The sequence below is a fragment of the Mytilus edulis genome, chromosome 14, assembly GCF_963676685.1.
Source record: "Mytilus edulis chromosome 14, xbMytEdul2.2, whole genome shotgun sequence".
NCBI lineage: Eukaryota > Metazoa > Mollusca > Bivalvia > Mytilida > Mytilidae > Mytilus > Mytilus edulis.
In genome coordinates this window covers 62,131,582-62,275,760 of record NC_092357.1, presented here as the reverse complement: position 1 = coordinate 62,275,760, position 144,179 = coordinate 62,131,582, and the positions used below count along the sequence as shown (strand labels likewise).

The window sequence follows — 144,179 nt, the reverse complement described above, 5'->3', positions numbered from 1 at the left end:
TCCTGAATATTATTTATGGGGTATTTGTGTCCTTTCGATAACCCAAAAGTAAGCCGCAACACATAAACCTGCATTTTTGTCACCACGGCATAATAAATACAAGCTAGAAAAACAAAAATATCTCAAGAAAACTTACAATAGTGTGTTCTATCCTGAATATGTACTAAATATTCCAAATTGCTAGAAACAGCAGAATTATTTTGGAAATTTGAGGCCCCAGAGGCAAGAAACATTGAAAATTGCCTACCCCCTGGGTCATAAAACAAATAATTTAACTTGTAAATGCTATGATTTTATGATTTTAAAGTTCTTGATATAGAAAACAATAACTATGCTTGAAGTTATGCAAAAATCAAATGTTAGCAGTCATCTCTACAACATTTTAAGTGAATTCATATCTCAGACTGGTATCTACATACATACAACTATTGCAAATATGGCTTTGTTTGAACACTTCTAGTATATATAGTAGCTAAATTGTGTCAGATATATGGTTAAAGATGATACTGTTGTGACAAGAATTCTAAATTGACCTTTTGAGGCAGAAAATGTGTTCTTTAATTGACAAATAGGCATACAGTAAGATGTGGACTGGAGATAGAGGCTGGATTGGATACTTTATATAATCTTGAATGTTGTAATGATTGACTGCTAAACATTACATTTATGATATTCTGATATGCTTTCAATATGTTATCAAAACAGTTTTAACAGGTTCTAGGCATTTTTTATCAGAAAATATGCAAATAGGGTAAGCTGGCAATAATTAAAGTCTTGTTTTCAAATTCTTTAAAAAATTGAAACAAGGGAGGGGGTATAAAATGTATAGTAAAGAAAAACTTAGAGTATACACAGTGATTTCTTTAAGACTTTAATTCTAATAAATGAGTATTAATGTGAGAAAAACTGATTTTAGAGAGTTTTCTATTTGAATAAATGTTTGTATAGGTTGCACTTTGTAAATACAGCTGTTTCTCAAAACACGCCTCTGTTGGGGAGTAATTGAATATTCATAGAAAATTCATTTTGTTTACATACTGGTTCCCAGTTATGCTCTCTGTGTTCCATATCGCAGAGACAGAACTTCAGAATGTTACCAGTAAATAAGCACGTGGATATTGTTTACATTGAAATCTGTGGTAACCTTTCATTCGAGGTAGGGGTAGTTAAGAAAATTAGTGTAAGTTTAAACTCTGAGAAGTTCAGGGCATATAAACGTTGAAAATATGCCGCACAGCCCTATATTTTGACCTTTGAAAAAAATTGTGGTGCATATGAACTTTCAATTCTAGGATAAGATTTTTTTCAAAACTTCATAGTAAAAGTGGTACAGTTTTAGCCGTAAAAGGAGTTCCTATGGGAAATTGCATTGTCAATATTTACAGAAATGCAACCTATAGAGAGTGGCGAGACAATTTTCACACACTCAATCATCCAGAACCTTGTGGCGAGGCAATTCTCACATACAAGTATAAACTTCTTCACGACTTTCTGTGGCGAGGCAATTCTCACACACAGATCTGTATAAATCGACTGACATAATGCTTTCGGTTGTGGCGAAACAATTTTCACACACAAAAATAGAATCACAGTATCATTGGAGGTGGTCTATTTTGAACTATCTTCTTTGCTTTAGGTGATAAACTTGACTCCTCTACCCATATAGAATTTTGTGATGGCTCGCCGACAATTTGTACAAGATATTTTAGTTGATTATTATCGATTTTCCTTGCTAAAACACGTTTGATTTTATGATATCGATTGTCGTCTGATGATATTGATTCTGTTCCTAATTCGGAATCTAAATTAACAAAGTCGTTAAATTTTGCGGGTGGCTTTTTATGTCTAGTTGACTGACGTACGGGGACTTTTTCAGAATATGACGAAGTAGAAGAATCGACAGTAGTATTTGAACTTTGGCTTTCACTTACGTGTTGCAAATACGGCTGTGGTTGTGGGGCACGAATATATGCCATTTTTAATCTATTTATATGTACAGGCATTCGAAGTCTTCGCTTGTGTTCAGGATCTCTAATTTTAATTAAATGAGAACTTGGTATATTATCAACAATAAAAGGTCCCGTAAATTTAGCTTGTAATTTTCGTCCCTGACCAATAGGCTCGTCGTGCAAGTACACATAGTCTCCAACTGATAATTTTAGAGGTGATGTTGTTTTATTAACTCTTTCAACCATTTTAGCATTTGCCTTTTCAACGTTTATTTGGACTTCTTTTCTTATTGTGCTCAATTTTTGTTGCATTTGTTTAAGGTAAACGTGTATATCTTTTGGAATATCTCTTAAATCTAAATCATGAGGAGTTGAAAGCGGAAATTGGGGTCTATTACCATATACCACTTCAAACGGCGAGTATTGTGAAGCTGCATTTGTGCAGGAGTTCATTGAAAATATTACAGCTGGTAAAATATCATTCCAAGGTCGACCTTTTCTTATATATGGAGTCATTCGTTCTTCTAATGTTCGATGTGAACGTTCACATGTACCTAAACAATGATGTGCAAAACTTGGTGTAAACTCTTGGGAAACTTCCAACATTTTACATAGTTCTTTTGTACCTTTTGAAATAAATTCTGACCCTTGGTCACTCAATAAAGTATGGCAAACACCATAAGACGAAAATAATTGAAAAAGTGCATGACATACAGACAGCGCATCACAATTATGCAAAGGTACAGCAAACACAAGTTTACTAAACATGTCAACAGCAGTGAATATATGTGAATGTCCTGCCGATGAAAGTGGGAAAGGCCCACATAAGTCTACTTCCCATACCTGAAACGGTGCTGATGGTGTTGGAAAAGAAATTATACCTGCTTTAGTGTGTACACTTGAGGTTTTACGTATTTGGCATTCGTGACATGTCCTGACATATTCTGATACTATTGTAGATAACCTCGAAAAATAATAATGTTCACGTACTCTATCGATTGTATTTTTAATTCCAGAATGACCTCCTAGAGGTGAATCATGACACATGTGTAACACTAAATTTCTCATTAATCTCGGAACCACAAGTTGAAAATTGTCTAAATTACTTGCTCTACGGGATTTCTTCTTTACCGAGCTATGAAATAATACGCCATTAATCAAGAGATAATCAGCCGCTTGTAATAATAATTTCCTAGCTTCTTTCTGTAAATTAGGAAGTTTATTTTCTTCCAAGTAAATAATCATAGGTAACAAATCAGGATCTTTCCTTTGCAAATCTTTAATATTTTGGGGTGTTAAATCACTGTTTTTAAAAATTTCAAGTTCCGATAAAGTATTGTCATGATTTTGCGTAGGTTTATCGAAATTATTGTCACTTGGCGTATCATACACCGTGGAAATATCAAAAATGTCTATTTTGTCACTAAACTGGTCAGTTGATTTATCATATAAAGAGTCATTGTTATGAACTTGGGTAACATTTACAGTTTCACACTTTTTGTTAAGTTTAGTTTTCTTCTTTTTGTTTGGTGTCTCAAGAACATCGTCTGTATCAGCATCATAAACACATTCAGAGAAAATATCTATATTATTTACATTATTTACATTTATGACCGTTGCGGATTCGGTTTCAGAATTATGAAGAAAGTCAGCTAAATTTCTACCGGACGGCAATTTGATTTGACCAGTTCGTTCTGTGACATAAGGAAAGAATGGATCATCTTCATCTGGACTAATGACGGGTTCATCATTTTTTCTCGTACATCGGGACAATGCATCTGCTACTTGCATTTGTTCTGCCGGTTTATATTGCAGGTCAAAATTGAATTGTTGTAAAATAGCCATCCATCGTTCATAAATTGCACCCTTGAATTGTTTTTGAAAAATAGGTCTCAGAGCTTGATGGTCGCATTCAACAACAAATTGATTTCCACGTAAATAATCAGCACAGTCTAGTATACTTACTACCATGCCCAAAAGTTCGAGTTTTGTCGGTCCATAGGACTGTTGCCATCTACTTAACGATTTTGAACCAAATCGTATAACTCTTGGTTGTTCTTCACCGTTTACATTAGGATGCATTTGATATAACATGTAACCAATCCCACGCGAAGATGTGTCTACAGCAAGTCTAAATGTCAAATCATAATTGGGAAATGCTAATATTTTTGAGTTCAGTAACGCATATTTCAAATCATTAAATGACGATTGTTGTTCAACATTCCAAACGAAAAACTGACCCTTTTTCAGTAATCTAGTTAATGGTGATATTTTTGCACTGAAATTCGGAATAAATTTTCGGAACCAGTTAAGCATTCCTATAAGACGCCGTAGCTCTTTTATATTTTTAGGTGGTGGGTATTCCTGAATTGCCTGTACTCGATCAGGTGGCGGACTTACTCCTTCCTTTGAAATAGAATGGCCTAAAAAGATACATGACGACTGAGCAAACGAACACTTCTTTGGTCCTAACTTAAGACCTGCAGAACGAAATCTATGAAAAACTTCTTGTAAGTCAGTAATATGTTGCTCAAATGTCTCAGAGCATATCAAAACATCGTCAAGGTAACAAAGACATGACTTAAATTTTAGCCCATGCAACACTTTGTCCATGAGTAATTGGAAAGATGCTGGTGATGACGAAAGTCCCATCGGTAAACGCAAAAATTTATATGTACCAAAACATGTATTAAATGCGGTGTAGCGTGAAGACTCAGGGTCAATGCCTAACTGAAAAAATCCTGAGGACAAATCAATTGACGATATATAGTTTGGAACAAATTGTGAAAATGACTCTGTAAGTTCTTGTAGATTAGGAATAAAATATTTAAACTGTTCTGTACATGAATTTAAATATCTAAAATCGCAACAAAATCTATATTGTGATAGGGCTGCATCCTTTTCACTTTGAAAAGCATCATTTTGTCTTTTTCGTTTAGTCACCAATACTATTGGACTTGTGATAGGCACATTTTCTTCCTCGCTAATCGGTGCTATGATTCCTTGTTTAAGGAGTTCGTCTAAATGGTGCCGCAATACTTCTCTTTTATGTGGCGGGAGTCGATACGGTTGTTGGTGTTTTGGTTTAACATCAGGTTTAAGATTTAGTTTATGTTGTACATAAGTTGAGAACCCTAGATCAGGATTTTCTTTAGTGACGAAAATGTCTTTGTTTTCATATAAACAGTCAGTTAATTGCGTTAATTTACTCGTTGAAATAATCGGATGAGTGGATCCAATCTGTACATTTTGAACTACAGGGGGACATTTAATGTCTTCAGTTATAACACTAAAGTCAGCATTCAATATCTGAAAGTTCGCTAAGATTGACCCTTTAGAGACTGAAATTGTTGTATTTGTAGGGTTCATTATCTTCAAAGGAATAGTTTTATCAATTGACACAGTGACTAACGCTTTTGCAAGAAGCAGTCCTTTTCCTAACGAAAACACATTGTTTGTACATATACCTTGAAGACCAACAGATAAATGTTTCGGCACATTTGCCCGAACAAAAATTTCAGAATTTGGCTGAATACATAGCCTTTTATTACATTTCACATGATGATATTTACTATTTGTGTTAAATTCACTAAACTTCATTGTAATATTACTAGATTTCAAATATTCCATACCTAGAATTAACGGATGTGATGTCGTGCTAAGAATGTACACTTTGACCTCATGCAAACCTTGATTTGTTTGTATTGTTACGGAAGAAGTTCCTTCTACAAATATTAATTGTCCATTTGCTAATTTAATGGGTTCAGTGAACCTACTGATATCGGATTTAACATGCCTTGGTAAAGATTTATATAGTGGAGCGGACATAATGTTAATTGAACTTCCAGTGTCAATCAAAGCTGCAATATCAACATTACCACAACAAACATTCATATATATAAAATTATCAAAAGTAGATAGTTTATCTGGTTTGGAATCGGTATAGTTGACTTGTTTAGACCTCGCATTTATGGACCCGAACGATTTGGCCTTGTATCGGCCGGGTATTGGTAGTTTTCCTGATTTGGTTTAATGGTTTTACATCGATAAGCAGTGTGTCCCGTTTGATGACATATTTGGCATTCATTACTTGTTGTTTGTCCAAATCCATTCCAATTGCATTCTCGTTTCCTATGTCCTGGAAAGTTACAGTTGAAACAATTTGAATTGGTGTTTGTGTTTGGGTACTGTTGTCTCCTTTGAAAATTATTTTGTGGCGACTCGTATTGGCTATTTGCTGATGCTTGTGGGACTTTCGAAATTAAAAGCTCTGACACATTTTTACTGAGTTTAGCAACTTCATTCGTTAGACTAGCATATTCAGAGGATTTGTTTACTTCAGAATCATGTTTGGTAGGTTGCGAGGTAAAGTTATTGACATCGTCGTGTTTTGATGTTGAAATCTGATTTATAGCAGAAGTGAGGCTTGAAATCTGAGATTTTAGATTAGAAATATCGCTTTGTTGTTCAGGGGGGGAGGTAGAAACTGCATTATCAAAAATTTTCTCACGATATCCACATGTTTCGGCCATTTTAGCAAACGTTAAAGCAGCGGACAAATCTGCTGGCTGGCCAGCTCTTACGAAGAATGCCATTTTCTCTGGTAGGCCCTCTATAAATCTAGCTAAAACCTCATGATCAGGTGTGTGTAAGAGGTTTCCTTTTTCAAGAATTTGACTATGGAAATCTTAAAAAGCTGTTGAGATTTTCCTAATTTAAGGGTATTAAAAATTTGACCCTCCATCATAGCCATAGCGCTGTGGTTTTTAAAATTCGTGAACTTTTCCTCAAATAAAACTTCAATGGCGGTCCATGATTCTTTTGATCTTTCACTTAGAGTATTTAACCAGGTTAATGCTGGACCTTTTAAATGAAGATGAAACGCGGCTACTTTTTTCCCGTCAAAATCACGAAGTTCGTGCAAAAGAGCATATGATTTAAATTCCGATAAAAATTTCTGTGCGTTGTCCTGGGAATAACCCGAAAATGTTGAACAGTTGGCAAGTTTTTCCATTTTGACAATTGAGTTTTGAGGTGATGAATCTAAATGTGTAGAATGCAATTTTAGCGTGGAACTTTTCTTTGGTGTTGGTAGGGAGAGAAAAATGTCATGTTCTTTAAATTCGTTAAATTCAAGAAAATCTGGAGTTAAAATAGTACTATAAAAATCATCTTCCTTTTGATACAAAAATGTAGATTCAGCGGTGTTATTATTATCAGCGGAAGAAAATTCAATCTCTGGACTACTCATGTCAATTACAGATCAATTTGTAGCGTACCAATGTACACATACAGAAAAAAATTATTCATCCATTGCATTTTGTAACGCAGATTCCCAAATATATACCTAAATCGGAACTGGAATATTGTAGCGCGACAATTTGCACATACAATTAATGTAGTATAAAGAAAAACGTACTTACAGATAACTTGATTCGAATCTTTCAAATAAATCCCTTTCCAGACAGAATTCTCGGGTATTTTAGCTAAACACAGTACATATTAAATACACGACAAAGTTTTAATAACCACAATCTTGATAGCTCTGGACGCGGTATGTTTTCGTTTTCCTTGTTTCCGTGTTTGCACTAAATCATTCGACAAACTTGGGGAATGTACATGTAAAATACGGTTGATATCACGAATATAAATATTTAACTGCTCTATTTGAGTATGTAGACGGAGATCATCTTCACGAAATTGTTCTGGATTTGAATGATTATGGAAAACGTTCCACCAATAAATAGAATATACCGGAACTTCTATATAAATAAGTTTGACCTTTTCGAAATTACGAACGAAAAAGTAAATTTCTTTGTAGATCGAATAAATATGATTTACACTGTCATTCCCACTACTTTTCAAAGAAATACTGCCATCCCGTTCTCTTTTAGTTAAATCGTTCGTCCCTAACCACACAAACAATGTAATGTTAGTATACTGATTTATAAGTTCTGCTAAATTTTGCTTCAAAAAATTAAATTGTTCCTTTGTAGTAGCTCCTGATTTATAACACCATTTAATTGAATTTCGGAAATTAAGTTGATTTTGTAAACATCGACCTTTGCTGTCAGATAAAATAACCGGAACACTTGTTAAATTATTGTTTAAATACGGAATTTCGTCAATTTTCGACAATTGTTTGCGTATGTTATTCATGTAAACATTTAAAATTAAAGTCACAATATTAATAAATATAATTTGAGTCCTCCACCATGATAGATCCGTGTTTTACTTGCTCGGATACTAATATTAAAAACACATATTTTTGTATCTATTCTATATTTTCAAAACTACATATGTACAGTTATGCTACAAATCTACAACTCCCAGTTTATGGCTACACGTGCTGTTCTTATCTTTAAAATCATGAATATTTATTAGCTATGTAGGCGTGTCAAAACCGTATCATACGCGATAATGACCGGCTTATTCTCATTTCGCCTTAGCTGTCAAAATTTATATATAAAATTAATCCCAGTTTGCCTTAGTACAAATTTTCAGGTAAATAAGAATTAACTAAGGCGAAATGGGAGCTTCTGTAAACATTGTAATTAAGTTATGTTTTGTTTGTATTGCAATTAGTTGATATTTGTTATTTTGATGTCAAATATTACCATGAAATACTATTTAAAAGAAGATATATTTTTTTTATTTTTTGTTTACTATTTTGTGTCCCACTTTTTATAAATGTGTTATTTTTAGTTGGTCTTCTTTTTCTGAAATTGTATTTTTTTTTTACTCATGTATAATATTTTTAAACAAAGTCTTAGTAGAGATGACAATTTGGATAAGGATATTTCATATTTTAATGAAAAAATAAAGACAAATATCAAACTATCATAACAAATATTTTATTTCAATCAGCACTGAATTCAAAGCACAATGTTATTATAATAGCATAAGAAATAGCACTAATACATAAAACATGAGTATTTCCATAAAGTTCATATTGTGAAATACAAGACACTAATTTACACATTTGAATGTTCAAAGTTCATCTAATTTCCAAGTTTGAGGATGTATGATGCTGCATCACCATACTGAATATAGTCTTTCGTACCATTGTGTAGTGATTCCTTCAAAGTTGCGAATCTTTCTTCTATTTCCCTGTACTTCTTTGCTTTTCCCCGCATCTTGCCACCTGCTGCATATTGTACCTTCTTAACCTCGTTAGCTGCTTGCTCTTTTTTTAACACATTCATGATTTCGAATATATTTGGATGTGCAGTTTTTACTCTCTTTTTTAACTTGTTATGCCAGCCCTCTAAATGGTTATTTGTTCTGGGTCCTTCTGTTTGGTGGTGGTTTCAGGTTGGTTGTGGGTATCTGCCCTCTAGCCATGTCAGAACTATATAGTCTGTTAATTTGGTGCAAGCATCTGACTGTGGTGCATTTTCCAAGGCATGTAACCAGTAGTCTTCCACACGATCTAAGGGCAGTAATGGTAAATTAAAGCTGCTGCACAACGGACGAGTTTGTTGACATCTGGGACATCTTTATACTGAGTTTGCAGCCCATATTCCTGTGTCTTTTTCCATATTGCTTTTGCGTAGTGGAACAAACAACCTTTGAGTTCTGCGTTTGGAAAGACATGAGATACTGCATTTCTTGATGCACATTCAAAGTCAAGGCTCACTTTATTTGGATGAAAGTTGAGATTATGTTGGTTGGCTATGTTTTTCAGGAGATTGAAGAATCTTATGTAACATTCACCATCTCGCTGTGGTAGCAGAGAATACACCAATGGAAACATGGCTGTGCCAACAAATGCATGAATGGTGAAAATGCTGTCAAACATTGGTGGTGCTGTGTAGAAAGTTCCATCACAGTATACAGTGTCTGCAGTGCACAGTTGTCGTAGATTTTCTGCAGTTGTAAATATGAGTAGCTTGTTGATGTCACCATCTTCAGCTTGTAGAAATGGTTCTCTACTTGTGGTCTGGCGAAATTTTCCTTCAAGTTGGATTCTTGGTCTAGTATTTGGTATGCCTGGGTACAGTTTGTGTCTGGTACGATAGAGTGATGATCTCTTACTTTCGAAGGTAGGCAGTTTTTGTGCAGTCTCAAGGGTCTGGGCATCCCATGGTGCATCTCTGAGTTTTGTAATTTCTTCATCATAAATTGATGGTATAGGTGTAGTTTCTGATCTGCATCTAGATCTAACAGATTCTAATATCTTTCTACTTTTGACTGATGCATGGTCTGGTAGGTGATTGTGTGGTTGGCCAATCTTTGAAGGGACATCATTTCTTGTGCATAGTGTAGCCCTGCAATTTCTGTCTATGCACTTCCAAGAGATCCAAGTATCTCTTTTGTTGTTCTGGCGGTGTGTGTAGCCATTCCATATCAAATGCCTTCCTCCTCTACTGGTCTCTAGGAACTCAACATGTAGCATTGCTCCTGCTTTTTTTTTTTTTTTTTTTTTTTCTTTTCTTTTTTTTTCCATAAATGAGCACTTAGACTGAAGGGTTTAGAAGACAATTTTAAAACGATAATCGCAATATGACAACTTTTTACTAATACAGTAATATGATTAGTATATAATATTAATAATTAATAGCTGTTAAAGAGTGATGAACATATATGCATAGAAAGAAGCTGGGTTTGTGCTTTATTTATTAACGGATGTCTAGTGAGTTAACAAAGCTATATTTAACCAATAATTTAAAAACAATTTATTCATAGTAAAAGATATTGGGATGCAGGCCTCAACCTTCATTCTCATGTTGGTGGAAGAGGTATATGTGGCCAAAATTTTGTCATCATTGTGCTCCGAACATTAAAAGTATTTTATTGGAAATAAAATATATAACATATACACACAAATTATAACAATAAGTAACATATTTTACTAAGTAATATTGTTTTTATCTAAATATATATCTCTATTTCTATGAAATGTGGTGTTAAGAGTATGAATTAAACCACCTGAATTGTTTACATAACTAATTTGATAAATTGAATAAACATATGCATACATAGATGGGAATAGTTCCTGTGGTATGTTAAATAACAAACAGTGTAATTCATTTAAAACAAAAGTTTCATCATTTATTTCTATTCTAATGAAGTCATTTATATATTTTCGGAATAGTCTTAATTTTTTACAATGTAGCAGTAAATGATTTAGTGTTTCATTTTCCGAGTTACAGAAAAAGCATATCGGAAAAACGTTACTATAATTTCGTCTTTTTTGATTATCTTTAGTAGGAAGAGCATTATGCACAACTCTATAAATAAAATCTTGCTGGTAATTGCTTTTGATATTCCTAATATTACTCCATATATCTGTAAAATCGACATAGCTAAACTTTATTTCAATTTTATGTTTATGATTATCAATTTCGAGAATTTTCTTATAAATATTTTTGGGGTTTATACTTTGTAGATCAATTTTATTCTTATGATTTATTAAGAGAGCTTTTAATTTTGTATAAACTCTTGGTAAGATCATAGTATGTTGATATTTATTATTTCCTAATTCTGCATTAAACTCCCTTAATGTGTAACCTAAGTAATATATCATAAAACATGTCCAAACAGAAGTATTTCCTTGTAAAAAACAAGTTGCTCTTTGGAGAAGCATGGCATCTATTTTCAGATTTATATACGGTATTTGTTGTCCACCTCTATCATACATTTGTGATAGAGACTTTCTATTTATATATTCCGAGTTACTCCTTCCCCAAAAGAAAGTGTAAATATATCTATTTATTTGTGTGATATATTCAGGTAAAGGGGACACAACTCTAGCAACAAATAAGATTTTACTTATGATATAGGTATTTATAACAATAAGTTTATGTTTAAAATTTAGCTTTCTATTTTCCCATTTTTTTACTGTATTTCCTATACTATGAATAATGGGTAGCCAACTTTGACTTTGACTCGACTTACCAAACCAAATGCCCAGTGTTTTTACGCTCTCCTTTGTTAAAAGTTTTAAACAAGCGTCTTCTTCTGGGGCATTACAAATATTTAATATTTCTGTTTTGTTTTTATTTATCTTTGCTCCTGATGCTTTTCCAAATTTTTCAAATTCATTCATAAATAAGTAATAATCTTTAATATCTGTTGTTATTGTTGTACAATCATCAGCATGTTGGAAAAGTTTAATTGGATCTTTTAAATTTGGAATGTTAATGCCTTTTATGTTTTTATTTCTTCTTATTGAGCTTGCCAGTGTTTCAATAGCTAAGGCATATAAATTCATAGAGAGCGGACAGCCTTGTCTAACTGATCTTGTAATTAAAATTTCTTCTGTTAACTGACCATTGACTTGTATTTTACTTTTTATATCTTTATATAGTATCTTAATCCATCTTACGAATTCTACTGGTAGGTTCATTTTCTTTAAAACTTTAATAAGAAATTCATGTTTAATCTTGTCGAATGCTTTTTCTTGGTCAAAATTTATTAAAAAACCTTTTATATCGTTCAAATTCATATGGTCGAAAATGTCTGAAATCGAGATAATATTATCAAAAATATTTTTTTCTTCGCCAGCTCCTGTTTGTTTTATATCAACTAGTTTATTTATTACTTTAGATAATCTTTTAGCTAAAGTTTTTGTGATTAATTTATAATCAAAGCATAATAAACTTATAGGTCTCCATTGTTTTAGGTCTTTTTTATCCCCTTTATTTTTATAATTTAATGTGATTATACCCATTTTCATTGTTTCGGTTAATTCCCCTTTTAAGTATATATCATTTACAATTTCAACAACTTCATCCCCAATTACATTCCAAAATTTTAGATAAAACTCTTTACCTAAGCCATCTATACCTGGGGATTTATTGTTTTCGAAATCTTTAATATTATTTAGACATTCTTCTTTGCTTATAAATTGGTTTAAAACTGACCAATCTTCTTCTTTTAATTCATTTAATTCTATTTTCCCTAGATATTCATCAACCTTTTGATCATTAAAGCCATCAGAAGTATAAAGCTCAGAATAAAAATCTAGAATTATTTGTAATATTGAATTTTTATCATCAGTAGCTTTATTGTTTTTATCAAGTAATGATTTTATTTCCTTCTTTGTGCCTCTTTTTTCTTCTGCTATTTTAAAGATTTCGATATTTTTGATATCTTCTTTATAAAAACACTCACGTGATCTGATTAATGTACCTATTTTCTCTTTTGTTTCAATTGCTATTATTTCGTCCTTAATTGTATTTATTATAGAGGAGTTTTGAGAGGGTTTTGCTTCTTCAGCTAAAAGTGAGTCATATAACTTATTCAACTTTGATTTACTAATTTTTGCTTGAACCCTTGAGAAATTTATTGTTGTTTCTTTTATTTGTTTTTTTAAGAGGTCCCAACCTTTTAGAGGGTCATATTTCAGTTTATCTTCTTTCCATTGTTTGATAAATTTGATATTAATACGGTATATTTTTCATTTTCAAGAAGACTATTATTCATTTTCCAAAACCCACGACCCCATTTTTGCCGTTTATACTTTATGTTAATCTGAACCATTTTATGATCTGACTTTTTATATGGAATATGTTTAATTTCACTTATTTTATTAATAAATTCATTATCTGCATAAAACCTGTCAATTCTAGTACGCGAACCAGAGATGTTGTAGCATGTAAAATTTGCCTTGTCTTTATGAATTTCTCTATAAACATCTTTAATTTTCAGAGTATCTTTGATACTTTTAAATTTATCAAGTATATATTTGTTAAGTCTACAATTCATGTTATTTGAATCTATTTTGTCTTCTATGAAATTAAAATCTCCAGTCAATATATATTTATTTTTTGAACTATATTGTTCTACATTTGAGACATAGTTTAGTAGAATGTCATAAAATAATCGTTGTTCCTCCCTCAAACCACATTGTGGTGCATAAAGGTTCAGAAGATTTATGACAGTATCATTATAGACGTAGCTATTGTGGATTAGTCTACCTTTTAGCGGTGTTGGAACCCTATGAGATTTAAACAGTTTTAAATCTTTATTTACTATTGTTATGACACCTGTAGATCTACTTACACCATTTGAAAAGTCTACATTTTTATTAAATTTTTGTTTTATATATTGTATAACATCTGGCGACATATAACCAGTTTCCTGTAAACAGATGATGTCTATATTTCTATTATCATCTAATATTTCATAAATTTTGTTTTCAAAACCATTTCTAATGTTCAATGTAAAAAGAAGCATATTAATGTAATTATATATGAAAAAATACAGTAAACATATTATCAATATATGAGAGTGATTGTTATAATTAGACATTTTAAGAGTTATGTGGGAGTGGGTTTAGAATTTGCAGGACTAATGTTACTGCTTTTTTGCGTCTGAGTCTTTGCTAGTTTTTGATCTTTCCTCGTTTGAACAGAACTCTCAATACTTAGTCTATCTCGGTTTCTCTTTTTTTCCTGGTCCTTTTCTCTTTCCGAACTTTTTGTTTTGTCTTTTTCTTTATTTTTATCAACTCTCTTCATGCTCTTTGCACTTAAAGATTTTCGTTTTGGTAGGGGAACTTTATCACCCGCTATGTCGCAACCCTCTTTGACAGCCTCAGAATAAGGTTTGTTCGACGACAACATACGGGCTACAATCTCATCACCTGTCTTTGCCCTCTCGCCCTTACTAGTTTTAAAAGACGGTGTGCCTTTTGTTTTATCCTTATCTAAATCTTTTGTTTTTTCTTGACCCTCTGGATGCCCATCTGCTTTAGTAGATTTCCCCGAAATTTGCGTTTTTTCACTCAATGTGAAGTCAAAGTTAAACCCATTTCCAAATTTAGCAAGAGAATTTAAGACATTCGGGTTTGGCTGAAAAACTGAATCGGAAATTATATTTCCACATTGTTTTCATTTTTGTCCTTGTGCTCTAGCATGGGTTGATTTGTACATTGAAGTTCCGTGCTCCTGCTTTTTTTTTTTTTTTTTTTTTTTTTTTTTTAAATGAGCACTCAGACTGAAGGGTTTGGAAGACAATGTTAAAACGATAATCGCAATATGACTTAACTTTTTACTAATACAGTAATATGATTAGTATATAATATTAATAATTGATAGCTGTTAAAGAGTGATGAACATATATGCATAGAAAGAAGCTGGGTTTCCGTGCTCCTGCCACTACTACTAAATAGAATTTAATGGCGACTACCCTTGCGGGTATTGCGCCAGATTACCTTATATAAAAACATTTCAAGTAAATGTTTTAAATTTTTCATTATTTAGGTGTTAGCCTATATCATGTATTCTATTATAAAAATTTTGTGAGTTTTTTTTTTCCCCTTAAATTTAATTAATCTTGTTATTTAAATCTGAGCTATAGTGTGTATTTTAATTATCTTGATTATCTATTGGTTAATTTTTTATTACGAAGAAAAATATATGTGAGCTTATTATTCCGTTATTTGTAACTTAACCTTCTGTGTTTATAAGTATTGAATGATTTGGTAGGTAGATGTGTTTGTTTTTTAAACATGAAAATAGTAAGTATCATATACTTTTGGATAGACATATCTGACTTTTACAAATATGCAAATCGTAGAAGGGGTCTGACATATTCCCGTACATGGTATACACATTAATACAATTATACCGCGGCTCGTACGTCCTTGGTAAATTGTGATTCTCTGTATATTGAATTTGACTTAAAGATAGCACCCTCACTTATAAAAGTTTCTTAAACTTACGTTATCTGAGAAGAAAAAATATATATAAATTACTGTGTATGTATAATTAGAATCTATAATGTATTGTTGTAACATATTTGTGTGTAATAAATTGTAAGTGTTCATGTTTGCAGTTATGTACAGTATAGATGTATACCAGAGAGTGCTATCTTGGTAGTACTTGATTTAGTGTACGTACTACTTTAAAAATAAAAACTTTCTTAGAAGTTTTAGTGCCGTATATTGTCAAATTCAACGGGGTTATGTTTCTTATATTTAGAAATCATAAACTGATAAATGATACCCTCCAGCTCTGTTACAACTATTAAAAAGCCAATATTTAGAAATGAAAAAAGCTAAGAAAAAAAGGTAAATAATATATATCTACCGAATTATTTGTTTTTGGTGTCGCCCGTTTAGACTGGAGTTGTTTCCCTTGCACTGTAAAGAAATAAATTGTTGGTAAATACTTGCAGCCGTACCACGTGGTAACCATGTGCTGCAAGCATACCCGGCGAGGAGGCTGTAAACAAACATTTTCCAGTCTAAACGGATGATTTAGCAGCCGTGACTAAAAATGATAGACAATAATACTAATACAAGGTTAGTATTTACACGGTGCATTGTTTTTGGTCGTTGTAAAATGTGCTGGTTGGTTCTTAAAATCATCATATCACAATGACCGGGGTTCTGGCAAGCCAGTGCCCTTAAAGAAAAATATCCCACATTAAGTAACTCATCTCGTCAGTCGACCCCATGTATAACCCTATCAATATTTTAGCTACGGTGTCAATAGTTTATCCATTGACAGCAGCTGAATCACATTCCTCATAGTGTTAGTTAGGTACATATATATACATGCAGTTAATTCTTATTGTGAGGTTTGTGTCCCCAATTTGATTTGGGATGGACCGACGAGAGAGTGATTGTGATTGATGATTTCAGGGAGATATGTCAGACTCCTGTGGCATGATATTTTACATATGATCACATGTATTTATAAGCAAATTTATAAAAAAGAATATTCAATGCTAATTAATTATAAATTAATTTCATTTTCATTTCCTTACTTAGATTTTCTCTTATTAAGAGTTCATTTAATCAGTTGTTACAGATGTATTAGTATTTTGAATATTTGATATTTGTTGTCATACTTGTTCAAATCCATGAATTGTTGTCCAGTGACTTTTGTTTAAAAGTAATTTTACTAATGAATTGCAAGCCCTAAAGTTTTATATTTCTCTTTACCTATACTGATAATATCTGTAGGTTTTCAAACCCTGACCAAAAGTATCCTATTAAAACAATTTTAAGCATGTTTTTACAAAATTTACACTAGAAACTAGAAATATATATATATAGCTAGATTTTCAGTATTTTCTGAATAATTTTACTTTTATCGCATACCAGTGTTTATTAAAAAATCCCATATTGGGATTAGTGTCTGAGAATATCCTGAAAATAAATTTTTATATGAGAGATCTTTTACCCCTGATGTTTCAAACTTTTCCATCATTTTTTGTCTTTGTGGTATGTACTTCCTACAGTTAAACAGGTAGTGTTGCATATCGTCCACTACTAAACATGTGTCACACAGTTCACTATTGCATTTACCCATTGTGTATTTGAATTTATTAGTGAATATATAACTTGATCTAAGTTTAAATAGAGTTCTTTCTCTTTCTCTAGTACTCTTTGGTATGGTAATACAAAAGTTAACATCATTTTGAATAGTGTGTAGTTGTTTACTTTTTGTGTTATTTTCCCAGTATTGTTGCCACATTTTTTTTAGTAAATTTTTACATAAACATTTGATGTCTTCTTTGTAAAGTGGTATACTAGTTATACATGTTTCTATTGATAGAGCCTTTTTAGCTGCTGTGTCTGCCATTTCATTACCACTTAAACCCACATGACTGGGTATCCATTCTAAAATGATATTTAGGCCTAATTTGGACAGTTTACTATATATATATTGAATGTCATAAATTATTTGTGTTTTTACTTTAAAAATACTTCCTGTAATAGCTTTTAGTGCTGACAGTGAATCTACAAATATTACAGTATTTTCTGGTTGAAATTCTTCTAACCAATATAAAGATAAAAGTATGGCTGTCAATTCACACATAAATATTGAAACATGATTTTGTAATTTAAAACCTTTTTTTACTTTAAGTTCCGGAACTACAAAGGCACATGCATTTGTGTTGTTTTCTGGATTCTTAGATCCATCTGTATATATTTTTAAATAATTACTATACTTGTTATCAATAAGGATATTTCCTTCACTTTTAATTAGGTGAGGACTATCCTTTTTTGTAATAATATTTGTAAGTTCCGTTCTGACCTGTGGTTTTAGAACATGCCATGGTGGTGTTGGGAACTCTTTACATTTGTATACAGTATTATAGTCTACATTAAATTTATTCATAGTATCATGTGCAGTAACACAATATGGTTTTTGATTTTCCTTAATTTTTTCCTTATTAAATTCATATATAGCGTTTTCTTGTAAACTCTTTATAGTTGGGTTTGTGTCATTCAGACTTAATATATTTAAAAAAGACTTAGTAATAAGACTTTTTCTTCTCAACTCATATGGGGGGTCACCAATTTCAGTCTGTAATCCACTTATACTGGCAGTTTTATGAGCACCTGCACATATTCTTAATGCTTGGGCTTGAATACTATCTAGTTTTTTCTTGACAGAGTGGGAGGCTGAGTTATAAACTTCACAGCCATAATCTATCTTTGACCTTATCATTGATATATATATTGTTCTCAGGGTAGAACAGTTTGCACCCCATTTGGTACCAGTTAACAATTTCATGCAGTTTAACACCCTTGAACATCTACTTTCTATATATTGTATATGTTTTAACCATGTTAGTTTTGAATCAAAGATCATACCTAGAAACTTGACTTCTTTAACAAATGACAATATTGTTTCTCCAAGTTTAAGTTTAATACAAGGGGAACTATTCTTACTAAATATCATAGCTACAGTTTTTGTTTGTGATACGAGGAAACCCCATTTATCACACCAAGTACTAATTGTATCTATATCCTCTTGTATTCTTTTTTGTAGATATTTATTGCTTTTGCCAGATAACCATATAGCACTGTCATCTGCAAATTGTGACATAGCACAGTATTTTAAATTATTGGATATATCATTTACCATGATGTTAAATAGTGTAGGACTTATACAACTACCTTGTGGTGTACCATTCTGAATTATAAATATTTCAGAGTAAGTATTATTAACTTTAACTTGTATTGTTCTGTCACTAAGAAAGTCCTTTACCCATCCTAACATATTACCTCTTATACCTAGTGAGGCCATTTTTATTAATAACCCTTTTTTCCAAAGCATATCAAATGCTTTTTGGAAGTCTATAAATACACCAACTGTGAAATGTTTTTTGAGAAATGCTTTATGAATATCATTATCAATTCTAATTATTTGTTCCATAGTATTTCTATTTTTCCTAAATCCACTCTGATTTGGTGTGTAGAAATTATTTTTTTCTAGATACCACCGTAGTCTATTATTTACCATTTTCTCCATAATTTTTACAAAGTTAGATGTAAGGGCTATTGGTCTATATGACTGTGGGTCTGTGGGGTTTTTTCCAGGTTTAAGTACTGGAGATATAATGGAATGCTTCCATTCACTTGGAAGTTTTTGTAAAAACCAAACTCTATTAATAAAAAGTAATAACACAGACAGTGATTTGTCTGTAAATTGTTTGAACATGGAATACGTAATTTTATCTTTTCCAGGGGAGGTATCAGATGTATCACTGATAGCATCTTTTAATTCTTGCATAGTATATGGTTCATTATAACTATCAGAGTTATCCTTATAGTAGTGTAATAATTTACTGTACTCCTTTTGTTCTATATCTTGTTTCTGACTTTTAAAATTGTCAGAGTAATTATCATCACTACTGACTTGAGCATAATTTGTAGCAAGTATATCTGCTTTGTCTTGAGTACATTCATATTTGGTATTATTATATAACAGGGTTGGTAAATTTAATTTTTTAAATGTTTTACCCAACATTGATTTTACTTTTTTCCATACATCTGACAATTTACTATCATTATTTAGCGAGTTACAATAGCTCTCCCAATACATAGCTTGTGCAGCTTTAATAGTTTTTCTGCACGCTCTTTCTTTTTCTCTATATATAGTAAAATCAGTACCAAAACCTGTATGTTGGGCACGGTTTTTACAAATATTCCTTTCTTTAACACTTTTAGTGCATTCAGGTGTCCACCATGGTACTTGTGGTTTTTTGGGTTTATTATTTTTTAATTTGACTGGGATGCACTCCCCAGCTATTTGGAGTATTTTGTTTGTTAGTCTTGAACATGTTTCTTCTATATTGTCAGAAATCATGTCAGGACTCAAATGTTCATTACATTTGCTGGAGAATGCCTCCCAGTCTGCTTTCTTATAATTATATACTGATTCAGAATCATCAGTTAGTATTTGTTTATGACTAAAATTAATATTTACAACATGATGGTCACTGCCATAAGAACTAGTGAGGTCAACTGACCATGTTATTTTACTAGCTAGACTAGAATTACAAAAAGACAAATCAATAGGTGCCAGTTCTAATGTACTGGGGTTACACCTTGTACCTGTACCATCATTAAGAAGTACTATATCTTTATACTCAAGGAAAGAGAACAACTCTCTTCCCTTAGTATCTGTATGTTTACCACCCCACATAGTGTGGTGGGCATTAAAGTCTCCACACAGTAAAAATTTTCCCTCTATTTGGTCAAATATATTATTATATTGTGGTAATTTGGTATCTGATTCTGTGTCATAAAGATTGACCAGTGTAATATCATTATTATCAAAATTAAATTTAATGCATGATATTTCTAAATTACTATCAATATTCTTTTTCAGATATGGGAGGTTTTCTCTGACATATATTGCTGTACCTCCATGTGATTTAGTATTACGAACAGAAAAATCAGCTATTTTATAACCCATTACATGTGGATGGTCTTGCTCGTTTTTACACCATGTTTCCTGGAAGCATATTATATCGGGCTTTATTTGCGACATAGCTATATACTCTGCAGCATTATTGTGAATACCACGACAGTTCCAATGAACAATACTGAACATTAAGTTGTATATTAGTAAACTAGTAAAGTTAGCCATTATAAGCACAGATAGAACATATAACATTACTTCTGTTAATATTTTATGATTTGTATAATACATTATAGCATTTCTGTTGTTACTCTATTGGCCAATTGAAGACCTTTCGAAACATCATAATCAAATCCAAACATTTGTTTGGTTGCCATTGATACGAAACCAATAACTTTTTCTAAATTAAGATCACTTGTTGGGGTTTGGGATGTAAGTATATTAAGCATTGCAACACTTATAATTGGGATTACTTGGTCTATTATATTGGTGTTTTTATAACCTTTTTTGATATCAGTATGTTCAGCTTCTAGTTGCTGAACAACTGGTCTTGCTTTAGCCTTAGCTTTCACTTGTTTATTTGCCTCATGCAAGGTGATGTTGTCTCTTTTAACTACCTTGAGAGCTTGTTTTTGTTGCTCCCTTGAGGGACAAAGTTTATAGTTCGATGGATGGTCACCTTTACAATTTACACACTTTGGGGATTCTGTGTTACATTCATTGGATTGGTGGTCCTCACCACATTTCCTACATTTTCTTTTATTGCTACAATTACCTGCCATATGCCCATATCCCTGACATTTGTAACATTGGATGGGATTTGGTACATATAGCTTTATTTTGTAACTATTGAATCCAATATTTATGGTTTGGGGTAGTATTGGAACATCAAAGATCAGTTTGACTGATCTTGACGTTTTTCTTGTATTACTATTTTTATCATAGTATGTTAAACGTGTTGCCTTACTAACTTTTTGACCTTTCATGACTGATTTTAAGTCTTCATCCTCAATATCGATGTCAAGCGGCACGTTGTATATCACTCCAGCTGATGATGTAGTCGATTTGGGCAAACTTGACCTAATCGACCATTCACCAATGGAGGTTCTTTGTTGGATGGCTTTCCATTGATGTTTATCTTGGCACTCGATTAGTAAATTGCCGTTTGCGAGTTGCTTTAGATTTTTTGCAACTCCTACCGAATCCGATAGGGCCTTTTGAATTTTAATGGGGTTTTGTCTTCCAAGTTTAATGGATGGGTTTATACTAGCTATTATGAGCAAATATTTGTTGGGGGCATTTTGGAGGGAGGGTACTCTAATAACTGTGTTGTTATGGGTGGTAGCGGGGGAACCTGTTGCTACTCTTTTACGTTTTTTAACTTGGGTTGTCCATGAGTGACCCTGTTGACTTTCATTGTCAGTAGTTTCTAGGTCACTACTGCTCAATGCGTTGTAAAAATCCTCAGTTCGGAACTGAGTATTTTCTGACTCGTCCATCATGGCGGACAAGACAAAGGTAAACAAAAAAAAACTATATATATACTGTAAATAAGGTTAAACAAAATAAATTAGTATCTATAATTGAAAAGATTATATTAATCTTACTTGTGTACAACAAAATAAAGTACTCAATCTGAAAATGTGAAAATGAACAATAAATAAGTATAGTGCGGTGCTACAAAAAACACGACCGTGATGATCCGGGACTCACAACCCATTTATGTGCTCCTGCCATGGTCAATTGAAAACTGATATACCTTAAGTGGGTACACTCACTTTTTTATACTTAATGGAAGAATGTGAATAGTTCTCAATTATCATTATTAATTATAAAGAAATGTGCAAGCCATAGATTGTGAAGTGACAAATGAGAGTTATCCCAAGCCAATTGCTGAGTTTGATTCAGTAATTATGTAGACAAAGCTAACTAATGACCTGATCATTGGTAAATTAATATTTGGACCAAGCTTAAAGAAGTCAAAGAGTACCATGCATTATCTTTATTATATATAATTAAAACAATTTTAAAAACAATATTTATTATTTTATTTATTTTATTTAAAATTTCTGTAATATATTTAAATAAGACAGTGGGAAATTCATACAATTGATACTGAATAATATTTAATTATAGATTTCTTTTCTTCTAAAATCACAATTTTTTAAATCATAAAGTGTCTTTTTATAAATAAATGTTAAAATAATAATCCAAGAGACACACATCCCTAATTACTTAATGTTTATATTGTTATAAAAACACAGAGCTTTAATTTGTTTATTTAATTTTTTTATCTAAATTCACATTTCGCCTTAGTACAATTCCCATCTCGCCTTAGTATTTTTTTTACCTTTTTTACCTGGAATTCACAACTAAGGCGAAATGGGAACACACCTAATGACCAGCCAGTACACACTGTAATGATTTCATTAACCAGTATTAAAAAGATAAACATAACATTCCATCAATGATGTGCTTTAATAGAGAAAGATAAACCGAGGAAGATGTTATATTACCTAAATTTTAAATGTTGAATAAACAGAAAATACGTTTCTCTTTCCAATCTTTTCCTCCCCCTCCCCCAAATTTCTTTGTATCTACTGTATTAATTTTTAAGACACGTCCATCTAAATGAAGTCTGATTGATCTCCAGCCAGGAATAGATATTGAAAAAGTCGTTATATTAAATTCCATTGAGTCTAAAACTAATCCAAATCAGATTTCTTTTATTCGGATATTCTTAGATACATTTCTTTTTTGGCGGAAATGACCAAACATTGTTTTAACTCTCTTTCTGACTTTAAAACACTGATTTAAGATTTATGTTGTACGCAAAATATAATAAAATTTTTATGTTCAAGCTAAGATGGAAAAAAAGGAATGAGAAACCTTTCTTTTTTCCTATTTTGAAACTACTATGTTTGTACAAAGTTAAATTTTGTCGCAATTTCAAGGCAGAAGTCGGATTCGGGGGTGGGGACGAACATGTCGTTCACCCTAGGATTGGACAAAGTATCGTGTTTTTCCTTAAAATCGTCAATATTGTTTTAGTCTCGCTACACTCGGTGATATATTTTTTTAATTTGATAGAATAACGCCCCTGTCAACATCTAGGAACCGCCCCTAATGGTAAAAATAGATTTGAACTGTGCAGTATATCTGAGGTAGTTAATGCACACCTTTGCTGTGCATTATCCAGATTATAGTACAGTAAGAACAAAGAGATTTTGCCCATGTCATGTGTTAAATATATTGTGTTTACTACTTTTAATAAATCCAATAGTGCTCGTGAAAGCATTAACATACAATTTTATGTTATAGTTATTGACCAAGCAAGTCGGTATATGTTATTTAATCTGCACAGCTCGAGTGACCCAGCTTAACCCGAACGACGTAGGAGTTCGGGTTATTGGGTCATCTCGTGCTGTGCAGATTAAATACATATACCGATTTGATTGGTCAATAACTGTTTTAACACATGACGCAATAAATTTACGTAAACGTTTTAGAAATTTAGAAATGTGGACGATATTCCGCAATCCACGGATCCTAGGAAATATTCTTGTAGGGTAAAGAAAGTCAGAAATACGACTTTGGTAAGTTTTAAATTGATAACTCTTTTATATTTTGGCATATTCAAAAATTGCGATTTGATGGTAGATTTTTTTTTTTTTTATCGTTTCTGTTAAATTTATTCCCAATTCTTATTTAATTAGAGGCGATTAAGACTTTGACAAATAGTGTACTTTCAAATCGGTGTATGATAAAAAAAAATCATAACTGAAAGGGTTATTGAGTTTAGATTAATTGCTTTTGAATTTCTTTCTCCAATTATACTCTAAATGAGAAAGATGTTATATTACCTAAAAAAATGTTAAATAAACAGAAAATACCTTTCTATTTCAAATCTATTACTACCCCAGCCCCCCAAATTTCTTTTCATCTACTGTATTAATTTTTAAGATACGTCCATCTAAATGAAGTCTGATGGTTCTCCAGCTACCCCCCCCCCCCTGTTTTTGATCCTCATTAAATTCGATCCAAAAATAGTCGCTTTATAGGAATAGTTAATCAAAAAGTCGTTAAAAATTCCAATGAGTCTAAAACTAATCCAAATCAGATTTCTTTTATTCGGATATTCTTAGATAATTTCTTTTTTGGCAGAAATTATAAAAAAAAATGTTTAAACTATCTTTCGGACTTAAAACACTGATTTAAGATTGGTACACAAAATATAATGAAATATGTCCCAGCTTAGATTAAAAAAAAAAGGAATAAGAAACCTTTCTTTTTTCCTATTTTGAAACTACGATATTTGTACAAAGTTCAACTTTGATGTTATTTCAAGTCAGACGGCTGATTCGGGGATAGTGGCGACTAGGTTGTTCACCCTAGGATTAGACAAGATATCGTTTTTTAGCATAAAATTGTCAATATTGTTTTTAGTCGCGCTACACTCGATGATATTATTTTAATTTTATTGAATAACGCCCCCTCAAAATCCATGAACCGCCCCTAAAGGTAAAAATAGATTTGAACTGTGCAGTATATCTGAAGTAGTTAATGCACACCTTTGCTGTGCATTATCCAGATTATATCACAGTAAGAACAAAGGGATTTTACCCATGCCATGTGTTAAATTTTGATAGTGATCTTTTAATATGCCGACTACTTTATTCTATTTACTTGAACTTAAGAAGGATCCCGAAAGTTCCGAACTAAAGCTTTAAATCATAATTGAAGGTGTAAATATTTTTATGTTAGTTTTTACATTAATAAACGGTTTTAGGACAACCGTTTATTAATGTAAAAACTAACATAAAAATATTTTTAAGGAATGTATTCTAATCTAGTTTGCTCCATGTTTTTAAACAGTAATAAATGAAAATAAGGGATTTTTTTTCACCGTGTGACACGGGTACTCCGTTGCGGAGGAATTTACTTAAAGAAGAAGAATTGTTCGCTTAATTAACTCCCCTTTATTTATTTCCCTTGCAAAACCGAAAGTATTACCAGTCATTAATCATTCCTGAATAGTTGGCGTACATTTAAATCATCCTGATTTCTACTGTAATGAACAGAAAGAACTATGACATAGATTGCACAGAAAATCAAGATCACCCAAAGGTATCATTTTACGCAAGAGTATGTGCGCGCCCAGTGGCAGTTTAAATATATATATAATATAAAATCTTGACCAAACCGAAAGTAACTTTTTGTTTCTGGAAAATTTCAAAACTAACAAGAACCATATAAACAGGTAGGAGTATAGGGTATAGGGTACTTCAGATTAAAGGAGGCTCGGGGTGTAAAACTTTCAGAAAACAATATAAAACATCGGGTTTTTTTTATTGCAAATTCTAGGTATTACTTTAATAGTTGTTACTTTATAAGTTGTTACTTTATTTAACCATGTATACATGTTATATATGGAAGAAAAATCATGCCAAAAAATCAATTCGTTTTGACCCCAGATGACTTTTAAAATACCATTGAAAAAGTTCCAAATTATCTCCCTTTGATGCAAAAATGTCATTTTCTAGCATTAAAATTGAAATATCTTTTTTAACTCATCAGTGACTGACCTAGAGTGGGGTGCTCATTTTCGCCACATCTTTCCATGTTTTCTACAGTTTATGTTCAGGTCTAAATGTTTTTGAAGTATACTGATATTTCTATATGAAGATAACTTCAAATGCAAAATATACTTAAGCTTGAAAACCGGTTTGTTTTAAGAAAATCATCTGAAAAGTTAGATTAAAGGGTGTTTGAAATTTCCGGATGTTTTGTCAATGGGGGACACATATTCGCCGCTTTTACACATCTATTTAAAACCAAATAACCGCAGCTTTTAACAATTTTTATCAAATCAATTGCATTATAGATGAATAGCAGACATTTCAAAGGTATAAAGAATTCAAAATTAGGGCATTCAGTAAAATATTTACTTAGAAATACTTCTTTGAAATCGTGTTTTTTATTCAGGAAATTGTCCGAAAATCGTTGTTCGTTTTTCGGTCATTTTCGGTAGGAGCCGCAATTTTGTCTCAGTTTAAAAAAATATTATATTTGTTATAAAAATATAATTTACAGGTACATTTCTTCCATTTCAGCCATCCTTTGAAGTTTTTACACCTCAAAATCCTTAAACGGCGAAATTGTGTCCCTGGCGAAAATGAGCACCCCACTCTATATTTCATTTGTCATTATTATTTTTAAATTAGCTGTACTTAAACTAAACTATTGTAAAATTTGATCCATTTTGTAAATTTTTTTTTATCATTTCGATATTAATTACCTTTATTTCTCCTATTACCATCATTATCATTACATTCAACAGAAAAAAAGTACCTATACAAAAATGTATGCTTCTTTTGAATGCAGATTGTGAGCGTAAATGAATGGTGACCCCATTTTTTGATTTATTTTTTGTTTCAGTACATGAACATGATGAAGTAAAAGTTAAAGGGGCACTATAGCTGTCAAATTCATGGTCACCGATTTGACTCAAATTCTCATATTTGACTTATAACTATGTAAAACATTTATCTAAATTATCAAAAGTCTAAAATAAACAGTTTACACAACATGGGGTGGATAATATATAGGTTCGTTTCGTGTGTATTTTAGTTCAGATGCCATCTAATTAACTATCGATTTGACCTCAGATGACCATACAAGCGATGTACATGTAAACATAGATAAAGATATGTATTTTTTGTCCATCTGATGAGTTAAGCCTTCTTCAACTGATTTTTATAGTTCGTTCTTATGTTGTACTGTTATACCACTGTCCAAGGTCAGGGGGAGGGTTGGGATCCCGCTAACATGTTTAACCCTACCACATTATTTATGTATGTGCCTGTCCCAAGTCAGGAGCCTGTAATTCAGTGGTTGTCGTTTGTTTATAATGTGTTACATATTTGTTTTTCGTTCATTTTTGTTTTACATTGTCTTATCGGGACCTTTTATAGCTGACTATGCGGTATGGGCTTTGCTCATTGTTGAAGGCTGTGCGGTGACCTATAGTTGTTAATTTTTGTGTCATTTTGGTCTTTTGTGGATTGTTGTCTCATTGGCAATCATACCACATCTTCTTTTTTATTTGAATAAATTGTGCAAATGGAAATTTATAGGTCTGTTTGATTTTATTTTATAGATTGAAAATAGATGTTTCTCATTTGTTTTTAACCGTATAAGAATGATTTTATGTGCATCAAATTAGTAATCAAATTATTTACCGTAGTTTCACTTTCATTGTTGACATTCTTTTTCTTTAAATAACCAGTACACGTACAATGCATGTGTTGTCAATCTCTAGCTAGGGATTAAATAGAAGTTGACATGAATATGGATTTAAAGAAGTCGTCAACTCATTTACTTGCAAGTGAATGACTAATTATCAATGTTTCTTAGAGTAATTTGACAAAATTGAACCTTTTTGGCTGCAAAAAGCGAATTATTATTTCACTATTTCACTTTCAATATTGATTGAACAGAAAAAAATTAAACTTTAGATTTTTATACAACCGCAAAATTTGAAAAAATTTTCGTCGTATATTGCTATCACGTTGGCGTCGTCGTCCGAATACTTTTAGTTTTCGCACTCTAACTTTAGTAAAAGTGAATGGAAATCTATGAAATTTTAACACAAGGTTTATGACCACAAAAGGAAGGTTGGTATTGATTTTGGGAGTTTTGGTCCCAACATTTTAGGAATTAGGGGCCAAAAAGGGCCCAAATAAGCATTTTCTTGGTTTTCGCACTATAACTTTAGTTTAAGTTAATAGAAATCTATGAAATTTTGACACAAGCTTTTTATACGGCCGCAAAATTTGAAAAAATTTTCGTCGTATATTGCTATCACGTTGGCATCGTCGTCGTCGTCGTCGTCGTCCGAATACTTTTAGTTTTCGCACTCTAACTTTAGTAAAAATGAAAAGAAATCTATGAAATTTTAACACAAGGTTTATGACCACTAAAGAAAGGTTGGGATTGATTTTGGGAGTTTTGGTCCCAATATTTTAGGAATTAGGGGCCAAAAAGGGCCCAAATAAGCATTTTCTTGGTTTTCGCACTATAACTTTAGTTTAAGTTAATAGAAATCTATGAAATGTTGACACAAGGTTTATGACCACAAAAGAAAGGTTGGGATTGATGTTGGGAGTTTTGGTTTCAACAGTTTAGGAATTAGGGGCCAAAAAAGGGCCCAAATAAGCATTATTCTTGGTTTTCGCACAATAACTTTAGTTTAAGAAAAAAGAAATCAATGAAATTTAAACACAATGTTTATGACCACAAAAGGAAGGTTGGTATTGATTTTGGGAGTTGAGGTCCCAACAGTTTAGGAATTAGGGGCCAAAAAGGGACCCAAATAAGCATTTTTCTTGGTTTTCGCACCATAACTTTAGTATAAGTAAATAGAAATTTATGCAATTTAAACACAAGGTTTATGACCTTAAAAGGAAGGTTGGGATTGATTTTGGGAGTTTTGGTCCCATCAGTTTAGGAATTAGGGGCCAAAAAGGGACCCAAATAAGCATTTTTCTTGGTTTTCGCACCATAACTTTAGTATAAGGAAATAGAAATCTATGAAATTTAAACACAAGGTTTATGACCATAAAAGGAAGGCTGGGATTGATTTTGGGAGTTTTGGTTTAAACAGTTTAGGAATAAAGGGCCCAAAGGGTCTAAAATTAAACTTTGTTTGATTTCATCAAAAATTGAATAACTGGGGTTCTTTGATATGCCGAATCTAACTGTGTATGTAGATTCTGAATTTTTTGTCCCGTTTCAAATTAGATCTACATTAAGGTCCAAAGGGTCCAAAATTAAACTTAGTTTGATTTTAACAAAAATTGAATCCTTGGGGTTCTTTGATATGCTGAATCTAAAAATGTACTTAGATTTTTTATTATTGGCCCAGTTTTCAAGTTGGCCCAAATCAGGGTCCAAAATTAAACTTTTTTTGATTTCATCAAAAAGTGAATAATTGGGGTTCTTTGATATGTCAAATCTAACTGTGTATGTAGATTCTTAATTTTTGGTCCCGTTTTAAAATTGGTCTACATTAAAGACCAAAGGGTCCAAAATTTAACGTTTGAATTTAACAAAAATTGAATTCTTGGGCCTCTTTGATATGCTGAATCTAAACATGTACTTAGATTTTTTATTATGGGCCCAGTTTTCAAGTTGGTCCAAATCAGGATCCAAAATTATTATATTAAGTATTGTGCAATAGCAAGAAATTTTCAATTGCACAGTTATAAATTCAGCAATAGCAAGAAATCTTCAATTGCACAGTATTGTGCAATGGCAAATATTTTCAATTGCACAGTATTGCACAATAGCAAGAAATATCTAATTGCACAATATTGTGCAATAGCAAGAAATTCCAATTGGATTTCAATTGGAGTTATCTTTCTTTGTCCAGAATAGTAGTTGAATCAACTTAAATCATTGTTTTATACAATATACAATGTATATTCACTTTTACTACCAACTGATAGATTAAAACAATCTTTACCATTCAGTCATTGTCAGTGATAACAAGCACTTTTTTTACATTTTAATATTTTATGATGTATTTAAATGAGTAATTATTGTTGCAAACTTCATTAGAAATTTGAATTGAGATCAGTTTTGAAATTAGGGAAAGGGGGATGTGGTCAATTTTTTTCATTTCAGATTTCATAAATAAAAAGAAAATTTCTTCAAACATTTTTTTGAGAGGATTAATATTCAACAGCATCATGAGCATAGTGAATTGCTCAAAGGCAAAATTTTTTTTTTAAGTTCATTAGACCACATTCATTCTGTGTCAGAAACCTATGCTGTGTTAACTTTTTAATCACAATCCAAATTTAGAGCTGAATCCAGCTTGAATGTTGTGTCCATACTTTCAGGGTTCAACCTCTGCGGTCGTATAAAGTTGCGCCCTGCGGAGCATCTGGTTATTCCTGAGGTCATACTGCTATTGTTATGCCCCAACCATATTGAGTTTTTATAATGGGCCTTGTTTTTTTCTGTAAGTATATGTACATCCCTTACTAATGTACGTACGTCCATACATCCCAAAATTGATTTTTTTTGGCGTCACTTTAACCATTCTAGATGTAAAGGAGTGAAATCTATATTATACCCTATCAAGTATATATACCCTTATATATAAGTTTGACTTGTAGCTTTCTTCTGTTATACATTCATCAGATGAACATAAAAACGGTCTTTAGATTTAGAAGTATAGATGTTTCCATAGTACATGCATGCCCCATCTGAACTATCATTTTCTATGTTCAGTGGACAGTGAAAGTAGAGTAACAACTCTAATTTGGCATTAAAATTAGAAAGATCATATCATAGGAAACATCTATAATACTAAAATAAACGTGGTCCAATTTGTCAGCCTTCATGGGGTAAAAACGACAAATCAAAGAATTCAATTTTATATATATCCAATATACATGATATAGGACAATGGTGTTGATTAAAAATAACACCACTCCAGACACTTTTAATTAATATTTCCAATAATTAACAAGTTCCGGGTCGAATCCGATACCGATACCAATAGTATATTCACCTGTTACCTATTACCTTATCTGTATGTTTCTCATCTGACAGGCGCACCACCAAACGGTGTATTTCGGATTTTGCTATATATACACCGGTCATATAATTTATAATCACAGAGTTGACACTACTAAATTCAACCATTGTCAAGACCAGAAAACATAATGCCCATAAATGGAGCATAAAAAGTGATTTTTGGAAATTTCTGGCGAGACAATGGTTAAGTTTGAAAAATCAAAACTGTGATTTTAAAACTACATATTTAAAATAATACACGTCTATAACCTATGTGAAATAAAACACATATACAGTTGCAAACTTCCCAGAGGTGCTACCCAGCACTTTGATTAGCAGTTACTTTTGATTAATATTAATTTTAGCCATCACTATTTTGATATTGTAAAACTTTTATTATGTATTTAACAATGTTTAAATGGGTAACTTATAATAATAATAATAATGTTTGCAAACTCCATTAGAAATTTCAATTGAGATACTGGCTATATATCTAAAGGGATTTTTTTTTGGAATAAGGGAAAAGGGGGGGGGGGGAGTGAAAAAAAATGGAGGGGGGAGACAATTTTTCTCATTTCAGATTTCAGAAATTAAAAGAAAATATCTTCAAAAGCAAAAAATTGAATATAAATTTATATCACATATATATCCAATTTGAAGTTCTTTGACTACAGTAATTCTGTGGCAGACACCTATTATGTGTCAATAATTAATTACCATCACAATTCAGACCTGTATCGAGCGGGAATATTGTGTCTATTTTGGTCCCATTTTTTCAGGGTTGGACATCTGCAGTCGTATCCAGCTTTGCTCAGCGAAACAATTTATTAGATTTATAATTGAAATCCCAATAGTTTAGGAATTAAAGGACAAAAAGGGGACCCAAAATAATAAATTTTGTGGTTTCCAAACAATAACTTATGTTTAAGTGTATGAATCTCTCTGAAATTACACCACAAGTTTCCATACCATAAAGGGATGGTTAGTATTGAGTTTTGGGGGTTATGGCTCAAAATGTTTCCGAATTAGGGGCAAAAAAAGGGAATTTCTGGTCAATGGACAATTAAGACAATTGAAAAGCATTGTAAGGGAGGTAATTCTAAAACATTTAACATACAATGTTTGGTATGTTCGGATTTACCTCCCTTACACTACTTGTATATTTTGTATAATGAAATGTCAGATTTTTGACACAATGCAAAAAAAAAGGGGGTGGTAGTTGTTTTAATTTCTTTTTCTTCAAATTTCTCAAATTCCAAATTTTTGAAGAGTTAAAAGAAAAAATCTTTAATTGCACAAGATTTGTAAGATGTTGACATTTGTTTTGTGTCAGAAACTCATATTATGTCAAAAATTTGATAGCAATCCAAATTCAGAGCTGTATCAAGCTTGAATGTTGTGTCCATACTTGCCCCAACTGTGCAGGTTTCGACTTCTGGGGTCGTATAAAGCTGCACCCTGCGGAGCACCTGGTTTTATTTCAATCTAATATTCATTTTGATAAAAGCTATATATTTAAAATTACAGTACAAACCGAAGAAAGAAAACAACAGGGTTACCCTTAGAAATTACTTTTTCCAAATTCTTAGAAAAAATCTTAAAATTCTTCATCAATCCAACAGGCTAAAGAAAATATTCCCCGATCCGCCTATCGTAGCATTTAAACGTGATAACAACATAAAAGACATCTGAGTGCACAAAAAGCATAATTTACTTTTTTATAAACAAACTAATGGATGTGGACCATGTGGTAAACATTGTGCATGAGTGCATTATGCTCACATATAAATGAAACCAAGGTATTTTGTGACAACACCGGCAAAGAATATTCCATTCAGGGACAAACAAATTATAAAACCGTAGGTGTAGTATATGCAATCAATTGTTCAAAATGTGAAAAAGTTATATATGTAGGACAAACGGGTGATACACTATATCAACAGATGATATTAAAATTTTCAAAAATACGAAACAAAGAAAACAGAAGATCCAGTAGCCAACCATTTCATTCAGCGCAATCATTCAATGACAAATTTAAAAGTTACCACCATAGAAAGAGTATTTGGGACAGAAATTTACAGAAAAACGAAAGAACTTTTTGGATAAAGAAATTAAAAACTTTAGAACCTGAAGGACTCAACACAATGTATGAACGATAACAAAAATATTTATATTAAAAAAGCGAAAAACGCGGCAGATGAATGTCATAGAAGTTATTATAAAGTAATGTATCCAAGCGATGTAATTGTTGTTCCAATGTTGTAATTTATTCCAATGAAGAAGGCTGTAATGGCCGATACGTATGGGAATTTGTGTTATAGTTTTTATTATTTAAATTTATATATATAAGTATGTCTGAACCAGTGACAGTGATACATGGCTGTGTACATTCTGTATATACAACTCATCTAAACATCAACCCAATAAAATACTGAGGTATACAATAATGTAATATTATACTTTATTCATGGTATTTCTAATATTTCATTAATTTTTCAGATATTTTTTAAAAGAGAAGGTATGGTTTTACCAACATTTTTACCAAGGATGACTTTTAAGATAAGGGAAAGTGCCAGATAGAATAGAACTAACAGTATGACAGAACCAACAGAACCAATGCCATTAAAACGGACAATACCACCTGATTTACAGAAAGAAGCAGACTTAATACAGATAAAGGTACCAAGAAATACAGGTATACAACAGATTGTTGGGTAGTAGTGGCTAATCCTTTTATAATTATCATCAATAACTCATGTGTTTTGTTTAGTAATAAATGCTCGAGCATGTTGAGAGGAAAATGTGAAATGTATATCAGGACGTTATCATATCGCTTTTGTATACTAATTAACAAAAGAAACGATACAATGCAATTCATTTTTCATATACATGATATATAATGAAATAGGATACACTGCATCGATATCAATAGTTGCCCTTTTGGTCTAGATTTTTTAGAAAGTTTTATTTTCTCATCAAAACCATTGAGCTAAGGCTAAAACCTTTATCCTTTTATAATCATCATCAATAATGCATACGTATTGTTTTGTAACAAATGTTTGAGCATGTTGAGAGGCAAATGTTAAATGTATATCAAGACGTGAACATATCGATATTGTATACTAATTAACAAAAGAAACGATACAATGCAATTCATTTTTCATATACATGATATATAATGAAATATAATACACTTTATCGATATCAGTAGTTGAACTGTTGGTCTAATTTTTAAAAAGTTTTATTTTCGCATCAAAACCATTGATCTACATGATCTAAGGCGAAAACGCTAAATATGTTTTTTGGAATTTTGTTATTTCAAAAATTGTATTTTCATCCTATCATTCAAAATTGTGGTTAGCTAGAATTTTAACCTTATAAACTTAAACATGGTGCACCTTAACTTTTAAATGCCTTGGTACAAAATGTAAATGTTTGAATACTTAATTCTCATTTTTCGAAATGAAGTGTCGACTATTGTCATCATTTTCCGCAAATTAATTTGACCTTTGTATTCAATAACTCGGTCTTTGAAACTTTCCAAGTTGGTAAAAATTTTGTAATCATACACATGTTTTTCTTTGGGTAATTTAACATTTTTTATTCCTATTTATTATATTTCATGATAAAATTTAGTTCAAACTTGCAAGTGTATTGATTTTTTTTATTGGCTAGTATATTAATATGGACACTGATTTGTACTAGAATGACCCTCTGAGACAAGTGAGTTGGATTTAAGTGCTACTTAAAAAATAGATCGTTTGAATACATGACTGCCGAAGCGGACACATTCTTAATTTGTGCGGAAAGTCTTTGCTTTTTTTCCAGTTCGGTGTATTTTAGTAAAACAGGAACTATCAAACTTCAATTCCGAACTTTGACCAGACAGGGAGCCTACAACCATGCATGAGACCATTCAATTATAAACAGTAGCAAATTAATTTGATTCTTTAACTTATGACTGGTATATAAAAAAAAGGATGTTGTTCCCCTAACTTATATATATATATATTTATTATATGACTATAAATTTTCTGTTTTCTCATTGGCTAAAAGCATAGGAAATCCTCTTTGATAAAACATTATATTCACCGCGTCAAAAATCACGAGAGGTTAATAGAAGACTTGGAACAGCGTCCGTGTACCTAAATATAGAAACGAGGAATTCTTGTTAGCTATTTAAGGGATGTATAAATAAAATGGTTTTTAATTGGACGACCGAATAAATATCAACCAATCAGCGCTCTCTACATAAAATCGTTTCGATCTAACAGATGACAGTTACATGTTTCCGGCAACAAAGTATGGCTGGAGCAGCAGAAGTAGCTACTGAAAAACGCTTTCCATCGTTAAATAATGAGGAAATTAAGAAGATTTTGATAGAAAAGGATTCTAAAAATACTCGCCGATCAACAGATTCTAGCGTATAGGCATAAAATAAAAACAGTCTAGGCAAAATACCATCTAACAAGGATATATTTCACAATCTAAAAATATGAAAATGACACTGAGAACTAAAGAGTCATATAATAAAGCAATTGTTGACTTTTGATATCAGTTGATACAATGATTTATCAACCCCAGATGTGATATTCACCTCGGCCGTTGGCCTTGGTGAATATCACATCTCTGGGGTTGATAAATCATTGTATCAACCTCATCAAAAGTCAATAATTGTATAATATCAGTCTTAAATTTAAAAAAAATAAAAAAATGTTAGACAGGAAAATCTCGCTTAACATTGTATATGCGATTTTTGACAAAAAATTATTTACATATTATATAACCGACACCAAACAATGAAAACTACTGAAATAGAGGATTCTGACTTGGGACAACGACATATATACAGTAGATTCCGGTTATTTGCATAGCCTATTTGTCAGACAAAATTATGCAATAAAGCGGAGTATGCTTATATCCGAAATGAAAATGACAGAGTCAAATGGGCTATTCCAGAAATAAACCACCCCCCCCCCCCTATGGAAGACATTAGTTGTGAAAAAAAAAATCCATGGAAATATTTTTTACCATTGCCAAAATTTTCCGGAATTCCAGCATTTGAAATCATAATTGTACTTAAAAATACTGGATTTTTTTTCATGATGCTGTCAATATGTCTGGAAATTTGAGTAAAGGTCAGAAGCAATACCTATGGAAGACATCAGTTTTGATTTTTTTGTCTGGAAATTATCTGTTTCTGTTTAAATATACAAAAAAATCCTGGAATTTATTTAGTAATACATGTACATGTATATATATGCAGTCATAACCAAGAGAAGCATCTCTAAAACTTTAGCGCGAACATATTCCTGACTAAAAACTACTTTTTGTAGGTTTACCATGTATACATGACGTACACCATTATTTCAAGCACATACCCCACCCTTTTCATTTCATATTTTTACTTAAATCAAAAATGAATATCTGTCTCAAAAGCATATAATTTTTTTTATAATTAATATAATAATCCTGTAGTATATTAAACAATTAAAAGTTACATTGGAATTTCCCATAAACGCATCAGAATTTCTTTTAAGGATTGTAATGTAGTGTTTCTTTATTACATATTATCAGAGATATATAATTGTATTATATGTCTCTGATATTATTAATGTGAAAATGTCAAAATAATGGGATTTAATAAAAGCACAAATAGCAAATTAATAGCTGGTAAGAATGCATGGGAAAATTGATTAAGAGATAATTGATTTGACCACACTATTGGAAACATTTACAAACATCACAAGATTATGACATCTAATTAGTTTCAGACACTTGTGATTTAAACAGGCAAGTTGAAAACTTGACCTTCATCTTAATGTCCAGATTTTATCATGATAAATGTAATGAAGCTTGAAATAGTGACCATTGTGACCAGCTCATCCCTACCACTTAATAAAATTGAATTTCCTGTTTGAAAATGCAAGTTATTCAACAACACTACCTGCTAAAGTTCACTTATGAATGCATTAAGCATCCATAAAATTTCATTCGCTGCAGAAACTATAAATCTTTAGATCAAAAGTTGCAAATAATACATGTAGTAGTTTTCTGTTAACTTATAGGATCACCAGCTGATTACAAATGATTTAGATGAAATATTGTTCATACTTCGATTTTTGTACTATTGAATATCAATCATGTCAACTATTAAATAATGTGATCTGTTGAATTAAATTGTTGCTTTTTAGCTTAGTGGTAGCTCTTTAAGCTGGGGTCACACATTCACGATTTTTCTGCCATCCTTGACAGGACCATTCCCGATTAAAAGTATTTAAAAGTCTGATCAATGGGCTGAGTTTCCCCGAATGTTACGGGGACGCACCTAACTGTCGGGGTGCTTTGCCGAACTATCCGGATCCTTCCCGACCAGTAGGAATCTGTTACGAACTAAAACTACTGCGTTCAGACAATAATAGGACATTCCAGATAATTAGGGATACTAATCCGACTTTTTCACTTTTCGTGTCGTATCGCTGTCTGATTCCAAACAGGAGCAATAATCTGCAATGTGTGAACCCCGCATTAAGGTGGCGACCTCCCCTTAAATACCAATCTGCGATATGACCCTGTTTTTCTCTTGAATATAAATTATTATATCTTTACAATTAAAATAAAATCAAAATTTGCTCCCTTTTCTTTCTCTTGATTTAAGAAGTTTTTGTCTAATTTTTTAAAGTTAGTTTTGTAAAATTTCATGAAAGTTTGACAAAGTTATTCAAAATCTTTCACTTTGATATCTTAAGATTGACTGCTAAATAATTATTGATAAGTAAACTATGGAAGAATAAGAATGGACAAAAAAAATCTGATTTTACTCTACATGTCAGGTATTTATATATATAGAGTAAGAAGAATCTTCTTATAAAGTTCCCTGATATTGCTTAAAGGTTTGAGGGAGTAATTGCTATTTTGTTACTTCAACACTAGGCTGTATCTAAATGTTTATTGAACAAAAATAAGGGCTTTTAAGTGGTCAAATGTTCTAAGTATTCTAACACTATATCATTGGCTCATTACATAGGCGGATCCAGATAAAGGGACCCCCCTTTTGTGAGAAAAATTTGGTTGATTATAAAAGAAATCACTGAAGCATGACTGGAGCAGCCCAATCCCTTAGGTCAGTTAAGTCAGTCAGTGCCCTCTTTTACCATAAGTTCTGGATCCGCCACCGCATTGGCCTGTCAACTATGACATGTGTGTGAGGCTTTAATACTACACCAGGCAGTGCCCTAAACTTCAATCATTATTGACTAGGATTTAGACTTAGCTTTCCAACGTAAGGTCATGGTTTCTTTCAATTTTAGCATCACATATAGGATTATAGTGACCGCTGTGGGTGAAACAAACAATTTTTTTTTCTCAGGGTCAAAAACAAATTATTTCTTTCGAAAACTGGAAACACTTTTTTTTCCAAAAAAACCCCTGAAAATGAAATGGTTGCTGCCATAAGAATGTCAGTTATCTTTTCGTGAAATATTTTTTTTTTCTCAACTTTTTAAATTTTCAAAACTTTCTTCTTTTTAAAAAACAAACATCAGTCATTTCTTATTCGTATCCATTTTCCTTATCTTTAGTTATATGCTTTTTATGTGAAAATAAACCATGCCTTGTATAAAGACTATTAATTTAAAAAAAAAGGGGGGGGGATCTTCTGAAAGTAAAATCAAAAGTCAGTAGACAGTTTTCCACTGATTCTGATAGCAATCTATTTATATTTATTTGTATCACTATTTTGCAATGCATACATAGTCCACAGCTGGTCATTTCTGGTCAGTCTTCTACAATATTGGGGTAATTAGACAATTTCCTGCTGTGAAGACAAACAAGTGTGTTTGAATAAATGATGTATCAATTATCTGTTAATTGGTAAATGTTATGGCTATTTAGCTGAAGTGACCTAAAATCTGGCATTTGTTAATAATATTATAGGACAAATCCTAAATTTCAGAAAATTTAAGATATCAAATTAAATTGCACAATTGGTGTTAATTAATTCTTATATGAAAAAGGTGAAAAATACAGATTTTAATATATATAACTTGGTTGAAATAATCAGCTTCTTGATTACATCACAAGTGTCTGAAGCTACATTTAATCATATATCAAGATATATATTTTTGATGTTTTAACAAAGGTCAGTCATTAAGGTATCAAAAATTTGTCAAACCATGGAAATATTATATTCAACATATAATACTTCCATGATCAAACCAAATTTTCTCTGTTTTTATCCTTCCATGGCATATAATTTTCCACTAGTAGTCATAGATGCTATTAATCCAATTATTGTGACTTTTGCACCCAATAAACATTCAATAGTTTGTATATACATTGTATTTGAAACAATTCAAGCTAAAAATTATATACATGTAAGTTGCACTTCTTATATAATTTTTAGCTTGAATTGTTTCAAATACAAATATTGCACTTTTGTAAATTATTAAAAACAATGCGATTTCGCATAGATACATGTATTATGGGTACATTTACAGCTCAAACTGTGCGCTCTTTTACTATGAAGATTCCTAAATATTTAAATATACAAAAATAGAAAGTTGTTGAGATGTACTACTATTTTATTCAAAGGTCAAAACAAAGGGCTGTGCAGCATATACTTTTAACATTTATGTACATGCAAGAACTAAGATTTTAAACTAATTTATACTTAATTCCGTAGTATCCCTACCCCACCCATCATTTCTTAGAACCAGTACATACACAATACAAAGTATCTATGAATAATATATCCCCTCAAAAGAGACAGTCTGTGAAAAAGCTGTATTTACAAAGTGCAACCTATAAAATGAATAAAACAATATTTCTAATGCTCCTGCTCTCTGAATTTAAACTAAACTATCACTGTATCAAAGTTTTGTCTCCCCCCCCATTATTTTGAAGTCTTTTAAGAGATATACATACAAAGAACTCTGGTGTTTTATATGTCTGGAAATAATGATTTGCAAAGAAATCTGTTCTGGAAATTCTTAACGACTACCAGTCCAAAGGGTCCAAAATTAAACTTAGTTTGAAATTGACAAAAAATGAATTAGTTAGGTTCTTTGATATGCTGAATCTTAAAATGTACTTAGATTCTTGATTATTGGCCCAGTTTTCAAGTTGGTCCAAATCGGGGTCCAAAATTAAACTTTGTTTGATTTCATCAAAAATTGAATAAATGGGGTTCTTTGATATACCAAATCTAACTGTGTATGTAGATTCTTCATTTTTAACCGGATTTTTGTGACAAAAATGTCGGTTATTGATTTGGGGATGTACGGCGGGCGTGCAGGCGGTTGGGCGGGCGGTCGGGCGGGTGGGCGGGCGGCAATCAAATGTTGTCCGTGCATTAACTCATGAACCGTTCAACCAAAGCTTTTAAAATTTTAATATGTTGTTACTGACAACTAAATGAAGGTCAAGTTCAATAATGGCGATTTTGACTTTTACCGTTTAGGAGTTATGGTTCTTGAAAGATTGAAAAATGGAGTTTCCAGTCGTGTTCGTGCAATTACGCATGAACTGTTCTACCAAAGCTTCCCAAATTTTAATATGTTGTTACTAATGACAAAATGGAGGTCAAGTTCAATAATGACGATTTTGACTTTTACAGTTCAGGAGTTATGGTTCTTGAAAGATTGAAAAATGGAGTTTCCAGTCGTGTCCGTGCATTTATGCATGAACTGTTCTACCAAAGCTTCCCAAATTTTAATATATTGTTACTGATGACAAAATGGAGGTCAAGTTCAATAATGACGATTTTGACTTTTACCGTTCCGGAGTTATGGTTCTTGAAAGATTGAAAAATGGTGTTTCCAGTCGTGTTCGTGCATTTTCTCATAAACTATTCAACCAAAGCTTTTGAAATTTTTATATGTTGTTACTGATGACAAAATAGAGGTCAAGTTCAATAATGACGATTTTGACTTTTACCGTTCAGGAGTTATGGTTCTTGAAAGATCGTAAAATGGTGTTTCCATTCACGTTGTTGCATTTACTAATGAACCATTAAATCTAAGCTTTTCAAATTTTAATATGTTGATACTGACTACAAAATGGAGGTCAAATTTGATATTGACGATTTTCACTTTCAGCATTCATCAGTTATGGTTCTTGTGATATTGCCAGGACACAAATAAATGTTAATTAATCCGGTTTGCTGTCGTTGTGACAGCCTCTTGTTGGTCCTGTTTTCAAATTGGTCTACACTAAAGTCCAAAGGGTCCAAAATTAAACTTAGTCTGATTTTAACAATAATTGAAATCTTGGGGTTCTTTGATATGCTGAATCCAAAAATGTACTTAAATTTTTCATTATGGGCCCAGTTTTCAAGTTGGTCCAAATCAGAATCTAAAATTATTATATTAAGTAGTGTGCAATAGCAAGTCTTTTCAATTGCACAGTATTGCTCAATGGCAAGAAATATCTAATTGCACAATATTGTGAAATAGCAATTTTTTTTTAATTAGAGTTATCTTTCTTTGTCCAGAATAGTAAGCAAGAAATATCTAATTGCAAAATATTGTGCAATAGCAAGATTTTTTTTTAATTGGAGTTATCTTTCTTTGTCCAGAATCAACTTAAATCTTTGTTATATACAATATACAATGTATATTCACTTTTTACTACCAACTGATAAATTAAAATAATCTTTACCATTCAGTGATAACAAGCACTTTATTTTACATTTTAATATTTTATGATGTATTTAAAAGAGTAGTTATTGTTGCAAACTCCATTAGAAATTTGAATTGATATCAGTTTTGGAAAAAGGGAAACGGAGATGTGAAAAAAAGGGGGGGTTTAAATTTTTCTCATTTCAGATTTCATAAATATAAAAAGAAAATTTCTTCAAACATTTTTTTGAGAGGATTAATATTCAACAGCATAGTGAATTGCTCAAAGGCAAAAAAAACCTTTTTAGTTCATTAGAACACATTCATTCTGTGTCAGAAACCTATGCTGTGTCAACTATTTAATTTTAGATTTAAAAAGATTGAAGAAGAAATCTTTAATTGATTTGTAAAATCTTGACACTTGTTTTGTGTAAAAAACACCCATGTAATGTCAAAAAATTGATCACAATCCAAATTCAGAGCTGTATCACGCTTGAATGTTTTGTCCATACTTGCCCCAACTGTTCAGGGTTCGACCTCTGCGGTCGTATAAAGCTGCGCCCTGCAGAGCACCTGGTTTAACGATAAAATCTCTGTGCAATATACCAATTATAGTGTTATTTACACATAAAGGATGTCAGCCACATTCAGTTGTTAGGGTCCTTATTGATAAACCTGTATGAACTCAATGTCTTTAACATAAACATAAGGTCATACTTGAACGGTAAATGTATAAATGACTACAATTAGATCTGGCCGGGTGACAACAGTTAGCACAATACGTTATATTTATGTTTTTAGAACTATTAGAGCAAAAGTAGAAAAGAAAATTGCAAAACTGGTCAACATGATAGGATGTTTCAATCTTGAAAGTTGTTGGAGAACAATCTGTTAAGTTATTACCCCTGAAATATCATATGTGTTTTTGGTGTTTTGTTGTTTTGTTGATTTTTTAACCGGATTTTTGTGACTAAAATGTCGCTTATTAATTTGGGGATGTATGGCGGGCGGGCGGCAATCAAATGTTGTCCGTGCATTAACTCATGAACCAGTCAACCAGGCTTTTAAAATTTTAATATGTTATTACTGACAACTATACGAAGGTCAAGTTCAATAATGGCGATTTTGACTTTTACCATTCAGGAGTTATGGTTCTTGAAAGATTGAAAAATGGAGTTTCCAGTCGTGTCAGTGCATTTACGCATGAACTATTCTACCAAAGCTTCCTAAATTTTAATATGTTGTTACTGATGATAGAATAGAGGTCAAGTTCAATTATGACGATTTTGACTTTTACCGTTCAGGAGTTATGGTTCTTGAAAGATTGAAAAATGGAGTTTCCAGTCGTGTCCGTGCATTTATGCATGAACTGTTCTACTACCAAAGCTTCCGAAATTTTAATATGCTGTTACTGATGACAAAATGGAGGTCAAGTTTAATAATGACGATTTTGACTTTTACTGTTCAGGAGGGTTCTTGAAAGATTGAAAAATGGTGTTTCCCGTCGTGCCCGTGCATTTTCTCATGAACCATTCAACCAAAGCTTTTGAAATTTTAATATGTTGTTACTGATGACAAAATAGTCAAGTTCAATAATGACTATTTTGACTTTTACCGTTCAGGAGTTATGGTTCTTGAAAGATCGTAAAATGGCGTTTCCATTCACGTTGTTGCATTTACTAAGAAACCATTCAATCTAAGCTTTTCAAATTTTAATATGTTGAAACTGATGACAAAATGGAGGTCAAATTTGATATTGATGATTTTGACTTTTACTGTTCAGGAGTTATGGTTCTTGAAAGATTGAAAAATGGTGTTTCCAGTCGTGTCCGTGCATTTTCTCATGAACCATTCAACCAAAGCTTTTGAAATTTTAATATGTTGTTACTGATGACAAAATAGAGGTCAAGTTCAATAATGACTATTTTGACTTTTACCGTTCAGGAGTTATGGTTCTTGAAAGATCGTAAAATAGCGTTTCCATTCACGTTGTTGCATTTACTCATGAACCATTCAATCTAAGCTTTTCAAATTTTAATATGTTGATACTGATGACAAAATGGAGGTCAAATTTGATATTGACGATTTTCACTTTCACCATTCATCAGTAATGGTTCTTGTGATATTGCCAGGACACAAATAAATGTTAATAAATCCGGTTTGCTGTCATTGTGACAGCCTCTTGTTTTTCATTGGGGGTGGGTGGGGTTGGGTTGGGTTGGGGGGGGGGGGGGGGGGGGGGGGGGCGGGGGGGGGGGGGAGAATAGAGGAGTTAGGTTTTGGTGTAAACCAAAAGCAATCCTTTAATATTTAGAAAAGTCTGTTGTCATGTTTTATACATCGAATTGTTGCCACTTTTTTTTTCTTTATAGCTCACCTCTCCCGAAGGGACAAGTGAGCTTATGCCATCACTTGGCGTCCGTCGTCGTCCGTCGTCTGTCGTCCGTCGTCTGTCGTCGTCTGTCGTCGTCTGTCGTCGTAAACCATTTCAAGAATCTTCTCCTCTGAAACTACTGGGCCAAATACTTCCAAACTTTAATTGAATGTTCCTTAGGGTATCTAGTTTGTAAATTGTATCCGAAGTTATGATCTATCAACAAACATGGTCGCCATTGCTAAAAATAGAACATAGCGGTCAAATGCAGTTTTTGGCTTATAACTCAAAAACCAAAGCATTTAGAGCAAATCTGACAGGGGGTAATAGTGTTTATCAGGTCAAGATCTATCTGCCCTGAAATTTTCAGATGAATCAGACAACCTGTTGTTGGGTTGCCGCCCCTGAATTGGTAATTTTAAGGAAATTTTGCTGTTTTTGGTTATTATCTTGAATATTATTATAGATAGAGATAAACTGTAAACTGGAATAATGTTCAGCAAAGTAAGATTTACAAATAAGTCAACATGACGGAAATGGTCAGTTGACCCCTTTAGGAGTAATGGCCCTTTATAGTCAATTTTTAACCATTTTTCGTAAATCTTAGTAATCTTTTACAAGAATCTTCTCCTCTGAAACTACTGGGCCAAATACTTCCAAACTTTAACTGAATGTTCCTTAGGGTATCTAGTTTGTAAATTGTATCCGAAGTTATGATCTATCAACAAACATGGTCGCCATTGCTAAAAATAGACCATAGGGGTCAAATGCAGTTTTTGGCTTATAACTCAAAAACCAAAGCATTTAGAGCAAATCTGACATGGGTAATATTGTTTATCAGGTCAAGATCTATCTGCCCTGAAATTTTCAGATGAATCAGACAACCTGTTGTTGGGTTGCTGCCCCTGAATTGATAATTTTAAGGAAATTTTGCTGTTTTTGTTTATTATCTTGAATATAATTATAGATAGAAATAAACTGTAAACAGCAATAATGTTCAGCAAAGTAAGATCTTCAATTAAGTCAAATTGACCAAAATTGTCAATTGACCCCTTAAGGAGTTATTGCCCTTTAAAGACTTTTTTCACAATTTGTTCATCATGTTGACTTACTTTAAAGAATCCTCTCCTTTGAAACTGCTGTATCAATTTCAGCCAAACTTAGGCTAAATGAGTTTCAGAGTATCTAGTATAAATTTTATATTTTATTTCCTTGTATGTCAAGAAACATAGCTCCTATGGCTAAAATAGAACATAGGAGAAAATGATTATTTTTTTTGGCTTTTGAAGAAAATAGGACGATCCAAAAAACATTTAAATAAATTGAAAAGCCAAAATAATCATTGATGAGAGATTTAACCAAAAGAATTAAGGTGAGCGATTCAGGCTCTTGAGAGCCTCTTGTTTTCTTAACCTACATGACCTATAGAAGCTAGTGTGAACAAGGTTGAACCATTTGTAAATTGCAAAAAAATCATCAGCAAAACACAAATAAACAAAAAAAGTAACTGTAGTATCAGTTAATAAATTTCGTCATTAGCAAACTGAGGATTTTGTCATCGGATGAGATGAAATAAAAAATGCAATATACTGTATTCTTGGTTTTGGTAACATATTTTTTATTAAAATTTATTTCAAAATTTACAAAGACCTTAAATAAGCTGTGAAGACATGTTGCAGGCTTCTAAAATATGTGTACTTTAAAAAAGATACTCTATTGAGATTTGCACTGTTTGTGAAAATGTTTTCTTAATTACTAGCTAGTTCAGAAAATTAAACATTTATATTTATCCCTAGCTACATATTGTCAAGCCAACTGCATTTATAATATCAAAGGAAATGAATGGGTGACAATAAGAGATAATTCTACCTCTAACATTATGGCCACTGTCCTGTTTTACTATACATATTTTTCGATAAGAAATATAACAGGGAGAAGACTTTTCCATGCATAGACATGATATAGATGAGTCTAGTACATTAATAATTTCATTTCATTTCATTTCATTTAAAACAGTAAAATTACAACATTTATGATAAATGTTTTAAAACCTAAGATAATGGGACACATTTGATTTTGTTACTATTTTTCACTCTTCATTTTTCAATCAATTTTCTTCTAGGTCCACCAGGAGATTTAGATGAGGAGAAGAAAAGATGGCTGATCGTAGGGATCTGTCTTCATTCAATTATATCTCCTCTACTAAGAAAGTATGTTGATCCTATTCTTAGTAACTTGTTTAGTTCTCTAGTAGCCAGCGACTTCATTGATACACAGGGATATTATAGATATCTAAAGAAATATCCAGCAACAAATAGATGTTTTCTTAATTATGAATCAATCAACAATAACAGGAAATTGAACCGGAATTACAGGAACTATGATTACAAAGTAACAAGTCATGTGGATTTGTCAAAGTTGTTCCTGCAACCAAGTATGACTCACTATTCTGGAATTGATGAATCATGTGACGCATCTGCTCTACTTAGTATGGTTATCAACATCAGAACCTTTCCACCAACTGTACAAACTGATGCTAAAAAGGTATACATTTTCAAGTTTTCAAATTTAGTAATTGCATGTGTACTACAATGCACATGATCATGATGACGTTTCAGGGAGCATATCTATGTAACCAATAATATAGAAATTTGTTTATATAGATATAAAAAAAATATGTTATTCAAAAAAGAAACGGAACATTAAATTATGCAAATTGATAATATTTCGATATATGTTTTGATTTCTTGGAAAAGTTTTTAATATGGGTATTTCTTACAGTCAACATTCATGGAATGGACATAATATTTCATTGTTTTTGATTGTTTAGATACGATCAGACATACGTAATCCCTGGGCACATTGTGACTTAACAGAATGGACAACATCAAAATATACAGATTCTTTCCAGTTGATGGAACAACTTGTTAAGGACCTTGGATTAAGTAACAAAGAAGAGAACATAATCTTAGGAGAACTTAACACATGGGAAACAAATGGTATTTATTGATAAGAATGTTTTTGTATGCTTAATGTAATGCTTTAGATATTGATGTGACTGAAATTCAGATGACACAAAGATATTGATATAACTCAAATAAAAAATAACACAAAGATATTGATGTGGTCCATATCACAGACTACACACATTATATAACTGTGGTCCATATCACAGACAACACAAATTATATAAACCTGGTCCATATCACAGACTACACATACTATATTACAGTGGTCCATATCACAGACTACACAAACTATATTACAGTGGTCCATATCACAGACTACACATACTATATTACAGTGGTCCATATCACAGACTACACATACTATATTACAGTGGTCCATATCACAGACTACACATACTATATTACAGTAGTCCATATCACAGACTACACAAACTATATTACAGTAGTCCATATCACAGACAACACAAACTATATTACAGTGGTCCATATCACAGACAACAAATACTATATTACAGTAGTCCATATCACAGACTACACAAACTATATTACAGTGGTCCATATCACAGACTACACATACTATATTACAGTGGTCCATATCACAGACTACACAAACTATATTACAGTGGTCCATATCACAGACTACACATACTATATAACTGTGGTCCATATCACAGACTACACATACTATATTACTGTGGTCCATATCACAGACTACACAAACTATATTACAGTGGTCCATATCACAGACTACACATACTATATTACAGTGGTACATATCACAGACTACACATACTATATTACAGTGGTCCATATCACAGACTACACATACTATATTACAGTGGTACATATCACAGACTACACATACTATATTACTGTGGTCCATATCACAGACTACACAAACTATATTACAGTGGTCCATATCACAGACTACACAAACTATATTACAGTGGTCCATATCACAGACTACACAAACTATATTACTGTGGTCCATATCACAGACTACACATACTACATTACTGTGGTCCATATCACAGACAACACAAACTATATTACAGTGGTCAATATCACAGACTTCACAAACTATATTACAGTGGTCCATATCACAGACTGCACAAACTATATTACAGTGGTCCATATCACAGACTACACATACTATATTACTGTGGTCCATATCACAGACAACACATACTACATTACAGTGGTCCATAACTCAGACTACACATACTACATTACTGTGGTCCATATCACAGACAACACAAACTATATTACAGTGGTCAATATCACAGACTACACAAACTATATTACAGTGGTCCATATCACAGACTACACATACTATATTACAGTGGTCCATATCACAGACTACACATACTATATAACTGTGGTCCATATCACAGACTACACATACTATATTACAGTGGTACATATCACAGACTACACATACTATTTCACAGTGGTCCATATCACAGACTACACAAACTATATTACTTTGGTCCATATCACAGACAACACATACTATATTACTGTGGTCCATATCACAGACTGCACAAACTATATTACAGTGGTCCATATCACAGACTACACAAACTATATAACTGTGGTCAATATCACAGACTACACATACTATATTACAGTGGTCCATACCACAGACTACACAAACTATATTACTTTGGTCCATATCACAGACTACACAAACTACATTACAGTGGTCCATATCACAGACTACACAAACTATATTACTGTGGTCCATATCACAGACTACACATACTATATTACTGTGGTCCATATCACAGACTACCTAAACTGTATTACAGTGGTCCATATCACAGACAACACATACTATATTACAGTGGTACATATCACAGACTACCTAAACTATATTACAGTGGTCCATATCACAGACTACACAAACTATATTACAGTGGTCCATATCACAGACTACACAAACTATATTACTGTGGTCCATATCACAGACTACACATACTATATTACTGTGGTCCATATCACAGACTACCTAAACTGTATTACAGTGGTCCATATCACAGACAACACATACTATATTACAGTGGTACATATCACAGACTACCTAAACTATATTACAGTGGTCCATATCACAGACTACCTAAACTATATTACTGTGGTCCATATCACAGACTACACATACTATATTACAGTGGTACATATCACAGACTACACATACTATATTACAGTGGTCCATATCACAGACTACACATACTATATTACTGTGGTCCATATCACAGACTACACAAACTATATAACTGTGGTCCATATCACAGACTACACCTACTATATTACAGTGGTCCATATCACAGACTACACATACTATATTACTGTGGTCCATATCACAGACTACACATACTATATTACTGTGGTCCATATCACAGACTACACATACTATATTACTGTGGTCCATATCACAGACTGCACAAACTATATTACAGTGGTACATATCACAGACTACACAAACTATATTACTGTGGTACATATCACAGACTACCTAAACTGTATTACAGTGGTCCATATCACAGACAACACATACTATATTACAGTGGTACATATCACAGACTACCTAAACTATATTACAGTGGTCCATATCACAGACTACACAAACTATATTACAGTGGTCAATATCACAGACTACCTAAACTATATTACTGTGGTCCATATCACAGACTACACATACTATATTACTGTGGTCCATATCACAGACTACACAAACTATATAACTGTGGTCCATATCACAGACTACACAAACTACATTACAGTGGTCCATATCACAGATTACACAAACTATATAACTGTGGTCCATATCACAGACTACACAAACTATATTACAGTGGTCCATATCACAGACTACACATACTATATTACAGTGGTCCATATCACAGACTACACATACTATATTACAGTGGTCCATATCACAGACTGCACAAACTATATAACTGTGGTCCATATCACAGACTACACATACTATATTACTGTGGTCCATATCACAGACAACACAAACTATATTACTGTGGTCCATATCACAGACTACACAAACTATATTACTGTGGTCCATATCACAGACTACACATACTATATTACAGTGGTCCATATCACAGACTACACATACTATATTACTGTGGTCCATATCACAGACAACACATACTATATTACTGTGGTCAATATCACAGACTACACATACTATATTACAGTGGTCCATAACTCAGACTACACAAACTATATTACTGTGGTCCATATCACAGACAACACATACTATATTACTGTGGTCAATATCACAGACTACACATACTATATTACTGTGGTCCATATCACAGACTACACATACTATATTACAGTGGTACATATCACAGACTACACAAACTACATTACAGTGGTCCATATCACAGACTACCTAAACTATATTACTGTGGTCCATATCACAGACTACACATACTATATTACAGTGGTACATATCACAGACTACACAAACTACATTACAGTGGTCCATATCACAGACTACACAAACTATATTACTGTGGTCCATATCACAGACTACACATACTATATTACTGTGGTCCATATCACAGACTACACATACTATATTACTGTGGTCCATATCACAGACTGCACAAACTATATTACAGTGGTACATATCACAGACTGCACAAACTATATTACAGTGGTCCATATCACAGACTACACAAACTATATTACAGTGGTCAATATCACAGACTACCTAAACTATATTACTGTGGTCCATATCACAGACTACACATACTATATTACTGTGGTCCATATCACAGACTACACAAACTATATTACTGTGGTCCATATCACAGACTACACAAACTATATTACAGTGGTCCATATCACAGACTACACATACTATATTACAGTGGTCCATACCACAGACTACACATACTATATAACTGTGGTCCATATCACAGACTACACATACTATATTACTGTGGTCCATATCACAGACTACACATACTATATTACTGTGGTCCATATCACAGACTACACAAACTATATTACTGTGGTCCATATCACAGACTACACATACTATATTACTGTGGTCCATATCACAGACTGCACAAACTATATTACTGTGGTCCATATCACAGACAACACAAATTATATAAACCTGGTCCATATCACAGACTACACATACTATATTACAGTGGTCCATATCACAGACTGCACAAACTATATAACTGTGGTCCATATCACAGACTACACAAACTATATTACTGTGGTCCATATCACAGACAACACATACTATATTACTGTGGTCCATATCACAGACAACACATACTATATAACAGTGGTCCATATCACAGACTACACAAACTATATTACAGTGGTCCATATCACAGACTACACATACTATATAACTGTGGTCCATATCACAGACTACACATACTACATTACTGTGGTCAATATCACAGACTACACATACTATATTACTGTGGTCCATATCACAGACTACACATACTATATTACAGTGGTACATATCACAGACTACACAAACTACATTACAGTGGTCCATATCACAGACTACCTAAACTATATTACTGTGGTCCATATCACAGACTACACATACTATATTACGGTGGTCCATATCACAGACAACACATACTACATTACAGTGGTCCATATCACAGACTACCTAAACTATATTACTGTGGTCCATATCACAGACTACACATACTATATTACGGTGGTCCATATCACAGACTACACAAACTACATTACAGTGGTCCATATCACAGACTACCTAAACTATATTACTGTGGTCCATATCACAGACTACACAAACTATATTACTGTGGTCCATATCACAGACTACACAAACTATATTACTGTGGTCCATATCACAGACTACACATACTATATTACTGTGGTCCATATCACAGACTACCTAAACTATATTACTGTGGTCCATATCACAGACTACACAAACTATATTACTGTGGTCCATATCACAGACTACACAAACTATATTACTGTGGTCCATATCACAGACTACACATACTATATTACTGTGGTCCATATCACAGACTACCTAAACTATATTACTGTGGTCCATATCACAGACTACACAAACTATATTACTGTGGTCCATATCACAGACTACACAAACTATATTACTGTGGTCCATATCACAGACTACACATACTATATTACTGTGGTCCATATCACAGACTACACATACTATATTACTGTGGTCCATATCACAGACTACCTAAACTATATTACTGTGGTCCATATCACAGACTACACATACTATATTACAGTGGTCCATATCACAGACTACACAAACTATATAACTGTGGTCCATATCACAGACAACACATACTATATTACAGTGGTCCATACCACAGACTACACATACTACATTACAGTGGTCCATATCACAGACTACACAAACTATATTACAGTGGTCCATATCACAGACTACACATACTATATTACAGTGGTCCATATCACAGACTACACATACTATATTACTGTGGTCCATATCACAGACTACACATACTATATTACAGTGGTACATATCACAGACTACACATACTATATTACTGTGGTCTATATCACAGACTACACATACTATATTACTGTGGTCCATATCACAGACTACACATACTATATTACAGTGGTACATATCACAGACTACACAAACTACATTACAGTGGTCCATATCACAGACTACCTAAACTATATTACTGTGGTCCATATCACAGACTACACATACTATATAACTGTGGTCCATATCACAGACTACACAAACTATATAACTGTGGTCCATATCACAGACTACACAAACTATATTACTGTGGTCCATATCACAGACTACACATACTATATTACAGTGGTACATATCACAGACTACACAAACTACATTACAGTGGTCCATAACTCAGACTACACAAACTATATTACTGTGGTCCATATCACAGACTACACAAACTATATTACTGTGGTCCATATCACAGACTACACATACTATATAACTGTGGTCCATATTACAGACTGCACATACTATATTACTGTGGTCCATATCACAGACTACACAAACTATATTACTGTGGTCCATATCACAGACAACACATACTATATTACTGTGGTCCATATCACAGACTACACAAACTATATAACTGTGGTCCATATCACAGACTACACAAACTATATTACTGTGGTCAATATCACAGACAACACATACTATATTACTGTGGTCCATATCACAGACAACACATACTATATAACTGTGGTCCATATCACAGACAACACATACTATATTACTGTGGTCCATATCACAGACTACACAAACTATATAACTGTGGTCCATATCACAGACTACACAAACTATATAACTGTGGTCCATATCACAGACTACACAAACTATATTACTGTGGTCAATATCACAGACTACACAAACTATATAACTGTGGTCCATATCACAGACTGCACAAACTATATTACAGTGGTCCATACCACAGACTACACATACTATATTACAGTGGTCAATATCACAGACTACACAAACTATATTACAGTGGTCCATATCACAGACTACACAAACTATATAACTGTGGTCCATATCACAGACTGCACAAACTATATTACAGTGGTCCATACCACAGACTACACATACTATATTACTGTGGTCCATATCACAGACTACACATACTATATTACAGTGGTCAATATCACAGACTACACAAACTATATTACAGTGGTCCATATCACAGACTACACAAACTATATTACAGTGGTCTATATCACAGACTACACATACTATATTACTGTGGTCCATATCACAGACTACACATACTATATTACAGTGGTCAATATCACAGACTACACAAACTATATTACAGTGGTCCATATCACAGACTACACAAACTATATAACTGTGGTCCATATCACAGACTGCACAAACTATATTACAGTGGTCCATACCACAGACTACACATACTATATAACTGTGGTCCATATCACAGACTACACATACTATATTACAGTGGTCAATATCACAGACTACACAAACTATATTACAGTGGTCCATATCACAGACTACACAAACTATATAACAGTGGTCCATACCACAGACTGCACAAACTATATTACAGTGGTCCATACCACAGACTACACATACTATATTACTGTGGTACATATCACAGACTACACAAACTATATTACAGTGGTCCATATCACAGACTACACAAACTATATAACTGTGGTCCATATCACAGACTACACAAACTATATAACAGTGGTCCATATCACAGACTACACAAACTATATTACAGTGGTCCATATCACAGACTACCTAAACTATATTACTGTGGTCCATATCACAGACTACACATACTATATTACAGTGGTCCATATCACAGACTACACAAACTATATAACTGTGGTCCATATCACAGACTACACAAACTATATTACAGTGGTCCATATCACAGACTACACAAACTATATTACAGTGGTCCATATCACAGACTACACAAACTATATTACTGTGGTCCATATCACAGACTACACAAACTATATTACAGTGGTCCATATCACAGACTACACAAACTATATTACTGTGGTCCATATCACAGACTACACAAACTATATTACAGTGGTCCATATCACAGACTACACAAACTATATTACTGTGGTCCATATCACAGACTACACATATTATATTACTGTGGTCCATATCACAGACTACACATACTATATTACTGTGGTCCATATCACAGACTACACATATTATATTACTGTGGTCAATATCACAGACTACACAAACTATATTACAGTGGTCCATATCACAGACTACACATACTATATTACTGTGGTCCATATCACAGACTACACATATTATATTACTGTGGTCCATATCACAGACTACACATATTATATTACTGTGGTCCATATCACAGACTACACATACTATATTACAGTGGTCCATATCACAGACTACACATACTATATTACAGTGGTCCATATCAAAGACTACACAAACTATATTACTGTGGTCCATATCACAGACTACACATACTATATTACTGTGGTCAATATCACAGACTACACAAACTATATTATAGTGGTCCATATCACAGACTACACATACTATATTACTGTGGTCCATATCACAGACTACACATACTATATAACTGTGGTCCATATCACAGACTACACAAACTATATTACAGTGGTACATATCACAGACTACACATACTACATTACAGTGGTCCATATCACAGACAACACATACTACATTACTGTGGTCCATATCACAGACAACACATACTATATTACTGTGGTCCATATCACAGACTACACAAACTATATAACTGTGGTCCATATCACAGACTACACAAACTATATTACTGTGGTCCATATCACAGACTACACAAACTATATTACAGTGGTCCATATCACAGACTACACAAACTATATTACTGTGGTCCATATCACAGACTACACATATTATATTACTGTGGTCCATATCACAGACTACACATACTATATTACTGTGGTCCATATCACAGACTACACATATTATATTACTGTGGTCAATATCACAGACTACACAAACTATATTACAGTGGTCCATATCACAGACTACACATACTATATTACTGTGGTCCATATCACAGACTACACATATTATATTACTGTGGTCCATATCACAGACTACACATACTATATTACTGTGGTCCATATCACAGACTGCACAAACTATATTACTGTGGTCCATATCACAAACTACACAAACTATATTACAGTGGTCCATATCACAGACTACACATACTATATTACTGTGGTCCATATCACAGACTACACATATTATATTACTGTGGTCAATATCACAGACTACACAAACTATATTACAGTGGTCCATATCACAGACTACACATACTATATTACTGTGGTCCATACCACAGACTACACATACTACATTACAGTGGTCCATATCACAGACTACACAAACTATATTACAGTGGTCCATATCACAGACTACACATATTATATTACTGTGGTCCATATCACAGACTACACATACTATATTACAGTGGTCCATATCACAGACTACACATACTATATTACAGTGGTCCATATCAAAGACTACACAAACTATATTACTGTGGTCCATATCACAGACTACACATACTATATTACTGTGGTCAATATCACAGACTACACAAACTATATTACAGTGGTCCATATCACAGACTACACATACTATATTACTGTGGTCCATATCACAGACTACACATACTATATAACTGTGGTCCATATCACAGACTACACAAACTATATTACAGTGGTACATATCACAGACTACACATACTACATTACAGTGGTCCATATCACAGACAACACATACTACATTACTGTGGTCCATATCACAGACAACACATACTATATTACTGTGGTCCATATCACAGACTACACAAACTATATAACTGTGGTCCATATCACAGACTACACAAACTATATTACTGTGGTCCATATCACAGACTACACATACTATATAACTGTGGTCCATATCACAGACTACACATACTATATTACTGTGGTCCATATCACAGACTGCACAAACTATATTACAGTGGTCCATATCACAGACTACACATACTATATTACTGTGGTCCATATCACAGACTACACATACTATATTACAGTGGTCCATATCACAGACTACACATACTATATTACTGTGGTCCATATCACAGACTACACATACTATATTACAGTGGTCCATATCACAGACTACACATACTATATTACTGTGGTCCATATCACAGACTATACATACTATATTACAGTGGTCCATATCACAGACTACACATACTATATTACAGTGGTCCATATCACAGACTACACATACTATATTACTGTGGTCCATATCACAGACTACACATACTATATTACAGTGGTCCATATCACAGACTACACATACTATATTACTGTGGTCCATATCACAGACTATACATACTATATTACTGTGGTCCATACCACAGACTACACATACTACATTACAGTGGTCCATATCACAGACTACACATACTATATTACTGTGGTCCATATCACAGACTATACATACTATATTACAGTGGTCCATATCACAGACTACACATACTATATTACAGTGGTCCATATCACAGACAACACAAACTATATTACAGTGGTCCATATCACAGACTACACATACTATATTACTGTGGTCCATATCACAGACTACACATACTATATTACTGTGGTCCATATCACAGACTATACATACTATATTACAGTGGTCCATATCACAGACTACACATACTATATTACTGTGGTCCATATCACAGACTATACATACTATATTACAGTGGTCCATATCACAGACTACACATACTATATTACAGTGGTCCATATCACAGACAACACAAACTATATTACAGTGGTCCATATCACAGACTACACATACTATATTACAGTGGTCCATATCACAGACTACACATACTATATTACTGTGGTCCATATCACAGACTACACATACTATATTACTGTGGTCCATATCACAGACTACACATACTATATTACAGTGGTCCATACCACAGACTACACATACTACATTACAGTGGTCAATATCACAGACTGCACAAACTATATTACAGTGGTCTATATCTTAGACAACACAAACTATTTCACAGTGGTCCATACCACAGACTACACATACTATATTACTGTGGTCCATATCACAGACTACACATACTATATTACAGTGGTACATATCACAGACTACACAAACTACATTACAGTGGTCCATATCACAGACTACACATACTATATAACTGTGGTCCATATCACAGACTACACAAACTATATTACTGTGGTACATATCACAGACTACACATACTATATTACTGTGGTCCATATCACAGACTACACATACTATATAACTGTGGTCCATATCACAGACTACACATACTACATTACAGTGGTCCATATCACAGACTACACATACTATATTACTGTGGTCCATATCACAGACTACACATACTACATTACAGTGGTACATATCACAGACTACACATACTATATAACTGTGGTCCATATCACAGACTACACATACTATATTACTGTGGTCCATATCACAGACTACACATACTATATTACAGTGGTACATATCACAGACTACACATACTATATAACTGTGGTCCATATCACAGACTACACATACTATATTACAGTGGTACATATCACAGACTACACATACTATATAACTGTGGTCCATATCACAGACTACACAAACTATATAACTGTGGTCCATATCACAGACTACACATACTATATTACTGTGGTCCATATCACAGACTACACAAACTATATTACAGTGGTACATATCACAGACTACACATACTATATTACTGTGGTCCATATCACAGACTACCTAAACTATATTACAGTGGTCCATATCACAGACTACACATACTATATTACAATGGTCCATATCACAGACTACACATACTATATTACAGTGGTCCATATCACAGACTACACAAACTATATAACTGTGGTCCATATCACAGACTACACATACTATATTACAGTGGTCCATACCACAGACTACACATACTATATAACTGTGGTCCATATCACAGACTGCACAAACTATATTACAGTGGTCCATACCACAGACTACACATACTATATAACTGTGGTCCATATCACAGACTGCACAAACTATATTACAGTGGTCCATATCACAGACTACACATACTATATAACTGTGGTCCATATCACAGACTACACATACTATATTACTGTGGTCAATATCACAGACTACACATACTATATTACTGTGGTCCATATCACAGACTACACAAACTATATTACTTTGGTCAATATCACAGACTACACAAACTATATTACTGTGGTACATATCACAGACTACACATACTACATTACAGTGGTCCATATCACAGACAACACAAACTATATTACTGTGGTCCATATCACAGACTACACAAACTATATTACAGTGGTCCATATCACAGACTACACATACTATATTACTGTGGTCTATATCACAGACAACACATACTATATTACAGTGGTCAATATCACAGACTACACAAACTATATTACTGTGGTCCATATCACAAACTACACAAACTATATTACAGTGGTCCATATCACAGAATACACATACTATATTACAGTGGTCCATATCACAGACTACACAAACTATATAACTGTGGTCCATATCACAGACAACACATACTATATTACAGTGGTCCATATCACAGACTACACATACTATATAACTGTGGTCCATATCACAGACTACACATACTATATTACTGTGGTCAATATCACAGACTGCACAAACTATATTACAGTGGTCCATATCACAGACTACACATACTATATTACTGTGGTCCATATCACAGACTACCTAAACTATATAACAGTGGTCCATATCACAGACTACACAAACTATATTACAGTGGTCCATATCACAGACTACACATACTATATTACAGTGGTCCATATCACAGACTACACATACTATATTACTGTGGTCCATATCACAGACTACCTAAACTATATTACAGTGGTCCATATCACAGACTACACATACTATATTACTGTGGTCCATATCACAGACTACACAAACTATATAACAGTGGTCCATATCACAGACTACACAAACTATATTACTGTGGTCCATATCACAGACTACACAAACTATATAACAGTGGTCCATATCACAGACTACACATACTATATTACAGTGGTCCATATCACAGACTACCTAAACTACATTACAGTGGTCCATATCACAGACTACACCTACTATATAACTGTGGTCCATATCACAGACTACACATACTACATTACAGTGGTCCATATCACAGACTACACATACTATATTACAGTGGTCCATATCACAGACTACACATACTATATTACAGTGGTACATATCACAGACTACACATACTATATTACTGTGGTCCATATCACAGACTACACATACTATATTACAGTGGTCCATATCACAGACTACACATACTATATTACAGTGGTCCATATCACAGACTACACATACTATATTACAGTGGTCCATATCACAGACTACACATACTATATTACTGTGGTCCATATCACAGACTACCTAAACTATATTACTGTGGTCCATATCACAGACTACACATACTATATTACTGTGGTCCATATCACAGACTACACATACTATATTACAGTGGTCCATATCACAGACTACACATACTATATTACAGTGGTCCATATCACAGACTACACATACTATATTACTGTGGTCCATATCACAGACTACACAAACTATATTACTGTGGTCCATATCACAGACTGCACAAACTATATTACTGTGGTCCATATCACAGACTACACATACTATATAACTGTGGTCCATATCACAGACTACACATACTATATTACTGTTGTCCATATCACAGACTACACAAACTATATAACTGTGGTCCATATCACAGACTACACATACTATATTACAGTGGTCCATATCACAGACTACACAAACTATATTACAGTGGTCCATAACTCAGACTACACATACTAAATTACAGTGGTCCATATCACAGACTACACATACTATATTACAGTGGTCCATATCACAGACTACACATACTATATTACTGTGGTCCATATCACAGACTACACAAACTATATTACTTTGGTCAATATCACAGACTACACAAACTATATTACTGTGGTACATATCACAGACTACACATACTACATTACAGTGGTCCATATCACAGACAACACAAACTATATTACAGTGGTCAATATCACAGACTACACAAACTATATTACAGTGGTCCATATCACAGACTACACATACTATATTACAGTGGTCCATATCACAGACTACACATACTATATTACTGTGGTCCATATCACAGACTACACAAACTATATTACTGTGGTCCATATCACAGACTACACATACTATATAACTGTGGTCCATATCACAGACTACACAAACTATATTACTTTGGTCAATATCACAGACTACACAAACTATATTACTGTGGTACATATCACAGACTACACATACTACATTACAGTGGTCCATATCACAGACAACACAAACTATATTACAGTGGTCCATATCACAGACTACCTAAACTATATTACTGTGGTCCATATCACAGACTGCACAAACTATATTACTGTGGTCCATATCACAGACTACACATACTATATAACTGTGGTCCATATCACAGACTACACATACTATATTACTGTGGTCCATATCACAGACTACACATACTATATTACAGTGGTCCATATCACAGACTACACAAACTATATTACAGTGGTCCATATCACAGACTACCTAAACTATATTACTGTGGTCCATATCACAGACTACACATACTACATTACAGTGGTCAATATCACAGACTACACAAACTATATTACAGTGGTCCATAACTCAGACTACACATACTACATTACAGTGGTCCATATCACAGACTACACATACTATATTACAGTGGTCCATATCACAGACTACACAAACTACATTACAGTGGTCCATATCACAGACAACACATACTATATAACTGTGGTCCATATCACAGACTACACATACTATATTACAGTGGTCCATATCACAGACTACACATACTATATTACTGTGGTCCATATCACAGACTACACAAACTATATTACAGTGGTACATATCACAGACTACCTAAACTATATTACAGTGGTCCATATCACAGACAACACATACTACATTACAGTGGTCCATATCACAGACAACACATACTATATTACTGTGGTCAATATCACAGACAACACATACTATATTACTGTGGTCCATATCACAGACTACACAAACTACATTACAGTGGTCCATATCACAGACAACACATACTATATTACTGTGGTCCATATCACAGACTACACAAACTACATTACAGTGGTCCATATCACAGACAACACATACTATATAACTGTGGTCCATATCACAGACTACACAAACTATATAACTGTGGTCCATATCACAGACAACACATACTACATTACAGTGGTCCATATCACAGACAACACATACTATATTACTGTGGTCCATATCACAGACTACACAAACTATATTACAGTGGTCCATATCACAGACTACACAAACTATTTCACAGTGGTCCATATCACAGACTACTCAAAATTTATTACTGTGGTTCAAACCCCAGAGAACAAAAACTATATTACAGTTATAAATAGCACAGACAACACTTATCATGCTGCTGTTACCAGAATAATATAATTTGTTCCTTTGGTTCTAATCAAAACACATAATTGGTTATTTTCAGATAGAGTCTGCAGTAGCTAATACATTTCTGTAAAATTAAATTTATTTACAGGACAACATTTTCTCAGTGGAACAATACTTGGTTTAGACATTGTGGAAGAAATACGTGAAGAGACTCATAATATCAGTAAATATGTACAGAATGTGTTGACTGAAACAGATAATCAGTTTTTCAAAGTGCAAAAAGAATTAAAAGATTTAGAGAATGGTTTACCAGAAAAGATCAGATATTTAGAAAATGTATGTATCAACATGATAAGTAATTAATTACAGAGCTCAAGATAAGAATATACGGACTAGATTGTTTACCCACAATTATTTACGAAATATTATTGTAATTTAAACATGTTAAAGAAGTCTATTCTGTCTTTTGAGAGAAAAAAAACAGTTATATATATATTTGTCTTTTTTCATCGGTCAGGACAAGGTAAACATTGGTCTGGTCAAGTTTTTTTTAACTGTAAATAATTTTTATACTAAGTGTTGTAATCTTCCCTGATACCAAACTTGGTAATATCCCTTTCAATAACAAAAAAGTTATTGGGCATTTTTATTGATCATGTGTTTGTTGATCTTACTTACTGGACATTCTTCTTGCTAATATTTCATTTTTTTTTAATATAGTTAAGAAATTAGATGCACTTTTGAGCTCACTTTGCGTCCAGCGTCCCTCGTCCGTCGTCTGTCGTCATCCGTTTTTGTTAACTTTTACAAAAATCTTCTCCTCTGAAACTACTAGGCCAAATTAAACCAAACTTGGCCACAATCATCATTGGGGTATCTAATTTAAAAATTGTGTGGCGTGACCCGGCCAACCAACCAAGATGGCCGCCATGGCTAAAAATAGAACATAGGGGTAAAATGCAGTTTTTGGCTTATAACTCAAATACCAAAGCATTTAGAGCAAATCTGACATGGTAAAATTGTATATCAGGTCAAGATCTATCTGCCCTGAAATTTTCAGATGAATTGGACAACTCTTTGTTGGGTTGCTGCCCCTTAATTGGTAATTTTAAGGAAATTTTACTGTTTTTGGTTATTATATTGAATATAATTATAGATAGAGATAAACTGTAACAGCAATAATGTTCAGCAAAGTAAGATGTACAAATAAGTCAACATGACCGAAATGGTCATTTGACCCCTTTAGGAGTTATTGCCCTTTATATTAAATTTTTAACCATTTTTCGTAAATCTTAGTAATCTTTTACAAAAATCTTCTCCTCTGAAACTACTGGGCCAAATTAATCCCAACTTGGCCACAATCATTATTGAGCAAAATTGTTTATCAGGTCACGATCTATCTGCCCTAAAATTTTCAGATGAAGTGGACAACCCGTTGTTGGGTTGCTGCCCCTACATTGGTAATTTTAAAGAAATTTTGCAGTTTTTGCTCATTATCTTGAATATTATTATAGATAGAGATAAACTGTAAACAGCAATAATGTTCAGCAAAGTAAGATCTACAAAAAAGTCAAAATGACCAAATTGTCAATTTACCCCTTAAGGAGTTATTGCCCTTGATAGTAATTTTTTAACAATTTTCATAAATTTTTGTAAATTTTTGTAAATTTTTAGAATATATTTTGCACTGTGATTACTGGGCCAAGTTCATTATAGATAGAGATAATTGTAGCAAGAAAAATGTCCAGTAAAGTAAGATCAACAAACACATGATCAATAAAAATGCCAATAACTTTTTATACGGCCGCAAATTTTGAAAAAAATTTCGTCGTATAATGCTATCACGTTGGCGTCGTAGTCTGCGTCGTCGTCGTCGGCGTCCAAATACTTTTCGTTTTCGCACTCTAACTTTAGTAAAAGTGAATAGAAATCTATGAAATTTTAACACAAGGTATATGACCATAAAAGGAAGGTTGGTATTGATTTTGGGAGTTTTGGTCCCAATATTTTAGGAAATAGGGGCCAAAAAGGGCCCAAATAAGCATTTTCTTGGTTTTCGCACTATAACTTTAGTTTAAGTTAATAGAAATCAATGAAATTTTGACACAAGGTTTATGACTACAAAAGAAAGGTTGGTATTGATTTTGGGAGTTTTGGTTTCAACAGTTTAGGAATTAGGGGCCAAAAAAGGGCCCAAATAAGCATTTTTCTTGGTTTTCGCACAATAACTTCAGTTAAAGTAAATAGAAATCAATGAAATTTTAACACAATGTTTATGACCACAAAAGGAAGATTGGTATTGATTTTGGGAATTTAGGTCCCAACAGTTTAGGAATTAGAGGCCAAAAAGGGACCCAAATAAGCATTTTTCTTGGTTTTCGCAACATAACGTTAATAGAAATCTATGAAATTTAAACACAAGGTTTATGACCATAAAAGGAAGGTTGGTATTGATTTTGGGAGTTTTGGTCCCAACAGTTTAGGAAAAAGGGGCCCAAAGGGTCCAAATTAAACTTTGTTTGATTTCATCAAAATTGAATAATTGGGGTTCTTTGATATGCCGAATCTTACTGTGTATGTAGATTCTTAACTTTTGGTCATGTTTTCAAATTGGTCTACATTAAGGTCCAAAGGGTCCAAAATTAAACTCAGTTTGATTTTGACAAAAAATGAATCGGTTGGGTTCTTTGATATGTTGAATCTAAAAATGTACTTAGATTCTTGATTATTGGCCCAGTTTTCAAGTTGGTCCAAATCTGGGTCCAAAATTAAACTTTATTTGATTTCATCAAAAATTGAATAAATGGGGTTCTTTGATATGCCAAATCTAACTGTGTATGTAGATTCTTCATTTTTGGTCCTGTTTTCAAATTGGCCTACATTAAGGTCTAAAGGGTCCATAATTAAACTAAGTTTGATTTTAACAAAAATTAAATTCTTGGGCCTCTTTGATATGCTGAATCTTAACATGCACTTAGATTTTTGATTATGGGCCCAGTTTTCAAGTTGGTCCAAATCAGGATCTAAAATTATTATATTAAGTATTGTGCAATAGCAAGTCTTTTCAATTGCACAGTATTGTGCAATGGCAAGAAATATCTAATTTCACAATATTGTGAAATAGCAAATTTTTTTTTAATTAGAGTTATCTTTCTTTGTCCAGAATAGTAAGCAAGAAATATCTTATTGCAAGAATTTTTTTTAATTGGAGTTCAATTTATCTTTCTTTGTCCAGAATCAACTTAAATCTTTGTTATATACAATATACTATGTATATTCACTTTTTACTACCAACTGATAAATTTAAATAATCTTTTCCATTCAGTGATAACAAGCAGTTTTTTTTACATCTTAATATTTTATGATGTATTTAAATGAGTAGTTATTGTTGCAAACTCCATTAGAAAATTTTAATTGAGATTAGTTTTGGAATAAGGGAAAGGGGGATGTGATTAAAAAATTGGGTTCAATTTTTCTCATTTGAAATTTCATAAATAAAAAGAAAATTTCTTCAAAACATTTTTTTGAGAGGATTAATATTCAACAGCATAGTGAATTGCTCTAAGAGAAAACAAAAATTTTAAGTTCATTAGAACACATTCATTCTGTGTCAGAAACCTATGCTGTGTCAACTATTTAATCACAATCCAAATTTAGAGCTGAATCCAGCTTGAATGGTGTGTCCATACTAGCCCCAACTGTTCAGGGTTCAACCTCTGCGGTCGTATAAAGCTACGCCCTGGGGAGCATCTGGTTTGTTATTGAAAGGGATATTACCAAGTTTTCATAATTTTTTGTAAATTTTTGTTAATTTTTAGAATATATTTTCCACTGTAATTACTGGGCCAAGTTCATTATAGATAGAGATAATTGTAGCAAGAAGAATGTCCAGTAAAGTCAGATCAACAAACACATGATCACCAAATCACAATTTTGTCATGAATTTATCTGTGTCCATTGTTTAATATTCACATACACCAAGGTGAGCGACACAGGCTCTTGAGAGCCTCTAGTTATAATTGCATTGAAAAGACGTGTACAAGAAAGCCAAAAGACAGTGACATGCTAAAATTATGTTTATAAGTTTTTATATTGCGACTTTTCTAAGTATTATTTACCTCTTCCTAAAACAAATTATTTGTATCGAAGTCAGCATTTTTGTAGATGAAACACAGTTGGACTTGTACAAGTAATGTTTACTTTTAGTTTCAATGAATATAATAGTGTAAAGGGTAGAGAAAATTAATTCTCAAGAAGATAAATATTTAGATTGTATGTACTGTAATCAATGGTAATCTTTCGATTTTTTCAATATCCACATCTGATTCACACTGCCCAAATGTAGATCGTCTTAATGTTACTTTAAAGCCATTTTGACTGCTGAAAAAATTGAAGTTAATAATTTTGGTAGAATTTTCTTTGATCATTCGGCAGATCAAGCATTATAACATTGTTTGTCAGGATACTACGTATCCATTATATAACAATGGACGAAAGATCAACTTCTTAATTTTTGGTTAAAATACCAGAGAAATACAACAAGGGAAGGGTTGAGCACTCACAAACATTGTTTAACCCCACAACATTATTCTTTATGTGTCTGTCCCAAGTCAGGAGCCTGTAATTCATTTGTTGTTGTTGTTTCATGGCTTAAATATTTGTTTTTTGTAAATTGTATTTTTTATGAATTATGCTGTCATGGCTGTAAGCTTTCTTGTTTTAATTGTTTCATATTTTTCATATTGAGGCCATTTATAGCTTACTGATAATTGCTTAAATTGTCATTTGCTCTGATGGATAGTTGTCTCATCAGCAGTCCTTTCATATCTCATATTTTTTATATAGAACAGACCTATGATTGGTAAGATTTTCCTATATGATAAGTGCCGTTTGAGTACATATTGTGTTTCAATGTGAATTGTCATGCTATATTCTTTTATCGAGAAGTGGGTGTAATGTTATTTACACACGTTTACGAAGTTATCCAACCTTTATATTTTGGCACAATACTTGTCATGGAAGCAAGACAGGTGTTTAGCAACATTTGTGTCTTTGAAGTTAGGTGTAGCATCCCATACGAAAAACATGACACATACTCCAGCAGGACAGTAGCCGTACTGAGAACCTTACTTATAATAATCATTAGGACTTTACTTTGAATTGCTTATAATGGATACTCCAGTTGGACTTTCAGCGAAATTAGCCGTAAACCGGCTCGAAATATTTAAATTAGCAGGAGTCAAGTTAAGAAAGTCCAGCTGGACTTTCATAAAAGTACGTCTGAAAAAAATCCACCCTGCATTTCTTGCAAAAACATGGCCTCTATAAAGTTCAACCGGACTTTACAAAGTCTGGCTTAACTTTAAGAAGTCCAGCTGAACTCTAAAACTTCCAGTTGTACTTCAAATAGTCCGGTTTGACTTTTAAAGAATATCTCAGCAGGGGCTGATCCACAAAAATGGGGGATGGGGGGGGGGGGGTCCAACCCCCAGAACCCTTCCTCTGGATCCACCACTGCTCAGTTTTTCTTCAGATGGTTGATTCCTCTGATTTAATTTGCATCATGCATCCCTTGTTATGATCTGAAAAAACAAAAAAAAACAGATGGCATTTTTTAATTAAAATAAAGTTAGCTTTGAAAATCTCTTACACTGTAGAAATCAAAAACCTTTCAAACCAACTCAAAATAATAACCATTCCTTAATAATTTTTTTGGAATAACAATTCAAAATAGGAAGTGACTGTGACAAAACCTCAGGACAAAACAGACAAGATGAAAATGTTTGCATGAATAAATATTTATTGTAGGTTTTTTATTCTTTTTACTCCTCAAAAATATAAATTAAGCTATTTATAATGTTTATAATATTGTAATTATTTTATTAATATGTTGAATAAAAAGAGCATATCAGATAATATCACCAAAATTCAATTTATTGTACTTACCAGAATATGCAACCCAAAATACATGCACACAAAAATCTTCCTAAATTGTCATTGATGCCTGTCAGAAGGATCCATCTTCTCTATTTAATATGATTAGAATAGCTTCCAAACATTTGCTTTATATCCAACATATCCAATGTAAAATTCTCATTTTGTTCAGGAAAGAAGACACATCTTCCTGTTATTCCAAATTCAAATTTTGTTGTATTGCAATACATGAGGTTGTTTGGGGAGTTGTTTAAAATGTTCTTCTTATGACTTCTTGCATATATCTTAATTTTGAATATGTAATATATTAAAAAAAGAAAATTAATTATTAATTTGTTTAATTATGACATGCTTAATAAAAGTGATAGTAATTGCAGATATATGTATTTAGACATGTGTTCTCCTACATATGGCCTCAATCTCTGTGGAGATAGTACTTCCTGTGACCTGTCCAGACTGAGGTTAATTGAAAACAGATGGCAAATTTCTACAAGACTACTGCTATTAAATCGCTGTTATGGCTCAAGTTTCTAATTGAGGTTAAGGAATGAATGAGGGGGGATAGGACCTTAATTGGGACTCTGGGATCGGGGGTTTTTAGGCTTGGGATTTCAAGATTGACCCTTTCAGAATTTGGGTATTCTTAATTCAAATTTCGGGAAGTCGGGTTAAAATTTCTTTAAATTTGGGACCTCAGGATTTTGTGTTTTTAAGCCAGGGATTTCGGGATCAGGACCCCTCCTACCTACCCCCCTCCATGAATGATAATTATTTATTTTATGCATTCATCTAATTTAATATAAATATACTAAAAAAAAATTCTAAGTCTAAAATCCTTCTCATAAATGACTGTAAAATTTTCTAAGACAAAAATCCTGCTGATCATTCTACAGAAAGGATAATTTTCCTCAAAAGTCCAGCCGTGTTTATTTTCTTGTCAGAATTACAAAAAGTGCGGTTGGACTTTTAAGAAAATACAAGGTGGCAAATAACCCAAGTATAAGAAAAAGTATGTGTACGGCTCATGTCAGTCGGACTCACTGGACTTTTCAAAGTCAGACTGGAATATGTCTCAAGTCCAGCCGAAGTCCAGTTGAACTCCTGTTGAAATTTTCGTACAGATTACATACATGTGATGGACTGTGAAACTCAGATCAGGAGATTTGGAAATTTTGGTCAGGAGATTGGGACTCAGATCAGGAGGTTTTTTATCGACATAAATTTTGTCTTTAATGTAACCATATGAAGTAGAAATTGTGTTTTTTCTACAAATTGTAATATGTTTAAAGTACCCTTATTGCCTTTCTATTTAAATAAAATAAAATATTAAGAAGAATCTGTTTCCTGCTTAGTTTTGCTTTGTTTTTGATAAATGATTGTTCACTGCTTGCAAATAAATCATTATATTTATCTATCTTATCTGTATAGATTTTTATTCATGTCTCCATCTCCTTATCATTGGTAAATGTATAGACAAATAAGAAAGAAATAAGCTCTACATGTTTGTTTGCAACATCATAAATTAATTAAAAAAATAACAAACACTAACAGTAGTACTGCATGGCTTTTAAGAATTATGAAAGTCATATTTGTAGAAAACTTAAAAAGACTTTTAAACATTGTAAAATGTTTTGCTTTTTCTAGCTTACACAATAAATTTTATAAATTCTACCATCTACAATTCTCAAACCCAACGTTCTATAATCCCAATTTAACTATTAACTACAAATTTTATTAGTCTTTTTTTTTTATCTTTATTTAGTCTAAATGTACATGTTGTATGTTCCAGTCACAATATTGATAACAGATTTATAATATAAACTTCAATTTAATCCTTGAAAGGAGGTCTAGATTGCTAAAATAATTTATAAATTTATATTTTTTTATTTGTTCCAAAACATTTAAATTCATTTAATCAACATCCTTTTATGATTATTTGATTAAAATATATATCATTTATAGTCTTTTTACAATTTACATTTTTAAAAGCAAAATAACTGAAAACAGGATAAAACAAAGGGAAGTAACAAAAATGTATTTAAAATATTCCCAATACACATCGTTTTTATAACACAACGGCAGTTAGCCAGAGGTAAACATCGTTGATTACCAGTATGTTTGACACCCCAGCTGTCAAGTGAAACCAATTAATTATACATCTTCTTTGATGCACAGGTAAAATTTAACACAGGTGTCAATTACACCCGTACAGTACTTAGGATCGAAATGATCAAATATGGCGTCTGAAAATTTTCATTCATGAAATATTTCATACACGGGAGTTTTTTCTCCTAAACGGGAGGACGGGAGGAGACCCCTGAAAACGGGAGTTTTGTACTCCCGTCGGGAGGTTCACATGTATGAGATTAATACAAGCATTTTGTTTTTATTTATATAAATACCTTACGGCATTAGGCCATTTTAAAAAAGTATTCACTTCTCCTTTTTGGTCTTAAGAATAATTCTCGACTGAATCAATTACTATTTTTAAGTTGTGTTACCAATTTACAGATTTAGGCTTGCTTGATTTTTCAGGGTCTTGGAGAAAAGTGATGTTAATAATGTTCAGATCCACAGTTGTAATGTGGCCAGTCAGATTATATATGAATAATATAAAGTTCTAGCACTTGTTCAATCAGGAGGTTTAAAACTGAAGCAAAATAAAATCTATTTACTGAAAATCTTTTATTTTTAGGAAAGTAAGCAGCACAGAATAGAATTAGGTGAATATTTCCATTTTTTTCTTCATACATATATACACATTTTCAAAAAAAAAACTAATGGCATTCTGGAGATCACTGTAGCTTTTTAGGAAAAACTGTAGAGTTTCATATTGTGATATGAATGACATATATGGTAAATATTTCAAAATTAAGTCTTAACATTTCAACCACAGGTACTAAAGAAAAAAAGAGATCACCATATTGTCCCCATAAATGCACATAAACAAAAGACTGTTGGGCTGAGCATATTACATCATTTTTTTAAAAAATAACACTACTTATATGATTTTGGTGCTAATATGAAATATCTAAATTATTTATTAATTCTCCATTATACCGCATCTTCTTATTTTTATACTACCTTATTTCTCATAATAAGTGAGAATTTTTAAAAATGGGCAAAAAAATCAACTGAAGGATATTGGAACATAATGAACATTTAGGTCAATCAGACTTTTTCTTTCTATAATGATTTTCATAATAATAGACACTGTTCTTGACCCCTTACAGCTGCAGTCATTTAAATCTTGCACAATGTTTTTGATCTAATATTGTAATTAACCATGAATCACATTCATTCTAGATAATGTTTTTCACAAGCTAACAAAGGATATTACCTTTAGTTACGTACTCATTAAAATCGGCTGTAACATATGCTAGCAAATGAACTTGTATAATTTTTGTAAAATTAAAACTTAAGGTAACATAACCTGAATATCTTCATCTTAATTTTTCAATTCTGCAGATATGTTTTCTGAAATCAAAACAGTTTCTCAACTGCAATACAGCAAACTTAATTTCTCAAATGTTATCCTCAATATCAATCCGTATAATTTTTGTAGTTTTTATAAGTCAATAACTTTTCTTAATAATATATTCCTTGTTATAACCCTCCCACTGTTTATGCATGGTCTTTTATGATATTTTTGTTTCAGTTTTTATTATCAATCAAATTGAAATTACATCTTCCCAAATTTCACAATCGGTAAAATGATTTTTTTCTAAGTCATATGCCGAATTGACAATCATTATCCACATCTTCATATTTTTCTACTTATACTCATAAGAATAACAAATAAATTGAGTATAATAAATTGTTATTTTGATGATATAATTGTCAATGGTACAACTCATTAAGTTTTTCTGCATTAGTTTATTGATAGCAACTGCTTACAATAAACAAAGATATTTTCCATAAAGTTACATTACTGCCTGTACATCTCAGTCTTTCGACCATTTTCAGACCCTGTCCATGGATCCATTCCAGCAGCAATTTTACGAATGGACAAGGAATCAATACGAATATACATGAAAGCATTGGAATCTGGCTCAGAAATCAAACATGATATACGAGTAATTATTGTTGGGAAAAAAGGTGCAGGTAAAACCAGCCTCGTTAGAAACTTGTTAAAGGAAAACCTTAACAATGTTAAAAGCACAAACGGAATAGATATTCATGTGAAAAGATGTAAAATTAGAACAGCTGATGGAAAATGGTTTTTTCAAGAGGGTGAGCTTTCCTTAACAGAACATTATGTTTATGACATATTTGTTACCACTTCAGCTGTTTCCAATTCATATCGCTGTTAACATGGTTAAAGCAAATTATAATCAACATGGTTAAAGCAAATTATAATCAAAATTTTAAAAATATGAAGCCTGTAAATGACAATACATAATGGGCTTTGCTCATTGTTGAAGGCCGTGAGGTGACCTATAGCTGTTAATTTTTGAATCATTTGGTCTCTTGTGGAGAGTTGTCTCGTTGGCAAAAAAAATTGTTTTTTTCTAAAACAACTTGGCCAAATACCTAAAAACTTTAATTGAGTTTCATTGAGTATTTATTTTATAGATTGTATTCGGGGATTTGATCCATTCAAAAACATAAAGGCAGTTTCTATAAATAGAAAATAAGGGTCAAATGTAGTTTTTGGCTTTTATCTCAAAAGCTAAAGCAGTAAGAGCAAAATTGTTACATGTGATAGTGTTAAAAGGTTTAGATCTACCTGTCAAGTTTTCTTCAGACCAATAGGACAACTTGTTTGGTAACCGTCCAGAAATAGTTAGTTTTTAGGAAATTTTACTGTTTTGGGTTATGTATTTTCTGAAATAGTATTATATACTGAGCCAAAAAAGTTTCGCAACACTTTTTTTCAAATTTTTTGTTGTTTCTGGATATTTTTTTTTATTAAACATCATTGATATAATCCTTAGTTTTACCTGTAATTTTAAACTGTCATACTTTTTTCCGGGTGATTGATTTCGCGCCATTTCAGCTTTGCACGTGTAATTGATGTTTTAGCTTCTGTACTGTACTTTTAAAACAAAATTTAATTTTTTTTTGCACTAACATTCAGAAACTTCATTGATGCACTGAAAGCATGGCTGAGAAATTGATTTTGAATAACACTATACTCATTTCCGCATTTTGACCCTCCTGTGCTCCATACAAAAAATATCCTAATGAATATGAGTGTTTAACATTCATGTTGCTTCTGACATGTCATAATTCCATTTTTTTAATTATCAAAATTATATGTTGTTATGATTTTGTAATAAAGTAAAATTTCATTTTTTTGTTGCTAAACTTTTTTGTCTCAGTATAGAAAGAGACACAGTGTAAATGACAAAACTTTTCAGCAAAGTAAGATCTACAAATAAAACAAATGACTTAAAATTAAATTAAAGGTGAGTGATAACAGGTTCTCTTGAGCCTCTTGTTTCTACTTCTGTAAGTTCTACAAAATTACATTTCCTGCTCCATTACGTCTGTATCTAGTCACGTAACTACCACTTAAGGCTGGTTGACTACAGATATGCCTTATAAGTTTCATCCATCTAATGTTAATGTTTCTATAGTTTATTTGAATGTCAAACATATTCAATTTGCATTAAATTATAAACTACAGTTTACTAAACTAACAAGAGACAGTCTTTTCTACACTACAGGTGCTGTACTTACATATGGCATACTTGTGTTAAAGCCTCTTTTACATATAAGTAATATATATATAAGTATTTATTTCTAAGTTTTCCATCAATTTAAGTTTGTTACCCAGATGTGTTTTTGCCTTTTTATGACTATACTGAACAGCGGTATACTACTGGCTCATTTATTTTTGACTTATTTCTAGATAGTTTTATTTCTGATATCAGTCAGCGAATGTTGAGATCTATGATAACTCAAACAAGGGTGAATGAATCTCATAGAAACAAAGAAACTGCAAATCAACACGAAGATACAATTGACCTGAATATAGTGCATCCACATTTATCAGTTGAAGAAGCAAATGTTCAAAGCAGAGATACCGATGACCTTACCCAATTGGCTGCAGGTAAAAGTAAACAGGAGTCTTCAGATGTCACTGATAAAATGCAACATGATATAGATCTCCGAGAAATGATTGATTCTGCAAGAGATATGGATGATAAGGAGTATGCTTCTTTAAGTTTCTGGGACTTTGCAGGTGATAGAGAGTTTTACAACACACACCAGACGTTTCTCTCTAAAGAAGCCATATATTTGGTGGTTACTAAGCTAAATGAGGCTGATGATGAAACCAATGGTATCTATATATTAGAACTATTTTGTCTTTTGAAAAACTAGTAAATGTATAACATATTTAAGTTTCAATGAGATTAACTGACAGACAGTTTCTGTCAAACACAAAAAGGGAAATAACTCATGTTCGTTATCATTTATCCAGATTAAACAGATTGTCCTGAAAATATAACAAACATTTTTGGAAAAAAAATCGAGCGATAACTTTTAATGCGTCTGAAGAGAAGCAAAATATAAACAGTATACCAGAAGATTACTCCTATATTGATAAGTGCACTTTAGAAGGGGATGTGTTTCAAAAGCTAAAAAACAGCGGTCAAATATCACAAACAAAATCTTATTGATCTGGTATGGAACAAAAACGAACCTTTCAGAAACAAAAAAAAAGAATTACAAAAATAATAAAAATAAAATTAAAAAGTAGAAAGACCAAAACAAGAGAGCATGATATGTATCTGAAAATGTATTATTTATCCCTGGAAAGGATAAGACAATTTTTAAATATATATATATATGCACTCTCCACATTCAGATTCTCATACCCATGATGTGAGAGGGTCTCATTTGCATAGCCTATCCTGATTCTACTTAATTAAGATTTTGAAATGCTTGTAGTATTTATTTATTTCAAGAACATCATAATCATCATAAATATGAAATATAATATTCAGTCTTAATCCATGATTCAAGTTATAAACATATCAAAGATAACAGGCTTAAATTTTATATTATAAAAGACTCTCAGTAATGTTCGAAATAAAGTAGGAAGTTAAAGAGCATTGTGGACCAGAAATCTGAAGGATTTTGCAAAATGCAGCTAATGTTATCAATTCCATAGGTAGAACACTATTTTTTTCAATATTTTTCAGCATTTGTGAGATATAAACATTTTGAAAAATGTATATATTGTAGAAACGTTGAAATTCTGGTTTGACTCCATCCATTTCTATGGCACCTCAGATAAGGAAAAACATGAAGACATAGAACAAGTTAACAGGCCAGCACCAAGTAGTAGCACTGAAATTGAAAACACATATATCGACAATGCTTCAACTCAAATATATAATCGTCATGATATAGCTGATAGCAAAGGAAAACCAACCTTCCCAACGTATTTGGAACCTCCTATTATTGCAATTGGTACCCATAAGGACCAGTGCTTGGTATTATATATCTTAACTTTAAAATAAAATATGTGAAGTAAATACTTAATATTGGTAGCTACAAGGTATTAATAAATTGTTATATGTCATGTTCTTGTATGTAACACTATGTAACATGTGTGAGGATATCTGAGGGTTATGTACCGCTTAACATATTGCATTTTAATCAAAGTTATTGGCTGAAAAATATATCATAATAAACAGTATTGAACCTTTCCCATAGACATAATATCATTTCCATTCAAAATGTTTATACAGTCAAAACTTAAGTGGGAAGGTTATCGTTCTTCAAGTACATGATATATCCAGTACAAATACTGTAGTTTCTTCTATTATCTTCATGATTATCACAACCTGTAACATTTTGTAATTGTTTTTGTCCATTTACTAGGGAAATTTCAAGGACCAACTACGAGATCAAATCATATATAATCTTGGAGATTCTGCAGCAAGACAACACTTGAGAAATTGCCATTACGTTTCAAATATAACAGATGGAGAAGATAATTTCGAAGTACTTCGAAGGGATATATTTGAAATTGGAAAAAAGATGCCAGATTTTGGAAAACAACTGCCAACAAGATTTATTAAGCTTGAAAAATCTTTAAATGAAAAACTACAAGCAGGAACGCAATTCTTATCTTTTGTTGATGTAAAAGCATTGGCAGAAAAAAAAGCGGCAATCACTAATATTGCTGAATTAGATGTATTTCTTCGATATCACCACAATTTTGGAAATCTGATATATTTCAAAGATATTCCTGAGTATATCATTCTAAATCCTCAATGGTTAGTTAATGTGTTCAGATTATTAGTGACAGCAGACGAATTTAGAGATAAGCTGATAGGACTCAAAGAATGGGATGAATATGAGACTACAGGAAAATTAACTGAAAGTCTGTTGAGTTGTATATTTGCTAATCAGACAGAAGATATTACTACATGCAAAGAACATATTTTGAAAATTATGGAAAAGTTTGACATTATCGTTCGTCCAAGAATGTTAGTTGACGACAAAGAGCAGGTTGATCCTCATTATTATGTTCCCTGCATGATAAAAACGATTGCATCAAAACAAATCCAAGAACAATTAAAAACACCTCAAGAGAAATCATATTGCTTATGTTTAGAATTCAATTTTTTACCACCTGTTTTTATCAATCATTTCATTATTGCTTGTATAAGGAAGTTTACAACATCTAAATTCCGAGATCACAATAGAAGTCCTAGACTAGCCTTATTTAGATGCGCTGGTTTATTTAACATTAATGCAAATGGCTGTGAAAAGTTATTGGTAGCATCATTCAATAAATTCATTCAATTTCAAATATGGAAATTTGATTCTGGATGTCGAACTTCATACAAACATATTGGAAAATTTATTCTGGAGGAAGTTGACAAAATTATACACAAAAACTATCGATTGCTTTGTATAAATTATGAAGTAAAAATGAAATGTGAAAGTACAAGTTATGATTGCTTTGATGGAATAATAAGCCCTGATGACAATGACCATGATTATTTCTGTGAAGAGCACGATGAAATGCATGTTTATAGAGATGACTGGTTCAGTGAACACAAAGTGGTAAGTAAATAGAAATATGAAATCCTACTAGAAATATGTATTATGATGAAAAATGATCTTTACTCTCCTGATTGGTCATTTTTCTTTGTCTTTAATTGCAACCAAAAGCAGTAAATAACAAAGGTTTATGATAAAATGAAACAGTTATATCCCGTGAATAAGATATGAATATTACAGAAAAACTCATCATTTTCATTAAGATGGAAACTAGGTGTGTCAATATGGAATAAGACACAAACAACTATTACACAGATCAGACAACCTTTTTTTTAAATTCATTAATTCAACTTTGACTTAAACTTACAATGAGACACTGGAACATTAGTATGAGAATAAAGAAGGCTACCATTTAGTGTTGGTATGAAGTCACATGTCAAGAAATCAGCCTTTCTTAAGGGCATACGATATAGTTTTGAATCAGTATTTACAGTTTGATGAAAATTTCCATATTGGCTATTTTTTGCCTGATTTAATCAAATATGTAATAAAAAATATACCTTCATGTTCTACTTTTTGGGTTAAATGAGGTCGAAATTTTGTTTATTTGCTCAAAATTCGGATTTGAGGTGGTATTTTCACTTTGGAAAGAAAGCCATGACTTTTTTGTTTTAAAAGATAAACACAAATTGTTATTTGTTAAATAATTTGTAATTTCTGTTTTTTTATAAGTATTCTAAAAACTTATGCATTTTTTATTCAGAAATAACTCATATTTATCAAATGAATTGAGAAAAAAACGTCATTTTTTTGCTGTATATTTATCAACATTAAAAAATTGCACTATTTACAGTTTTATAAAGTTTGGTTGACATAATCTCCCTGCAAAATGAAACAAAATGTCATTTTAAAAAATAGGGGTCCATTCACTCCTTTTCAAATTAAATCATTTTGAATGATAAAAATCAGTCGAAAAATGCCTCTTTTCCCAGTATGTCACAGTTTGACGTCGCGAAAATAACATTTTACGTTAGCAACTTCATTACCTCTCTTGTAACTGGTATGCCCTTAATCTTAAATTTAACTTCACTTTAAATGTGACTAAAACTTTCTTTTCTATTCTAAAATTGAAACTGTGCAACAGCAGGATCATTTTAAAAAAGAATTAACCTTTGCAATATGCTGGTGTGTTCATAATGTTTCCGTTATACAGAATATTTTATGTGTTAGGAAATAACATCCACTGCCATAAACACCAAGATGCTCTGTGTTCTTTCATTTGCTCTGTCTTTTCTGACATATTAATTAATTTCGAAATGATATAAACTATAATTTGAATATACCTGTTATAACAAGATATAATATTCCAGACAAAGAAAACTGCTGAAAGTCAGACTGAAGAAGAGAAAACAATTGATCAAAAGAAAGATGGAGATAGATTCTGTTTTGAATTTAAATTCCCCCAAAGCATGAACAAGGTTTGTATTCATGTTGCACAATTTTTTACTTTGTTTCTATTTTATGTCATTAATATAAAAAAATGAATTGTGAAATAATTATAGGAATATTGCTACGTAAACGGGTTTTAGTGTGTGTAAACTGAGTTCCTTTCATTTTATGTCTCAAGTTCTTTAATTTTAATACATTTTTGAACCTCACCTTGTTGGATAAAACGGGGCGATTTATTTGCAAGGACAAATACCCATAATAAATTAACCAATATAAGGAAAGTGTTTGAAGTTAGTGCTAAAAATGATTAAAATAAATAGATTTACCCACTTGAATTTTAGACGTGTTCATTTACTTGAAATATTAAGAGCTGCACACTAGTCTAACTTCTTTAACAAAAACTAACCTCAATCAATCAAGTTTGTGACTTCCCACCTTTCGGACATAAAATAAACATACCTTCTGAATCCCATCAACTTTGTTATACTATAACATGAACCTAGTAATTCCATGTACCAGGGACCAAAGTTATTCCTCTAAAAAAAAAACATCACATTATATCTATTCCTGTTTAATTCTCGCTCCAACCAGAGCAATGTCTGAGACACATTTTTCTCAATAGCATTGACCAGTTCAAGACCTTATAAAAACATGCGATAATACAAATTTCAATTTCAGAGTAAGGCACAAACAATTCCGAAGATTGACGACCGTTACTCTAAAAAATCTCTCAGATTTACCATTTTTAGCTCACCTGGCCTGAAGGGCCAAGTGAGCTTTTCCCATCACTTTGCGTCCAGCGTCATCGTCCGTCGTCGTCGTTAACTTTTACAAAAATCTTCTCCTCTAAAACTACTGGGCCAAATCAAACCAAACTTGGCCACAATCATCATTAGGGTATCTTGTTGAAAAATTGTGTCCGGTGATCCGGTCAACCATCCAAGATGGCCGCCATGGCTAAAAATAGAACATAGGGGTAAAATGCAGTTTTTGGCTAATAACTAAAAAACCAAAGCAATTAGAGCAAATCTGACAAGGGATTCAATTGTTTATCAGGTCAAGATATAAGTGCTGTAAAAATTTCAGATGAATCGAACAAACCGTTGTTGGCTTGCTGCCCCTGAATTGGTAATTTTAAGGAAATTTTTCTGTTTTTGGTTATTACAGTATCTTGAATAGTTTTATAGATAGAGATAAACTGTAAAAGGCAAAAATGTTCAGCAAAATAAGATTTACAAATAAGTTAACATGACCAAAATGGTCAGTTGACCCCTTTAGGAGTTATTGCCCTTTATAGTCAATTTTTAACCATTTTTCGTAAATCTTAGTAATCTTTTACAAAAATCTTCTTCTCTGAAACTTCTGGGCCAAATTTAACCAAACTTGCCCACAATCATCATTGGGGTATCTAGTTTAAAAAAATTGTGTCCGTTGACCCGGTCAACCAACCAAGATGGCCACCATGGCTAAAAATAGAACATAGGGGTAAAATGCCGTTTTTGTCTTATAACTCAAAAACCAAAGCATAAAGAGCAAATCTGGCATGGAGTTAAATTATTTATCAGATCAAGATCTATCTGCCTTGAAAGTTTCAGATGAATAGAACAACTCGTTGTTGGGTTGCTGCCTCTGAATTGGTAATTTTAAGGAAATTTTGCTGTTTTTGGTTAATATCTTGAATAATATTATAGTTAGAGATAAACAGTAAACAGCAATAATGTTCAGAAAAGTAAGATTTACAAATAAGTCAACACGACTGATATGGTCAGTTGACCTCTTTTGGAGTTATTGCCCTTTATAGTTAATTTTTTACATTTTTCATAAATTTTTAATAGATATTTAGAAAATATTTTCCACTGTTATTACTGGGTCACTTCATTATAGATAGAGATAATTGTAGCAACAAGAATGTTCAGTAAAGTAAGATCTAAAAACACATCACCATCACCAAAACACAATTTGTTATGAATTTATCTCTGTCCATTGTTTAATATGCAAATAAACCAAGGTGAGCGACACAGGCTCTTGAGAGCCTCTAGTTTTCAATATCGCTATCAAATTGTACCCCATCTCTTAAGCTTTAAAAACCCAAAATCATGAAATAAATAACTAGTGTACAATTCCTTCTATTTTTATTTTTTTTTAACGGAAACGTATATTATGAATTTAGAAATGTTTGAGTCTAAAACCGGAAAAAAATCAGTCAAATGTAAAGAAATATAAATATGTAAGTCAAACATTGAAAAACAAATAAAAAGAAATATAAAATACCACTTTCCAGTACAAAAGTTTTCCCCAATCTAAAGAAATATTGTCAAGACCAGGTTTAAATATCCAAGTCTAGACATTGAGTTTCCAGCACGAGAAAAATAATCGAAAATTGATTGGACAACCCTAGTTATATATAATATCTAAATATTATAAGACAAATGGGATTTACGATGACTCATAAACATTACAATATATAGAGATTAATACATGGCCTTTTCCATATCAGTCTGGGTATCATCCCCAGACCCCCATATCAGCCCGAGACGGAGTCGAGGCGCTGATATGGGTCGATGGATGATACCCAGGCTGATATGGAAAAGGCCATGTATTAATCACTTTATCATATACTTCCGACAATAGTTTTATGTAAAGCAAAAAAAAAAACAAATGCAACAACTAAAACAGTCAAAAACTTTATAAAGAAGTTAAGTTATAAATCCAATATACTATTATTGTCAACCAACAGCATCACTACCTCCATATATATGTACATTGCATGGTTACATTTCTATAGAGGCATTTTGAAACATTGAATATTTGGAAGAGTTTCATGATCATTAATTATTACTCCATGTTTGTTGTACTAGAAAATGATTCATAATTGTCAATGGCATTTGTTAGCAAGTACTAAACTATCCCCACAAAAGTTCCCGTAAATTTTAACGTCGTCATCAATATCTGACGTCACAATGGAAAAATAAACAACCGATACCGGAAACACCAGAAGTAACTGGCACGAGAAGCACTGTTATGGGTTTTTGCATGAGATGCCCCTGATATGGGTTATCAGACCGGGCTGATATGGGTTATCAGACCGGGCTGATATGGGTTATCAGCCTGGGTGGGAAATTATGGCTTGTGAACTTCCGTTCGTTACACATATGCAAAAGCTATCATATTAATGCTAAGTATATGATAAATTCAGGTAAATGTTGGGTGTCAAAATTATTAATAGTTCTCACATTTCTTAATAATCAATACTGTAGATCGATCCATTTATTTTCATGGGTATCCATTTTTGTGGATTGAGGAAAACGCATTTTCGTGGATATTTGATTTTCGTGGATTTGTCAATCTCTCCATACAATGCCTATTGAAAATTTGAAATTCGTTAAATATTTGAATTCGTGGTTCACTTGTATCCACAAAACGCACGAAAATTGGTACCCAACGAATAATAATGAATCCACATAATTAGAGATATCATATGTGAAAAATAAAAAAAAGGATCTAAAGGAAGAAAGACAATTCAATTTCAAAAAGTGAAAATTGGATTATCACAAAACAGCCCAAGGAAGGCTTAAGATTAAGCAATAAACAAACTTTGTCATCCAAAGGTGCTCCACTGATTAAATAAAACTTGTGGTAGAAGCTGAAATGTTCTTACATGTATTGAGGAGTGTCAAAAGTCTACATTTAAGTTCAGGAAATAAAAATGTATATAATGTTAATTACAAACTCGAAGATCATGCCATGTGAATTCAATGTTAATGCCCCACCTACGATAGTAGAGGGCATTATGTTTTCTGGTCTGTGGCTCCATTCGTCCTTTTGATTGTCCATCTGTCCCTTTGTTCGTTCGTCCCGCATCAGGTTAAAGTTTTTGGTCAAGGTAGTTTTTGATGAAGTTGAAGTCCAATCAACTTGAAACTTAGTACACTTGTTGCTTGTGATATGATCTTTCTAATTTTTAAGCCAAATTAGACTCTGGACCCCAATTTCACGGTCCACTTATGATACGATGTTCGATAGATTGAGTATTTATCTCATTATTATCTTGATAAAGTGTTGCAACATATAATGTTGATAAGGAAGCTTTAAAACAGGGGTTCCAAAGTTAAACTTAAGGTCATCTCACACATGTCACAAAAGTGTGATGTTGTTACTTCAGGGGTCCCTGTACAATATTATTTTGGATCATTCATGGTTAGGATTATGTAAGGGTTTCTTCTAGGATATGGTTTGGTTTTAAGGATACGGCTAGTGCTACTGGTGAGGCTGTGTTTAGTATAAGCTCTTTATGGGTTGACCAGTTTAATATGCTCCATTGTCATTTGGTTGACCGTTAAAAACAACTTTGTAACAGATGAGAATATGTTGGAATTATCATAGCCACAATTCCGTCCCCTTTTTATACGCCCGTCAAAATTTTGACAGGATGTATTATGATATACAAATGTCTGGTGTCAGTCCGTCCATCTGTCTGTCTATCTGTCCGGCGTAAACATGTCGCACCGTAACTTGAGAACGTCTTATCCAAATTTCATGAAACTTAACATAGTTGTTTCTTATGATGGTCAAATGATCTGTTTACTTTTTGGTGAAAATGAGATTAAAACTTTTTGAGTTACGGCACTTTGTAACTAAAACAGGGGTGTGTTTTTTCACATGTCGCACCGTATCTCAAAAACAATTCTTGATTATGGCTTAAAACTTTAAACACTTCTTAGTTATATTAATCTTAATATCTGTATACTTTTTGGTGATAATTAAAAATTTTCTTTTTGAGTTATTGAGTATTTTGTAAAAAAGGGGGAGTTTTTTTTTACATGTCGCACCATATCTCAAAAACGATTTATGATTATTGCTTTAAACTTTACACATGTTTTGTTATATTAATCGAAAGATCTGTATACTTTTTGGTGATGATTCAAAATATCGTTTTTGAGTTATTGAGTATTTTGTAAAAAAGGGGGAGGTTTTCTTTTTACCTATTGTGCTGTATCTCAAAAACAATTTATGATTATTGCTTAAAACTTTACACACTTCTTTGTTATATTAATCTCAAGATCTGTATACTTTTTGGTGATGATTCAAAACTTTATTTTGGAGTTATTGAGTATTTTGTTAAACAGGGGAGGTTTTTTTTACATGTCGCGCCGTATCTCAAAAATAAGTTATGGTTATTGCTTAAAACTTTACACACTTCTTTGTTATATTAATCTAAAGATCTGTATACTTTTTGGTTTTGATTCAAAATTTTATTTTAGTGATATTTAGTTTTTTGTAAAAAAAAAAACAGGGTTGGGGGTTTCACATGTCCCGCCGTATCTCAAAAACAATATATGGTTATTGCTTAAAACTTTCTCAGAAACTATTTATGATTATTGCATAAAACTTCCACACAAGATGTCGGGCGTATCATGCGCTCATGGCTCAGCTGTTTATTCGATTGTGTGAAACTCGAATGTTACGTACTTTCGCGGATTTTTACTTGCCAGCATGACGGGTGGACCCTTTCAAAGTTGTATTGTTCATTTTTTTAGTTGTCTGTACAGTATTTGTTGAATGTTGAATACGTTTAGTAGTATGTCTTCTTAGTCTTGGTGATTTCCATCGATTTATGGTATTTGTGTTCATGTTGTTGACCCCTTGGTATCTTCCACATCCTTTTTAACATAGTATGCATTTTATTTGGCCTTTCTGTTTATTAGCATTGCTATAGTTTTACATGGATCATTCTCTTTCACTATCAACTTGTGTTCTTGTGCATATCCTAATTTCCCAAAAAGATGACTTAATAAAAGATCTTTCAAAATGGTTTACAAAATGCCTGTTTCAAATCAAAATTTCAAACCACTTGATTTCCTACTGATTAGGATTATAATTTAATACGCCAGACGCGCGTAAAAAGTGTTTGATGGTTTGAAATTAGTAATATGTGAAAAACAGAAATTGAGTTAAATTTTCTCAAATAAACCTTCATTACTTTTCATTCAAACGTGTCTTTCTAATTGTTGTGTATTTGCCTACTTACTTATTATATTTGAATTATATATATATATATATATTCATTAAATAAAATAGTAAAATAAGTTAAACAGTTAACAGTTCCGTTCAATCGATTTCATCCTTCCATTGGGACTCTTCAGGATAACTGATATGGCGTCGTTATGGGCGACGTTGTTAAGGAGGTTTGTGACTTTCCCTCATTGTTCTTTATAAAAAGTTTCGGGATTTAATTTTGATCGGAACGTTGTGATGAAATAACGCTCCATCTCCTTTCGATAGGCTTCATCCCGTCTACATTTAAAAATAGGTATTATTTGAAAACGTTTTTTACCACAAGTGTCAAGATGGGCACTAATTGGCGAGTTTCTGTATTGTGGGTGTGTTATTTGTTCTTTATGAACTCGCACCCAGTCACAGAGGCTATTCCCAGTCTGTCTAATATAATTTTCATGACATCCAGGACATGTGACGCAGTAAATAAGGTTTGTTGTCTTACAAGTCATATTGGCGTTCACATGAAATTTTCTGCCATCTTTAAATGTTTTTATTTTTCCCGTTTCCAAATATTTTATATCTTGACCGCAAACACCGCATCTTGAATCTCCGCAAGATTTTATTTCAAAGTCACTAAACTTCCGTTCAAATTGAGCTCTGGTTAAGTGTTATTTTTAATTTTTAGGTTGTCTGCGGCTGTAGATTAAGTTTCCTTCCGGTATAAATTTTTTCATAGCTTTACTTTCATGAAGAATCGGAAGGTTTGATTTAATTGAATTAAAAACGTTCGGTAGATACGGGTCATGTGTACTGACAAACGGTATTTTCTTTAATTTTTCATCCGTGTCTTTTACTTTTGGGGTTCGTAATTCTTGAAGTGTTAGAAGTTTTGATTTTTGTATTCCTCTTTCAATTAGTCCCTCTGGGTACAACTGTTGTGTCAAATAGCCTTTTAATTCCTTCAAACCTACTTCTGGAATGTTATTGTCTGATACTATAGCACAAATTCGTCTGGCCATACAGTAAGGTATATTTCGTTTTGTATGGGACGGATGACACGAATGAAAATTTAAGTATTGATGGGTGTCTGTGGATTTATAATAAATATCCGTTGTTATTTGTATGCCTGATTTTAAAATGAGGATATCCAAAAATGGTAGTTGTGTACCACTTGTTTCCATGGTGAATTTAATTGACGGATGTAAGGAGTTGATCAGATCTTTAAATTTGTATAAATCTTCTTCTGATCTGCTCCAAAATATAATGCAGTCATCTAAATATCTTTTCCAAAATTGAATGATATAATCACTAAAATTTTGGTCGTATTGGACAGATATTCGTTGATACATTTGTTGCTCTAAATATCCCATCACTAAATTGGCGTAGGTGGGGGCGACTTTAGTTCCCATGGCTGTACCTTTAATTTGTCTGTATTTTTTCCCATCGAAATAAAATGTATTTTCTTCTTGCACTATTTTGATAGCCTCTAGTATGAAGTTTGTTTCAAATCTACTGTCAATTTCATCCCGTTTTTCTCCGATCCAGTATTTTACGGCTGTAAGACCTAGATCATGGGGAATATTTGTGTATAGACTTGTAACATCAAAACTTGTTAATAGTGTTATTTAATGAATATATATATCTGCACATGTGAAATTAATTTTTACGCCTATATATTTGTTTAAATATACTTTTTCACTCTTTTGGTCTTTTGGAAAATGTTGTTTGTGCTGTTTTTAGACCCTTCTACAACGAAATTTGTTTGACATGCACACGTATAAAAATTGCGGTTTTTATCCAACGCAGTCATAGGTTTGAACGTAGTTTTCAATTTAGACTCGTATATATATATATATATATATATACAACTCGTATAAACATCAACCCAACAATGTTAGATCTGTAAATTTGCTTTCGCAAATTTTTGGTTCTTCCCTCGCCGGGATTCGAACCCATGCTACTGTGATATCGTGACACCAAATCGCCTGCACTGCAGCCGTCCCGCTAGACCACACGACCACCTGGGCTATATATATACAACTCGTCTAAACATCAACCCAACAATGTTAGATCTGTAAATTTGCTTTCGCTAATTTTTGGTTCTTCTCTCGCCGGGATTCGAACCCATGCTACTGTGATATCGTGACACCAAATCGCCTGCACTGCAGCTGTCCCGCTAGACCACACGACCACCTGGGCTCTCTAAAAAAAGAGCTTTCGGTGGGCATGTGTTACCTTTCCACGTCAGTTTTAATCTAGCGGCGTACTACAGTACATGATATATAAGGCATGAAGATGTTATTCGGTTACAGATCAGCTAAATTATCTATAGTAAAGGATCCTACAAATTAATGTAAGATACAGTCACAGAAAATAATTATATTCATAAGTACGTCTGAGTCAGTGACAACCCTACAACAGATGTATCCATCGGATCGCCATCAATGATGGTGATACATGGCTGTGTACATAATGTATATACAACTCGTCTAAACATCAACCCAACAATGTTATATATATAATTATAAATATATAACTTTTATTTCCTCTATTATAGAGGTTTGGTGTACATGAAATGATTTTTCATGAAAACATTTCATGATTTGCAAAGTATTAGGTCTTCCTTACAATTCTGTAGAAGGGCTGATGCTAAAATATGAGGATCACACAATACTGATTACAAAATAAAGGTTGTACATTTGTACTAATAAAGTCCTAGGACATTAAAATAAGTTTTAAACCATTTTTGTTGTCAGTTCCAAAATAATAAGAATTGTGCTTTCTGCGTACAATTAAAACATTTGTAAAATAGCAAATTCAAGAAAAGACTTCCAACATATTTTGACATTAATCATTCAGTAACCAATAAAATATTAAAATATTACATTTTATGATATAGATAATAAACATATAAAAAAGTATAGATTTTTTGTTTTTGTTTTAGGGATGTTTTTCAAAAGAAACGACCAACATGACTAAAATAGTAAAGATCGTTGCAGAAATACTTGGTGATGCACTTTATGATAGGCTTAATTTGGACACTGCAAAGTACCAAATGTATTCACGGAGTCAATGGGATATTACTTCATTATATGAAGAGCACAAGATTTTAAACCTGCATACTCCAAGAAAATATGAAAATTATCGTGGTTATTGGGGTGGGCAATGGAGTGATCTTTGTGAATGGCATTTAGGTATAGGCGATGATATCGAACGAATAAGACTAGTACGGAATGAACTTAGTCATCCAGATGTCTTTGCTCTTGATGATTCAAGATACGAAGAATTATGTACCATAATAGAACCTGTGTTAGGTCGTTTTGATAACGATAATAAGCCGACCCATTCATACATAGATAGGTATAATGAGATACTGAAGCTAACTTTTGAAAATGAGGATGTACGATGTATTGTGATTGATGTCAAAAGCAAACTTTAAAGGACAACAGATTTCCACAAACTTGACTCATACTTCCTGACTACAAATGGTATTTTAAATTACACATTTATTTATTGCAATGTATTTATTCGGATAGCTGATTTGAAATTTGTATTTAGAAATAACCAACAAAAATTGCAATATGATGGATTTTTTTACAAAAATATGGCTAAAAATAGAAAATACGAGTCAATTCAAGTTATGTCTTTTATCTTGAAAACCACCTTAGATCGCGGAAATCTGACAGGAGGAAAAATGTTTAGAAGGAAGAGAACTCCCTTCTTTCTATTAATAGATAAACTGTTTAGATTTTTTTAGGAGTTATTGTCCTTATATGCAAATTTTACCATTTATCATTTTTACCTATTATCTGGAAAATTGTAATAGATTCGTTCTTATGTTGAACTGTTATACCACTGTCCCAGGTTAGTAGAAGGGTTGGGATCCTGCTAACATGTTCAACCCGCAACTTTATTTTTGTATGTGCCTGTCCCAAGTCAGGAGCCTGTAATTCAGTGGTTGTCGTTTGTTTATGTGTAACATATTTGTTTTTCGTTCATTTTTAGCTCACCAGGCCCGAAGGGCTATTAGTGAGCTCTTCTCATCACTTGGCGTCCGGCGTCTGTCGTCCATCGTTAACTTTTACAAAAAACTTCTTCTCTGAAACTACTGTGCCAAATTAAACCAAACTTGGCCACAATCATCATTGATGTATCTAGTTTAAAATTTGTGTTTTTTTATCTGGCCAACCAACCAAGTTGGCCCCCATGGCTAAAAATAGAACATGGGGGTAAAATGCAGTTTTTGGCTTATAACTCAAAAACCAAAGCATTTAGAGCAAATCTGACATGGGGTAAAAATGTTTATCAGGTCAAGATAGATCTATCTGCCCTGAACTTTTCAGATGAATCAGACAACCCATTGTTGGATTGCTGCCCCTAAATTGATAATTTTAAGGAAATTTTACTGTTTTGGGGTATTATCTTGAATATTATTATAGATGGAGATAAACTGTAAACAGCAATAATGTTCAGCAAAGTAAGATGAACAAATAAGTCAACATGACCAAAATGGTCAGTTGACCCCTTTAGGAGTTATTGCCCTTTATAGTAAATTTTTAACCATTTTTGTCGAGCCTTCGACTTTAGTCGAAAAAGCGAGACTAATTGATCCTACATTCCGTCGTCGTCGTCGGCGGCGGCGTCGTCGTCGGCGGCGGCGTCCACAAATATTCACTCTGTGGTTAAAGTTTTTGAAAATTTAATAACTTTCTTAAACTATACTGGATTTCTACCAAACTTGGACAGAAGCTTGTTTATGATCATAAGATAGTATCCAGAAGTAAATTTTTCAAAAATAAAATTCCATTTTTTCTGTTTTTTACTTATAAATGGACTTAGTTTTTCTGCGTGGAACATTACATTCACTCTGTGGTTAAAGTTTTTAAAATTTGAATATCTTTCTTAAACTATACTGGAGTTCTACCAAACTTGGACAGAAGCTTGTTTATGATCATAAGATAGTATCCAGAAGTAAAGTTTGCAAAAATAAAATTCCTTTTTTTCTGTTTTTAGCTTATAAATGGACTTAGTTTTTTCTGCGAGAAAACATTACATTCACTCTGTGGTTAAAGTTTTTAAAATTTTAATAACTTTCTTTAACTATCATGGGTTTGTACCAAACTTGGACAGAAGCTTGTTTATGATCATAAGATAGTATCCAGAAGTAAATTTTGTAAAAAAATAGATCCAGTTAACATAAAATACAGTCTTCACTTTAAGTTTTTTAAACATTTATTCGATTCATAAACTATCCTGAAATGTATACCAAACTTGGACAGAAGCATCTTACAATCAAAAGATAGTATCAGTAGGAATATTTTTATTGATTGTTTTCCTCATTTTTGTTGAGCCTGGGAGTTACAGCAAAAGTAGGCGAGACACTGGGTTCCGCGGAACCCTTACAAATTTTTCTTAAATCTTAGTTTACTTTTACAAAAATCTTCTCCTCTGAAACTACTTGGCCAAATTTTACCAAATTTAGCCAAAATCATTATTAGGCTATCTAGTTTAAAATTTGTGTTTTGTGACCGGGCAAACCAACCAAGAAGGCCGCTACGGGTAAAATGCAGTTTTTGGCTTATAACTCAAAAACCAAAGCATTAAGAGCAAATCTGACATGGGGTAAAATTGTTTATCAGGTCAAGATCTATCTGCCCTGAAATTTTCAGATGAATCAGACAACCCATTGTTGGGTTGCTGCCCCTTAATTGGTAATTTTAAGGTAATTTTACTGTTTTTGGTTATTATCTTGAATATTATTATAGATGGAGATAAACTGTAAACAGCAATAATGTACAGCAATTTAAGACTCAAAAATAAGTCAAATGACCAAAATGGTCAATTGACCCCCTAAGAAGTTATTGTCCTTTATAATCTTGATAATCCATTTTTAAGAATTTTCATAAAATTTGTAAATTTTTACTAAAATTTTCCACTGAAACTACACGAACAAGTTCATTATAGATAGAGATAATTGTAAGCAGCAAGAATGTTCAGTAAAGTAAGATGTACAAACACATTACAATCACCTAAACACAATTTTGTCATGAACTGTCTGCTTCCTTTGTTCACATATACCAAGGTGAGGGACACAGGCTCTTTAAAGCCTCTAGTTTTTGTTTAAATAAGGCTGTTAGTTTTCTCGTTTGAATTGTCATATCGGGGCCTTTTGTAGCTGACTATGGGGTATGGGCTTTGCTCATTGTTAAAGGCCGTACGGAGACCTATAGTTGTTAATGTCTGTGTCATTTTGGTCTCTTGTGGACAGTTACATACCACATCTTCTTTTTTATATATACAAAAGAGGGACGAAAGATACCAGAGGGACAGTCAAACTCATGTATCAAAAATAAACATAGCCATATATCATTGCCACGGAAATAGCGCAGCCCCGTCCCTTCATCATGTTTTTTTACTCGAAACTTTTTACATACATTACATATTGAAGATAAAAAAAAAAATCTTATTTTTCTAATTTTTTAAAGGAACCCACTTATGACATTGGGTTTATGCAATCAATTGACATAGAGGCAAGACATATCTGTTTGTTTTAATATATAACTTGTTTCATGCATGAAACTACATTCGATGATTTTGATGAAGTGTTATAATTTGATTTTGCTGTTTATTTTTGTTTGTGAGACATAAGAATAACAATTGGGTTTCGGTGACTGTGTATATTGTATAGAGCTTTATATTTCAGAGGGTTAGAAGACCTATAAGCTACATAGCTTGTATACATATTATGTTATGTTATGTTTCGAAGTTTCCATATGTCATATGTCCATTGTCCTTGACCTCAGTTTCATAGTTCATTGACTGATGAAAAAATACATAGTTTATTGTTAATTAGTGAATTTCATACTTATTATGAGTTATAAGATAATTATCAGGTATATGTGATAGTTTAAAGGTCTGCATGTCTATTAGACAGGAGTCATCTGACACGGACCGCATCTTCTCGAATCAAGGATCAATATTAAGTGTTCGTGTTTAAGTGCGTATCTCAGATTTCATATGACCTTGACATCAGTTTCATGGTTGATTGGCCAGTGTTGTGTTTCAAGATCAGGTCATATTAACAGTGTAGGGATTACATGTACGTCTGCGGACAGTGTTTATTTGACCTTTAACTAATTAATATAAATCATTCATAAAGTTAATTGTATATTCTACTGTACTGGTTGTATAACCATGGTCTTTAAGACTTTCGCCAAGTTTCAATCATGATCAGTAAAACAGTTGAGATGGTCGTGCATTAGCACTTTTGTTTATAGTTATTGTGGATATCAAAACTGTATTTATCTACACAAATATCAATACATAATGACACTTTAAGTCAAAACAACTGTATTCATTAAACTAACATTAACAATTGTGGGTTTGAACTTGTATATATGCCCCTTATGAAATCCTAAAATAATTGGGTATGTCCAGTATTTTTCCGATTTACATAAACATTGTGTATTATGATACAGCTTCCCTAACAGATCGCATATATATGTATAGTAATACTGTATTACCTTTCATAATAATTGAATAAACTTAATTCTTAATTTGGTTGTTTTAGTTGTGTTATGTTTTTATGTTGAAGCGTTGATATCAATATTTGATAAAGAGCAAATTTAATGAGCAAAATTTATGATTAAAACATGAAATATTTTATAACTACCTTTCATTGTAATTACCAAACACGCACTAATAACATCAGAGAAAGGATTATATTCTAAATAAGACAAAATAGCAAAAATAAGACAGTTAGCTCACCATAAATCGCCCTACATTTGTTTTAAAGTGATCATACTGTTTTGAAAAATATACTACCGTTAAGGTCGAGTGTAAAGCTCAAGACATCCGAATCTATAAAAAAAAAACCATTTGTACCACATTGATTTTCATAACGTTTATCTGGAATCAAGCCAAAACGGACAACTACTCTTACAAGAATTCTGATTTATGTTAGACGAATTAGGTTATGGAGAGGTTGATTTTAATTGTGTTTTTTAATAAGTGAGACTTAAAAGGTGCAAGCCAAGAATTAAACTTAAAAGTGCATTGTAAAAATCAGTCAAGTGGAATCCTACAAAAAGTCATTAAAACATCGATAAAGTTATGGACAACAAAAACGAACATGAACGCCAATTGAAATATATCAACACCCCTCAAATTTGCTGACAAGCTCATACTTAATTTGCTGATATAGAAGAGGGACGAAAGATACCAAAGGGACAGTCAAACTCATAAATCTAAAACAAACTGACAACGCCCTGGTTAAAAACGAAAAAAGACAAACAGACAAACAGACAAACAAAAGCACTCATGACACAACATAGAAAAATAAAAAAAATAAACAACACGAACCCCACCAAAAACTAGGGGTGATCTCCGGTGCTTTGCAAATCCTAGCTTTTTTTACTGAGATGACTTTAATTCTTAAATTTTACAGCAATACAACAAAAAAGTAAATGAAATGGGATTCAATAAGCTTGATATATATCTAAGATAGCTGCATAGTTTGATGATAATCCAAGTGAGTTTGAAATAGTAATTAAAAAAAATAAAGATGCCTATCTCTATTTTGTCCAAATTGCAAATCCTAGCTTTTTTTACTGAGATAACTTTAATTCTTAAATTTCATAGCTATACAACAAAAAAGTAAATAAAATGGGATTCAGTAAGCTTGATATATATCTTAGATAGGTGCATAGTTTGATGAAAATCCAAGTTGATTTGAAAAAGTTATTAGAAAATTTAAAGATGCCTATCTGAATTTATATAATAATTTTTACTTTTACCTATTGTAAAAACAATTTTTTTTTATTTCACAGCCATTAATCAAACTACCTAATAAGCTTGAATTTTGTAAGATCAATATTTAATTTAGTTGGATGGGCTTCTTTAAACCAGTCAAAACTAAATTTGAAGGTCAAGACTAGTCGAGACTGGTTCAGACTGAGTCGAGACTAGTCGAGACAGGTCAAGACTGGTTCAGACTGAGTCGAGACTAGTCAAGACAGGTCGAGACAGGTCGAGCCTTGGTCAAGACCATTTCAGACTAATTAAGTAAAGTCGAGACCTAGTCGAGTACACTTAAGTACAGTTAAGTCCAGACGAGACAATGTCGAGACTAGTCGAGTAAAATATGTGCTCGATTTTACTGGTCGAGCACAAAAACTGGTCAATTCAGACTCTGAGCAGTTTGTAGTGACATGTCTCCGGCCTTGGCTTGTCTACTCGGGCCAGCTTGGCCCTGGCTGCCACGAAAGGGCTGTTGTGTAGAAATAGTAGGAATAAAGCTACCGCCATTATGTGTACCTTGACTGGGTGCTCCTGCTGCTTCAGCGGGTCTTTTACGGCCTTGTTTTTTCTCTGTCTTTGTCGTCTTAATTTTCCTGACTGCTCTAGTTTCCGCCGCTCTAATACGCTTTTCATCCTCAGAATTACTGGCAACATCATCTGATAAATACTCTTGCACTGTGTTCCAGCCATTTCCGAATTATCGGCTATGCGGATCAGCTTGTTACGCTTCTTAAGTACTTTACTGGACTCTTTAAGAAGCTTCGTAGCTCTAGCGGGCCTTTTACTGTCAATGTATTCTACGGCTCTGTCAATACTGTCTATGATGTCGGAATTTAACTCAAACTGTATTTGGTTACCTTTAAAGCGGAACGTGGTCTCCACTTTCTTCACCTTCTTAGCAAGGCTGTGGGTTTTGTCGTCCAAGTTTCTTTCAATACCTGCCAACTTGCTGTTCATATAAGTCGTGAACAGTGAAAACAAATCGGCATTACTAACGTCTTCGTCAGAATTTCTATCTGGTTCAACAGATTCCTTACTTGGTATGGGTACTTCAGTGTCGGACATTACAAATCTTCCTATACACAAATACACACTTCTCGTAAGATGGTCTCCACCCTTGTCGATAACTTTTCTCGTGCACGTACGACTTTAAATACTAACGGAACTTACTCTATTGTTATTACAATTAGCCCGCTACCTGAACTGGAAAATTCATACGCCTGTCTTAAATAAATTTATTTCATTTAAATTAATTTAATTTCTCTGTTTTTGAAACTGAACAACAATTGTTTAATTTACAATTTAGAGGTAGGCGAAAGTACGAATGTGACATTCAAACCCAAAAGTCGAAAATAAACTGATTACGTCATGGCTAAAAACAAAAGGAAAAGCAGACAAATGATAGCGCCAAAAAAAACCACAGAAAAGTAATAATGAGCAACTCATAAAAGAATTTGAAGTCCAATATTGTTGTTATTATAAAAAAAAATACCAACTCCTCATGCAGGAACAAATGATACATATACTATCTACTTGTCGGACTTTATATGCAAATATTTTTGATTTTATTGGAATGTGTTTCATGAACACGTACACAAACAATAATTGCTATTATGATATGTTTGTAGTACGTTTGTCACTAATTACTATGTTTATGAAAAGTAATAACAAAAACCCTGCATCCCACTTAAAATCTTATAAAGGCAACAGTAGTATACCGCTGTTCAAAACTCATAAATCCATAGACAAAAAACAAAATCGGGGTAACAAACTAAAACCGAGGGAAACGCATTAAATATAAGAGGAGAACAACGACACAACACCGAAACGCAACACACACAGAAACGGACCAAGCAACAGACAAAACACCACGAGAATAACAAATATAACATCAAAACCAAATACATGAATTTGGGATAGACACGTCTTATCTCAATATCTCAAAAATAAGAGAAAACACAAACGACTCAACGTTAAAATGCAACACACACAGAAATGAACAATATTATAACAATGGCCATCTTCCTGACTTGGTACAGGACACTTTTAAAGGGGAATAAAAGTGGTGGGTTGAACCTGGTTTTATGGCATGCCAAACCTCGCACTTTAATGGCAAAGTTAAATATAAAATTGAAATGACAACATAATATTACAGGACTACAATACAAATAAAAAGGAGAACATAGAAAAGCATGATTAATAGATAACAAAAAGCATCAGGTTTAAAATTCAATACGCAAAAAACGCGTCTTGTCCACACAAGACTCACCAGTGACGCCCATATATAAAAAATCGAAAGTGAAAAAAGTACAAAGTTGTACAGCACTGAAGATCAAAAGTTGAAAAGGTTTTGCCAAATACGCCATTGTTTGTATGCCCGGGATAAGAACATTCTTATTATATAGAACAATTCATGCTATTGCAAACAGTAAATTTTATCAAATGAATATGAAAGAGATATACATAATGAAACTGAAGTATTAACTAATTACAGAAAACTAAACCCGAATACATAACGCCCAGATATAAAAGATCGAAAGTGAAAAAAGTACAAAGTTGTACAGCACTGAAGATCAAACGTTGAAAAGGTTTTGCCAAATACGGCATTGTTTTTATGCCCGGGATAAGAACACTATTATATAGAACGATGCATGCTATTGCAAACAGTAAATTTTAACAAATGAATGTGAAAGATATGTTCATAATGAAACTGAAGTATTAACTTATTACAGAAAACTTAACCCTAATACATGATGCCAAGTTCAATACAGCATAGACACACCCGAATCAGTCCAGGCGTCAACGCAATTAAAAAAATGACGTCACATACGATGGCGAAAAGGCAAACGTTATGCCACATTTGAATTTATGAAATTTAGAAACAGCATGACGTCACACATGAAAAACTATAATTCAAGAGTGAGATAGAATTAGGATTGCTTTAAGATTATATTAGAACTAAATACTGATAATTCATGAAAACGAAATGCATATTGCAATACTTATTAATAGCAATTAACTGTAATATGTATATGTCCAGTTTGTTATGAATCCAACTTCAAACGTAATTAATCGTACAAAATTAAATATAATTAATAAAGGCCGTGATCATTTTTCTATCCGTAACACCTAAATATAATAAAAAGACGTCAACACATTTTACAAAATCCGATGAGAATTACAAATATAACATTAAACATGTAAACTAAATACATGAATTTGGGATAAACAAGTACAGAAACACGTCTTATAGTAAAACGAATTCACATTCAGCAAAACAGTCACAATCGGGAATAAGTCACGTTTGGTAATTAAAAGATTAGACGACATAATGACAAACCACAATCTACTATGTGGTAAAAATGTCCTTGGCTAGTTTGGTTTAAGAGACATCATATGGATCCACCAATTCGTGATGGTGTCCATAAAATTTACGGAGTGTCAATTTTAATCTGTCCTCCTCATAACTTTGTTGGAGCAGTTTCTGCGTAAGGAGCTCACTCCTGTATATGAAGTCCGTATAGTGTGAACAAGCGTGTGAATAACGTATCAATTGTGATATGTAAACACCATACGAAGGGGCGGAGGGTATGTTACTGCTAAGAAATGGGAAATTGATAATTGGAAAGTTGAAATCGTCCCGTATATCATAGATTTTCGTGTGAAGTCGTCCATCTACGTCAATATTGAGGAAAAGATCAAGGTATGAAGCAGTCCGTCTAGTATCAGTAGTATCCTTAATTTCAAGTTCACTAGGATATATGAGATGTAAGTATTGGCTGAAGTATGGGTTGTTCAATGATAAAACATCATCAATATATCGGAAAGTAAAATTAAAGAATTTCGCAAGGTGCTTTTTCTTTTTGTCTTTTAGAAGGTTCTGAATAAATTCTGCTTCATACGAATACAAAAACAAATCAGCCAGCAGGGGTGCACAATTAGTACCCATTGGAATACCGAGTGTCTGTTGAAATATAAATCCTCCAAACTCAACAAATACATTGTCGATCAAAAAGTCCAGCATTTTAATAATATCATCTTCAGTATATTTTCTGGAAGATTCAGTGTGATTCTTTACAAAATATGAATTATTGTATCCCAAAACAAGAAATTTGTATCTACGATTCCCATTTTTATAGAAAAAGCTCTGTTTTATGAGATGGTGAAGTCGATCTTTCAACTGAGCATGGGGAATAGTAGTATATAGCGTAGAAAAATCAAAAGTTTTTATGTTGCTGCAAATTTGCAAAGATTGTGATCGAAGGTTTAGCAGTAGATCTTTCGAATTTTTAAGAATCCACATCTGGTTAACACCACTGGTAGAATATATCTCCTCACAATATTTTTGCAGCCAATCTTTAACTGTAGAAAGAATAGTAGTCAATACTTTAGAAAGATGTTTAGTCGAACATTTTGAAGACCCAGCTATGTATCGTTCTTTATATGGAGTTTTGTGTAATTTAGGTATCCAGTATAATGAGGGCAAGTTTTCTTCGTTTTCTTTGATGTTGATATTAAAAGAAAGAAGGACAGATTTATGATTTTGTTAAATTTCATCCTTGGTAAATGATGTTTAAGAATATGTAGGATTACCAGTAGTTTTATCAATTCCAAGCTCTGTAGTGAGACATTGCAAATAATGTTTTTTACATATGAAGACAATATTATTGGAGGCTTTATCATGCAAAGAGGATAAAGCATCCACAACCTCCGGATTCTTGAAAGGGTTAGAAACTCTAGTACTCATGTTACATCGTAGTTTTTGTATGCGCCTCTGAATGCATGATCGAATAGCTTTGATCCATTCAGACAAAGTGTCCAGTTCGGGTTCGTCTGGTTCGCGCCTCACCCATTTTCTTGCATAGTCCTCAACTGCATCCATCAGTAACTTGAAATTCTTTTTCAAGTTGATGGGCTGGGGGGTTCTATACTTTGGTCCCTTGGCTAGCAACTCTCTTAGTTGTTCATTGGTAACAATACCAAGGTCACCAGTAATAATATGACCAGCTGGACTATAATTGTATTGAGAAGATGCACATGAGCAATCCGGAGGCTTGGTTTTTGTATCTTTGAGGTTAAAAGCCTCTAAAACTCACTTGTGGTTGAAAATCTTTGATGCAATAGACTTGGTGTTAGTTTAAGCAATAACAGGTGTAGCTTTATTTTTGAAGTAATCAGGTATAGTTTTTTGTACAGATTTTTAATGGAAAATATTGCCAATATTTACAGCATCTAAACCTTTATTGGCGAATTCTACCTTAAAAAAGTAACGTTTTTCCTCACTTTTGGATGTAAACTATTAATAGAGATTTAAGATTCTTCCGAGTACTCGAGTATCATGACCGAGTATATGAGTATTAAATTTCAGATCTTTTGACATCCCTAGTATATAATTAAAATTATTATGTGAAACGAACTCTACAGTATTAACATTCGATACGAAGAGTCTTTTACTCGTTCATTTGTAATCAACTTAGTCACAATAACACAAAAAACTATAAATTACTGTTCACGCATCATATGTATTACTCATATTCTCTTATTTGAATTTCTGCAAAATAAACTACTTAAGTGCAGAATAATGTCATGCTCAGAATGTTTCTGTACCACTAAAATGCGATTAAATGTTATCATTTAAAATACATTTTGTAAGTACTCCTTTTAGCAATTATATAGTTTAATATGTTTAATTGACACTAGATGATGAAAATGAAATTAGTATAATAGTAAAGATACCTGAAGCTTTGTTAATTAAGAGTGTTGTTTTAACTATTGTTTTAAATAACCAATTTTTCTCCTTGTTATAAAAATACTGCAATGTTAATTGTAATTTAATTAGCTGTTTCAAAGGCCTCAAGATAAGTATTTTTTCTATAGAATTAGAAAAAAAGGATTAAAATACTTAAACTTTTGTTTGTATTGAATAAGACTGCAATCGTTTCTTTATTTTGATAAAAATTATGAACCGCCATATTATTTCATTACTTTTTGTACAATGATTGGTTGTTTTTCATAAATTTTACTGAATTCAAGGGAAAAGATACGAAAATGTGTGTGTTGCTTAAAAATGCAATTTTTTTTTTATGTAAAAAAAAAGCAATGTCAATTGCAATCAGTAATTAAAATTCATTTAGATAAGTACTTTTGTATAATATGTAAATAATTTAAGGATACGTATGCATAAACCTTTTTCTTGTTTGCAAGAATGCAATCATTTCTTTATTTTAAGGGGGTTTGCGAGTCTAAATAATGTTTTTTCCTTATATAGGATTTCGCTATATTTAACAATAAATGAACTTTGTCTTATACTTTATAGAAAAATGAAATACAAAAAATAGGGTCACCGTTCAGTTACGCTCACAATCTGCCTCCGAAAGAAGCATACATTTTTGTAAATATACTTTTTATCTGTTGAACTTATACGGAGAAATAGAGGTAAAATCGAAATAAAAAAAGAACCAAATTACAGAAATCGCTCAAATTTTACCATGGATTAGTTTAGGTACAGCTTATTTGAAAATAAAGATAAAACATATAGGTCACCAATGAGTTAAAACAGCTACTTTAATTTTAATGCACCAAAGGGAGATAATTTTGGACGTTTTTAATGATATATACATTTTCAAAGTAATCTGGGGCCAAAACGAATTGATTTATTTTAAATTAATGATTTTTGTAGCATATGATAAAGTTACAACTAATAATTAAAAGTAATACAAAAATGTGTAATGAAAAAGAAAATGTTTATTTTTTTTCTGAAATTTTTATACCCTTGATCCTCCTTCAATGGAAATTATTGACCGCCATTGGATTTTTGTACTTTTTATAGCTCAGGACTGGTTGTTTTTCTTTATTATATCAGAATATCAGAGAAAATATTCTATTTTTTTTTTACATTTTCAAAATAACCTTTTGTTCTTCTTTTGATATAAAATATTAGAATGTTACTTGTAACTAGCTATTTCAAAGACCTTAAAGGGGCACTAGCTACGAGATATATAAAAATCTAAAGTTTGATTATTTTCTGTTCAATCAATAATGAAAGTGAAATAGTGAAATAACAATTCGCTTTTTGCAGCCAAAAAGGTTCAATTTTGTCAAATTACGCTAAGAAACATTGAAAATTAGTTATTCACTTGCAAGTGAATGAGTCGAACTCTTTAAATCCGTATTCATGTGAACTTCAATTAAACCCCAGCTACAGATTGACAAGGCATGCATTGTACGTGTACTGGTTATTTAAAGAAAAAGAATGTCAACAATGTAAGTGAAACTACAGTAAATCATTGGATTACTATTGCGATGCACATACAATCATTCATATACGGTTAAAACAATGAGAAACATCTATTTTTAATCTATGAAATAAAATCAAACAGACCTTTAAAAATCTAATTGCACGTGTTTGTTTAATCTATTCATATTTTTATTTATGTTTACATCGCTTATATGGTCATCTGTGGTGAAATCGATAGTTAATTAGATGGCCTCTGGACTAAAATACACACGAAACGAACCTATAAATTATCTACCCCATGCTCTATAAACTTTTTATTTTAGACTTTTGATAGTTTGGATAAATGTTTTTCATTATTATAAATCAAATATAAGAATTTGAGTCAAATCGGTGACCATGAATTTGACAGCTAGTGCCCCTGTAAGATGGGATGTTTTTTAAAAAAAATTTAATAATGGTAGTAGAAAAATACTTAAACTTTTGTTTGTGTTGAATACAAATGCAATAATTTCTTTATTTTGATAGAAATTAGGAACCGCAAATGTATTTCGGTATTTTTTTAACATTAGAATTTGCTTGTTTCCGTATTTTTTGGGAAAAGATACTGAATTTTTGTACGCGTTGCTTAAAAATGCGAATATATCTTCTTTTATATCAGAAATGATACAACGTCAATTGCAATCAGTCATTATAAATGCCTTTAGATAAGTAGTTTTGTGTTAGATGTAAATAGTTTAAGAATAAATATGTTTACACTTTTTTTTGTTGTTTAATAAGAATGCAAGCATTTCTTTATAACAATGGAAATAATTGACCGCCATTGTTTTTTTGTTCTTTTTATATTTCAGGATTGATTGTTGATCAAAAATTGAAAGAATATCAAAAAACATATACTAAAATTTTGTTCGCGTTGTTTAAAATTACCCTGTATCCTTATTTTGATAAACAATAATGCATTTTTTTTGTAACTAGTTTTTTCAATTGCCTCAAGATAAGTTTTTTATGAGACTTTAAATGATATAAGATGAAAATACTTAAACTTTTTTTTGTGTTGAATATGAATGGCATAATTTCTTTGATAGAAATTACGAATCGCCATTTGATTTCAGTACTTTTGTACGTCAGAATTCGTTGTTTTTCATAAATTATACCGAATTAAAGGGAAAAAATACGAAATTTTGTTTGCAATGCTTAAGAATACAAATATATTTTCTTTTATATCGGAAATAATGCAACGTCAATTGCAATCAGTCATTATAGAAGCCTTTAGATAAATAATTTTGTATTAAGTGTAAATAATTTAAGGATAAATATGCATTAATTCGAGTTTTTCTTGAATAGGAATGCAATCATTTTCTTCAATTAAATGGAACCTGTTTATCTAATGTCAATGTATATTTTCCTGATGGAAGTTCTTGCCCGTCATTGTATTTTTTTTCACTTTTTATAACTGCTTGTTTTTCATAAAATTTAATGAATATCAGAGGATATTTTTAAACATTAAAAATATACCAATATTTCTTTTTTTAATTAAAACAATCCAGCAATGTTATTTGTAATTATTTAATAAGTTTTGTAAAGGCCTCACTATATATAAGTTTTTATAAGAATTTTAGGTTAAAAACGACAAAATTACTTAAAACTATTGATAATAAATTATCGAAGTTTTCAATAAATGATAATTTCATTTCATTTTCAAGATCATTTTCGGAGAATAAAAAAAATCAGAAATAACAATCGCGATAAACACTCGAACTTCGGGTTTGAAAATATATATAACCTAAATAAAAACAAAAATCACCATTCTTATATGAGAACATTCAAATTTAGTTTTATCTGCATATTTCTGTTCTTTTCAAATTCTTAAAACTTTGCTGAATAATTATTAAAAATGTATTGAGTTTTTGTATATGAACGTTTTCTATTTTCCATGGCGTCATTTTAATTAAATGAAACGAAACTAAGATTCCGTTATTTGAATTAGTCTGTCATGTGACGTAGTTGAGTTCAATTCGTTAGAAAAGTCAATCGGTCCGATCCGTCCGATCAGTCAAAAGTTTAAACTAAACTCCGACATATTTGTGACGTGAGTTGGACGCGGACTTGACTGATCAATGACCCCTGATTGATCGCTAAAAAGTAACGCCTAGGGTTGCAATTAGTGTAGGGTCTTATTTAATCACTGCTTTCATTTCGATTGAAAGATTGAACAACATGTGTATAGTTATGACTAAGAACTGAAAGCAAAAAGTTAAATCACAAAAATACTGAACTCCGAGGAAAATTCAAAACGGAAAGTCCCTAATCAAATGGCAAAATCAAAGGATTTTTAAGAAACCCCATGTGGTTAAGCAACTGTCGAAGGGATTTTCCCAAATTAAGACGGAACATGTAAAATAAACACATATTTCATCTTGTGTTACTGTTAATGAGTAATACATTTGTTAAAAGCAAGACAAAGTAATGTTCTTATATGTGTAGCACTAACAAACATGTCCTTTCCCTCAAACGTGTCCACGTGACGCTACTTCTTTCAAACATATCTAGCCTGTAAAGGACGCTGAAAGTGTCCTTTTTTATAACTCTCAATCGTCTCCATAATTTTAAAACACCCAATCGTTTACACCTTAATTTATGCAAAGTAATGTTCGGCTACTGTTAGCGTCCAATTATTTTTTTTTTATAGGGATTCTTAAATTTTCTTGTGCCTATCGTCATTTATTGGAGGTCTTATAGAATTTACATTAAATGTTAACGTTCCAAGCTTTTAGTGGAGTTCATTATGTAGTGTTTGTCTTTTCGTCGCCTTTCTTTTACCAATGGCGTTGGTAATTTTCTCTGGTCTTTGAGTTTTGAATATCCCCTTGCATCCTTTTATTTGCTAAATATTAATGGTTGAAATTGATAGCAGTGCGAGTTGCAATTCTATTTACGTTGTTAAGGTAAAAGGAGGTAAATATAAACTTGTGAAATCGAATACTTTAATGCCAACACGTGCACGACAAGACCGAAATAAAACAGAGTGGTTAACCAACGTTAAACTAAGTAAACTTTAGAAAGTTCAATATGTGGAATTTTATGTTGTGCAATAAGACACAACACCTAGCTACGTTAATATAGAAATTTTTGCCAGATTCTTATTATTGCGAATAATACGACTGGAGAAGAGTATCGCAATAATGATAACTCGCATTCTGATATCTGATATATACATTTTATGTATGTTTTGCTGAAATTGCAAAACAAATAATCTCGCATTTATGTCCTTTCTATAAAATTGCAATAATAGTTGCCCGGAATAATTTCTGAATTTACAGACTCAGTATATAAGGAAACTACACTATTCCGCAATGAAATAAGTGAATAGTAATTATGACAAAGTGCACCCACGGAATACTTATGGGTTTATCTGAGGTGTCCATATTTCGACAATAATATTATACTGTCGAAGGAAATGACTGTTAGCAAAAACGTACATGTTTGCAACTTATGCAACCGTTTATTCACTACATATACTTCTAGTTGCGCTACAAGAGAACAGTAAATCAATGAATGACAAATGGTAAAGGAAATTATTACTATATTTACGTACCCGACACAGTGATTCACAACCCTAATAATATGTTAATCGTTTGACCTAAATAAAGCAATTCATTGTGACTCCCTATTGATTCAATGTCGACCGAATTATTGCCCGACAATAAAACTGGTAAAGCTGGACAAAGTCAATAATTTTCAACATGATGCACTGATCATATCGGTAGCTTTGAATGCCGAATGTTTAGATATCACTTACGAATAGTTCCCACACCGACATAACTAAACGATCATAGTGATTTTGTTTTTCATTTTGATCCAGAATTGTCGGTTTTGACTGAAATAATAATGGAGTATGTGTAACGAAAAAAATGGTTCCAGATTGACATTTCTTTTTCCGGAACTTATTTCATAGACAATTTATACCCGAAACATATTGGTATGCGTTTACTTTTCTACATTGCGAAGAGGTATAGGGGAGGGTTGAGATCTCACAAACATGTTTAACCCCTCCGCATTTTTGAGCCTGTTCCAAATCAGGAGCCTCTGGCCTTTTTTTAGTCTTGAATAATTTTAATTTTAGTTTCTATTGTACAATTTGGAAATTGGTATGGCGTTCATTGTCACTGAACTAATATATTTCTGTTTAGGGGCCAGCTGAAGGACGCCTCAAGGAGCGGGAATTTCTCGCTACATTGAAGACCTGTTGGTGACCTTCTGCTGTTGTTTTTTCAATGGTCGGGTTGTTGTCTCTTTGACACATTCCCCGTTCCTTTCTCAATTTTATTATAGGGTAATATGTTCCAGCACTGTGAAATAAGTTGGAACAAACATAACAGCTCTGTTAATTTTATTCCAATATTAAAAGTTTAAAAAAAAATTGAAATACGTACCTGTGATGTAAAGTCAGAAGGAACATATTTCAAAGAAATCAAGTTCCGTTCGAACCTATTTCACAGCAAATGAGTTCCTTTGCAACATATTTCACCGCAGAATATTTTCTTGTTACAATAAATGATAATGCAAGCTGGATGATGTACTGAGCTGGCATGGGGAATAATTGCAAGTGCAGGCATGACTGCAACTCTATGATACAGAATAGAAATAAAAGCGATGGTAATATATTATAATTTGTATTTTATCATGCTCTATGTGGTATTTCTTCTTGTTTCCTGTTAACTGCAACGGGCGTTATAGTTCAACGAGACACATTAACCTCATACCGAGCTAAACATTATATAGCTGTACTTGACAAATTTAATACTCATCATTGAAGTCTTTTCACACCACGAGAACATTCAAAATATGGTAAATCTTTTACAAGTTCCAATTAAGTATATTAATATTAATCTTTGTTGTCATATGTTATTAAAGAAACAAACAAAACTAATTAAGAGTCCCCTGTCCTCAGCCCTAAAGACTGTCTTATAAAGATACCTGTTTATTTTTTTAGGATTTAGCGGAACTACTAGTTTTTCAGTGTCAGATAGATTTGGAAACAATGGGTTATCTATTGCCATGTCATTTAAAAGTTTTATACGTAAAACATTATCAATAGTTTGTAAGTAGAGTGGAAAGTGATTTTCATCTTCTAAGGTTAAACAAGTTGAACATGTTCTATTGTTTCTAGGTTATTTTAAATATCTGCACATCTGAATATGCAAAATATGGTCACTAATATAATTTTTGTAAATAAACGTCTAGTTTCAAAATTTGGATATCGTAAATAAATTTTTTGGTTTTGTTTGACTCTAATATTTTGGTTGCTTGCAATATTCTTAATCCAAGTATTTGGTTTTTTACTTGTTCCATATTTTGACAGGAGACTATTTTTTGTATATCAATATTTATTTCTTGTGTAGAATCTTTCATGAAAGTGGACCAAGTATGAATTCCTTTTGAATCAAGGTGTTTACTTAATGTATAACTTTCTATTAGAATCGGTTGCATGTCTTCAGTATTTAATTTTGCCAAATAAAGAATTTGATACGTTTATATATTTTTTTCTTTTGATGTCTACCAGGTTCAGCTTTAACGTATTATCGTAAATTGAGAAAAAGCACGCCCACTAACTATATTTGTAATATACAAGCTCTCCATATGTTTTTTTCAACCAATGATATTCTTAGAAGTGTATAGGAAATAAGAAAATGTTTGACCAATTCATCTTAATTTCAACTATGTTGGACACTTATATAGAAATATTAAGATATGGTGTAAGTGCCAAGTAACAATTTATAAAGTATACCATTATAGGTCACCGTACGACCTTCAATAATGAGCGAAACTCATACCATATAGTCAACTATAAAACGCCCCAAATTGAAAATTCGCACAAGAAAACAAACTGCCTAAATTGTGTTAAAACAACAAAAAGTATGAAATAATCATACAGCAATAAATACCCATTTGTGAAATTTTGGTATATACCTCTGCTGTAGGACTATGAGTTGTCGAGGGTATCATCAGTTCAGTAGTCAGTACTTTGGTTCTGACATCATTTATAACAAACCTTTCTAAATTTGTTTGTTTATTAATTTTGAAATTATTTATAAACTTTTGTTTTAACTCCCGAAGGACAAGTTGACCGTATATGGATTTGGCTATGTTTACGTCCTTTATGGTCGTATAGTTCTTCACATGTCGGTTGTTACATATTCTTGACTTTCAGATATTTAGCATTGATCGTTAATAAAGACAAACGATTCGGCTGCATGAAACTAATGACATTTTGTTTTCATTTTTTAAGATTTCGAAATTACACAAAACTGAGATTTTAAAGATCTAATCTTAAATTATAGATTATAAATGATATTAGAGCCATGTTCCTTTATTTGGTTCATTTATTTATCTAATTATTTGTATTTTTGTATTTTTTTAAATAGGAAGATTGATTATTATCGTTTGAATTTTAATTCAGGAAAAAGTAGCATTCAAAATATATTTTATTTCTCAACCAACCAGCTTTGATAAGGTTCCTCTGAAAATTTATAGATATAATTAGCTCCTGTAGTAATTGTCCTCTGAAAATCATTCCAAGTTCAGATTCGAAGGTGGATAGGTAAACAGGGATCTTTCCACCATGTGCGCATTGTTTGATATGGTCTCGCTATGGAACCTCGCTCTTTTTACATGTATGTGTTATTTTTCAGTATGTCGAACAACATGTGTATTTCTGCTTTATCTAAGTAATATGTCAACCTACCATTTCATGTATATTTTGGTCTACTAAGACTGAATAGTTTGCATGGAATATTTAAGCGGAAACTTTGAAAACTTATTCAGACCATTTTTGTTTAGAACATGGTTTGCATGTAAATTGTGTTAATCTTTAAATACCTCTTTGAATCGAATAAAAAATCAGTTTGCGAAATATCCAGATTCAATTAACTGCTCATCTTGTCGGATGTTTAGGTTCAATACTAATTAAAAAATTCAAAGTTTAGGGACATTATTTGTTTGCATGGCAAAGTTGGTCTTAATAGAAAATTACTGTTATAAAAAAAAACGTTTGTGTTTTGATATACAAAATAAGGCATTCGCTTGAGACATAGCTGAATGTTATTGTCTAATGAGCATTGTGTACATTTGTATTTTACTTACTAGTTTTGTTACAGATATAAGCCTAGTCGGTGTCCTGATTTAGGGCTTTGTTTTAAAAATTAACTCTTGTTACTTCCCATTGTATAGAAAATTACCTAGTCATCAACCCATTCTCTAACTATCTCTCATGATCGGGTGTTTTGTTTTTTTGGATAAAAGTTTGAGTTTCTGAGCTGACCCCTTATTAAAAATGTGCACTAATTCTGTGAAAGTGGACGTCATACTTAACTTCATAAACATATAAATGAACTAAATTAAAAAAATTACACTAAGCTAAAAAAAGCCAGAGTCACCTGACTTTGGACAGGCTCAAACATGCGGCGTGTTTAAAGATGTTTTGATAGATATAAACCATCCACTATACCTCAAGGTTCATTTCATATGAGTCTTTTTTTGCACGGCACTCATTGATAGAATTTTTATTTTTTTAAATGTTAGCAATTGTAGTATTTCTAGATGATTTTTAGAGACGTGAAGATACCCCTTGAATGAGTTTAGTATTTTGTATTTTTCTATTTCAAAGTTTTATTATTATGTCTCCTCTTTGGAAAAGGGGGAACATATTGTTATCTTACGAATTTTCCTTCCCTCCTCCACCACAACAATAGTATAAACTGTAGAATTGATGGCTGCTGGTGCCATGGAGATAACGCTTAAAGTGTTATATAAACCCATGTAGAATAGGACGTCAAAGTACCTTTTTTCATAAGCTTAATCCCGGTTAAATGTCATTGAAACGTCATCTGTCTTTGACATATTCAAACGGCCGTCGTTGTCGTGGAAATAATTTTAAAAAATGCATTAAGCACACTGACAGTACATTTGAGGCAAAATTTTGTATGTGCATACGACAAAATACAAATCTGAAGTGAGAATGTTTTTTTAGAATATGCTAGAAGAAAAACATGATTTAGTTTAACGTTTTTCTATTCAATACAAATATCGAGCTTTTAAGAGAAATACATGTAGCAACCGAGAGAGAGAGAGAGAGAGAGAGAGAGAGAGAGAGAGAGAGAGAGAGAGAGAGAGAGAGAGAGAGAAAGAAACACCAAGAGTTCATATGACATAATGCATTTGCATTAAAGTACACATCCAGGAAAAAAACACCTGCTAAAATATACACATTTAATAGCTGAAATCAATCGACAAACGTGTAATTGAATTGTACACTATTATATATATATGTGTCGTGTGATACGAGAGTTATTGCAGAACAACATGGACAGTTTGTATGCCACTCCGTCAATATATACACATGTTGTATATCTGTTCCAATGTCCCTTCTAAAAAGGCTATTGTATTTGTATTAATTCCACGCTTATATACTTGAATTCACATGACGCGACGTTCTCCATCGCACGCGGATCTTATTTGCAATTTGAATTTTTATAATGACTTTAAACTTTACAGGACAATTCCCATTTTTTGCGGGAGGATAGATTCAAAGACACAACAGTTCTGGCATGTAAATAGGTGCAATTAGACTTATGTATATATTTACAATGGTCAAGTACGGATGACTTCTCATGTATTGCTTGCAGTAGCAATCTTGATGGTTTTTTGTTATTATTATTTTCATTTGAAAGGTGCAAAGAATAGCGTCCATAATATAAACCAGCACACATTAATAGAATAAAGTAAATAAAAATATAAAATTAAAGACGACAAGCACTTAAAATAAAGGATCAAAATCGTTAGAGACGTACAGACAAACTTGTTTCTGGCTCTAAAAGTGTCAAGTAATATAGATAAATAACATCCTCTTTTTTTTAGAAAATTTAAAACTAAATTTGATAGTTTGTTGGTAGAAAAAACGAGAACCACTTGAGTTTCACTTGGAACGGTGCAGTCATTCACACTTTGTAAATCACATGTTCTTGCTTATATATCTATTGTTCCACTATTGTTAGAAATTATTATAAACTAAGGAATGTTTCTCCCTCATGCAAAGCTCTGATTCCTTTCACGGATTTGGCTATACTTTTTTGACCTTTTGGATTATAGCTCTTCATCTTTTATATAAGCTTTGGATTTCAAATATTTTGGCTACGAACATCACTGAAGAGACATGTATTGTCGAAATGCGCATCTGGTGCAGGAAAATTGGTACCGTTAATATGTTATTACTACCACTTGGTCGATGCCTTTGCTGGTGGACTGTTAGTCCCCGAGGATATCACTAGCCAAGTAGCAAGTACTTCAATACTGGCATGACAATACGGATATTTTGTGTTATTGAAATTTGCTGTAACATAATGTTAAAAATCATTATAAATAAAGGAATGTTTCACCCTCATGCAAAGCTCTGATTCCTTTCTCGGATTTGGCTATACTTTTTGGACCATTAGGATTAAACAAAAATAGAAATAACAGAACAATGCATACAATTAATTAATATGTTTGTTCCAGTTTATAATTCAATTTGTAACAAACACAAGTGTTTCACTCGACATATTGCACTCACTTAAACATTTTAAAATCCCAATGTTTTGGTATATATCTTTTGACCCTCTTATACCAGTAGACTTATAATCTAATCGGAAATTTACAAATATCTTTATCAACAAATATAAACTAAAGGTGTGGTATGATTAACAATGAGAAAAAGGACAAAATGACACAGAAATAAACAACTATAGGTCACCGTACGGCCTTCGACAACGAGCAAAGCCCATACCGCATAATTAACTGTAAAAGGGCCCAAAATAACAATTCAAACGAGAACAGCTTAAAAAAAATACGAAAAAACAAATAGTTTACAGATTAACAAACGACAACCACTGAATTACAGGCTCCTGACTTCGGACAGGCACACTTTACAGGATGTGGCTGGGTAAAAAATGTCAGTTATGCACAAAATGTACCCTGACGAAAAGAGCATTATATTGGCTTTCTCATGTGTTGTGTCATTCTCTTTTAAACTCGTAAAATTACCGTCAACTGAAAACAGAAATGCTTAACTATTTTGGGGAAAAATATTTTAAAAACACAAGTAAAAGATTCAACATTTATAATGTTGTCATTTAACGTTCAAATAATGATATTAAAAAAAAGAACAATGATTTCTATGGTAGTGAAAGAGGGACGAAAGATACCATAGGGATAGTCAATCTCATAGATAGAAAACAAACTGACAACGACATGGCTAGAAATTTTAAAAAAAGACAAGCAGACAAATAATAGTACACAAGACACAACAAAGACAACTGAAGACTAAGCATCATTTGCCTTATTCCCCCATGCGTTCATATACTCTGTCTCAAAGTCTCGATTTTTAACTACAACGTCATAAACATTGAAATAGTACTCGATGATCTGTCACCAAATCTTAGTACGTCACATCCAGTATACGTAAAAAGAGTCGAATTAAATATACTTTTGAATTGGACAGTTGTAATAATTTAAACCTTTATTTCTTTTCCGATAAAAAATCTGTGTTATAGACATATATCTATGATGTTTCAAAGCACCATCATTTTTATATTTGTTTTTTTTTAAGAACATTTTGGGAAACTTGAGGTTACATGTTTACTAAAGCTTGTGCACAGGAAGACAAAGAGTGAATATTTTATTTGTTAACTTCCACATGTCCAAGTGATGGTTATTTTCTAAAACGCAATGAAACTTTATATGAAATATCTCTATAGTAATAGACAGGATAAAACTTTACTCTTTATTTAACCTGATAGATTTGAATTTTTTTAAAGTGCAAATTTAACAAGGACATAATAGGTAACCCTGCAATTTATAGCTACCGACAGCAAAGGACTAATTAATAAAGGTGTTGATATCATTGTATTGTTTGATATGGTTAAATGGTGTCCGTCACATGTCACATAAAGGATTTATAAACCACTTTGCGACACACATGTTTGAAGCATAATTTGACGTCTTCGTGATAGTCCAGAAAAGAAAACTGTTATTATGACGAAAAATGTTCAAAAACAACAAAAATCTCTGACTTAAAACTTTATCCCTTGACTTTGATAAGATAATTGATTTGAGTAGGTACTTTAAAGTCGTTTCAGTGACACGTGTTTCAAGCATCGTTTTACTTCTCAACTTTCTCATTTACAATGGCCTAAAAAAACGGTCGTAATAAAGAACTCTATTCAAAAGGTTGGGAAGATCTGGGAACAACCCCTCGAATGAGAGTATCCCTTCAATGTAATGACTACACCTTGAATGAGGGATCAATTTCTAGTGTTGTTAAAACCACTTCCTAGTACAAAAGGGCACATATTTTTATTTCGAAAAAAAATCCCAAAGAAACTGTACATCTTTGTGATATGTTTTAAGAATTTTGTTAAATTCCGGGACTTGTATCTTTTTTTTATTTTAAGTAAGTGGCCCCCTTCTTATAAAGTTGTTCTAAATAAAATAATTTTCCCCCCTTTTAAGTTAAAAAATAAAGTTCTTCTTTTAAAAAGTAAATTTTAAGTGTTTATTAATAACAATGTAGACTCTAAGATAAGTTTGAGAGAATAATCATAGACAACAATAGGACAAACTCATCTCATGTAGGGGTGGAAAAATAGGGAAATTTTAAACGAAAAATATATGTTACTTGGCTAAAAAAATAATATGCTGAAAAAATATTTTTTTTTGCAAAAGAGGTGGCGAAACAAATAATTGATCCAGGGGAAACCCTGATAGGGTTGTCAATGGTGGTATTACACGTAATATGGCAAACTACCACATTCATCTTTGATCTTTTGTGTACTCTCGTTTGTTAAAATTGCATGCTATTAAATTGAAATATTATAAAAATGAAATATTTAGAATGAATTGAGTCTCCAAAACATATTTTGTGAGAACATTGCCTTGAAATAGGCTGTGCCATGAATATTTAAAAAAAGAGAGCAAGTCACACTCAGTGTGTTGGAGATTTGTTTGTGACTTATTCTGCTTTTTTTATATACATTGCTATAATTAAAAAAAATGGTTCCTAAGTATTGATTTAACAAATATTCAAATATAAAAAAACTGAAATTATTTCCTAAAGCATTTACAACTAATCATTCACTAAAATGAACGCTTCTTATGTCTCTCTCTGGAACGCGGCGTAAATTTAAGTCTAACGTAATGACTAATATAAAGCTCCGCCGTGTTAGTAAATGTGCATATGGATGGTTAGGTCAGTTTACTAACTTCAAGTTATTATCTATTAGAACAATGCTTTCATAAATGAGTGAAGTTACCCCATAACTTTTATTTATTGCCCTGAAAAGACACATTTTGAGGAAATGAGAGATATACTGGTCCATTAACAGTTTTTTACATCATAAAGTCATATGTTGTTTTATACCAAACTGTTTTTATGCAGAAAAGAGAGATATTTAATCTATTATTGGTATACACTATATTATATCATGATGCAATTTTTAATTTGTGAAGAAATTTTGTTCTAATTGCTGTAGATATCTTACATTATACCAGATTGTTCTCAAACTATTGAACTGATAATGATACAATTTACTATGCGTCACTTTTAGTGATCTGTAGTTGGTGATTTTATATTGATTTAAAGAGTCGCGTATCATAATTTTGATAACGACACAATGATAATCAAAGGTTAGTCAAGTATATGATTTATTTGAGGGCGTATCTTCCGGTGACATATTTGAAGTTTTGCAGACGGATAATGACAAAACAGAATGTAAGTTCAACGTCATTAAAATCTTCTGAAAGTATTGCATTCATTTCACAATGTTTCATTTTCCAAAATTTTTTCAGATATTTTTTAATGGCCTAATTAAAAATGAGAAAGATGATAATAGGTTTAATATCCATTTAATCGTTTTAAGACTTATTTTAAATGAAATGTGGGCGTGTACAATGCTTACCTATATTGTTGTTTTAAGTTGTCATGGTTCTGTTGGCGTGCATGCCAGTCCATCATGTTGTGCTTGTTACTTTGATTTGTAACAATTGATTTACGAGAAATGAACATTAGTAAACTTTTGTAGACTGCAATTATTGTCCAGAATTAAAAAACAAAAAAGTCTTTGTTGACTCCATGTGATTGCCAAATGCCAATGATGAACATGTTCAAAACTTCAGAAATGATATATCAGGTAACGATAAACTACTTTCTTAATACCACTTCGTACCAGGGTCAGAGGCAAAATCATATTCAAGCTTGTGTAGGTCTGATTATCATACAAAATGAACGAAATTTGCTCTACAGTATAACAAAAGTGTCTTATGTTTTATGTTTATTTTATGTTCATTACATATAAATAACCATATGTAACCAAGTCGCAATGTGGAAGGTAAACATTTATATGTCAAAGTACAGCCTTTAAGACGGGGCCGTTGCTCACACCATTTTGTTGGCTTTCCTATTTGTATTGTTTTAAACTAGTCTTATTAGAGCCCTTTATAGCTTGCTGTTTTATAAAAACTATCTTGAAATACAATATGTTTTCAGCGAAAATAGCACTAAAAATTTATGTGCAGAAAATGCTTATAAAATCACGTCCCTGATAACATATCATTGTGTCTTTCACATTTATTCAACAGACAGCCTTTATTCCTTTTTTACCAAAGAGCAAAACAAAAAGGATTAAAGATTTTTTCAAAGATGTTGGAAAGGAATTTAAGGATAGCTTGATAAGTTTACAAATCTGACAAATATTTCGTTATTTGCTGCGCACTCACGACGCTAATAATATAATGCAATGGCAAAAAAGATGTACCCTAGCTACAAATACGCATAATGATGTTGCATGATTGTAATTGTTAAGTTATCTTAATTATGAAAAATTATGAAAAATAAAACACATAATTATATGTTATATTTTGTGGGTTATATTGATCAACCTTTTGACACAGAAATCAGTTATAGTAACCATGGTAACTTTAATCTAAATGTATTGGTTTTTTTTCAAATATTATTAATATACAATGTATTGCAATAGTCACTACAGATGCTATTAGTTAGGAATTAACAGAAAGATTTTCGGAAAAAGTGAATATTTATCAAGACTTGATCACAAAACTTGGATATAACGTTATAAAAATCTCGATAGAATTACTATTTTAATATATTTTATTTATTTGAGGGGGAAGTGTGCTCTTACCATTTCTAATTAAATATCAAATAGTATAGTCAACTGTTGTGTGTCTTAATTGAACTAAATATTATCTCAATATATGCCGATATAATTTCCAAATTTTCGTTAACTCTATGGTAGTGATTCCATACAATGGGTATTTGTTTAAATAAAAAAAAGGAGATGAGGTAATGTTGCCCTTGAGAGAACGATCCATCAAAGATTAAATTAAGTGGATGTGAGCAATTTGAGGCAACCGTACGACCTTTAAGATTGAAAAAAATTCACACCGTATAGTCTTAAAATGCAAACGATTAATTATCAATACATGGGAAAAGATATTCGGAGAGTCAAATGCAACATTTAATATTTGGTCATTTAACGATTTAATTACATTATTGTTTTGCTTTACAAACATTTCTTCAATTGATCACCGCTGTTTATGTTACAAAAATATAATTTAAGTCATATGACAAAAAATTGACTAAACTTATATTTTAAATTTATTGAATCTGTTCTACCTGACAAGATTTCGAAACGTAAATCTTGTCGTTCGACACGATTCAGGTTGCGTTTTCTTACATACATGGAAATGACACTATTTGTGTTTTACCATTAACACGGAAAAATTATTAATTAAATGTATGTACTATCTAAATATCTACAGATACAAGGTTAAAAAAGTAAATTATATTAAAGAAACTTCATTACATGAGGAACGAAACTTTAAAATGAAAGATATTACTGTTCCCTTATTTAAACATAAATCTGTTCACACATTTGTTAACTTTTTTTTTATCTGTATTAGATATCAGGTTTCGATTTCTTGTTATTTCACACACATTTTTCTTGTTATTTCACACACATTACAGTATATATTTGACACAAATAAATAACTTCATAGCGATTGTTTTTATAAAAAGTTTTAGTAATTATCAAAGATAATGACATTTGTTTAAATAAAGTAGGCATTCGTCTACTGCAAAAATGTGAAATAAGTTCATCAATGACACTTTTCTTACATTTGGTTATGGTTGTTCGGTCTTTGTTTTGAATAGATTACAAAGGGAACGCTTTTCGTTTCCTGTAATTTGGTTCCTTTCTAGTACAATAGTGTTCAATTGGTCATTTATTTGGTGTCTTTGTCGGTAATGTTTCCATAAGTGAGCTGACTCCAAGATCATTTAGCAAGAATAGAGTAAAGTAAGACGGTGTTCACATCAAACTTTCAATTTTGTATTCCTGCTTAAAATTAGTTTCTTGGTACTAACATGGATTTTACATCCAATTTTTCCTCATCTGTACACTGATGTTAAAAATACTTTCACATGAGAAATCTGCGCTTGAGTAAACTTACTTTTATTTATAACACAAAGATTTATCTAAATTTTTTTTTTCAAAAACAGACCAATTCATCGTTTGTTGAATGGACAGAATTTTGTAAAGTGTTGATTACCTTATAAATAAGTACAAAGCTGGGGATAAATAGAATATGTTTTGGCTAAAAAAGGTGTTCTCGTTTGTTCCTGAATAAAAAGTCTGTGTTTTTTTATTCAAGTAAAAGTAATAATAAACAAAAAGACACCGCTCTCCTTAACAAAAGATGATTAGTCTATTTCTAATCAAGACCCATGTATTGATTGGAGTTATTAAAATGACTAAATATGTCTCCTCATGCTACAGTAGCCTTACAATACGCAGAAAACGGATTATATCTGCAATCCAGGATAACTGAAATTTTAACTATTATGTCATCTCATATTCGCTGTTTCCTGAATTTACTCGTCTATTGTGTTTGCACAAGGTTCTGCATTCATTAATTTTTCCATGCATATCCAGTGTGTATCTGAGTTTACTTACTTCATGTGAATTATTTCTTACGAAATTGCTTTGAGTGGAAACATGTGTAATAACGGGATAATCAATTTGAATAGGGGTTGGAGAAACAAATGTGAAACAAATAATTTAGCTTTTTTCTGAAATTTAACAAACAGGATTAGAATGAATATTCTGTCCTACACATAGCAGGATTGTGTATTAAATATTTGTATAAAAGTAAAAATCAACCGGTTTGAAATCAATAGTCCTATTTCAAAACATTCATTTTTCAACCCACACACCCGAAAATCAAATATGTTTCTTCTTTATTTATTATTCTATCTATTCTTAATACAATTCACGTCGTTAATATCACTCAGCTCATCTAAATAAAAACCTGCACATTCAAACGTATTCCGCTTGGTCTGTACTAAAAAAAAAGACGGGTTTTTGTTTAATTTCAACAAATTAAGGTCAGCAATATGTGAATTTTCACTTAAAGTCATATTGTATAACTCGACACAAGATATGAATAAAGTCTATACAATTTAAGAGGCTGAATAGTAAACAATAGATTCTTTCAAATCACCGATCACACACTAATGATATGTGTAGAATCAATTATTTGATTACAAATTAATACCTACATTTCAAATTGTATGTCATGCGCAATTGTAAATTTTAACCTTGTCATAACACAAAGTCAACGGATAAACATGTGAAATAATGGGATCATATTGATAACGAATTGAAAGGTAAGTTTTTAAGAAAATATATGATGTCTCGTTAGTACTGTCATATGATATAGGTATCAAACTTGGATCAAAAAGAAAAATAGGCATATTTAAAAAAAAAACCAGAAGGAATGTCAATCAAATTCATTGACAATGGATCTAAACTGAGGAATTTTTAAAACAAAATGCGCAATTCATGACCTTTCCTTGAAAACGACTTTTTCACTTATCAATTACCATAAATGTGTTAAATCGATATGAAAAAAAGAAACAAAATCAATCGGGGGCGGTGAAAACAATTAATTTAGGAAATATTCAATTAAATTGGTTTACAAAGATTTTTTCCAATTTCGTATTTCACCCGGTCAATCAAAATTCATAGGTAATACAGATGTTGTTTATGATACATTTGTATTACAGATTACACATTTTAAACTACGTTTTATGTGTTTGGTCATTTGTCTTAGTTCAATAGTGTTTCACTGAAATGTACATCTATTAGAAGGTCATGCATATCGCTTGTATTCCAAATTTGTTGCATTTTTATGACACTATAGTTGAATTATTAGGTTTATCCCATATCATCCCATATGAAATTCAAACAATGTAATGCCCCTTCATAAATGGTTACAATGGCAACGATTGACACTTTGGATTTCATTCATGCTATTTAAAGATGCACCTTCCGAATAAGAAATATCTAGTTATAAAGAATTTTGAAAGTTAAAACGTTTTATTGGCACAAATAAGATATGCATGAAGTGTACACTACATCATTTGATAAAACATGATTTTCAACACATAATAGAGGTGTGACAGAACACAGATTTCGATAATAAAAAACAAAGTCTTCACTTTTTCAGTTAAAAACACAAACACAGACACTCTTATCCGAACAGCTATTTAATTGATTTGTTTTGACAAGGCCCCCTGTTTGTGCATCTCCTTGAAAAAAATCAAAGAAATCATCTATAGAAAGAACGCATCATACAAAATAGACCCAAATCTGAACAATTTAAGGAGAAAATTTCTTTAATGTCCTATGACTTTATTACAACTGAATGGAAGTACAGAACTGTGCAATTGGATCTCAAAACAATAACAAATAAAATTGAGAATGGAAATGGGAAATGTGTCAAAGAGATAACAACCCAACAATAGAAAAAACAACAGCAGATAGTCACCAACAGGTCTTCAATGTAGTGAGAAATTCCTGCACCCGGAGGCGTCCTTCAGCTGGAATATACATGTTCAATTACGTACGCCTGATGCGTATTTAGTCTATAAGACTCAATAGTGACGCTATAAAAGAAAAGAAGATGATGAAAATTAAGGATACAGATTCTCATAAATCAAAAAAAAAAGAGTTTGAAAGTTGTATAAACTAGTTGACCATATCAGTGGTAATTCATATAAAAAGAAATTGTGGTATGCTTGCCAATGAAACAACCCTCCACATTTAATTCCTAATTTTTATTCGAATATGCTTGTACCAAGTCAGGTATATGACAAAGATGTTTGGTTTAACACTGTAACTTTTTTGTACTTATCGTCGCTGGGATTCTAACTCATGCTAATTGGATATCCTGACAACACAGCCTGCTCTGTGTCCAGCGTTCTATACGAATTAGTTACCTAGACTAAACTAAAACACCTTGAAATATTAACCTTACCTTAACTGACCATCTAAAGAAAACTGAACAGCTGAATTTTTTTTTCTCATAATGATCCGATAAATTCATAATAAGCTATTTTCGTTGCTCTTCAGGTAGTTTAATTATTCTACAGAACACAGAACATGCAGAAGCCTACCTGGTTTAAGTATTTTATTGGGGTTATTTTAAGAGAAACGGTGAACCCGATTTAGATACAACCCGATTTTAAAAATATACCAAGAAGACAATCATAAAAGAGATCTATTATTTGACAAAGTTGAAATAAAAGCAGTTATGACGATTGGATGTTACATCGGTCAATATTGTGTTCTATGCATGTATCTAGAAATACACTAGTTGCAAGGTAAGCCTTTATTTTTTATAATGACCTGCATTTTGATTAATAAATATCCGACCAAAATATGTTGTAAGAACACAAAAATGCTTTGTATTACTGTTGTTAAAACAGGAATTTTGAGTTTCCCAAAGATCTGAATAAATTTGTATTTCTTTTTTTGAAATATATTTGAGATGCGTTGAAAGTGTGTGCCAACATTTTGTGGGGGAATTCGATGTTTGCTATACCATTATTCATTTCAAGGCTCTTAATGACAATACCACAATATCAATCAGATGACATTTTTTTGCAATGTTTTAAGAAATAAATCTACTTTGAAAACACGTATTATTTGTGAAACATTTAATGTTTAAAAAGGACGAATTTTCAGTATATATAATAGTTATATAGACTTTTGAAGACAAACTTGTTTTTGCTTTGAATACGCAAATAAAAGATCTGAATACTATAAAGTGTACTATATACCAATACAGATCGACAAATACAAAATCATTAGAATATTTGAGAGAGTTGTTAAAAATCATTTACAGTCAAGCAATCTACACAGGTTTTTTTAAAAGTGTCGAGGTTTTCACAACATTTTATTTCCTTTGGTAATTCATTCCAAAGTATTGATGAGCTATATTGGAAAATTTCTTCATTGAATTTATGTTCGGTTGTACAACAACTAAATTATTATTGCAGATGACCTAATATTTCTACTATGTAGGCTAGCAATTGGACAACATAGTTCCTTTAAGTAATCAGGTGCTTTATCGTTGAGAATTTAATGAACAAGAATGAGTTTATGATATGAAATTCTAGATTTGAAATTCAACCATTTTAGCTCTTTAAATAAATTTATACTAGGTGTTAGTATTAGTGCATCGAGTATAATCCTTGCAGCTTGTTTCTGCATTTTAAGATTTGTTGATATCCATCTTCATAGCAATTTCCCCATATTGAGCAACACAAATCAAATATGGACAGAAGATAAGTATTATAAAAGAGCTTTCTCCTACTATTTAACATATTTTTCATAATTCTATATAGCAGTGCGATACGAGAACTTAAGTTTTTACATCCCAAGTAAATTTGAAATTGCCAGTCCAAGATTTTGTCAAAAACATATAACCCACAATTTCTGTTTTTCAACGGATGTGATTTGGCTATGTTGTATAGAAATATTCATATCAATTCCTAACAAAGTCCGTTTCTTTTTTGTGCCAATCAACATAGAAGTAGTTTTTAAAGGATTTATAACTATCCTGTTTTTCAAGCACCAATTATTAATGGTGTTGGCATCGTAAATTAAAATTATTTTTATGGTCTTTACATTCTTGATCTATGTTCCTTTTTAAAACATTGTTGTGACGTCATTCTATTGTTTTACCTGTTCTGTATTATAGTGATTGGACTACCATTTACCTGTTAGAAACCATTATGTCACCTTTAGCTGTCCAATATTTTTAAGAATAGCCCTCCTCTTTCTTAAAAATATTGGATAGCTAAAGGTAGCATAACTGATTCTTACAGGTAAATGATAGTTAAATCACTGAAATATTTTTTTTTTTATTAATTACCCCAATTGTTTCATCATGTAAACAAAAATACAACCAAAAAACAAATGACAATTAAAAAACAACATTTTTATTGAAGTCACTTTTAAATACAATAACTTGTCACTCATCAAAACGGTTTCTTGAGGAAAAAATCACTTTCAAATTGATTTTTGATACATCCAATACTTATATCACAGCCATTTTTTCATGTTTTGGGGTTGTCTCTTTTAAAACTATTTAAATAAGTTGATTATGCTCGTTGTAAGTCTTGTTTTTTGGCTTTTATGAATTTTCATTTTTCAAAAGAGTTATCCTCGTCCGTCTTTAGGCTATCAAAATTGACCTCTGGTGTTGCTCTTATTCTTCCTAACATCATTTTCAACTAGAATTAAAATGAAAAAAAGCAATGAAGTAATCCTCCTTAAATTTGATTGATCATGCTACAAAACAAGGGCAATGAACAACATAAACCTTATCTCCTGTGTACAAAGTGCGAATCTTAAACTTCCTTCATGAACTAGGGGACTATAATAGTTTTTATAATTTTCAAGTTTCTAAATTGATTTAGAGGTTCTTGTTTTTGTAAGTCTGATAGTATTGCTTAAATATGAATATAATGCTACACTTCGCTCATGAACGACGATGAATATGGGAAGTAGAATTGTATAGGCAAACATTACCGCATTTTATCTGTCAAACAAACCAATCGTGTTTCCGATTCGCACTTTTTTGCAGTGATCGTTTTATGAGAGATTTTTGTTCGAGACAAGAATATATTTCGGTAACATTAATAAACCACAAGGGACTCAATAAACAAATAAATGAAAAAAGAGCGACACGATCTTGCAGAAAGAAAAAAAAGAAATTAGGGGGGTATTAGGTGGTACCGTTTGGGTATAGTCTCTTGAAAATTCCGACAAAATAATATAACTGATTGCATGTTGCTATTTTATCATTTGTTAATATTTACTATATATCTGTATATGGTTTGACAAGAACCTGTTTTCATATCCTATTATTTTTCTTTTCTCATTCACTTAGTTAAAATAAAACCCAAGAAGAAACAAGAAACTAATAGAAGAGCACTACATTATGAAATATAATATATATATATAACTTACCATTATTAGCTGCTTTAACTATATCCTCTTTGTAATCAACACTAAAATAATGTATCTGAATAGATTCTGAATACACATTTGATTATAATCCAAAGTTTGAAACAACACATTCACTAATACATGCAACGACATCTTTTTCTTCGTATTTGCATTTAAATAAATATACTTTCATCACTTTATCCATTTAGAAACACAAACTGTATGTAAAGGTATTCACGAAAACTATGAGCAGAAAATGTGAGTAGTCCTTGCGCACGCAAAAATTATGATACGCATACCCTGTGTCTTATTCTTCATGTAGCAATACATGTTGTTTACCTTCAGCTCTACTTTCTTTTTGTCTATTTGTTTTACGTTAAGTTATTGTTTATAGGGGCCAACATGTAGCATATATTTTTATGTAATTTAAAGAAAGTTTATTCACAAAACAATTTTCATACTTGATGAAAAAAAATCTTTGCTTGCTTTTAGTTTTTATTTTACCATTTATCGACGTGTTAAACAATGTTTTACGTAAGATATAAGCCTCTAACAGTCCATTCTGTAAAATATTGAACAGGTCTTCGGCCTGCGGCCTAAGACCTGTCCAATATTTTACAGAATGGACTGTTATCGGCTTATATCCCTTACATAATATCTCATGCAATCGACACATTCCTTATTTATTCTTATTAGGTTTTTGCATGATACTTCTAGTGTTTACTTTAATCAATAGAGTAGGTAACCTGCATTGCACTGAAATTATTTTTAGATAAAATGGGGAAACCGTCTTAGGTAATATCCAAATTAAAAAATAGATCAGAAAGAAAATCTTAAAATACATCTATTATATGAAAAAAATCTTTAATCTAGATCAAGTCAGATAGATGCTTTTAAGAAATGACAAGTTCTGCAAATATCACACAATTAAGATAAGGTTGAATTAGCGATGATTGATTATACTCCTATATTGTTATTGATATAAATCGTGTTTATACAGGATTTATATCAATAACAATATACGAATTTATCAAATAACCCTGATTAATAAATGACCTTGTCTTCCGATTGTCCAGTTTTACATCCCAAGTAATCCCAAGAGAAGCGAAAGATACCAGAGGGATAGTCAACAAGTTTGACAAGTGAATTAATTTCCTTTTTTGTATTCAATGATTATAATTCATGTATAAATATTTTTTAGGGGACAGCTGAAGGACGCCTCCGGGTGCGGGAATTTCTCGCTACATTGAAGAGCTGGTGACCTTCTGCTGTTGTTTTTTTATTTGGTCGGGTTGTTGTCTCTTTGAGACATTCCCCATTTCCATTCTCAATTTTATATTTTCCGGTCTCATCAAGAACAAAATGGCCGGCTTAATATAATTGTGGTACCTTAAATAGCATAATGTTATAATGTTTTGATTAAAAAGAAAGATCAGGGTGGATAGATACCTTTTGGCATGTGTATACATTATTTATATATCGTACCGCATTTTGTTTAATCCTGCTGTATAAATTAAACATAATCTCATTTCAGAATGGAAAAAGAAAAGGCCAATTGTTTCAGATTCATTTACTTGATGGTTGAAGTAGTTCCTGAAATCTTGCGATTCCGTCTTAAACAGTCTTACAGAAATTCAAATCCCAGAACGTTACCCTATTTCTTAAAAGAGACTAATGTTTTGCATACTTTGTTCCATCTGTTTAATGATTCCTCCTCTTACTGCTGCTTGAACGGTTGCAGAATACAGCGGGAGCGACCTAAAGGGTTTTCCAAGGAACAATGGAAAATTCTTTATGACGCTGATTCTACTAAGTGTTGTAAAACAAATGCAAAGTACCCAAATAGAATATGTATTTGTTGTGTTGCTCCAAAAAATATAGATGAAAAAGTTCTGGATTTATCTCTTCTCTGTTTAATACTGAATAATTGTTCGAATTTGATGCCGAATGAGAAAGAAGCTGTTCAAAACATTCGCGAAATAAAGAACGATTATGTCAGCCATAAATCAAGCTGTAGATTGTCTGATTCAGACTTTCTGAGTTTATGGCAAAAGGCCGAAATTTATATTAATCATCTAGATAGTACGAAAATCTATTTACACCAGCGAGAAAATCTGTTAAAAGGACCTATTGATGAATCGTTGATGCAGCAGTATTTTGTGCAATGCTTAGACACAATATCTGAGGTGAGGCTTACACTTATTTCCTTTATATATGATTTACATATTTCATTTGTACAACGCCATCCTATTTCACATTTGAAAAAATATAAAGCAATACTGGCAAGGTAGAGTACAAAACTGCTTACTGACATTATCTGTATATATATATATATATATCCCGGAATCGCCGATTCAGGAGAAAAAAACAAGGTTGTATGAACTCTACAAACACAGTAGTCAATTTGTCTTCAGTAGCTTTGTCGGAGACCGAAACTAAGGTACTGTCAAAAGGTCTTAATTTTTGTCCCACGCCGGGCAAAATAGATTCCATACTTTTGGAAGATGACCTAGACAAGCTAGCAAGATCCCTCAGAATCAAGGAAAATTTTTCTAAGGACAACACAAAAAGTTCCACTGATAGTGACACAAGTGATCTCGACTCAGATGACAACCAAGAAGATGTCGATATTCCCAGATTCAGGAAAAAAAGTTCATGGATTCCTAAACCCAGTAAATGTGCTACTTTAGAACATATTATTGACAAAATTAAATCCGACGTAACACATCTGTCCACTGCTACTTCCCAAACATTCAACAATTTATCTTCTGAAGAAAACGAAGCTGTGCGTTTACTTAAAAACAGAGACGACATTATAATAAAATCAGCAGATAAAGGGAGCGCTGTTGTCGTCATGGACAGATGTGACTACATTCAAGAGGCAGAACGTCAACTCTATGATGAGAGATTTTATAAGAAATTAGACTCTGACCCCACCCTTCAATATAACAAAGAGATCACCACAAACCTGAAAAACATGTGTGAACAGGGACATATTGATGAAACCACATTTAATTATCTAAAACCTGAAAAATCAAAGCCGGGGCGTTTTTATCTTTTGCCCAAAATACATAAAGTCAATAATCCAGGTAGACCAATTGTTTCCGCCAATGACCACCCTACAGAGAAAATATCAGAATTTATTGACTTTCATCTCAGACCACATGTAGAAAATTTACCATCATATATACAAGACACAACACATTATATTAACAAAATGGAATCTTTGAACCCTCTCCCACCTGAAATGATCCTTGTCTCGCTTGATGTTACCTCCCTCTATACTAACATCCCCCATGATGATGGTATTGAAGCCTGTAGGGAAGTCTGGAACTCTCGTACCACCTTACATTCACCAACTGAATGTCTCATCCAGCTCCTTACTTTGGTATTAAAATGCAATAACTTCACATTCAATGGTGAACACTTTCTCCAAGTCAATGGAACAGCAATGGGAACAAAGATGGCCCCGTCTTATGCCAATATTTTTATGGGGAAATTAGAACAGAGAATTCTAAATTCTTTTCTTTATCAACCCCTCTCTTAGTTCCGATTTATTGACGATATTGACATGAAGTGGGATAATACTGAACAAGAACTAAATTTGTTTATTCAACATGCCAACGATGCCCATCCCTCAATAAAATTCACATATGAAATCTCTGACTCTAAGATCACATTTCTTGACACTACAACACAAGTGAGGGATGGAAACATATTTGCAGATTTGTATTGCAAGCCCACAGACAAACATCAATATCTGTCTCCTTTAAGTTGTCACCCTAAACATTGCACCAAGAGCATTCCCTACAGCCAGGCCATACGAGTAAAAAGAATTTGCTCCACCAACGATGTTGCCAAAAAACGACTACAAGAACTTCGCGGTCACCTAAAACATCGGGGTTACAAAAGGAAAGACATTGATAAAGGTTTTTCTCGTGCTAGCAACATCAGCCGAGATGAACTTTTACAATATAAAGTCAAAAAGGTCAACAGGAGGGTGCCTTTTGTGTTGACTTACCATCCAAAATTTGACAACTTATCTCACCTTATCCGCGAAAGTTGGAAAGATATCGAAAAACATCCTAAACTATCCAAGATCTTTCCCGAGCCACCTGTACTGGCTTTCCGTAGGCCCAAAAGCCTTAAAGACTTGCTGGTGAGAGCTGAGTTATCCTCTCAAGCAGGCTCTTCGTCAGTGGGCTCTTGTAAGGGTTGTGGAAACAAACGATGTCTGACTTGCAAACAAATACTGATTACCCAGACTTTTAACAGTCACTCCACTGGTACAGAATACACCATATTTTGCAATGTTAATTGCAAGACTACAAAATTTTGTGTATCTCCTACAGTGTAAATGTGGTAAACAGTATGTTGGCGAGTCAGAACAGCCGTTTCACAAACGAATGAACGGTCATCGTAGCGACTACCAATGCAAGCCAGACCTCCCTCTTAGTCGACATTTGAGATCCGCTGGCCACACTAAGGCAGATCTCAATCGACTGACCATTACTATCATTGACCACAACTCTGCTTGGTCTAGGGAGTATAGACTTACTCGGGAAAGATTCTGGATAAGAAAATTAACAACTTTGGCACCAAATGGGATAAATGTAAAGATGTAGTTCGACACCATGCAGTGCTTCACATCTGGGTTATATTACATATTATTACAGTCTCTGTTTCTATTTCTTTATCTTACTCATCTCCAAAATAAATCTGTTGAATATAACAATTTAAATTGCTTAATTTTTTGAGGGATGTATAAGTACCAAGCCACGTTCAACTAGTTTACTTTAGTCAACATTTATTATTATATTTTAACGGCCGTTGGTTTTAAACATATCAAACTCTAATGTAACTATACTACCGTTGTCAAATCTGAAATATATACAAATTTAGACCGTTCAGTGCTGTTTATTTGGAATTCTTATTTGGAATTTCTCGCTACATTGAAGACCTGTAAGTGACCTTCTGCTGTTGTCTTTTCTATGGTAGGGTTGTTGTCTCTTTTACAAATTCCCCATTTCCAATCACAATTTTATTTAATTGCTTTCAAGGTTCGATAATTTTACTAAACTGTGTTTTACTTTACATATTGCAGATTAAAACAGTCCATGCTAGCATTGATAAAGGAAATGAGGATATTAAAGATATAAAAGAAACTGTTGCAAAAATAAATTCCTACTTAATAAACATGCAACGACAAGGTAAGACATTCCTCAAACAATCAACGTCGCATTATTCAAATCTTTACCTTTCAACTTAGAAATGTTCATATATATTGGACGTGAATACTTGGGATTCTATAGAAGATATTCCTCAAACAATTAACGACTCATTCATTCAATTTTTTTTGCATGTTTGAATTTTCTAATATTTGCAAAGCTATCAAAAACAAAGTTGCATCTAATTTGCTCATGAGTCTGTACATAAATGGCCTAATGCAAAAGACAACAATAATTGTAAAACTGTATCACTTGATGACATTTCCTATCCTTGGTAATAAATGTTTAAAAAAAACATGTTATACCAAAATAAGGAAAAATAAGTAATCTTTGATTTCTCCGGAATGATGAAATTTGAAAATGCAGATATTTTCTAAATGCATATTTAAAAATATCTACTAAATCGTACAACGATGTGTGACTTCCAAAAAAGATCATATGAATTTCTATTTATTGAAAATTGCACGAAGCTGTTATATGTATTTTGGCTCTTTCTGTTACTAGTTTAAGATAATATATATTTGATATTAAATTTAATCAACTATTTCCGATTAGCTTTTTTTCAACTTTACATGAATCCGTACAACGGAACGCTTTAAGTTAATAATGTGGATAGTTTATCTACTATATTGTACATTCAATTATTATTTAGATCTAAGCCTGGATTGTATGGCGCAGAATCAGGGTCAAATAAAGGCAACAGTAGTATACCGCTGTTCAAAACTCATAAATCCAAAAATACTTATTGACGTATACACATAATGTTTTCTTTATATACGGAATTCGTTTTATGTATATACGTAAATCGAATTCCGTATATACGTTAATCAAGTATGTATATACAAAACTAATTATGTGTATACGAAATTCGTATATATGTAATTTTATTTGTAATGCAGATTTTTTCGATTTACGCATATACGGAATTCGAATTACAAATGCATATGTAATTATTTCTGTAAATGCAAAATTTTACGTATATACGTAAATCGAATTATGTATTTATAAATTATATCTTTCTTTGTATACACGAATAGATCTGTATAGACGTAATTCGATTTCTGCCGTATTCGGATTTTTTTCTGTTTATACGTAATTCTATTTCTGTGTATAAGGAATTATTTCTGTATATACATAATTCAAGTTACGTATATACGTTATTATTTTTGAATTGACGTGAATCGTATTATGTATATACGTACTTTTTTATCATGATTACGCACCTTAGGAATGCGAGAGTTTCAGGTTCGCATTAATTAAAATTCGCATTCAGAATTTCTGTAGTAATTTTTCATGAAATATTTGCAATCTCATAAATTAAATTTCACATTTCCATCACTTGTCAATGATTCACAATAACAATTATATGCTATTCTGTTTTTTAGTATACTGCTTATACTGCTAAAGGGTAATTAACTTTATAATAACTAATCAATTTTAGAAGTGATCAATGGTTTAAGTTCTGGGAGTTGTTCTTGGGTCATGTTCATGTTACAGTTTTCTTGAAAATATATATTATTATTGTATAGCAATATAATATTTCCCACAGAAAGCAACCAAAAGCTAGCGTGCAATAAATTCCAATATTGCACTAATGCAATAAATCTTCAAAAGTTCATGACGTCATCAACGTCAAAATCTAGTTTAAACCAATTTTTACTATAAAATATTATATTGCTATACAATAAAAGGGTTATTGCATGAATATTGGGGAATATTGTCCCTCGTAGAACATATATTGCACTCGCAAGCTCGTGCAATATAAAATTCTACTCGGGACAATATTCCCCAATATTCATGCAATAACCCTATATTATTGCATAGCAATATAATATTTCCCACAGAAATAACCACAAGTTACCGTGCAATTAATTCTAATATTCCACTAGTGCAATACATCTTCAAAATTCATGACGTCATCAACGACAAAATCTTAGTTAAAACAAATTTTTACTTTCAAATATTATATTGCTATACAATAAAAGGGTTATTGCATGACTATTGGGGAATATTGTCCCTCGTAGAACATATATTGCACTCGCAAGCTCGTGCAATATAAAATTCTACTCGGGCCAATATTCCCCAATATCCCTGCAATAACCCTATAATATTGTGAAACTCGTTACGTCATAACTTTATTAGGTAGTCTAACTGTCTCGGGTTCTATATTCTTGTGTTTAAATCATTGTATCTAGGCGTTATCACTTGTAAAATATTGTGCTATTAAACAATTTTACCACAGTAATAACTTTCTGAAAATATAAAATGTATGTTATATTTTTTCTCTACAAAAGGCATAAGTAATACTTTTCGTCGTATATATTTATTGATACTGCATAATTTGTACAGCTCTTGATACAGAAAATCCTAAATAGTCTACATTTAATATTTCAATTTTAAGAACCAAGAAATGCAGTTGATAAAAGAAAACGAGAAGAACCAACAAAGTGTTCAGATGTATCCAATGGTATGTGTTTAATTGTTCATGTCTTTTAAAGATTTTTGTTAAAGGAAAAATTCGCGATTTTTTTTCTCTCCCGTTTACGGGACGTATTATGGTATACATGTAACAGGAGGGTCGGGTGTCTATGCGTCACTGTTCCCTCGTGAGTAAATATGTGAACCTAGAATGGCCAACAAAATCCAACACCAACACACGTTGACCTTCAACCAGTGGAACTGTACTTTTATTGAATTCTCTTACCCAAAATGCGGTAAGCAATGGAGGCCTTTAATATTGGTCTCAATGGTAAATTATACCAGCAACTTTTGTGTTAGCAATTCAGGTTTCTCGTTCCTCTGGGAAATTGTGTTATGGAAGAGAAGACTAAAGATTAATTAAGTTCAGATACTTTATTTACAAATAACATAGATCAACTTGAAACAATTAACAAATGTAAACGAGATCCAAAATCAATAGAATTTATATCAAAAAGGCAAAATAGAAGTATTAAAAGTTTTCTACAATTTAACTTCAATAAATCGGTACTTTGTTTACAACAAAAATAGAGCACCAAACAACAAAATATGCAAAAATAAACTTATTTCTTTCTTTAGATTGAATTTTTATAAAAAGAAGTTTAGCTATCTAAATATTAGTGTTGAAATATAGGAACACACTTTTAACGAAAAGTCGAGTGCACCGCGACACGTGGACATATATGGCTAATCTATTTATTAATTAACATCGCAAAATAACTTAATAAATCCAAATCTAGAATTAAAAGGACACTCTGCGGTTAACAATTGAAAAGTTTCCCAAATAAAATTCTTCATTTTTATTTTAATCTTCACTAATCTACTTAAATGGGGGACAATACTTTATCAAAACTGTTAATCATTAACAAAACCTCGGCAATATATATAGAAGAGATAAAGAAGTATACCTTACTCATGTCACAGGCCAAGAGACAAACCTAAATTCGAATCGGCCGCTTTTATACCACCGTTGACCAATGAAATTAATTATTCAAATTAGTTTTCTTTACCTCGAAATTAGCCAATAAAAGTCGCGGTATCAGACATCCTTCGCCAATCAGTGCCAATATGGATGACATAATTTCATTTGAAGATTTCCAAAAAGAAATACCAGTCTATCTACATAAAATCACAATTAACAATAAAAAATATGCAAGACAAAGTTAAAATAGATGGTAAGTGACAACGTCTCTACCTCTGATGTGAACATAAATTATATACGAAAAACCGGCAAAAGATATTTTTACAAGCAATTTTATCAAATCTATTAGCTTGAATAATCCAATTCCAAGACAAGACAAGACAAGACAATTTTTTACAACTAAGGCCCCCGTATGGTGCTACAAAAGGATAACAATTTTACATTAACAATTAAATATAATTCCGCTACATACCGTTGTCCGTCAGTCGTCAACATGTCAAACAATATCTCAAAAATTCTTGAACCAACTGGCATGACACTTTGGTGACTTGTTTATATCTATCAACATGATTAACGAGAGAAAGAATGTGATTTCCCTTTTGATTTTTATAAATTTAGATTTTAAGTTTCAGAGGGTTTTTTTTTGGGGGGGGGGCATTGAAAAGGGAAATCTTTCGGTTTTCGAACACTATCTTGAGGTCAAAATGAGTCCTTATCGGACCTACTCCTTTAACCAAACTTCGTCCCAATCATCATTTGGGTATTTAAATTAAAAAATAGAATACAGGGGTAAAGTGTATGTGTTGGCTTATATCTCTGTTACCAAAGCATTTAGAGCTAATCCAGTGAGGTAAAATTGTTTATCAGGATAATTTCTATCTGCTCTGACATTTTCAGACTAATCGGACAACCCATTGTTGGGTTGGTGTCACTGAATTGGTAATTTTTAGAAAAAGGAGTAGGTCCGGTAAGGACCGATTTTGGCCTCAAATTTAAGTTTCATCTGACGAAAGATTTTGACCACTTTTTAAACACTTAAGTGTCCATTTCATATGATTCAATTAATTTATGTGCAAAATTTTAACTTATTTAGTCATTAAAAACGGTCCGATTCAAGCTGAAATATGAAAAATCTACCAAATATGCGAAAACATGTCACTTTTCAGATGTTTTTTTGTCAAAAACGAAAGTGGTCGCATCCGTGTTCATCCTCAATCTTTACATATGTTATGTATTATCATCCAATACAACTTCCGTTTCAATATTTTGGATGAACACGAATGCGGCCACTATCGTTTTACCCGGAAACTGTCTAAAATTTAACCAAAATGCTGGAGTTGTGAAGATTTCAGTAATTAAGCACGACTTAATGGTGCTAGTACCCAATATATGTGCATTGTATTGGCAAAAACAGCCCATATTTATGTAGCAGAACCATTCTACTATCCAATAACTAAGAAAAAGTTTAAATTTTAACAATTTTGTAAAACTGCCATATTTTGGGGCCAAAAAGAGGTCTTACTGAACCTACTCCTTTGGTTACTATCTTGGATATTATTATCATTATTATAGATAGAGATAAACTGTACACAGCAATAATTTTCAGCAAAGTTAAATTTACAAATAAGTCTGCATGACCAAAATGGTCAGTTGACCCCTTAAGGAGGAATTGTCCTTTATAGCAAATATTTAACATCTTTTTTGGTTAATTTTTATAATCTTACAGAAGTCTTCTCCTCTGTAAGCACTGAGACAAATTTATTCAAACTTGTCACAATCATTATTTTTGTTTTTAGTTTGAAAAAATATGTCCGATGAACCCACCTGCCAACCAACATGGCTGGCATAGTTAAAAATATAATATAAGGGTAAAATGCAGTCTTTGGCTTATATCTCTGCAATTAACGCATGTACAGCAAATTGGACAAGTCAGACAAACTGTTGTTAGGTTGCTGCCCCTGAATTAGTAATTTTAAGGAAACGTTTTCAAGCCTGCGACTATTTTTGCAGAAAGATCGACATTGGGATAGTGATACGGCGGCGGAGGCGTAGGCTAAATACTTAAAAGCCTAATATATTAGAAGGTGTGAGACCTGGATGCTTTATGCTTTGTATATAGATGCCTCATGTTACGAAGTTTCCGTCTGTCACATGTCCATTCTCCTTCAACTCATTTTCGTGGTTCAGTAATGACAATAAAAAAAGTTGTGATTTTTTGTAATGAGAATTTCTCTCTTCTTATAAGTAATAGGATAAAACTTATAAGTGTCTTGCATCCTGATGACCTTTGTGTGACCTTCAAATTGACCTCAAGGTCAACTTTATGGTTTTTTCCCATGAAACACACAACCATGTAGGCCGTAACTTCTTTGCCTTTTGACCTAGGCATTACATCTTTGTCATGTGGATGTATCATCATGAGGTGGTGTGCCTTCTTAAATTTTAGACCTTCATATAACCTTAAACATTGACCTCAAGGACGATAATTGTGTTTTTGGTAAGAAACACTTGTACAGGCCATGACTTTCATGTAGTTTTGAATTCATATTTATTTAAAAAAAAACATATAACAAAAGCTTTAATCGACCATACAACAATATAGACATATTATATGACATTTCAAGCCAATCAATGCACACGGACTACATAATGGACATGTAGTGACATAACATTGTTTGAAAAGGGAATTGTTTCCTTTGAAGCGCAGTCTACGTACTTATATACTCAACAGACAGCGAAGTGAAAACTTCCTAGAAATCAAACAGTAGAAGTTATGCCAAATAACTATATACCAATAATGGGACGGACGGAAGGACAGACGGACAGGGGTAAAACAATAGCCTCCCCCTCCCCCAACCGACTTTCAGTTGCAGGGGCAACAAAAGGATGTAATTGATTTTTGATTTGAGATACGAGCTGTTGAAATTAAAAGCATGAAACACCCAAAATACACATGATACATAGGCAAAAGCTTTAAAGTTGGAATGCTTTACATGATCAAGATTTTCGATTTATTGGTCTTTTGGCCAGATTAAAAAATACATGATTTCAAAGTAACGTTAAAACCAGTGGTGCAAAGAATTATGGTTTAGGAGGGATGAAATAGAGCTGACTGTGCAAAATCCTTATACTGTGTAATCAAAGTAAAATCATAAAAATACTGAACTCAGAGGAAAATCAATTTGGAAAGTCCATAATCACATGGCAAAATCAAAAAACAAAACGCATCAAAAACGAATGGACAAGAACTGTCATATTCCTGACTTGGTACAGGCATTTTCAAATGTAGAAAATGGTGGATTAAACCTGGTTCTATAGCGCTAACCCTCTCACTTTAATAACAGTCTCATCAAATTCCGTTACATAAATTCGTTAAACATATAATATTTTTTATTATTTTTGCAGATGTTATGACAATTAGATACAACTGGTTTTTCTTTAAAAGCACGGCAGTTACAAGTTTCACATTATTTTTGGGCCCATTTTTTTATTTTTTTATTTAGAGAATGATTACTCTTTTCAGTAATAATCTTCAATAGAGACTTGAAAAGAAACATTTCACCTGTCACTTGCAATAACATCACACTTTCGTGTTTATATTATTTTTTAAATTGCATTTGATAAAAAAAAAATCGGAAAGATACACAAACATGACAAAAGCACAACAAAAGAAAATAACACATTTGTGTAGTTTCAGCTTCAACTATGATTCTAAATATAGACTTTACTTTCCCTAAAATTGCGGACGGAATGGAAGACACCCATTAATTTTCTACACATTTCAAGATAAAGGTTGGAAAAATTACTCGAAAGATATAATGTTTTTTTTTGGAATATGTGTAGTGTTTTTTTTGGACTGAATGGGATGTTTTTTTTTCTTCTTTTTGCCTTCTTCCGTGACCTGTTAATGATGCACTGTTGGTTGATTATCCCTCAGACCCAGACTGGGTATCTCCAAACTTTTTACATGAATATAAATCATTCAATAAAATATTCAATTGCAATTTAAATAATATGACAGCAATTATAAATTCATAAATTATTCGTAATCTTTATTACATTACTACATGTATTACTCAGGCCATAGTGTATTTCATTTAAAAATACTAGTTTCATTTAAAAAAAAGTATGTCGAGTCAATTCAGTTTTGATAAGGAGATTTACGAACATAAGCATTGTGTAATTGTCCAGGGATTCTTATTTATTTCATTTTTTGTTAAAATTTTATTGTCGAAGGGAGCTACCATTTGAGAGGGGAGTGGAAGTGGTGCTGATCCCTTAATCCCGGCTTAAAAGCACAAGATCCCGAGGTCCAAAATTGAAATAAATTTAAATCCCGACATCTCGATATTCGAAAAAAGAATTTCCGGATCTCAAAAGGGTCAATCCCTAAATCTTGACCTAAGAAACACTTGATCCCGGAGTCCCGATAAAGTCCCTATTATGGCTCATTGATGGTTCATTTATTTAAAATGAGTAACTTTAAATGATTTCAAAGATTAAATGAATAACAAAGGGTGAACAGCTGGTCTTAGCAATAATGTAAACATTCTGATCATGATCTTTTAAAAGCTTGCATATTGCACATAATTTTAAAACACAGCAATGAATCAGACTATGAGTTAGAGTTATCTTTTCTTAGGTGTTCTGTACCCCCTTAAGTTTTTGAGATTTTGTCTTTGTTCTAACAATATTGGCAATTGGTCAACTATATTTGGTGTATGTTACTCTTTTATCATGTGCATGTCAGTCTCACAGGTTTTATTTGACCTTGTCCTCAATTTTACGGTTCATTGCTCAGTGTTGAGTCTTATTCTGTTGGTCTGTTTTTCTTAAACTTTAAGCAAAATATCTACTTTATTTTTTGTATTAGTGACTTGTAAGCTGTGCATGTCTGCCGTGCATGGTTCATCTGTCAATGTTCATGATTAATCGGTCAATGTTTAGTTTTCTAGGTTAAGTCTGCTTCTTAGAAACTATTAGCAATAGATCAAACAATATTGATGAATATATTTGGTATGTGGTATATCAAATATATTGAGTGTATTGTATAATTGCAAGGTGCACAATTATTTCTTGTTTGGTTTATATGACCTTGACCACACTTTCTTGGATCAATTTTACGTTGTAGTTAAGCTTTACATTTCGGACCTTCTGGGATTTCCGCTAGCAGTCGCCTTTTAGCAATTTGCGAAAAAATAACAATTGTGGCGATTAAAATTCATCATTTGCGAAAGAATTTGGCGAAAGAAATATAAATAACGATTAATTTTCATCCATCTTGTTTATTTACTCTTTTTTCTGGTTTATCGAGCTTTACCTGATCAAACAATACTCGGAATTCACCGTGAACTCATTAAGATTTTGACAGAAAATCAATAATCAGCCGATTGCATTTTATAGCTATCGACAACAAAGGACTAATTAATGAAGGTGTTGATTTTATTGTTTGACAAACTGATATGGTTAAATGGCGTCCGCTACATGTCACATAGAGGATTTATTAACCACTTTGCGAAGCACGTGTTTGAAGCAAAATTTTGACGTCTCCTCTCTTTCTTTAAAATTATGATAGTCCAGAAAGTCCACAACTGTTTGTTATGATGAAAAATATTCAAAAGCAAGATAAATCTCCGATTTAAAACTTTATCCTTTGACTTTATATAGATTAGTGGTTTTTCGAACATGATAACATTAAGCGCATAATTGTTTTCTATCAAATTAACATTTATTAGTAGTGTTGTCAACGGTTAACCGGTTAACCGGTTAACCGTTCGAACGACCGAATACCGAATACCAAAAACGCTAACCGGTTAACCGGACTTTTTTCCAATTTTGATAGTTTTGATATAAATTTGCATGGAAATCATTAAATACTAGTAGTTATGTTTTAAAAATTGTCGTCGTGGTTATTAATTTGACAGATCAATTGTCCAGTATATTGATTACTATTGTTGATCCTAAATACATAAAATTAATTAGAGCTCGGGGCAGGACCTTAAAGAAACATGATTGGTAAACATGTTTTTTTAACAATAACTTTAAATTAGAGATGCGATTAAATTTTACTGATTAGTTCATTATCTCGTTTTTGATCTAATATTGTGTAAACCAACATCTAAATGGGTAACCTCCGTAGTGCAAGGTTTAGTCTTTCTTTAAACGAAATGCTACCTTAAAAATTGTGAAATGCAAACTAATGTGAATGTGCTCAAGGTTTACGTGATAGTACGAGTAACATGCTAAAAGAAACAAGCAAATAAAGTAAAGAAACAGGTCGTATATTCAGCTATAGTTTCAGACAAATTCAATTCTACGAGATCAAGACGGGTTTTTTTTATATATTTTTCCATCTGAAGTTGGTACAAATGCTATAGTTGATACGGTGTATTTGTTTATTAAAAACCAAACTTCACCAGGAATCCTCACAGACAAGCCTTTTAATGCCAAAGGACAAACTTCAATTCTTTAATCGTAGTATTATGACTTGGATGAAAGGTCGTCAAATTGACACTCATACAACATCTTATTACTATGTGTACAAGTATGGTACTATTGATAAGGCTTTCAAACGACAACTTAAAACTACCGGTTAACCGGTTAATCGGTCGAACGATTATCCGAGTAACCGGTTAGGCAAAATTGTACGATTTGACAACACTATTTATTAGGGAATATCTAAATCAAACAATATTAAGCGCATAATTGTTTTCTATATCATTGACACTTATTAAGGAATAGCTAAATCAAACATAGTGTAGGTCACTTCATCATGCAACTTAATGTCTGTATAACTTACTCAATGAGGTAAATGATGGGACGATATACACTGACCAGCAATAGTGCCACCAAATCAAATATGATGAATTTCCCCCCTTTTTAGTTAAAAAAGTCTTCTTTTAAAAATAAATGTTAAGTGTGTAATCATTACAATGTAGACTCTAAGATAAGTTTGACAGAATAATCATAGATACAAAATGGGCAAATTAATCTTATTAAGGGTGGGGGTAGAAAAAAGGTAAACATTTATGTTACTTGGCGAAAAAGATAATAACGTGTCGAAAAAATATATTGTTTTGGCGAAAGAGGTGGCGAAAAAAATAATTGACCCAGGGGAAACCCTGGGACTATCAACATACTATCAATGATAAGTAAAGAAAGGCGAGACATTTGAGCGCGTGTACTCTTGTTGGTTATTATTTTGAATATTATTACAGATAATCTGTAAACAGCAATAATGTTCAGCAAAGTAAGATCTACAAATAAGTGACATTGATTAAAATGGTCATTTGACTACATACGGAGTTATTGCCCTTTAAGGTCAAATTTAACAATTTTGTTAATGTTTTTTTAATCTTTTAAAGTCTTTTCCTTGAACAACTGAGACAAATTTACTCAAACTTCGCCACGCATAAGCATAAGAGTATTTCGGTTTTTTTTTAATGAGTCTAATGACCCTGTCTGTTTTCTTACTTGTATCAAGCAAAGCTAGAGCAAAATTATAACGGTTGCATTATTTCATGCATCAATTGTAAATTGAACTATCGTGTGAGCGACACCGGCTCCTTGGAGCCACGAGAATTTTAAAGAAAATTATCTACCTTTGATAAAAATATTTCAGGTGAAACCAAATCAATTACTTTTATGATTAATTGCATTGCATTACGTCGACCATGCTAAGGGGGTTGTATTGGAATTTAGTTTTAATTTGCAGATTTTTATGTGTAGTATAATGAGTATTGGTTGAGGTATGAGTGTTATTAAAGATAACTATTTTTGGGAGAAAAATGCATTGAGAGCAATAATGGGACAGAGAAGGCTAGGTGTGTGGGGCTTCTTTTATGGTAATTCATGTCTTCTTCCACCTTATTGCAATCAGCTTTAGATCTATGATTAAATCATAACATTTTCTTCAAATAAATATAATAGAATGTTTCTTCCTCTTAAACTCATTCCTAATCCAGTGGTACTTGCACTACATATTGGTACACAATTGTCTGACCTAATTTGTCCTTGCCAATTTTTTAATTGTAACTTTTTCACACTTAATTTTAAAAGCAAACTTCTGTGGTATTAAAGAGTGAGCTTTTTATTCCGTCTGTCAAATTGTCTATGATTAAATACTAGTTTTAAACTGATAAATCATACAAACATATGTTTTATTTAATATTCAAACATCATAATGACTCCTGACACTGATATAAAATGGCATCTATGATCTGCTATACATTTACACGTCGATGGTCAAACTGTATTTTATCAACCCAAAAAGCATTCCAAAAAATGCCCAAAAAGCATTCCAAAAAATTGAATTTTGTTACTATTAATAGCAATTTTGCTCAAATCCTGTTTCAGTCACAGTTGGAAGTACAGGGACAACATGATCCCCTCACTAATGTATATGACAGGTTGCACACTTCGTCTAGTAATGGACTTCTGGTGTCAGCAAGGCAAAAAGTAAAATAAAGGGATACACACAGTTGAAGAGTTGCCACCGTCAATTGTCGATTTTACGGAAATTTGAAAATGTATTAAATCACTTTCGCAGGGATGTCAGTTGCGGATCCAGAATTTGTTTTAAGGGGCCCGCTGGTTGACCTAAAAGGGGGGCTCCAGTCATGCAGCAGTGATTCCCTATAAATCAATCAAAGTTTTCCAACAAAAGGGAGGCTGCCAGTGGAAATTGTTTACATAGAATTGCTGGAATGACAAAATAATATTCTTTCAATCTTTGCAATAACATTTTTGGGATTCATGTAGCAAATGATAAAATTCATGATTATAATATGACAGGTTGCGGTATACACATATTTGATCAAGAATGGTGGATAAATTTCTCCATACTCTATCAGTTTCTACAATAGATTAGATCCAGATGTGTTCTATGAACAGAGTGTAGTCAGCTACGAAACCAGCGTACATCAGTTCTTCCCTCTCTTGTAAAGGGAGCCGTTGAAAAGACATAATGTTTTATTGCACGAGTAAATGATGAACTTTTAAATTACATGTAATACAGGCAGTCCCCTATATCTGGTTAATAGCGTCATAATATTGTACATACATTTTTGTAATTGACAAACTTTTCCAGTGAGAGACATAACTCAGAAGTTAAATATCTTAAAAGCATGCATACGTTATACGTTATGATTTTAACAAATGTTTAATGTTATATACATATATATATATATATATATATGCAATCATTTAAAATTATTTAATGGAATTTGATTTTTTATATATTTAAGAAGAAGAAAATATCTATGCAGATGATTGCAATATGTTCAACAAAAGGAAACACATCAAAGTGAATAGTTTGAACTTGCATAAAGGTTTGTATTTGGGCTAATATGTTTTTAAATACAAATTGTTCACCAATAGATAAACAGTTAAATACAAAATATAGTTATTAAAATATCAAATTATTGATAGCAAACAGAATTATAAAATTATTCAAAATCAGGCCTTTATTGATCCACGACTTAATGTTTGTAAACTTAGAGAATGCTACACTAGATCAATATAATTGTATAAAATTGAGAAAGGAAACAAATAATTTGTCAACAAAGTAAATAAGAAAACAACTTGATCAAGGAGCAGAAAACAGCAAAGGGTCTTCTATCCAGTCTCCAGAGGCAGGCTTCAGCTAGCCTCTTGTAACAAATATGCATAATAATTTAGCCTAAACGGACGTCACATTAAATAGTTATCAAAGGTAGCAGCTTATAATTTTATACACAAGACGTACGTTGCGTTTACATAAGACTCATCAGTGACGAAGAGTTTAACTGTTTGCAAGAAAAATATCTTTTTATCCTATACAATTACTCTTTAAATGCTTCATAGGTTTATATCTTTAATTATAAGCATGACTGATATCTTAAATGTATATAAACATGGTTCCATAAGTAACGGATAAGTTATACTTTTTGTGTTACAACATGTTGATTCATCAGTAATATATGCATGTATTGAACAAATACGTCATTGTCTATATGATTTAGACATGATCAATACAATAACACTGGTATTAAAGAGATAATCGTAACTTGAATAATGACTATCCCAATATGGCGACGGCAGATATAGGTAAAATATTTACAGTCATTTTTTCTCAAATGTAGCATGTTTTTGTCAATAGTTACTCAGCTGCAAGGTTTTTCTATACCATTACATCATATTAGAATCGTAACAGTGCACTGGAATTGTCTAAGCGCTTTGAAAATTGCCGGTGAAAAATTCGGTATCATAATCGTAACTCTATGGCATTTTTTTCTTTGATAATCGTAATTTCTTTATAGGATATTAGTAACTGAAACATAATAAATGTGTCTTTTAAAATTCTTTTTAATTTTTTAATGTATGTAAAATGTAAAATGCATGGCTCTGTCTATATCCTGGCATTGGCTGTTGTTTTTTTTTATCCCACGTCCTACATTATGATATTCTCTATGACCGTCATGATACAGGTACCACAGTCCTGGAATTTTACTATTGAAATTGAAGTGACCACCATTGTAATATGTATATATAATATATAATATACCTATGTAATGACAAAGAGTGAGTAGCTATAATTATTTTATTTTTTTGGGGGGAAGGGTTAACTGTCTATATCCAATATCCGAAAAGTGCAATCCTTTAGATTCATTGCTCAAAATGAAAGTCAACCTGTTTTCGTTTGAAAGTTATCTTTTTGTTGTGTTTTTTTTAAAGATATCCCTTGTTCTTCATACATTTCAAGTTGTGATATCAACCAAGAAAAATGAAGTTACATGAAAACTGTAGTCCCTAATTTCTCGTCAAACTGTCTCTGGCGAATACTAAATGTCTTTACTACTTCGTTATGGCTTAATAGGGTATGAGCTAGAATTGAATCAGCAGTGGCTTCCCGGGGGCAGAAATAGCACATATAGCCAACTGCAATAAATGAGTTAAAACAATATTTACTATGTTTTTATTCAGGATAAATTTATGTTTGTTTACCGTCTTAATCAGAAATCTGATGTAGGGTGACACATGTGTTTTGCCTGACAAATATTGCAACATATCATAACTTCCTTTAAAATTACCTCTTCGCTCATTCCCATATTTTTGTATTATTCCGTGTTCTTGGAAATTTCTGTATATTAACATAGTTCGTGTTTTTCCAATTTCCAAATTTCTTGAAGCTTGTTCACCCTTCCAATTGTATGATTTACTAGTAAATAGCTGTTTTCATTAGAACTATTAATAGTATATGCATAAAAAGAAATGTAATAAGATGTTGGAACGTTTCGTAATTAATTCATCGTCATAATTTCATCATATGCTATCAGATATACGTTTTTAGTGTCAATATCAATAACATACTTTCCAGTTACGATTATCTTTTCATTTTTTAATACCATAATTACGATTATCTTTTTTCCGAGTTACGATTATCATTCCGAATTTTTCAACGGCAATTTTCAAAGCTCTTAGACATTTCCAGTGCACCGTTACGATTCAAATATGATGTTATGGTATAGAAAAACCTTGCAGCCTTGTAACCATTGACAAACACATGCTATATTTGGGGAAAATGACTGTAAAGATTTTACCTATATCTGCCGTCGCCATTTTGGGATAGCCGTCATTCCATTTACGATTATTTTTTAATGCTAGTGAAAAAACAGTATTATCAAGTGTAAAATGCATAATTTCTGGTGAAAATTAAACTGATATGAAATTGTCCTTGCATGCTAGTATCAAGTTATGAAGCATTTTTGTTATGACCTGATGTCATCTATGTTAACAATTATACTCAGGCTTCACTGAAATTTGTATTGATCAGATGAGTTAAACCCTTTAGAACTTACTTTCATAGTTTGTTCATATGTAGTACTGTTACACCACTGACCGATATAAGGGAAGGGTTTGGTGGTCGCTAACATGTTTAACCCCCCACATTCTGCATGTATCTGTCAGGATCCTGTAATTCAAGGATTCTCGTTCGTTGCTGTATATCCTATCATGGCTTAAATAGAACATAGGAATTTACTATAGAAGTCTATAATGAATTGTTAAAAATCAATTTCCAATGGTCACAACTAACACGCTTATTAAAATAATGATAAGGGGTCTTCAGTTTCTATTGATTGTAATACTTCACTGGGGTAACCTAGTGTGTTAGTGACCTAATACGGTATATATGGGGTCAGTACATTCCATATGGGGATTCGAGCTTCGCTCTCACCCCACAAGGAATTTACTGACCCCATATATACCGTATTAGTTCGCTCTCACCCCATATGGAATTTACTGACCCCATATATACCGTATTAGATCACTAGCACACTATGTAACTAATATTATAAGTTATCATCTACTACTACTTATTATGATTTTAACCTTATTTTGCATGATTTCAAAATTAAAAAAACACAGTGGATACAGGTAAGCGACACAGGCAAGTCAGAGCCTCTAGTTTATACATACTTCAGGCCATTAGTATTCTTGTTTGCATTGTTTTAGATTTGGGATATTTCGTGCCTTTCATACTTGGCTGTGTGGTACTGAGTTATGTTCAATGTTGAAAGAAGTAAGGTGACCTAAAGTTTTAATTAATTTCTCTGTAATTTTGTTTCATCGACAATTATATTTACAATTTTATTTTAACATTCAATTTTTCTTTTGTCCATGTCCGTGTTAAGTTCCCACAAGATCTAATTGGATTTAACTTCTTCAATTTGTAGTGTTTTCTGTAGAATAATGTAGACTGTTTTGTCTTTTTATCAATTTCCGTTTTTTTCGACCTTAATAAGAAGAAGAAGGGTTTAAATATCCCTAATCCGCCTCTCTTTTATATGCATAATATTTTCATGTGTCTTACTTCCTTTACATTTCTATGAAAGTGATTGGTTAAAAGCGCCCTCTTGGACCGTGTATATTTCATATTAGGTTAGTAGGGAGACGGAGCTTATCTCATACACGGTTAGTAGTGGTGTTACGTCCCTTTATATTCCATATAAGGTAGTAGGGAGGCGGGGCTTATTTTATACTGGATAATTAGTGGTGTTACGTCCCTTTATAAAAACAAAACGGTACTGAGAAAAAATCGTAAAGGTTTCAATAGACGAAGAAATTGATGATTAAGATTGAAATAAATTCATAAAACATATTTAAACCCAACAAGTTGTTATTGTTGGTATCTGTTTATTTAGGATCAATTGAAGTAGTGTCTCAATGCTAACAGTATTGAAGACTTACTTTTTTATAGGTCTATGTTTCACACGTTAAGATAGTCAGTAAGATTATTTCGTTACATAGTGTGCAAGTGAACTAATACGGTATATATGGGGTCAGTAAATTCCATATAGGGATTCGAGCTTCGCTCTCACCCCGTATATAC

The 144,179-nt window shown here is 32.2% G+C and overlaps 2 protein-coding genes across 2 annotated transcripts; both read left to right on the top strand.

Annotated features, from left to right (window-relative positions):
• Positions 1-46,490: 46,490 nt before the first annotated feature.
• On the top strand, positions 46,491-92,231 carry LOC139503327 (uncharacterized). Its single transcript, XM_071293097.1, has 10 exons — positions 46,491-46,690; positions 46,977-47,145; positions 62,541-62,728; positions 71,022-71,049; positions 72,293-72,559; positions 74,184-74,615; positions 75,524-75,774; positions 76,166-77,359; positions 78,667-78,774; positions 87,687-92,231. Exons 1-10 carry the CDS (start codon positions 46,583-46,585, stop codon positions 88,179-88,181), a joined length of 3,240 nt encoding a protein of 1,079 aa, XP_071149198.1. The 5' UTR covers positions 46,491-46,582; the 3' UTR covers positions 88,182-92,231.
• Positions 92,232-124,559: 32,328 nt separating this feature from the next.
• LOC139504375 (uncharacterized) lies at positions 124,560-125,729 on the top strand. Its single transcript, XM_071294451.1, has one exon. It carries the CDS (start codon positions 124,560-124,562, stop codon positions 125,727-125,729), a length of 1,170 nt encoding a protein of 389 aa, XP_071150552.1.
• Positions 125,730-144,179: the final 18,450 nt, after the last annotated feature.

Coding starts and splice junctions, on each gene's coding strand:
- LOC139504375 (XM_071294451.1), top strand. CDS start 124,560: ATGAACTCTACAAACACAGTAGTCAATTTGTCTTCAGTAGCTTTGTCG.
- LOC139503327 (XM_071293097.1), top strand. CDS start 46,583: ATGACTCACTATTCTGGAATTGATGAATCATGTGACGCATCTGCTCTA. Junction 46,691..46,976: donor TACAAACTGATGCTAAAAAG/GTATACATTTTC, acceptor TTGATTGTTTAG/ATACGATCAGACATACGTAA. Junction 75,775..76,165: donor CCCATAAGGACCAGTGCTTG/GTATTATATATC, acceptor TCCATTTACTAG/GGAAATTTCAAGGACCAACT.